Source organism: Coenobita brevimanus, chromosome 62 (genome assembly GCF_032717465.1).
Source record: "Coenobita brevimanus isolate Jiangsu-jjx chromosome 62, ASM3271746v2, whole genome shotgun sequence".
NCBI classification, from domain to species: domain Eukaryota; kingdom Metazoa; phylum Arthropoda; class Malacostraca; order Decapoda; family Coenobitidae; genus Coenobita; species Coenobita brevimanus.
Window position 1 is genome coordinate 27,810,883 of NC_137015.1, and position 144,179 is coordinate 27,955,061.

Consider the following 144,179-nt stretch of genomic DNA (forward strand, 5'->3'; position numbering starts at 1 on the left):
GGGAGGGTGATGGGGGTGGTGTTCGGGGTGTGGGTGGCATGTGTTGGGGAATGGGAAGCAGGATGGGGAGAAGATGGAGGTGTGGGGGTGTATCTAGATTAGTGGGAGAGTCGTCCTGATCTGGTGGTCGTGGTGGTGAGGGTGGGCGTAGGTGGTGATGGTGGTTGGGCACGTGGCAGCGTGGGCTTCCCGTCATGGTTGTTGGTGGTGGTGTGGGGTGTCGTGTGTAGTGGGCATGGTCGGTGGGTAATGGGTGGCCAGGAGTGGATGAGTGGGTGGCAGGTGGGGTTGGTGCACGTGGGGAGTTGGTGGGTGATGTGTTGCGTGATGGGAGTTGTGGTGGTACGGTGGTGGTGGGTGTTTCCACAGCGTTGAAGGTGGGAGTTGGTGATGGGTGGTGTGGTGCAGTGTTGGTGATGGGTGTAGCGGGCAGTGATTGAGAGTGGTGGGTTGGAGGAGGTGGGGTAGCCTTCGGAGATGCAGGCGGAGGTGAGGTTGGTGAAGGATCAGAATCAGAGGAAGGTGGTGGTGGGTCAGGTGAAGGTGAAGTGGGGGAGAGGGTTTGTGGGTATGGTGAGGTTGAGGGTGGGGTGGGGGAGGTGAGCGAGGAAAGAGAGGCGGGTGGGAAGATGAGTGGTGGGGAAGTGATGGTGGTGGGTGGTGCGGGGTTGTAGGTGGAAGGTAGTAGATAGGAGGAGGCAGTTTGGGGAAGTAGGTTAGGGGAAGATGAGGTAAGGGTTCCAGGAGGCCTGTGAAGGGGGAGGCAGGCTTTGTGTTGGGGAGGAATAGGAAGGGGGAGGCGGTAGTAGTGGAGAAAGTGGTGTGTGAGGTGGGAAGGTTATGAATAGGGGAAGGAAAAATAGAAGAGATAGTGAGAGGAGAGAAAAAGGAAACATAACGTTTCCCCCTGTTGTAGACTGGGGGAGATATGAGGTGGCCCCTGTCATTATGGTGGGATGCGGGGGCAGTGGGGGGGCGCCTTCTGTGCCTTCCTTGTCTTATTTTCTTTCTTTGAGGCTTTGGGCAATTGGCATATCATGGGGAGGTTTGTAGGCACTCTTGTGTTGTTTTGCTGTGCCGGGCAGCTTTTAGCTGCTCACGGATGTCGTGGATTGGGCACTCAGGGCAGCAAGGAGAAAATTCCCACGGGTTTACGGCGATGAGATCCGTGGGGAATTGCTTGATTTCGCCGATGCGTTGGGGGGTGGAGTGGACGGCTAGAAGGTGCTTTATTAAATTGATTTCTTTATTCAGGTCTCCCGTCAGTTCATGTATTATAAAATGTTCTTTAACCCCTAAAGCGCGGCCATGGACAGCCGACCCCTCCCGGGTGGTGGGGTTTGATCGCGGTCTGAGTACCTCTAGGAAAATATTAGCCAAAAATCAGAGTTTAACCCTAGAACATTATACTTGGTGTGGCAGATAGTACTTACATTCAGCTTTCTCCAGAGACAGGTGTTGAGCCTTCGTGGACTACCCAAGGACTTGTGGAGACTTGCAAAGTTGGGTAACAAAATCTTCACTTTCACACCTCCAGCAACCCGGTTTCCCCTCTACCACAGCCTCATTCTGTCACAGTAAACTTTATACTACAACGTACAGGTAGTTTGGAATCCGTATTTGTACAATAAGCACTGAAAATAAGGCTAAAATCAACGAAGCGTATGGCCGACATGCAGCACGGCGGCGGTCTTCCTGTCACTTAACAAACATTTCCATCTTCACAGCTAAAAACACGTATACTACATTATTTTCAATCATATTACTTCCCAAAAGATCACTGCGGCACGCTTTTTATTCTGCCTTACGCCCGTCACTTTATTCTCGTTCCTGTCGGCCGGCCGCACTGATTCGGAAGAGCTAGAACTCGCCATAATGTCACATTGAAAGCCTGCGGTAAACTGACACTAAACAGGGGCAAAACGCGTGAAGAAAAGCTGGTGTGACAACTGGGGAAACAAGCGTTTCCTATTAGCATAAATTGCTTGTGAGAGGAGGGTGCAGATTTACAGTTCTGAGCAGTCAGAGCGCTGCCATATATCACAGCCAGGCCGGCCGGGCTGTGTTGGGGGGGGAGGGGGGGAAAACGCGATACCTGGCAACAATGGAGGTCAGTAGTACAAAGGTAAAGTATGCTAATTGTAGCTAAGGGGTGCTGGTACTGATAGACAATACCAGCTGGAACATCTTTGCCCACATTTATTCAAAATTAACTCGAATCGCAAACGTGACGATCCGCTGTTATGTCCTTTTTGGCGAGCGTCGCAAACGCGACGACCCGCGCTTCAGGGGTTAATGAAACCGGGGAGGATGCTGAGGAGTTTGTGGAATATAAGTTGTTCCCGGGTTTTTGCGTCGGTGTCCGGGTACGCAGCAGTGACGAGCCGCCTAGTCTGGATGAATGTGTTATCGAGGCATCCGTCGTATGTGAGGGCATCTAGTTGCGATAAGGCTACAACTGTGCCCAGAGATGGCGTCACTGCCTGTTTCACAATTTGTTTGAATTGATCCGATTTTAGGCTCGGGACGATTTTCGGATCTACAGTAGCAATTATTTTGCCCAGATTGGGTAGTGTGACAGCTATTTTTTCTCTGTCCGTGTCAAACCCAATGTCTAGGAGGGGTTTTACCATATCCAAGTAAACATCAATGTCATATTGTTCAGTATTGAACTTTGGCAATTGGATGTGAGGTTTGGCTGCCATTGTGCAGGTTTCCCTTTTGTGTTCCTCTGTGCTTTATTCGGATCCAGAACCACCGCTGGCCACCAGTGTTATGCGGGGCGTTTTTAGCTCGACTTCTCGGACCAAAAACGCTTGCGACTGAGTGGGGTTCTCTTTCTGGACCGGAAATAAAACACTCACAAAGGAACAGGGCATAAAAACTAGGCAGTGCACCTTAACACATCTATTAGCTTATTTCAATACATTGTTACAATACAAAGAGTTACAGGATATGATGGAGACAGGTTTACAGAGTTAGCTTCCCAATAATATGTATCACACACAGCACAGGCAGAGAGTAGAGTTCTGTAATTGTATCTCAGTGAGTTGTAAGTTCTATATATCCGTATTGTGTCTATAGGCAAAATTAGTATTTAATAGTCTCGACCGGATGCACTATAGGTGGAGAGGGCCTGGGGTCGAGGGAATGAGTATTACTATAATTGATTAGAGTGCGAGTCGCAACACTCGAGGAAGTTACTTAGTCGCGGGGACACTGTTCACAGACTTTTGGCTTTTTTCGCGCTCAGGTTCTATGTCCGGGTTCACCAGTCTTTTCTGTTCTGTCTGGGTATTTATTTCACAGTGTGTTACTGATATTATTCTGGCCTCCTTCTTTCACTGTCACTGTTCACTCCCATCTCTGGTTTTCTATGACACAAGAGATACACTTCAGTCACTATTGGCCCTTGTTTCCTGGGCTTAACACAAGAGGCGCCCAGGCATGGGAGGGGGCTCTACTGGGGAGCCCTCCTGCAGGAGACAGTGGACTACCTGTAGGGGTGTCACTGCCCTGGGTTCCTTCATCAGGGGGGTGCAGGAAGGCTCTCCCATTTGGGGGCCTCGATCCGAGAGGCCCTCGTGTTGGACCCTCATCGGTGGGGTGCAGGGAGGCCCTCTGGACTAGGGGCCTCGACCTGAAGGGCGGCCCTCTGGACTGGGGGCCTCGACCTGAAGGGCGGCCCTCGGGACTGGGGCCAAACAGCTGCAGGAGGTGGGCCTGTCGCCTCTTCTTCCGGGTGGAGAGTCGTGGGGGAGTAGAGCCCAAGTGGCCTGACTCTGGGGCCCGCCGGCCCGGTCTGGGAGCCTGGGTGCTGCAGTCGCCTTTAGGGAAGGGTGGCATCAGGGGCAGACTGCGGCACGTCTTCTTTCTGGTGTCCGTCAGAGACCGGGACCGACCATGTGTAGGCGGCAGGGTCGACACAGGGCCGCACCACCACTCCGGTAGTACCTCGGGGGAACCACACCTGGAGGGAGTAAGAGAGGGGCATCCCACGCAGCCGAGAGGTGAAAGGCCAGCCGCGCAAAGGACCTCCTTCTCCGGGAGGACCTCAGAGATCACAGATGAAGGACGTACATTGGCCGATCCTTCCCCTACACGTACAGTGGCCGATGTGGCGTCTCCTTGATCTCCAAGGTCTACAGCTGAAGGGCATACAGTGGCCGACCCTTCCCCCACACGTACAGGGGCCGATGTGGCGGTGCTGCTCCCGAAAGAGGAAGAGGCAGAAGAGGGGTGCACAGTGGCTACACCCTCCCCGGCACGTACAGTGGTCAATACTGCGGGTCTGCCTGCCCCACGGGAAGTAACAGAAGGACGTACAGTGGCCGATCCTTCCCCCACATGTACAGTGGCCGATGTGGCGTTGTTACTTCCGTAGGAGGAAGAGGTAGTGGATGAGGGGCGTATAGTGGCCGAACCCTCCCCGATACGTACAGTGGCCGATATCGCAGTTCCACTCCTGCTTCCTTTTCCAACCGGAGTGCGCTCAATAGCTGACACTCCGGAGGTAGTACTTCCGTAGGAGGTGGTAGTGGATGAGGGGCGTACAGTGGCCGGACCCTCACCGACACGTACAGTGGCCGATATCACGGTTCCACTCCTCCTCTCTCTGCCAGTCGGAGTGCTCTCAACAGCTGACACTCTGAGGCCTTTGCCAATCGGAGTGTGCTCAATAGCTGACACTCCGAAGCCTTTGCCAGTCGGATTGCGCTTAATAGCCGACACTCCAAGGCCTTGTCCAGATGTGGCTGTAGCTGAAGGGCGTACAGTGGCCGAACCTTCCCCCACACGTACAGTGGCCGATGTGGCAGCACTACAGGGGGAAAACAACTGTGGGGCGTACAGTGGCCGAACCCTCCCCAGCACGTACTGAGGCCGTACCGCGGTGTTTCTTTGGTATGACTCTGGATCAGTCCCACCCCGAACGTGGTGAGTGCTGTCCCGCCCGCAGGGTTGTCTTCCGCCGGCATAATTTCTGTCGGACCGGTTGAGGGACTCAGGACAAGGGGGCACCGATGTCCTTCTTGCCCCGGGTTGACCTCTCGGTGACCTGGCCCTCCGTGGTATCCTCCTGGAGTGGTAGTGAGGTGGCGGCTTGGCAGTAGGGTGGGGGGTGGTGGGGTGGCTTGTCCGGCAGCAGCAGGTATTTCACTGTCTATATCATTTATATACACTAAAAACATGATTGGTGCCAGCACTGAGCCCTGTGGTACTCCACTAGTCACTTCTTTCCATGATGAGTAATTTCCTCTTAGTACTGTTCTCATTTCTCTTTTCATGAGAAAATTTTGCATCCAACAATACACTTTGCCTCGAATTCCTCCTTGATGGTAGAGTTTCCATAAAAGTCTTTGGTGTGGTACAGTGTCAAATGCTTTCTTGAAATCTAAATAGATACTGTCCACCTATCCTTCTCTTTCCTGTAATGTGTCTGTTACTCTGTCATAGTAGCTCAACAGATTAGTAACACATGATTTTCCTTTTCTGAAACCAAATTGTCTTTCTGTTATCATATTGTGTTCTTCTAGGTGATTTACCCAAGCTTTTTTTATAAGCTTTTCTAATACCTTGCTTACAACACTGGTTAGTGATACTGGTTGGTAGTTAAATGGATTTTGTCTATTTCCTTTCTTGAATAAGGGAACAATGTTTGCTTTCTTCCAAATATCAGGTAGTTTACCTTGACTCAAGGATTTCTTGAAAATTAAAAATAATGGTTTACTTAACTCCTTTGCACATTCAGGAGCACCCAACATGAAATTTCATCAGGACCATTTGCTTTTCCTTTGTCTAATTTACTTAGCTCCTCCTGTATTACTTTTTCTGATGTTTGTGTATCTGGTAGTATGTGTGGGCATGCATGTTCCACATAATCCCTCTCAAATCTTTTTTCCTCTGTAAAAACTGAATGGAAATTCTTGTTTAGTGCTTCACAAGTATCCTTCTCGTGTATAGGTGATTCCATCGTCCGTAATAGATTGTATTTTATCTTTTACTTTGGTTTTGCTTCGGATGTAGCTGTAAAATAGCTTTGGTTAATCACTACTTTTATTTATGATACGAGGGGTGATTAGAAAGAAATGACAGTGAGTCCATAAACTTTTATTAGCATGAAGAACTATCAAACTATGACTCACATTCCTTCAAAGTGCTCCCCTCCAACCTCTATGCAGCGTTCCATTCTCTTTCTTCACTTCATGAAGCAAGCGTGGTACTCTGAAGACGGTATACTTCGGAGTTCTGAATTGACGGTCCGTGCCAAGTCTTGGATGCGATGAAATTGCTTCCCAGCGATGGCAGATTTAATTTTTGGAAACAACCAAAAGTCACAGGGAGCCAGGTCAGGGGAGTAGGGTGGGTGGGGGAGCAGAGTTATACCTTGTTGTTCCAGGTACTGCATAGTGAGGCAAGCTTTGTGGGGTGCAGCATTGTCGTGGTGCAGCAAAAGGCGAGACCGACGGCGGGTTGGTGCGGTGTTGGCCTTGTGTTCCAAGACTTGTGGAAGGACCTGGTCTGTGTAGTATTGGGCTGTGATAGTGGACTTTTCAGGCATCGCATCCACGCATACTGGTCCTTGAGAATTGAAAAAGATGGTGAAAAGGCGCTTCCGGCTGCGAAATCCTTCCTTCAAAATCTGAGGTTGAGGGTCTTCATCGCCCAACCACACCATGTTTGACTGCTTGTCACGGGTTGTGAAGAATGAAATCCAACACTCATCTCCAGTAGCAACATCTGAGAACCGTTTTGGACCATTTGGTTCAAATTCAGCAAGCCAGACACGACAAATCCTCACCCATTCAGCCTTTTGCTCATCAGTCAACAAATGGGGTATCCTTCGACAACACTTCTTCCTCAGGTGTAATTGTTCATGCACGATGTCATATGCACTCCCATAACTGATATCAAGCTCCAAGGCTAAGAACCTAAGAGTTACAGTTGGATCCTCGTCAATGATGGACCGTGCACGGACAGTTGTTGCTTCGGTCACGGATGTCCGGGGGCGTCCAGAGCGTTGTTCATCTTTCAATTCAGTTTTTCCTGTTGTGAAAGCACGAATCCAGCGGGAAACAGTTTCTAGGGAAGGAGTAGTGTCTGGATAAACTTGTAATAATTCCCCTCGAATCTCTGTTGCTTTCTTTCCCAGTTTCCACCTCGTAAAAATGAAGAACCTGCAGCCTTCTTTCGAGTAATCCATGTTTCTGGCCAGAGAGCAAAAACAAGAGTGAAGCATTCACTCACAACAATAAAACAAGAAAAGTCAGGCATACGGCGACAAGTTCAAACTCGTAAGGACAGGCAACTCTGCACTCTCCTTGCTCCCCTACCTCCCATCATTCAAGGTTTTCATGTTATAGCACGAACTGTCATTACTTTCTGATCACCCTTCGTATCCTCCTCAAACTGTTTTTGGGCTTCCCTCCTTATTCTTGTATAATCGTTTCTTGCCTGTGTGTGATTATTATATGCCCTTTCACTGTTGTGTCTTCTGTATCTATTCCACAATAAATCTCTCTTTTCTTTTGATTTTTTACATTCTGTATTGAACCATTTCTTTATTTTCTTTTCTGCTTTGTGCTGTGGGATATACTTCTGGACTCCTATTTCATAAAGTTCACAGAATTTTTTATATATAGCATTTAGATCTTGTCCTCTAAGCTCCTTTTCCCAATCCATTTCTAAGAAGTACTTCTTTAGGTCATGATACTTTCCATTTTTATAGTTTAGGCCCTTTTTGTAACTTTCATTGCTGTTAACTATGTCATATGCAATCCTGAAGTTGCAATTTAGTACTGCATGGTTGCTTTTGCCGAATGGAGGGTGATATATTAAATTGTTAATATCGTTTTCTTGCCTAGTAAATATGAGATCTAGCATTGAGGGTACATCGAGTCCTCTTTTGCTGGTGCTTTCCCTTATATGTTGCATTAGGAAAAACTCTTGCAAGAGATCCAGGAGCTTTTGGTCCCAACAGCTTTCTTGGCTTATTATATCTAGAGTATTCCAATTTATATTTGTATTAAAATCTCCAGTTAGTATAATTCTTTCCGATTTCTCTTCCATTTTATGTAGTAATGCTCTTAAACTCTGAATTGTACTCTCCGCCACGTCTTCATATTCGTCTCTTTCCCATGTGTTTGATCTGGATGGCATGTACAAATTGGCAACAATTACTTTCCCTTCAGATGTATCGATCTCTTCTGCAATCATTTCTACTTGTGAGGGTATATCTAGTTCTATTTCTTTGACTTTTAGATTTTTCTTAGTTATTATTATAATTCCTCCTCCTTTTTTTAAGTTCCTATCTCTTCTCCATATATTATATTCCTCTAAGTTCAGGATGTCATTTGATATCCTTGGTGTTTATTTTGTTTCAGTTAGGCATATTATATGTGGTTCATTTTCTCTGACATAATCATTCATCTCTAATAATTTAGATACCATTCCATCCATATTTGAGTACATCAACTTAATCATCTTGTTTATATACTTGTCATGATTTGGTTCTACTACCTTCCTCCTTTTCTCCTGTTTATGTACGGTACCACTTTCGTACCTGCAATCCAGTTACTTTGTAAAAAAAATGTATTTTTCTCCTCCTCTGATCTTCCCTCATTTTTTGTTTTTGCTTCCTCCCGCTTCTCTTTCAGTAATTCCAGTTCCTCTTGTGTTAGGCATCTTTTTATCCATACATTTTTTAACTCTTTTTTTCCATAAGATTCTTTGCATTTTTTAGTATCTCCACGGTGTTTACACTCTGGAAGGTTACCTTTAGGGTCTTGACTTGCTTTTCTCTCGTATTTCCCTAACCTTTTGTGTTCCTCTATGTGTTTACTACAGATTTCATCTGATACTTCTTTCAGTATGCTCATTACATTTGCCATCTTTTTGTCTCTTGAGATCTTGTTTTTTACTTCTTCCTCTTCTGTACCAGTGATTACTATAGATTTGTTGATATCTACTGAATCTCTGACTAACTTAGGATTGTTTTGGATTATTCTTTTCACTTCCTTTTTAATGCTTTTTTCTTCCACCCTTGTTTCTAAGTCTTTCTTTACTTTCACCATTTCAGCATAAGTGGTTTCCACATCATTTTTATAGCTTTGCACAGCTTCATTCACCTGTGTTATCTTCTCCTCAATATCACTGCTTTGGTCTATCAGACTGCTTACTTGCCTAATTGTCTCTGTATCATTTGTGAACTCTTCCATAATACTCTCGTGGTTGACTACTGTACTTGCCATTTCACTAATTTTCCTCCTAAGTGAACCCAATTCTACTGTTAGCTCATCTATGGTTGCGTCTTGTTGACTTCCTTTCCTAATTTATCTATTTCTTCCTTTTGCAAGTGCATCTGTTTCTTAATTTCATCCATCTCATTCTGAAAAGCCATCCCTAATCTGTGTACTCGTTCCACCAGTTTATTGTGAGTCTCCTTTTCAACCAATTCTTGGTAGAAATCATCATCCTGCATTCTACCTTTATCCCTTTTCTTTTCCAAATTTGCTTTACTAAAGGATGTGGTCATTTTGCATTACTAAAAACACATATAGTACTTACATTCCCTGGAGCAGTTGTAGACTAAACAAACGATCAGCTGATTGTGCGCATTCTTGTGCTACTTTGTTTTCTTTTCTATTTGAACAAGTCTTACTTAAAACTTCTTTTTTATATTAGAACACCATTTAGTCTAACTTGGTACAGGGCTTGACTCATATAAACATACTAATTTAGGTAATGCCACTGGTCAAGTTGGCCAGGAATGGAGCGGTGGCGGCATGCGTCTGCTGTCCTCGGTGCCTAGTGTGTGTGTGTGTGTGTGCTCACACAAATCAAAATTATTAGAAGATAAGCTAAGTGTATCTAGGGTCAGGTTGTATATTAGCAGATGAGGTAATGAAGGGAATGGTGTAGACTGTAGACTGTGACACTTTGTAGCAGTGGTGGGAAAAACATTCAAGCCTTCACAGGACCTCGGAACCACCTCGCTATGAACGTCTGAATTCCCGCCACAGTTGCTAACTGTGTTGGTATGCATCCAGTCACGACTTTACTTAGTTTTTGTTACCTTTGTCGTTCAGGTTTATCTCTAGTAATTTAAAAGGCACTTATTTATCATTAAATATATCATTGTTTTAATTTGTATCTTTATTTTCCGGTATCTAACAAATTAATGAGGCCTTGGTTGGAATACAAAGTCAGTTTGATGCATGTTCAAACACAATGGAAATCGACCAATCACAGCCCAGGTGCATCATGCAGTGTTACCAAATCCACCTGTCCTTGGCTGACAAAATCAGTGCGTCAGACTCCGTGAAACCGAGTATAGTCAAAGCTGTTGCCTGTCACCGCATTCTGTGAGAGGTGTCCAACTAAATTGCCAGTAGGCGATCTGTCCCTACTAAGCAACGACTCCTTCCAATGCACACCCTAATATATTCCCGTACCCAGTGTCTCGACCTCGTTTTCGATTTCCCTATCTCCTCTCATCCACATCACACTAATGCCGCGTCCACATGTGTACTGGAAGAAGAGCTGGCAATATGTAAAAAACAAATTAACGAACAAATTGCAAACATTGGAACAGCAGCGTCCAGATGATGTAGACAACATCATGAAGTCTCAGCTGCCTCGTATGGACACACCAGTCGCATAACCTCGCTGCCAGGAACTTTGAAGCTGCACTGAAACGTGTTTGCATACATCTTTCCAAATACTGTTGGATACATGTATCCAGACATGTTGCCAGGCGTGTTGTCAGCATATGTTCGAGGACACGTGTGGACACGCCCTAAAATGGCCTTTTAATTTCTCGCAGCTGTTAGTTCTAGGCCCAGTATGGCCAAATATTTAATTTAGGTGGTTTTTGCCAAATATTTCAATTCTAATCAATAACATATCTTGTTTTTACTGTCACTGAGAAATAATCTGTTTTAAAGTACAAATGTTACTAAACTCGAATTAGATATTACCTGATAAGGGAAAAAGGTGATGGTTATGTCACGTATACGGTCGCCACCACCTACCACTGATATATATATATATATATATATATATATATATATATATAGAGAGAGAGAGAGAGAGAGAGAGAGAGTATGTGGGGGTGGGGGGTGTAAATAGGGTATTACTAAGAAATACAATTTTTAAGAGCCAAAATTTTGTCCTGTCCTTCGACTGTTAAATGAGTATTATTAAAAGATATCTTAGTTTTTGAGGAGGCTGTCAGGGAGGAGAGGTATTGTACCTTTAACATCTGAACCATCACTTATTGGAGGGGTGGTTTGGCCACATATACAGTCTTAATCGCATAATGATATGATGGAGATTATTTACTAAGCAAGAATTTACTAATGCAAAACTGCTTTATTGAATATTATATAAATACTACTTAAACTACATCATATATATCCATAATAGCTTTAAACGTTTGTTAGGGGCGAGCATGCGCGTTGAACAAAGCGAGCAAGTGAAACAAAACGATGTTTACATTCAGCCCAAAGCCAATAACACTACCAGGTCATGTCATACAAGGGCTAATTTGTGTCCAGCTCGCGCACACCATCACGCTGTGGATGCACCTTATAAGAGGTTGCCAGACAGTGATAAGCAGTGATAAATTGTTTCATGTTCTGTGACAGTATTACTGTGCATGTACATATTTGTGGAGTATAACCTTTAAATATAATGAATAATCACTCTGTCATGCATTCATTTAGCAGAATTTGACAAAAAAGAATAACTGGTCAAGTGAGTTTCTGATATTCATATTTTTCCACAATATAAACGGTTTCATCTCCCACCCATGTCAAGGCAATTTTAAATTATAAGCTTAGCAATCACCTTTACTGTTCGACCTGATGTGCATTCTAGTAGGTATTTGCATACAATAGGATTAAATTGATTTGGGGTGTTCAGTATTCTGGAAATGTTTGGCAACTATCCCCCCCACTTCCCCTTCTATCCCCTTTCTCTCCCGTCTCTCCCCTTTTCTCTCAGGTCTCTGTTTAATGAGGCAGATTATATACCATTATGCTGGTGTTTAACCACTTAACCGCGGGGATGTCGGAAGCTCGCCGTCCCCGTCCCACGGGGATAATCGCGCTCTGACTGACTTTTTAAAAATATTTACCAAAAATCAGTTATTAGTCGTAGAGTATTATAATTACATATGCATATGGCACATACCTTCAGCTTTCTCCTGGGATGTTTGTTGAGCCTTCGACAACTACCGTAGGACTTGCGGAGACTTCTGAAGTTGGGTAATGAAGTCTCCACTTTACACTTCCCGATATCCCATAATATGGTTACCACTGCCTGATATTATCACTACGAACACTATTCTGTGAATTTCAAGTAGTTTGGAATCCAAATTCCTTCCCATGCTGCACAAAGGGCTCCTTTCCTTTGAAGCCAGGATGACCTTGGGACACAGAAGCATTCCTTCAAGGGGTTTCCATCACCATTTCCTCCACTGCCGCATCCCACAAGTCACCAGAAAGATCGTAGTCACTGTCCATCATAATCATTGATAAAGTAGCCAGTTCACATTCCAGGGCAGAGTCACTTAGCCTTTTACCCCTTCCCACACGGGGTTTAGTAGGGGTAGAGGTCACAGGGCCCTTTACAGTGGGCTCAGAAACAGCGGAAGTGGACTGGCGCGAATCAGACATGGTTTCATCTCGAAAGATGACAGTAAACTGAATGATGTTGCATATGTGGGCAGGGAAGGGTTGACAATGTCCATGTGGTGACAGCTGCTAATTTATATGCTATGAATTGATCAGCAGGAAGCCTAGACAATACGTAATATATTAGGTAGTTACAGGTAAATGTAAATATCACTTAGGCTTCTCCCTTCCTTTCTTATGTATATTTTTCTTACGAGAATAGATCATGTGGAATATTTCAATGGGAAATAAACAGGGAAAATTAGCGAACGAGTGCATGTGGAGTGTTGCCAGGTGATAATTAGCCCATTCCAGATGTATGGCAGTATCAATTACCTTTTCTCTTTCTTTTATATATTATTTTATATAAGAATAGGGCATAGGGCACATTTCAATGGATAAAATGAGTGGAAAAATCAGTCCAAGATTTATGTAGCGCAGCGCGGCTGGGCAAGTGGGAGGAGAGGGTAATGGAGGGGAGGTAAGGAGGGGAGTCAAGGACAGGGGAAAAATGGCTAAGTTGTCAACAATGGATGGGAGTACAGGTGACATTAGCAGTGCTGACTATAGCTGGACCTGGTAGTACTGATAGATGATACAAGCCACCACTTGAAAGCCTGGGCGAATTCAAAAGAACACAGAATCACAAAAGTGACTCCTCATGGTATGATCTCTTGCCCCCGAGCATCACGTAAGTGACGCCCCTTGGTTAAGGGGTTAAGGATCTGCTTCCCATCCCTTGAACGCCTAGTGTGCAGCTGGGTTCTCTTTCTAGACCAGAGCTTAGACAAATAAGAGAGAGGCAGGACACAAAAACTCAAGGCCACAACCTTACACATGTATTGACTAATTCTATATGTGGAACACGTAGATGTCACAACAACAGGAATCTGGATAATTATAAGTCATATACTAGTATCGTAGTATCACACAGGATACTATTTAGACAATAGTTCAGGATAGCAGGTAAATGGCACAATAAATGGTGTTTGTAGTATTTCAGGCAGGAGAATAGATCACTGTCACTTGGAGGGGAATATAAACTGTATCTAGGCTGGACAAGTATTTTACTGGTCTTGCAGTGCAGAGGATCCAATATATTACCAATATACCGGGAATCGAACCCAGGACTCTCAGGTGAGAGCCAGGCAGCATACCACTATACCATGACCAGGTAAAAGTTAACTCACATTGTCACAATCTTGCAACCAATGTCCCTCTGCCCCCACTGTGGGCATGAAGAGGATGAGTTAACCCCCTAACACTCGGGCAAGTAGTTGCTTTTAATCTATCCCAAGCACTTACGGCAAGTCAGAATGAAGAGAGAAACCTGTACTGTACACAGGAAAAATCATCCAATATATTATCAATATGCCGGGAATCAAACCCGGGACTCTCCGGTGAGAGCCAGGCAGCATACCACTACACCACGACCAGGTAAAAGTTAACTCACATTGTCACAATCTTGCAACCAATGTCCCTCCACCCCCACTGTGGGCATGAAGAGGATGAGTTAACCCTCTGACACTCGGGCAAGTAGATGCTTTTAATCTATCTCAAGCATTTACGTCAAGTCAGAATGAAGAGAGAAACCTGTACTGTTTTTCCTGTGTACAATACAGGTTTCTCTCTTCATTGCAGAGGATTTACACTATGAACACCGAGTCTGTTGTTCACTGAAACCACTGCACTCTTATTGGACCTTTCTTTTTACTTGCCTATGTCACTGTTTGCCCAAATCACAATTATCACACATTACTAGGCCAAGCACTTATGTTCTCTTGGGTAATACATTGCCCGATATTCCATTCACTATTACACTGTCATTGCACTCTTCACTGTCACTCACGGTCAGTGGGGCGACAGCGTGGTTAGTAGGGGGGGGGGCGGCGGGAGGACTCACGCACGACTCCTGATGGGGGCTGAGTCCTGCTTGTGGCCTCTGTACCTAGTGGCCATGGGATCACTCATAGGGGCGTCCTCTCTCGTCCAGGGCTGGGGGCAGCGAAGGGCCTTGTACTGTTAGGGCTGGGAGTTGGAGTGCAGCTCTCAGGGCTGGGGCCGAACAGCCTCCTGAAATGCGCACTTAGGCGCCTGATGGAGGATGAGGGTCGTCCGTGTCGGGGTAGGGACTCACCCAGGGGTCCTGGGGGCGGCCTTGGGGACCCAGTGGCTGCAGCCTTCTGCCGTCAGGGATGCCATCAGGAGTGAGCTGCGGTGTCAGTCGTCGTCGGAGTCCATCAGGTAGGGTCCCTCTGGAGCCGGTTGGGCTGAGTTCAACCCTAGGGATAGCACAGGGCCTCTCCACAGGTCCTCGGGACTGGGACCCTCCTCCTGGAGGATGTCACGTCGTGGGGGTGTGGCAGCACCTGACGGAGGAGTGGCTGCTGGCTGTCTCCTGCCGTAGGGCCTGGCTACTGGCTGTGGCCTTTTAGGGGTGCGACTTCCAGCCATCGCTGGGACCCGGCTGCTGGCCGTGGCCCGTATTGGGGAGCAGCTACCGGCCGTCTCCTGAAGGAGGGGTGAGCAGCTACCGGCCGTCTCAGGGGCACCTTTGGAATGGCTACTGGCTGTCTCCTGACGAAGGCAGGAGCGGCTACTGGCCGTCTCCTGAGGGAGGGCTGAACGGCTACTGGCCGTCTCCTGACGAAGGCAGAAGCGGCTACTGGCCATCTCCTGAAGGAGGGGAGAGCGGCTACTGGCTGTCTCAAGGGCACCTTCAGAGTGGCTACTGGCCGTCTTCTGAAGGAGGGGTGAGCGGCCACTGGCCGTCTCCTGACGATAGCGGAAGTGGCTACTGGCCATCTCCTGAAGGAGAGGTGAGCGGCTACTGGCCGTCTCAAGGGCATCTTTGGAGCAGCTACCAGCCGTCTCCTGAGAGAGGGATGAGCGGCTACCGGCCGTCTCCTGACATAGGCGGGAGTGGCTACTGGCCGTCTCCTGAAGAAGGGGTAAGTGGCAGCAGGCTGTCTCATAAAGGGCACGCCTATCGGACATCACTAGGGTGCTGCATGGAGCTAGAAATAGCTCCACTCCGATCCTGTTGAGGGTCATCTCACCCGCAAGGTAGTCTCCTCTTCCTGCTATGGTGGCAGCGGGTGAGTTCCGGGTCATACGGGCACGTGGCCCGGGCGAACTTTTGTCCCTGTCACCCGGAGTTGGGTCGCACTCTGTCTACCCCTCCGTAGGCTCCTCCTGGGGTTGTTGTGTTGCCCTCAGTAGCTATTCCTGGCATTTTACCACCGTCATTGGGGAGAAAGTCACATCCCCGTGACTGAAGGTGATAGATTTTGGTGTTGTTGGTGTGGTGCACAGGTTGGAGATGTTGAGGGAGGGCATTCCATGCTGTGGTGGCTGGGTTTTCGTCCATCTGGGTGTCCCAAGTGACAAAAAGGGTGGACATTTCGATGGTGGTGCGGAGGAGTCGGAGGAGGTGGAGAGGGCCACAGACGCAATGGTTGTGCCTTAGGGCAGCACCCATGTGGCTCGTCAGATTCTTGTGTTGGTAGGTCTTGTCTCCTATAGAGAGCTGTGCTGAATGCTGGAGATCGCCGTGGAGCGTGGGTTTTATGACGGGGCAATGTGGTGTGATGTCTCTGGGGAGTGGTGGTGGCTGGGATTTGGGCCTGGTGTAGCATGACTGTGTTAGGAGGGGAGTGTGGTGTTGTGGTGAGGTGGGCAGTGTAGGGGTTGGGGCATATTGGGCAGGTGGGCGGGAAAGGTGTCCGGAGCATGTGATGGTGGTTTTTAGGGTGGGTGTGGGTGGTGAGTTGGGTGCGTGTGGACATTGTGGTGGAGTTGAGGGTGGTGGGGAGGTGGGCGTTTTGCGTGGGGGCGGTGGTGCGGTGGCGGAGCTGGGAGTGGTGGTGGGCGGTGGGTGGGGTGCACTGTGGGCGGGTGGAGGAGAGGTAGGTCCATGGACGAGACATGTGGTGATGGACGTGGGGGATGGGAAGGCAAGTGGGGAGTGTGAGGGTGGAGGGGCGGTGACGGGGTTAGGGGTGGGGATGGGCTGTAGGTGGGGTGAAGGCTGGGTGGGCAGAGGAGAGGTTGGCACATGGGCGGGACAGGCAGTAGCGGGTGTGGAGGATGGGGAGGAGGTGGGGAAAGGGCAGAGGAGAGGTCGGGAATTTGTGGCGTCGGTGAGTCTTCAGGTGAGGTGTGATGCGGCATGACGAGGGGAGGGATGGTAGAGGACGGGGAGGGGGAGGCTGAGAGCGAAGGCGAGGGGAATATGTAACAGTTGTAGGAGGTAGGGGTAGGTGGGGCAGGCTTGGAGGGTGGGTGGGGCATGGGGTGGGGTTTGGGGGAGGGGGGCACAGAATGGGCACACATGGTGATTCCTGAGTGTGCAGGGTGTGTTATGATAATCGACCGTCACTTGGTAGGGGTTGGAGACGTTGGTGATGGTGTAGGGTCCTGTGAAGCAAGGTGCAAGCTTGTGGGGTATAGGCAGCTGTGCTATCATGACGGTGTCACCTGGCTAGTACGCGTTGGAGGCGGTGTCAGGTTGGAGGTCCAAGCTACTATGCAATTGAGAAAGCCGCCTTTTGAGATAGTGAAAGGTGTCAGATGTGGGGGAGGTTGTGGGGGGGTTGTAGGTGTTGCCACATTTGCAGGAGGAGAGGTGCTTCCCCAAACACACGTTCTTATGACGCTGTGCCATCTTCTCGTGGGCAAGAGTTTATGCCCCATTGCACGATCTTGACAGGGCCAGTCGTCGTTCTTTGTTTCTTCTATCCTGGTGCAGAGCTGGTTCATTAAGGTGTGATGGCTTCGTTTGCAAATGGCGTTGCCTTGTGGCCAGTAGGGGGAAGATTGGGAGATGTGATAACCGAAGATTTGAGCTAACTCCTGCCAGATTTTACTGGTGAACTCTGGGGCATTGTCAGAGTGGATAGCCTGTGGGATGCCAAAATATGGGAAAACATGATGGATCATTGCGTCGGCAACTGCAACGGCATGATGATCGTTTCCTGGGCAGGCGACGAGGAATTTTGAGTATGTATTGACAAAAGTGATGACATACCGATAGCCTGATTTTGGTGGCAGGCGCCCCAATATATTGATGGATAGTAACTGCCAGGGCTTGTGGGCAGTGATGTGGCCTGACAGGCTGGCAGTGCGGGTGATGTCTTTTCCTAGGGCGCACACCTGGCAGGATTGGACAATATCCTTGGCTAGGGTGGATGGGTTGGGGGTCCAGTATGCATCAGTGAAAGCCTGCAGCAGCTTCTTCATGCCCAGGTGGATCCCATTGTGGGTGTGTAGGTGTCTGAGGGCGTCCAGGGCAGTGTCGGGGGCGAGGACAATGTGCCCTGACAGGGTAAATAGGTGGTCGCCCTGGCGGTGTAATTTTTGGAAGAGGTGCTGGGGGATCCAAGGGAGTCTTTCCTTATACTGCCACTGTCGGAGGAGATTGGGCTCGGGTTGTACGGCATTGATGGGAAGCCAGGAGAGAGCATCCGAGTTTGTGTGAAGTTTCCCGGGGCGGTAGGAGATCTTCAGTGTTTCGCGCCATCTGATGAGCTGGGCATTGTGGCTGTTGGACTGCCGTAGCCATTGGAGGGATTGGTGGTCAGTAATGATGGTAACTTGGGTCCCCGACAGGTATGCTGGGAAGTGGTCCAAAGCCCAGACAATGCCCAGGCATTCCCTCTTCATGGCAGCGTAGTTCTTCTCCACTTGAGTGAGGGTGCAGCTGGCACAGACGATGATGTGTTCACGACCCTCTTGGACTTGGGCTAGCACAGCACCTGTTGCTGTCAGGGAGACGTCGGTGTAGAGACGGAATGGAAGGGAGTAGTCGGGGAAGGTCTCAATCGGGGTGGAGATGAGTTTGTCCTTTAGTTGTTGGAAGGCGACTTGTCTCTCATCTGTCCAGAGGAAAAGTTCTCCCGGGTAAGGTTGTGGAGTGGCTTGGCAATGTGGGCGAATCCCTTCACGAAGCGTCAGTAGTAGGAGGTCAGGCCGAGGAAGGCTCAGACTCTATGGACATCTTGTGGAGGGGGGATGTCCGCAATGGCGCGGAGCTTGTCTGAGTCAGGGGAGATGCTGTCGTTGGAGATAACGTGCCCCAGAAAGGAGATGGTTCTGGCGGCTAGGATGCACTTAGAGGGCCGTAGTTTGAGGCCGGCTTGTCAGATGCGGGAAAAGACTTTTCGGAGGCGCTGGAGGTGGTCAGCCCAGGTCCTGCTGAACACAGTAACGTCATCTAAGTAGGCCATACAGATCTCCCAGGTGAGGCCACTGAGGACGGACTCCATCAATCGCGAGAAGGTGGCAGGGGCGTTACAGAGGCCGAAGGGCAGAACATTAAACTCGTAATGCTTTCAGTTGCTGGTAGAGAAAGCGGTTTTGCCTCTGTCTTCTGGACACACTGGTACCTGCCAGTACCCCGATTGGAGATCAGGGTGGAGAACCAGGAGGTGCCATATAAGGAATCAAGGGAGTCGTCTATCCTGGGGAGTGGGGTGGCGTCCTTGATGGTGGCATCGTTGAGCCAGCGATAATCGACGCAGAACTGCATGGTGCCATCCTTCTTCACGAGCACAATGGGGGAGGACCAGGGGCTGGTGGAAGGGGAAACGACTCCTGCCTCGATCATTTCCTGGACGTGGCGGTCTACTTCCTCCCGTTGCTTGGGATTCTTTCACTGGGATGGCTGGTGGATCGGCGGACCTGTCGTGTGAATCTTGTGAGCGAGGTAGGTGTTTATGTCCAATGTCGGTGGGTCCCACTGCGAACAGGTCCTGGAAGTCCAGGAGAAGGCCGTGGAGGGTGTCAGATTGGTGGGGGGAGAGACGGTTGGGGATGGGAGGCAGGGGGGAGGGGGAGCTGGTGGGGGAGGGGCAAGGCTCGGCTTCTTCCATCTCTCCTCTTATGAGCCCTTTGGGTAGTGTTAGGAAGGAGGGAATGAGGTTAGCAATCCGGACTGCTGCGACATGAGGGGAGGAGAAAAGTGGGGGCCAAAAGGCAGCCTGAGAGGGTCCCGGTTGGGAGGTGGAGGGAGAACAGGACAGACGTACCCATGGGCCTGTTCAGGGGCAACCAGGTTTCGTGATGGGGGGGAATCGTTACTGTGGAGGAGGTGATGGCGGGGAATGTTGGAGGGGAGGGGGAGAGAGAGAGAGGAGGGGGGGGTCAGCTGGGGTCGGGGTGTGCAAGTGCACACTGCTGGGGGGGGGGGAAGGGTCAGGGGACTTTTAAACTGGAGCTGTCTGTTGTTGCAATTGATGGTAGTTTTTAATTTCTGTAAGAGGTTCAGCCCCAAGTATCCATCACAGTTGCGACAGGTGGAGTCGAATATGATGAATTTGTGTTGTGTCAATGCTGGTTGGTGGGTGTCGACACGAAGGGTCCAAGTTTCCCCACGGATAGGTAGGGGGCCATCCACTGCATCTACAAGATGGGTTGACATTGGGAAAAGCGGGTCTAAGGTCTACTTGTGACGGGAGTAAAAGTGACTGTACAAGCAGGATCTGGCTGCTCCTGTGTCAACCAGAAGTCTGGCTTTCTCCCCGTTCAGCCTTATCTTGTTGTAGGCTGAGGGGTGATATAAGGGGGAAGTGGCCTCCGCCACCATGGGGAGGTGCAGGGGTGTTCTTAAAAATCCAGCTGTCGAGGACCGCCTTCTTCCTCTTCTGGTTCCATCTCCCCGGGTTCGGCCTTCTCTGTGGGTGCGGGTTTGTCTGCTGGTTCCTCGTTTTCTAAGGAGGAGACTTTACAACGGCCTGGGGTAGTTGGCTTGCGTCTAGCAGCCGTTAGTTGGTCCCTGATGTCGTGGAGTGGGCACCTGGAGCTGCACGCTGAGAACTCCCAGGAATTAATCAGGATGAGGTTAGGGTTCTTGTGGCTGGGGCTTCTGTGGGTGGAGTGCACCCTGGGTGTTGTGGTGGAGCTGGTGTGCGGCATAGGCAGACAAGGCTTGACTGTAGGTGCAGGTTTGCTCGTGGGGAACTTATTCACCATGCTGATTTGTTGGGGGGTAGGGCAGGAGGTCAGAAGGCATCGTATGAGTTGGATGTCCCTGTCCAGGTTTCTTGTTGGGTCGTGGATCGTGAAGTGCTCCTTGACCATGCTGGGGAGGATTCTGAGGAGGGTATTGAAGGTGTGTTGTTCCTGGGTTTCATCATCTGCCTCTGGGTAGGTGGCAGTAACCATGCATCTGGCCTGGATTAAAGTATCATCAAGATTGCCATCATATGTCAAGCTATCCAACTGGGATAGTGCCACTACTTTCCCTAGTGAGGGTGTGATGGCTTGGATCACGAGTGTCGTAAAGTTTTGCCATGTGAGCCCCGGGACGATTTTTGGCGCGATATTTGCTGCCACTTTGCCCAGTAGTGGGAGTGTTACTGCTATTTTTTGTTTGTCGTCCTCAAACCCGATATCTAGCAATGGCTTAATAATTGCCAGATATGTGTGGATATTGTACTGTTCTGGGTCAAATTTAGGCAGTTGCACGTGTGGTTTGTTGCCATTTTCCCGGTATTTCCTGAATGCCTCTCTCATATGCCCGGGTCAAGAACCACCGCTGCCCACCAGTGTTATGCTAGGTGTTTAAGGGTCAGCTTGCCGTCTCTTGATCGCCTAGAGTGCAGCTGGGTTCTCTTTCTAGACAGGAGGTTAGACAAATAAGAGAGAGGCAGGACACAAAAACTCAAGGCAACAACCTTACTGGTACGTGTGTATTGACTAATTCTATAAGTGGAATAGGTAGATGGCACAACAGCAGGAATCTGGGTAATTATAAGTCATGTACTAGGATCAGTATCACACAGGATACTATTTAGACAATAGTTCAGGATAGCAGGTGAATGGCACAGTAAATAGTGTTTGTAGTATTTCGGGCAGGAGAATAGATCACTGTCACTTGGAGGGGAATATAAACTGTATTTAGGCTGGGCAAGTATTTTACTGGTCTTGCAGTGCAGAGGAATTACATTATGAAGGCCGAGTCTGTTGTTCACTGAAATCACTGCACTCTTATTAGATCTCTCTTCTTACTCTCCTATGTCACTGTTTGCCCAAATCACAATTATCACACATTAGTAGGCCTTGTACTTATGTTCTCTTGGGTAATACACTGCCCGATATTCCAGTCACTATTACACTGTCATTGCACTCTTCATTGTCACTCACTGTCAGTGAGGCGGCTGCGTGGTTAGTGGGGATGGGCAGCGGGAGGACTCACAGCCCGACTCTTGATGGGGGCTGAGTCCTGCGTGTGGCCTCTGTATCTAGCAGCCACAGGATCACTTGTAGGGGCTTCCTCTCTCATCCGCGGCTGGGGGCGGCGAAGGGCCCTGCACTGTCAGGGCTGGGAGTTGGAGTGCGGCCCTCAGGGCTGGGGCTGAACAGCCTCCTGAAGCACGCACTTAGGCGCCTGATGGAGGACGAAGGTCGTCTGCATTGGGGTGGGGAAAGGCCTCACCCGGGGGTCCTGGGGGCGACCTCGGGGGCTCAGTGGCTGCAGCCTCCTGCCGTCGGGGATGCCGTCATGATTGAGCTGCAGCATTGGTCGTTGTCGGAGTCTGTCAGGTAGGGTCCCTCTGGAGCCGGCTGGGTGGAGTACAACCCTGGGGATAGCATAGGGCCTCTCCACAGGTCCTCGGGACTGGGACCCTCCTCCTGGAGGATGTCACGTCGTGGGGGTGTGGCAGCACCTGACGGAGGAGCAGCTGCTGGCTGTGGCCTTTTAGGGGTGCAGCTTCCGGCTGTCGCTGGGGCCCGGCTACCGGCCGTGGCCCGTGGGGGGGAGCAGCTAACAGCCGTCTCCTGAGGGAAGGGTGAGTGGCTACCGGCCGTCTCAGGGCCACCTTCGGAGCGGCTACCTGCCTTCTCCTGACGAAAGCAGGAGCAGCTACTGGCCATCTCAAGGGCACCTTTGATGCGGTTACCAGCTGTCTCCTGATGAAGGTGGGAGTGGCTACCAGCCGTCTCCTGAAGGAGGGGTGAGCGGCTACTGGCCGTCTCAGGGGCACCTTCGGAGCGGCTACTGGCCGTCTCCTGACGAAGGCAGGAGCAGCTACTTGCCATCTCCTGAAGATGGGGTGAGTGGCTGCAGGCCGTCTCCTGTAGGAGAGTTGAGCAGCTACCGGCCGTCTCAGGGGTGCTGCCTGGAGCTAGAGTAATAGCTCCACCCCGATCCTGTCAAGAGTCAGCTCGCCTGCAAGGTAGTCTCCTTTTCCTGCTATGGTGACGGCGGGCGAGTTTTGGGTCATAGGGGCGCGCTGCCCGGGCGGACTTATATATCTGTTGCCCAGGGTTGGAGTGCGTTCTGTCTGCCCCTCCATAGGCTCCTCCCTCCTGGGGGTGTTGTGTTGCCCTCAGTCGCTATTCCCGGCATTTTATGTACCTTAACTTCAGCTTCCATGCTCCAGTTAATTATAATAAAACATGGAATACATGACTGTTCAAGGAACTGAAGGGAGATGAAATTATTCTGAGAGCATTATAAAGAGTTACATTAACTTTTCATCACCATTACATCATTCTCATTATACTTTAGCTAAGTCCATTATCCCTTTCACTCCACAGTCTCTTTCTAATCTGGCTAAATTCATCTAATGATAACTAGAACAAAATAATAAGAGCCACCACAGTACTGAACAGATAAAAAAAAAAAAAAAACTAGGAGTTGGGGAATGTCTGCTACTACCTCTCTCCCATAGTTGTCACAAGAGCAGCTTAACTCAACCCCCTCCCCCCAGTGGAGAGGAAAATGGGAGGAGACAGTCCTCCACACCGTGACGTTACCACATCTGCATAGTACCACTGGGTGAAGAGACCTGGTAGTTGTATTGGCCTTGGTTCAGCTGAGAAATGAGCTGCCCAACACGACCCGGCCTGGCCTCATATTTCCGTTCTGTATGGGTATTCGTCTCAGTATCACAGCCAGCCACCTCAGCCATGCAGCCATAGTGGAATAGGATAGGATTGGTTTGGTTAGGCTGTAACAAATTTTGTTATTATGCATGGGAAACACATTGAGCATATTTGTGAGAACCTATGGTTAGTTTTGAAACGACGGGGCAAGCGTCGTTCCTGGCTGAGGGTTCCCAGTGATGAAAGGGATATGCATACAGAACGGAAATATGTGGCCCAGCCCAAATTTGATGGTTTTTAGAGGCTAATAACTTTTCAACTATGAATTACAGAATATATTCTTTCAGCAGGTGTTCAATACATTCCATAAATTTTGTTTTTAGCTATGTATTTACTTGAGACCAAAGAAACCCCTTGGAATCCCAGCCTTTCAAGGATTGTACCGAGGGCTTCAGTTGACATGATCCACTATGAAATCGATTTAAAGCTCTATGAATGTGACACATGAAGTATGAGTTGTTTTTCACTTTCAAATGTTGATTGATAGTGTGTGTGTGTGTGTGTGTGTGTGAGAGAGAGAGAGAGAAAGTAAATATTTTAGCTCAGTTACTCGTCAGTTATTGTTGAACCACCTCACCAGAAATGTTGAAAGTATACGGAGTTGAAATTATGATAGGCATATGTACAAACTCCTGCTCGTTCATCACGTCCTCACAAAGCACACATTACCAGTGTACATCTAAAACGGAAAAAGTTATTTTCTCGAATGCTGGAAAAAAAAGTTATTTTCTCAAATGCCGGTACTCTTTCTCTCTCTCTCTCTCTCTCTCTCTCTCTCTCTGTATTTAGTCATATATCATCAGTCGCTTGAGTATCCATTGCAGGACTGGCCTATCCCAACCGAAGTCGGAATGATACAGCCAGTGTATCCCTACCAAGTGGCTTAGGCTGCCTGGTAGAGATTGTATGTAGGGTGAGTGCTTGTAAGTGTAATTGTAGTGGCTTTAGATGTGCGTGTAGTCCGTGAAACAAATGTAATCAGCCCACACAAGCCGACTGGGTGCAAGCACACTTTATAGTGTGTGACACTAGTTCAACCACAGCACCCCTTGTGTCCGCCAATGCAGTACATGGCCGGGTGAACACTCCCAAAGTTTATTACCCTAGCGAGGCATGAACCCTGGTTCACCTGTGTACGAAATGCACATTCTACCACTGTACCACAGAGGCTCCATATATATATATATATATATATATATATATATATATATATATATATATATATATATACAGTATATATCATCATCATCATCATCAGCCATAACTAATCAACTGCTGAACAGAGGCCTCCCTCAACCTTTTCTACGAATTCCTTGACTGAGCCAATCTTTGTCACTCTTTCCCTGCAAATTTCTCTATCTCATCTCTCCATCTCCTGCCTGGCCTTTTTCTGCTATGCTTACAATCTCTTGGTGTCCAGTCTGTCAGCCTCTTGCTCCATCGGTTATCCCTTATTCTTGTTATATGGCCTGCCCACCTCCATTTCTGTTCTTTTATAACTTCTATAATATCTTTGACTTTAAGTCTGCTTTCTCACCCAAGTTGATTTTTTCCTGTCTCTTAAAGATACTCCCAACATTGACCTTTCCATTGCTCTCTGAGAACGGATTAATTTATTTTCCATCGATTTTGTCAGTTTCCAGGTCTCACAACCATACGTCATAGCTGGATTTATACATTCGTTATATACATTTCGTTTCATACAAACTGGCAAGCTACTTTTCATAATGTCCCTATGTTTACCGAAAGCTTTCCATCCAATTGTAATGCGTCTTTTTATTTCGCTATCATGATCTTTTGTTAATTTTAGTATTTGTCCCAAGTAGTTGTACTCCTCAACTTCTTCAAGAATATCATCGCATATTCTGATGACGCTCTTTGGTGTTTGTGGATTAAACATTACTTTAGTTTTACTCCGGTTCATCTTCAGTTCTACTTTCAGACTTTCTCTGTTCAGGTCATTTAACATTTCTTGCAATGCCTCCGCTGTTTCTGAAATTAGGACAGTGTCATCTGCAAATCTTAAATGGTTTAGCTTTTCTCCATCTATGTTCACTCCTTTATTTTCCCAGTTTAACTTTCTGAAAGTACTTTCTAGGCATGCTGTAAATAATTTTGGTGAAATTGTATCTCTCTGACGCACGCCCTTCTCAGTCGTAATTTATTCCGAGTCCTTATGTAATTTAACTGTAGCAGTTCCCTCTTTATATATGTTTTCGAGCAGTTTTACAATGTTCTCATTCACTCTTGTTCTCGCAGTGAATTCATAATCGCTTTGTGCTCCACTGAATCAAAAGCCTTTTCGTAATCAACAAAACCTAAGCACAGTGGTTTATTATATTCTGTAGTTTTCTCAGTTAGCTGATTCATTGTATGTAGATGATCGATGGTTGAATACCCGCTTCGGAATCCTGCCTGTTCACTAGGTTGGTTCTCCTCCAAAATTGTTGTTATTTTGTTCATACGGACTTTAGTGAAGAGTTTGTAAATGACTGATAATAAGTTAATGGGTCGATAGTTACTGAGATCTTTTGAGTCACCTTTATTGTAGAGTAAAATAACTATTGCATTGCACCATGTTTTGGGAATTTTCTTCTGTTTGATACAGTGGGTAAATAAGTGAGCAAGACTATTTTGTACTTCTACTCCTGCATCCAACAGTAAATCTGTTACTATTCCATTTTCTTCCGGAGCCTTTCCTCTTTTCATATTTTAAGAGAAATATTTACTTCGCCTGGTGTTACCTCAGGTATTCACTTGTGTCAACTGAAAAGTTAGCTATTGGTACTACTGTCTTTGATGCATACAGTTCTTTGTAAAATTCTTCAACTCTTCACCATCTTATCTCGGCATTTAATGATTTCACCGTTTTTTTCTTTCAGTGATGTCATTTGTTGCTTTCCTAGTGCCATTTTACTTCGGACCTGCTTCAGACTTTTTCCATTTTTTATGTTTTTTTTAAAATCTGATCCATGTTTCTCTTTCTTTTTTCTTCTCTTTGTCTTTTGTTGATAAGCTTATTTAATTCTACTCGTTCTGTTTCGTCTTTCTTTGTTTTTACTTTCATTTCCTTTCGTTTTTTCATAAGCTCGAGTGTCTTTTCTTAATATTTCTTGGCTTTGGTTGTATTAGGTTTTCCTACTACCTCCGCTGATTCTCTAAGCACTTTTGTTAGTCTGTCATTCAGCTCATCAGTGTCACATTCAGCATTACTTAGAGCCTGAAATCTGTTCCTTATTTCCAACTGAAAGGCTGCTTTGTTTTCGTTTACTTTTATTGGGCATATCTTTTTATCTTTAATCATCTTCTTTCTTTCACTTCTGAAATTGAATCTGGCTGTGCATCCCACCATTCTGTGATCACTACCTATATTTACTTTGTTGATAACTGTGACGTTTGTGATCGTGTTATTCTTATCTGCTATAATGAAGTCGATTTCATTCTTTGTTTCTCCATTTGGGCATCTCCAGGTCCACTTTCTCCCTGTTCTTTTGTGGAAGAATGTGTTCATTATTCTCATGTTAAACATTTAAGCAAAATTTACCTGCATTTCTCCTCTTTCATTCCTTTCTTCCACTCCAAAATTTCCCATACATGCTTCTCCATTTTTCAACTTCCCAACTTTTGCATTGAAGTCTCCCATGAGTATAGTATATGTGGTCTTTTCTTCTTCCATAATCTGGGAGATGTCATCATAGAATGTTTCTATTTCTTCATCTGAGCTTTGAGAAATTGTGCATATACTTATATTATTTTCAGGGTATATTTTTTGCACAGTCTAATGACAAAAAATGCTGCTCTGTCAGATACACTGCTGAATTTAACAATGTTGTCTGCAAGATTTCTGTTAATTAGAAATCCTACGCCACTAACTCCTTCATTTTCCCTTCCTCTGTAGTAAAATAGGTGGTTGCTGTCTTTGAGCTGAATTACTTTTTCTTCTTTTCTGTGGATCTCACTGAAACCTACAATATCCCAACTAATGGTTTCCAGGTCAGCCATTAAGTTATTAAGTTTGTAATCTTCTGCGAGGCTTCTTACATTGTATGCATAGATCTTCATGGATTTCAGTTTGTTTAATACCCAAGAGTCTAATTTTCCAACACAGTGCCTACTCACTTTCGGTGGCACACTGCCCGTAAGCACAGGAGACAGTGCGGTTTTATATATATATATATATATATATATATATATATATATATATATATATATATATATATATAGATAGATATATAGATATAGATATAGCTATATATAGATGTATATATATATATATAAATATATAGATATAGATATATATATAGATATATATATATATATATATATATATATATATATATATCAAGACTGGTATATATTATACAACTGTATAAGTAGCGCAACATTTTTCACCATTGTAAGAACATAAGAGGGAATTATTGCAGTAGGCCAGTTGGCCCATGCTAGGCAGCTCCTACAAGAGTGACTACCAGAATAAGACAAGGATAGCAAAGAAGAAAGCTCTCCACCTCCCATTAAGCCCTCCAGTCAAAACCGTCAGGAAAAATTAAGAAGGAACACCATGCAATATAGAAAATACTAGCTTGGATATTTTGTTGGAAAGTACGAAAGGAGAAGAGAGACTACCGCAGTGAAACCTGAAAAAAAAGAAAAAAAAATAGTACCAGTTATTAGGATTTTTTTTTTTTTTCCTAATTCAACCCTTACTTCACATGTGCTTATCTAGCGTATGCTTGAAACTCAATGGAAAGGGCAGCAGCTACTGTACATCACTTGGTTGCTTATCCCAGTCGTTCACTACTCCGTTAACAACCAATTCCAACCTATCTCCTTACTAAAACGAAATTTATCTAGTTTGAAACCATTAGTTCGAGTTCTATCCTGTATGCTCGCTTAAGCACCTGCTAATATCTCATTTATTCCCGTTATCCGTTTAAGCAAATCATTTAAGTCTATCCTTAATCTACGCCTTTCCGGTGTATGCAGATTTAGTCTTTTTAGTCTGTCTTCATATGGAAGGTTCCGAACATCAGGTATCTTTTTGTCAATTTTCTCCATACATTTTCTAACGAATTTATATCCATCCTGTAGCAGGGACAGCAAAATTGCACAGCATAATTTAGATGTGACCTTACTAGTGCTAGATAAAGTTGCAATATTACTTTAGATATGCAGTTGCTCACGTTCGCGAAATAAGGACCCTACCTACAGTGTTGCCAGATCTACCGAAATATCGTGAGATCTACTGAATTTCTAATGGATCTCAAGAAATACCGAGTTATTGCTCTAATCTACTGAATTTTGAAAGGTTCTCCAGAAAATCTACGGAAATTATGCTTCGCGGCAGTTGAAAATCCTTAAAAGCTAATTATGAAAGATAGATAGATAGAGAGAGAGAGAGAGAGAGAGAGAGGGGGGGGGAGGGAGGGAGGGAGGCCCAGGGGAGGGGTGAGGGAGGACTGGATGGCCGGTGTTGTGACGTTTTCTGTACGTGTGCCACTGCCGACTGCCACCCGTTCTTGATTAATAATTATTCAATAAGTTAATTTCTGAGAGCAAAATTGTGGGCTCCTTAGCCTTTGGTTCCTTCTGATTCGCATATAAAAGAATGATTTTGTAATTTTTAGTTTGTGAAGAAAATTATATTTTGTAATATTTCACCGACTATTGTAATAAGATATTAAATATATAAAAAGCTTCTTAATTTCATTAACATTAAATTGATTCCAGAAATATGTTAAGTACCAATATGGTGCATATATATACTGGTGTGTGTCTACCGAATTTTTACCTATATCTACTGAATTTTTTGGCAATTTTCTCCTGAAATTTCCTCTGCACCATCTGGCAACACTGCCTACTTGTTTTATTTTTCGCATTAATACACTATTGCCTTAGTTTAAAGTCTCTGCTAACCATGACTTGTAGATCTTTCTGGCATTCTGATGTATTAATTTCTGTATCTAAAGTGTATCGAGTATCTGCGATGGTCTTGCCCATGTTAAGTACTATACAGTCGTGGTCATAAATAATCACCTACCATCCGGTACCCCGTGCCTCAGGCTGGCTCCATTATGCACGGCAAGTTACAGTGGAGTGAGAGGGGCTGAGAAGGAGCGTGGGGGACGAGTGATGGTGCGAGGGTGGAGTGAGGGAGGGGAGGGAGAATGAAATGCGAAGTGGTGGTCACATTACTGTATTTGTCTGTTTTCATTCATTCAGGGCGTGATATAAAGGAGTTAATATTCGGTAGATAAGGCTTCATTACATATTGTATAGCGACGTCAGATAACAAGCTCTAGATAGGTGGTGTTATCAATTGCTGGCTCTCGTGAGAGAAATGTACTGACCTGACATCAAACATTAGTGCAGAGCCATCAAGACTGTGTGGGCCCAGATTGTCAACGCGTGGGAGCCAGAGAACGAGAGGACACAAGCCCGCCTCCTCCAGGACACCACGGCTTGCCACGGACGAGCGGGAGCTGCTCAGACGAAACCAGCAAACCATCAACATTGTTTCCTCGCTGCCGCGAAGACTGGAAGAAGTTTATTAAAAGGCAGGAGGCCACTTGTCTACTTACTAAGGCTTTCTTGTTGCTTTGGATTTACCCATGTCGGCAAACATTGATACAGATGTATTTTGGGAGTTAGGTAGGATTTTGTTTTATTTTCCTTCTAACATTTTATGAGATATATCGTAATTATATCCACCCATGTGCACAGACATCAAAACTGTCTTTTATGCACAATTATCTTAAATTGCCTTTTCATAAAGAGATGCCATAAAATAGTTGACGTGATGGTGACTGTATAGAGGAAGTGTATCCAGAGAGGATTATCATATTTACTGTGGACACAGCCATGTCAAAAGTTCCTTATGATATTTAGTTCCAAAATTAATTACATGTAAGGGTAGAGGACGTTTTTTAATTAAACATTACGGAAGTCAAAGCCATCCAGATTCCATTCTGCTTCCAAAGTCAAACTATATGGATAAACAGATATCTGCCTCCGAACTAATATTTGATCTGACACGTCGGTATATTTCTGTCATGCGCCAGCCCTTGATATCATCACCAATCTAAAGCTTGTTATCTGACGCAGGTATACAAGATGTAATGCAGCATTATCTACTGAATACAGACGCCTTCATATCATGCCCTGAATGAGAGGAAATAGACAAATAATGTGACCGCCACTTCGCATTCATTCTCCATCCCCCACCTTCCCTCCCTCCCCTCCCTCAGTCCACCTCCACACGATCACTCGTCCCCCCACCCACCTTCCCTTCTCTCTCTGGCCCCTCCCTCTCAGCCCCTCTTGCTCCAGTGTGACTTGCCGCGCGTAAAGGAGGCAGCCTGAGGCACGGAGTACTGGAGAATAGGTGATTATTTATGACCACGACTGTACATTTTACCACGTTAAATTCCATTAGCCAATCTTTAGACCATTTGGTCAGTATATCGATATCGAGGTGCTTTTGCATGTTAACACAGCCATCACTTGAGTCAATGATACTTCCTAGCTTTGTGTCATTGGCAAGTTTGCCAATATTGCTATAGTCGTGGCGCACGACTCTGGGGTTGTCATCGTACCCTGGCAACCTAGCAATCAAAAGGGCGTCCGATTTCGTATCATACACGAATAACTCAGAGTCGCGCGCCGCGGCTATAGTGATTCCTGCGTCTACAATATATATATATATATATATATATATATATATATATATATATATATATATATATATATATATATATATATTGAGGGACCGAGTACTGATCTCGGGTACAAGCTAGTCACTAATCCAAAATCCGACTTAGTACCATTTATTAAAACTATGCTTTCATCCCTTAAGCCAGGATTCTATCCACTTTAAAATATCGCCGTTTATACCGTGTGCTCGAACCTTCCTAACTAACCTTTCGTGTGGAACCTGTTACATAGCCTATGATTTCATCATCCTTTGTGTAATTCTAACGTACAGTATGCTGCATGTTTGATCACAAGAGTGTTCTACCTCACTCCCCCCCTCCTCCCTTATAGTAGAGTAAGTCGTTCTTTCTGTTGTTCAGAGCAGGATTGTCAACTCTTTGTCCCCATGGCTTCATTTGCGCGTCCTTCTTACAAGTTGTATCAAGCTCTGCCGGCCCCTATATAATGAGCTCAGTCTCTGCATTATTTGCCACTTAGATCTACTCATTTTGTTCACATCTCTGTCCTCCCCTGTAGAGTTGTTATTGTTGTGAGTGCTCAGGAAGTCTCCAACCATCTAGCAGCTGTGTAGTTTGAGTATAACTGTTGTTGCATTTTTTCTTGTACTGTGTAGCGTGGGGTGTTGGTTCTTAGGCCTAGTAAGGTTTTTGTGATTCATGTGTTTTGGGTGTCAGCCCTTATTGGTGGTATTTTGTATCTGTAGTAATGTATCTTGCATTCACTGAGTATTGTCTGGTATTTTCATTTTATCAGGGCTGACTTGGATGGGTTTGCTCTTGCTGGTTTCGTGTTAATAGAGGCTATTGCAGTTAACCATATATTTAACCTGTTTTTTGCCATTACATTATCCTTATGAGTCCTGAATGTTTTGTTGTTAGTTTGAGCATTAAACTTTGACTTGTAATTTTACCTAACTCTTTTGTTTTGAACCTGGAACTTTACGGGACAGTAGTGATTTTTAGTATTCTCACTTAAAGTGTACATTATCTTTCTCTGTTCCGTAACATAAATTTGGCAACCTCTTATCAGGATATTCAGGATATTATCATAAGGATATTGCTTGATATTTTGTGACTGTGATTTATTCATGATGTCTACTATTACTACACTTGATGAAGCCAAAGATTTTTTGTCAAATGTGCAAACAGTGTGTGATGTAGAAAACAGAACAAAGAATGAACTTAAGCTTGTTGCTCAACAATTGGGAATTGCAGTTCACTCTCATCATTTTAAAGATCAAATTGTTGGCATGATTAATAAATGCCCCTATCATATTTTTATCTGTCGCACGGCACAACTGATAAAAACCCTTGGGGTTTTCTTTCGATTCTCTGATAGCCTTAATTCCATTACCTTGCTTTGCTTTCCCTGTCTCCGTCTTTACGTCCTTGTTCTGAATCGCGTTCCAGTTACGTCAGTGTACCTCTATTTTTTATTACATATTTTGGCCTTTGAGAAATTTTAAATATACTGTTGAACCATCACGGCTCTGAAATATTCGTTCTATCCTGGCCTTAATGTATTACATTTACTAACCCATTAGAGTCCTCACTGACGGAACGGCTACAATGATACAAGACCTAAATCAGTGACGGGAGCTACACTCCCACCTACAGTATATCCTGTCCCTCACCTATGATGTGAGCTTCCCCAGTGACCTGACTCTCCCTATTACGTTTCTGAAATAAGCTTTTAATCTATCAAAGTCCCAGAGACGAAAATAGAGACATTCGATCGGATTTCAGTAGAACGGTCATTTCAACTAAAGCATAATTCTTTAATGGTCACTTTTTCCAAGTCCCCCGTCAACTTCTGTATTACTACTAATGTTTTCTTTGTTAGATAAATTCAAAGCTAGTATATTGGTACCAGTAGTGGGCTCCTTGATATATTGACAAAGGAAATTATCCTGCACTACTTGTAGAAATTCAGACTGCATCCACTGTCAGATTCTGCCAATCTATCCTTTCCATGTTAAAGTCCCGTACGATAATTACTGAGCTGGATTGTACTCCATTCTTAATCTCCTTCCAAAGGTATTTGCTGTCTACTCCTTAATTTCGGAGGTCTGTTTATAGCTCCTTAGATTAATTGCTCTTTGTTATTACTAATTTCAGCCCAAACACTTTCAATATCGTTATCGAGTTTAATACGGTATTTGTTTTATTTTAACAGTTTAATGAATCACGGGGATTCATCTCTCCCTTCTACTGGCCAAACCATCCCTTCCCTCTGCTGGCCAAACCATCCCTCCCTTCCACTGGCCAAACCATCCCTCCCCTCTACTGGCCAAACCATCCCTCCCTTCCACTGGCCAAACCATCCCTCCCCTCTACTGGCCAAACCATCCCTTCCCTCTACTGGCCAAACCATCCCTCCCTTCCACTGGCCAAACCATCCCTCCCCTCTACTGGCCAAACCATCCCTCCCTTCCACTGGCCAAACCATCCCTCCCCTCTACTGGCCAAACCATCCCTACCCTCTACTGGTCAAACAATCCCTCCCTTCCACTGGCCAAACCATCCCTCTCCTCTCCTGGCCAAACCTTCCTTCTCTTCTACTAGTCAAACCATCCCTCCCCTCTACTGGCCAAACCATCCTTCCCCTCTACTGGCCAAACCATCCATCTCTTCTACTAGTCAAACCATCCCTCATCTCTACTGGTCAAACCATCCCGAAAGTATTTGATAATTTTAAAGGGCATTTATATCTTAACTCCTGAATGTTTCACATAATTATATCACGTCCATATCGTTTAGAGCCTATGATGTTTCCACTCAATATATTATGCTTACGAATCTACATATATTTATAATTGTAGAGCTCTTCATAATCAGCTGAAAAATTACATATGACCTGCCGAAAGTAAGAAAATCTGACCTCCATCAGTAAGTATGACCGTCACTGTCACCTACCCATAGTTCCGTCACCTCTGGTGGACATCTTTTGCACTCTCACATAAAATATCTGGCGCAAAACACCCACACTAATCCAAGAGCGTCAGTGTCCGAACCATCTCACCATTCGAACCATCAACGCCCCTCCATCCTGAACAGATTGTGGGTTGGAAATGGAGGTCGCCAAACCTCCTGTTCTCATATCAGACCCATTGTGGTTATCTTGCCTATTGACCCATGTGCAGTCGATAAGGGTAAATCTCTTTAAAATAAAGGTACGTGCTACATAACCAATGCTTAAATGTTTACTTTCAGTAGTTGGGTATGTGTTTGCTATACTTTGGTCCATATCTTAAATATAACCATGTCATTGGACAAGTAATGTGAAAAAAAAAAAAATCCGGATAAATCATGGATATTTTGTAAATGAGGCAGGTCCCCAAATAAAGACAAAAAAGTGTTCAGTTAATGGTTGCGCCGGACGGAAGACAGGGTGCTCAAAAACTGAGCTGTCCAGCCTAAATCCGGACGTCCGGCCTCCTTACACCAGGTGGAATAGAAAAACCATATATTAATCATGTAGTTGGCATACACAACGAAGTTCGTGGAGGAAGATCTACCAGGTCCAGTATCATCGAATCCACACAATACTTCCCTGGTTCACTAAACTGTACTGTTGGGAGGGGCTTCCTTGTAAAGATTTTACCTTCTTTACAATGATGGATTTATACAGGATAATAATAAAAAAAAAAATGTTTGTGTGTATATGGCTGTATTTTTTTTTTTCTCATATCTTTTTGTATTGTGCTTGGGACGTTGGGTTTGGGGGATGGTGAGCGGCCTTTTTTTTTTTTTTCCTCCTCGGGTATAATAGGTCATCCAGTCATGTTGCCATCGTCGAATCACATGCCTACAGAAAAGACTCGGCAAAGTCGCTCCTTTGTCATTCCCTCAAACAGAATAAGGTATTATGGATGTGGTAGGTGGGGGCGCTCACCATCCACTCACTCGATGTAGTGCTGCTCTCGGGTGTCTGCCCTTTCCTCTCTTCCATCCTTCTTTCCTTCCATCCTCTTCTGTCTTTCTTTCCTTCATTCTTTCCTTGTCCTTTTGCCTACGGGTGACTTTACACTCCCTCTTCTGTCTTTCTTTCCTTCATTCTTTCCTTTTCCTTCTGCCTGTGGGTGACTCTGCACTGAATGACAAGCCAAATGGTTTCCTGTACACCAGGAAACCATTTACTACGCTGGGTGGTAACCATATAGCCATATTTTGGCACCTGGTGGTTTAGTGGGTAATTATTGCGCTCCAGTCGGATTGAGCCGGTGAAGGTTTATATCCAAGGGATGGTTGGGGTTGATTGCTCATGTAATGCCACTCAGGGATGAGTGAGGCTGGTCACTTATCTTGAATGTCGAGACCAACTGCCTAGCCCTGGGCTCCTACGCTTCTCATGGGGCAATGTAGGATTGGATGATGGATGGTAGGTTAACGTTAGGTTAAGCCTTAGTTGGTTAGGTATAGGTTGGGTTAATGTCAAAGTACGGCATTTTAATGATTTTTTGGTTTGATTAACCATATTGTTTCTTCTGTTTCCGAACGAAGTGCGACGTTGCCGAGCCTTTTCTCAAGGTACGTGATCCGACGATGCCAATATGACTGAATGATCAATTATACGTGAAGAAAAAAAAAAATCGAGCGGCCCTGTCCCCTTCACAGTTAAGTTGGGTATCATTTTCTAGACCTGGTAGGTGGGGACCGCTATCTTTCTTTACATTAAATGGCAAGAAGAATGGTTTCTTATGTCAGGTAGCCCAGGAAATGATTTATTACCTAGCCCGGACGGAGTCCGGCGAGGTATTGTTTTTGGTCGTTTCATTTTTTCTTTGTTTCTTTGTTTGTTAGCAATGTCACGGAAAAATGGCTGAATGAAATTACATGAAGCCTTCAGGATAAGTGGGCACTGGTCCCAAAAGGAACTGATTTACATGTGGAGGCAATGTCTTCAGTTTGAAAGACGAAACACAAGGTCATGGAGTTTCACCGGGCGAGTTCTTGAATGTTTAGTTCCTTTTTTTTTTTTTTTTTTTAATAGAACGGAGGAAGGAAAAACAAATGAGTAAAAAAAAAAATAATCCATACACCAGGTTACTGGTGTCCTCCGTTCATAAAATATCTGTAACAGTTAGACTTGAACAGTTGTGAGTTGAAATTTGGAGGGAAACAACTCTGGGGAAGCGAGTTCCAGAGAGATGCAGTTCGGGGAATGAAAGAATTCTGATAGGCAGAAGTTCTGCAATATGGCTGAGTGACATTCCAGTCATGAGCGCTACCAGATGCCCGTGTAGCACGAGGGAAGGCATGGAGAGGTGGCACCATGGATGCAACGTCATCTGAGCATTTGCCAAAAAAATATCTGTAAAATAATGCAAGGGAGGCAACATTCCTTCTTACTTGCAAGGGAGGTAGTATTATGTAATGGCAGGATTGTTAATGATTCTAACAGCTTTGTTCTGAATTTTGTCTAGTTGTCTTAATGCAACCTCTCCACAACCATTCCACAAGGGTGAACAATATTCAAGCTGAGAGCGCACATGACTCTTATAAATTATAGCTAACTGCTCATCGGCGAAGAAGTTACAGGCTCTGTACAATAATCCAAGTTTCTTTGTGCCATTACCGTAGACTTTATTATGAATTTCAGAGGGCCAGTGGAAAATGTAGTTAGTTGCGACTTTAATTGTTTATTGACAGTAACGAATCAGTATTTAGCAGCACTAAACTAACTACTGTGGGGCAAGGTAAGTTGTGCCGGCACCACTTGTTACTTTGGGTAGTAACTACGAATGCCTAGTGATCTAGTATGGTAAAGTGCTCCAACCGGATGAGGCCTATAAGGGTTGACGCCGTAGGGACTTGGGATTTATTGTTTCCATAATACTGCTAAGAGACGAGCGACTGGTCACTGACCTTTATTGGCTGGACTAAGTATCCTGACTCTGGACCTCTACGTTTCAAACGGAGCAGTAGAGGATTAGATAATGATGTGTATGTGATGAACGAAGCATAGGCGTTTACTTTGTACGGCATGGTACTGTAATGTACAAATGACTGTACCTTCGATAAGTAATGTAAATTGACAAAATTTAGTTTTCTCAGTCAGACTTTTCAGTCCCATCTTTTTACGTTACTGTGTACAATGTACTATTTTTTTGTTTTAAGACCTATGTACAGAGCAGCTAACTTCGGTGACCATTGTTTTGTAGTTCGTTCTATGGTTCGTTCTGCGGCTCTGGTCTTAAGAATTGAATAACAAGGGTTGGTTGCTACAAAAAACGCCTCCAGTCCTGGGTCTCACAACTTACAGCATTTCTTGTTACAGGTACAGTATCAAGATCAAGACGCGTGTTTTTTTTTTTCTTAAGGTCTGTCTGAACTATTTACAGTACTAACTACGTAGACTTGGGAATGAATATGTACGGCATTGGAGCTGTATACAGAAACTTACGATAAATGTCATATGTAGTTATGATTTGTTATAGGAAGGATCAGGATAAGAGTACAGCATTTACCCATGTATGTTGTTCTTCCTGTTAGAGGAAATCATAGTGAGATCATGGTGTGGACCGTGCGTGTTTGGATCAACGCCTTAGCTGTCATGGTGCTGCTCTGAGGTTTTAGTGACCTTCCTGCAAAAACAAAATCAGTTACGGACGGAGGCTGATCGTGTGGCAGTGAATCTCGGTACATAATGATGATGGTGATGATGATGATGATGATGGTGTTGATGTTGCAAGTTTTTATGTATACTGTTTCTTTTCATAGTTATTATAATGGTGATGGGGATGATAATAGTAATGAAAATTATAAGAATACCGACTTAACACACACATTGCTTAACATAGCTGCACACCAAAAGTACAAAATGCTGTTATCACTGTATTATCCTGTACCGTCGTGGAGAGAGAGAGAGAGAGAGAGAGAGAGAAAGAGAGAGAGAGAGAGTCTTCTTCCTCCCTTCCATCTCCTTTACTCCCCTCTTCCTCCTCCTTTTGCTCGTATATCATTCCCCCTACCCCTATGTGCTTTTTCTTCCCCCCCCCCTCATTCCCCATTTCCCTCTCCTTCCTCTTTCCTTTTCCTCCTTCCCCTATTCCCTTATTCCCTTTCCTACCTCCTCCCTACTCTTATCTCCCCCTCATCCCTCTTGCATCTTCCCTCCTACTACCTCCCTCCCCCTCCATTTTTTTTTTTTTTTTTGCTCCCAACCTTCCTCCTGTCCCGCGTCCTTTCCTGCTCCTCACCTCTCTCTCTCTCTCTCTCTCTCTGTTCTTCTGCCCTCTCTCCGTCTCTTCCTGCTTTGTTCTCTCTCTCCTTCCCTCATACCCCCCCCCCTCTTTTCTTTCCCTACTCCTACCCTTCCTCCCTACTATCCTGTTTTCCTTCCTACTTCCCTCTCACTACAGATCAATTCCCCCTCCTCCTTTCCTCCTCCTTATCATCATCATCACCATCATCATAATTCGCTTCCTTCTCCTCATTCGCTTCCTCCTCCCGTCATGTTCCACCTTCCATTCCCTTCCACCCCATTTCCTCCTCCTCCACCTCCACTTTTTGTCCTTTTATCTTCCCTCCCCTTTTCGTCGCCTCACCCCTTTTCCATCCTTCTTTCCTCCTCCACTTTCTTCGACCCTTTCCCCTCCTTTCCTCTTTCTCACCCGACTTTCCTCCTCCTCCCCTTCCTTTCCTCCTTCTCCCCTGTCTTTTCTCTTTCTCCCCCGACTTTTCTCTTTCTCCCCCAACTTTTCTCTTTCTCTTCTTTCTTTCCTCTTTCTCCCTCACCTTTCCTCCTGCTGTGCTCCCCCAATCGCTCCTCCCCCACAGGCACACAGCAATCCCAACACATCAGACTTGGTTAGCGGCCAAGTCAGCCTTGTTGGATCTATGTATCTTCTACCCTACATGATCACCAACTGTGTATTAAAATGGATTAACCCATTCACTGTGATTACCGCCGTGGGAAATTTATTTAGTCTAACCATAAGATTTTGTTGAAGTGAGAAGTTCTAGCAGTCAGAGATTTCAGACACAATCTCGAGTAACCCATTTTCTGTCACTGACAAACCTCTTTTTTTTTTTTTTTTAGATAACACCAGACGATTGTATTCAGTCAAGAGAACCCCGGGCAGTTCATAGGGTTAACGTGTAGAAGACAAGGACAGGTCAGGCTAACCCATTCAGTACAATGGCGTTTTTAAGCTGTATCGTGTCCACTACTGTTGAACGATTTTCTTCAGCTTTGGAGAGAACACTCATATGTAGTTATCTGAATGTCTTGGATAATCTTTTATGTTACTACCAGCAGACGATTTTATGTAGTTGGGGAGAAACTCCGTGATGTCAATTCTTCTGAGACCTTGCCCAGAATAAGGCAGCATATTCGTGGGCTGAGGAGCCTCCAAAGCATATCTTCCTAACTAATATATTTTTTCATACCAGGACCCTGTGATACTCTGTCTTACTATTCTCTCAATTGTGGTACAAATTCGGAGCATAGTGCCATAAAAGACAGTATTAGGGAGTAATATACTAGGCACCAGACGCTGATGAACCTTCTAAGCCTACGAAGGAAAATGGCCTGCCCACCTCACAATTTTCATGATAAGATATCGCCCCGGATAAAGAAAATTGTTGTGTTAGCATCACTAATATACCTTGATGTGTCGGAGCTTATCAGTATATTGTTTTAACATACTGATTGATAGGACCTTAACTTCGCTAAATGGTATTGTTTTAGTCTGACAGAACCACCTTAGTGCGCTTATAGCGGTGAAAACCTTTGTAAACAGAAAACATGGTGCACCAGTATGTGTAACCAAAGTGGTGGACCGTACCCAGTAATTTTGCTCAAGGTTGCCTTCACTGCCTAAGGAAAACATTTTGGGTTCGGGTGAATTTCATGCAGCGTTTTTCCTCCTGGCATGCCTGCTTTATATCTCTGACTCTGTGCTACCGTGTGCTTGTGAGTGTGACCCACCGCGCTGCGCCGCACCGTGTCTGCTGTCAGGTTGGTGCCTGTTGAGAGGGAACCATATTTTATTGTCTGTCTTTCTTTCTGTCTACATCCAGATGCCTTAATCCCGGAAGGGGTGGCCACAGACAAATCGCATCATGTCACCCTGTCCTACAGCATCAGGTTGACGCCACCTTCATCCTCACCACCCTCACTCATACCTCTCCACCCCATCCCTCCATCTCATCCTCGGTCTCCCCTCCATCTTACTCGCATTCACTGTCTAGTCAGTATTTTATTCTCCAATCTCTCTACATGGCTGTTTTATCAACCCTATTAATCTCTTGGCATATTATCGTATTCTATTCGTGCTGCCAGTTAGTTGTTTTATTAAGCTTTCTGGAAACCCCTCATAGTGGAGGAGTTGATTGGAATTAATTCTAACCCCCTCAGTGCCAGAGATTTGTCGTGGTTAAATTTTAATCGTGGGGAGGTAGCAAGAATGAAGTATAATAAAAATATCATCAGAATGATGGGGGTTAAACTAGGAGCATCGACTTCTGAACATGTCTCCAATGCTTGACGTTAATTTCGAAAGCATGTAATGATGACAGAACGTATCTGATCTTTGTGTCATTGACAACACTTTATAATGTAACCTAAACTGCAGGCTGATTACACCTGACAATTACACGTGTTACACAAATGACCGTCAGATATCAAGGCCTTCGTTACATCTTCGCTTACTCTGTTTTATTGCCTGTTGCTACGATCAAACGATTTTATTCAGCTTAGGCGAGCACCCTATTAGAAAAAGAATTAAGGAAGTCTGTGTTTAAGTCCTCCAGTTTTTAAATTCCCTACTGAGCAAAATAAACATGTATGATAGTAGTAAGAAAAAAAAAAACACACGGTACTGAACGGGTTGAGAGGGCTGTTGGTTGTGTTTAGGATGGTGGTGACATACACAGGGTGCGTCATATATTACCCTTCCTGTTTCCCCTGCCTTATGGGAACGGCTAAAGCAACGTTACCACTCTCTACCCTGCATCATTTCCTACTTACCATAACCCTTTTTATATTTATAGTGTCTGATTTTTGCGTCCAGTGATTGCATGGTTGATTACTGTTTGCACGGAGCATCCACAGTGCCTGCAATCCCCACTCGAGTAGACTGACCCGTCACCTCAACTCACAGGATGGAAGAGCGGAATGTACGGGGGTGGGGTGGAGTGGGGTGGGGATTCATGGAAGCGCCTGTTTGCAGTTTAGCCTACAGTATGTTCATCAACCTTCCAGTACCATAACTTCCTTTGTATTTCATTTCTTCCTGCTTCCAGAGGACTTTATTTATTGTAGGATAGACTTTTTGAATGGTAGGAGTTAGTAATATTCTCTCTCTCTCTCTCTCTCTCTCTCTCTCTCTCTCTCTCTCTGTCCTGTCAGTTTCGCGTTGCAGGCTACTTAAAAAGGGCTGGAGCGAAAAACTCAAATTTTGTGGTAGTGGCGGTGGGAGGGGAGGGATAACGATTGGGCGGAGGTGCAGAGTGCTGGTATAATGATGGTTAGGAGGGTGGAAGTATTGAACGTTAAGGGTATTGGAGAATCAGAGGAGAGGGCCAAATAGGTGCGGTGGACGGGACTGGCTAGGATGGTGTTGACGGGGGGAGAATAATAGTTTAAGTGAGCGATGTTAGTGAACCGGTAAAGTGTAGAAGTTCGGTGGTGGTTGGCGAGAGGAAGAGAGAAAATTGATTGTGGTGGGCAGAGGAGAGTGGACGGGATGGCTGTGGGTGGTACTGGGTGTAAGGGTACGGCAGGGGGATTGTACCCGTTGAAGATAGCGTCTTGTGTAAACTGTGATGGATGGTGGGGCGGTTTTCATTCACAGATTTCAAGTAGTCATTCGGTATGTGGAAAGGAGTGGGGGCAATTAGGTTGGAGTGGAGGGTGGCGGAGAGGAGCAGGCGGGATTGGTTGGAATGCTGGTGGTTGGTAGGGCAGGGCGCAGGGTTTAAAATGTGTGCAGTGATCACAAAATGCATAGTCTTCAATCTGATTAGTGCAGTGATCAAGCTGATTTTCTGTAGTGATGAAATTGATTATGTGCAATCAAGAATACTTCTTTGGGTAAATGGACAACGTTTGGCAATACAGCCTTAGTATCCATAGTATATAAAGTACTTATTTATATTTAATCTTATTACGAAATATATTTGGTACACGTACTGTACTTACTGTAGTTACGTTTACTGTTATTACTAAATGTATTTGGTACACGAATTCATACTTATAATACCTGGAAATATTAACTTTATATATATATATATATATATATATATATATATATATATATATATATATATATATATATATATATTTATATATATATATATAATGGCTCACGAAATTCTGCCTTAGATGTGCAATGATCAGTTTTTCTTATTTTATACTCTGTAGGGCGGGTATTGATGTATTGATGGTTTGAAATTAAAGCTTCCAAAAAAAGTAGACGGATAAAGGTTAGCACACGCCACCCTAATGTGATTACTATATCTGGTATCTTTTGTCATAAGTCTATCTATCTATCTATTGCCAGACGCCATAATCCCGTAAGGGGTGGCCATTTGACTTTGAGTTATTTGTTTTACGGGGAGGGGCACTAACCCTCCACCAACCCACTTGTTGACACGTAGGCAGCACGTATGGTTTGGTTATATGGTTACCACCCAGCGTAGTAAATGGTTTCTTGGCTTACAGAAAACCATTGGCTTGTCACTCAATGTAAAGCCACCTGTAAAGGAAAGAAAAGCAATAAGAAGTGACAGGAAAGATGGGAGAAATAGGAGGAGAGGGGGACAGGCACAGAAAAGGAATGATAAAGGCTAAGGAAGAAGTAGGCAGCACTACATCAAGTGAGTGGATGATGATCGCCACCACCTACTTTTGTCATAAGTAAAAATAAAATTCATCTTTAAAACAACCTTATAGTTTTTCTAGGTGTTATTGTAATATATATTTCAGTCCCAATGTAGTATTACATGACCCATAGAGTGTTTTTCAAAGAGTAGTATTGTAAGCAACTTCCCACGCAGCACAACGTAATTCCGAGTGGTGAGCGGCACTAATTACGAGCGAGCAAGACTCGTCAAGTTGTGGCATTTTCACAAATGAGCGGCCCGACCAGACCCGGCCCAACCGTAACGGTTTTGAGAAGCTCATATCTCAGCAACCACAGAGCCGATCACTGCATTATATGATAACGCAATTCCTCAAGATTTGTTTTTGAAGGTTTCATCACACTCAGGCGGTGCACGTGGCACGTGACGCGCGCCAAGTGCAGCATGTCGAAAATCTTCAAAAGAGGGCCACAGGCCAGACAGTTTGTCGTGCAATACACAAGCATACTTACATACTGGTGCATTATGAGTAATTGTATTTTGAAGGCTTGAAGATATACAGTTTAATGCATGAGCTTGTGCTGTACATATACTCGTATTATACACTCAGTCACACACACGCGCTTAGTTCTTAACGCTCTGTGTTCAGGAAGCCCTTTTACATAAAGCATATATTCGGACGGTAACTGGATTATAAGGTAAAAGGTACTAAGGTACTGAAGGGCCTGCTGAAGACTGCTTGAAACTTCTAGCACCACACTTTTCTCTTAAATTTCTCTTAAACGGCGTAAAAATATGTCGAGGTAACAAGATACTTAAAGTACAACAGACATTGCAAAGATACTTAAAGTACAACAGACATTGCAGTGATAGAGGTTAAGAGAAGATGCAGGTGGGCGGTGGTACATACAGCAGACTTGGTACAGGATGTGTGTGTGTGTGTGTGTGTGTGTGTGTGTGTGTTTGTTGAGATAGTAGGGTAAGGGAGGGTACCGCTGGCGTGAGATGTTTATAATGTGATGGTGGATGGCGTGGAGACCAGAGTAGTTAGTTCACGTATTAATGGTTTTGGAGCTTTAGTGTGGATTTGACTGTGATGCGTGTAAGGATTCAGTTATTTCATATTATCTTGATGGTTTCGGAGGTGAAGTAAAATTGTTTTGCTCATAGGTACTTACATTTTTCATCCTTTTCATGTTAAAATGTAAAGAATCAAGTATTATAATCATTTTCCATTTACGGGTTCCACGCAATTTTTTATCGCTGTTTGTGGATGGTGTAAGTACTGTGCTTATCCTTCGCAGCCGATTCAGATATTTCCTGGCTGATCATGAATCACTGTTGTGTAATGAATTGCAAAAGAAGTTTTCGTCTATTGTATGAAAACTAGATTGTGTGGATGCTGAAGTTTTTAGAATGTCATTAAAAATATAAGAAAATTGGTTATATTTTGAGTTTATCTTCTGTACACACGGCAGTTTAATTGGATTTAAATGTTAGACACTGTAAGAACCATATCACCAGTAGTTTACATCATCATGGTTTCTGTAGTAATCATTATTATTTGACAGTCACGATCACACTGTAGCATCTGGTGTAAAGATTTCTGTTAGGGCTGGGCAAATTTAACTTAAAAAAAGGGGGGGGGGAATAGACTTTTTCATTAAAATAAGATTATTTTAAATTGAAATAGAAATATAATTAGAGGAAGATAAGTAAATGAGTCCATCTAATATACCTTATTAGGTAATTTGGCTCTGGGAAGAGTTGCCAACTAGTAGCTGTGCTAAAATGAAGCGCTAGTAAAGCCAAGGCCTTGGTGACCACTCATATAGCTAATGTATATCTGATTTAGTGAGGTTATGCTGCAGTCCCAGACTTATCAGACCGTGAACCCTGTGGACTGCAGGTTGAAATATACCCATCTCCTGTAGTCCTTTATTTTCCTTTCGGGGATAGGGAGGGAGATGAGAGATGTTTATACTGTGTAACCAGACAACGGTGCCGCCTAGTCATTGATGCCACCGTATGAAGGCTTCCCTCCAGCACCAGTAAAATTGAATAATAAAAATGAATGCAAAAACTACTTAATTAGAGTCATAGCTCTATTAATAAAGTGCTACAGAAAAGTAAATTGACCCAATAAATCTGCCTAGCTGACATTTTTCATTGAATGTCGAGCGGTTTGCCCTGTCTGTTACAACTGTCTGTGTCTCAAGAGGTAGAGACAGATAACGAACTGCTCCTGTGTATTGTGTGTTTATTTGTACGTTATTTTTTGATGAATGGTGAGACAGTACAAAAATATAGCAAAATGTCAAAAATTTGTACTATTTGCCTTTAAAGAGCAATATTGATTATAATCAATGATTTTTAATCTGATTGTAATCGATTTAACTTCATTAAAACAGTTTGATTTAGATCATGCCCTTTGGTTTCTTTACTTACCTAACAGTATTTAATTTTTATTTCATTTCGACTGCATCGGAATTCTGAAAAAAAAAAAAAAAAATCCTGTTATAAGTAGTTCGTTAATGAAATTACTTGTCATGCATTGCCTGCATTATGATTCATTACGAGTTGTCGTATATGACAGTGTAAGAATCGAAAAATAGCCTATATTATTTTTCGAAAACACTTAATAGGAATGGAACTGTGCAAGAAAGTATGATTTTCAGACGTATTTGGCAAAAGCAGAACTATAGGATGGAGCCTTAATTATCATTATTGGACTAGTAATGAGTAAGATAAAATACAGCACAGTAACATGAAATTATGTAGATACCAACGTAATGTGCATTATAAAATTGTTGTAGATTCGAAATAGTTTAATAACTCCCGCGAATCGGATACTAGTGTTAACAAATGATACTTCCAAGTATTCAGTACAGTCAGTTGATTGTCTTAGGAACCCCAGTAGGGCAACTGGTTGGGTTGATGTCAATATCATAGTTCAATGGATTTCGTCTTTGGTTGTGTTGCTCTGAGTAGGTACAGCTGACGCTGTCTTTGGGCAACAGGAGTCCTCTCAGATTCTACGACACCGTAGCCTACGGACTGTCTTTAGCATATGCCAGCGGTATTTCCACGGGTCTTTATACATGAAACGGATCTGCCATTTGTGCCAGTGAAGATATAGGCCGGATGATCAGTTACAGACGCTGTGCTTTTCAGTATGTTTTCTCTAAATCCAATATTTTCAGCTCTGAAAATTCAGCGGGGAAAAGAAGTAACTACGGTAATGTTAGTCATCGTATATCATATCTGGAGTGCGTCGGATCCGGAGAAAAGAAGAACAAATTAGAAATATCACATGCCAACATATTGGCTCGGTAGTTGTGGGTGATCAAACGCAGAATTTACTTAAATTGGAATAATGTGAAAAAACAAAACTTGTAGCGAAGAGATAATTTCCATGAATTCCTTCAGTACGTACAATGATTATCTATTATTCCACATAGTTCAACGGAGAAAAGAGACATTACCACCGCTGATCATCCTTTCCATATGACCACCTGTACTTCGTGACTAGCATCATACTCAAGTGTTTATGTGTTTATCTAATGTTACAGTCGAATATTGGAGATGGAGAGATGGTGTTTTTAGGCTTGGTTAGGGTAAAAACAGTATAGCTGTCGCCAGTAGATTTTACTCAGCTTAGGAGAGATATTTCGTAGCGAAAGCGTTAGCTGACAAAAGCTGCCTCACTGGTCACTTATCAGTTTTCCTGTTAATCCGTCTATAAGTCTGTATATATCTATGTCTGTTTATCTGTCTATCTGTCAGTCTGTCTGTCTGTAGCCGAACTTGTAATGACTTCATCCGTGATACCTGCAACAAAATGCCTCCAAGCTCCATATCTTCACTCATCTCCATTCCCTGAAGGCAAAGTGGCCTTACCTCAGTGTTCTGTTTTTTTCCTTGCATCCTTTTCTCTGCCTTCCTCTCGTCATTCCCCCATCAATTTTCCTTCTTTTTGTACCTTTTGTCCTTTTTCCTCCTCCTCCTCCTCCTTCTCTCTCTCTCTCTCTCTCTCTCTCTCTCTCTCTCTCTCTCTCTCTCTCTCTCTCTCTTTCTTTCTCTCTTAGTAGTCAGTCTCGTTCTTGGTCATCCTATTCACTTTCATCAACTTGCCTACCATAGTTCTAAAACCCCCACGACCCCCACACCTCCCGACTCACGACTTACTGCCTGTCAGAAATTTGTTCAGAAAAATGTTATAGTCAAAGCATTTCAAAATCTAAAGTAGAATGACACTCAGTAGAGAGGATACCTCCGCCAACGCCCTCTCTCGCAATGTTAAAGAAAGTGAAAAAAAAAAAAAAAAATCCTGGATCCGCACCTTTATCCGGAGCCGCACCAAAATTTAATGGAGTGTATTCTGGGCCAAGGCCCATTCTTCTACCAAGTTTCGTGGAAATCCATCCAGTACCGTAGTTTTTGTGTAATCTTGCTCACAAACCAACCAACCAACAAACAAACAAACGAACGGGCAGCGGTGAAAACATAACCTCCTTGGCGGAGGTACAACTAAAAACTATCCAGGCGGTTCCCATATCTGTAGTGACTTCATGTGGACCTGCGACGGAAGCTTTCTCGTGTTTCTGTCTTCGCTGCTGGTTGGCCTTCAGATTGAGGAAATTTCGTTCAACAGAAAGTTCGTTTATTTATTTTTGATCCTATACTCTTCAGGTGTACAGGGAATTGTTACAGGTGAATATTAATCTCAAATGGCGACCCAAGCTGAAAGAGTAAGGGGTATTTGAAAAACATGGAAAAATAGGTATCTGAAAGAGTCGCACGAATTTCAAGTTCAGCACTGACGAGTCCACCCTGCACAAGTTTCCGGGGCTCTTAACATCATCATGCCAGACGAAAGATGCCAGAATTTTGAGGCAATTTATCGTCATGTATTTCCGATGATATTTTCTGTAACACATTGCGCTATTGACAAAAGAAAATAATATAACAACCAGTTGTCTGAGCGCAAAAAAAAAAAAAAAAAAATGCCATGAGTAGTACCGTATTATGTAAGCGTCATAAAATTCTGTGATTTTGGTTATTTAAGTCTTCTTGCTCAAATGAAATCACTGGCTGGGAGTGTGTCCGACATTACCGGTCACTATTTCTCACACTTTCATCTCTGTGTCTTTCGATGTTTACATATATGAATAATCAGGTAACTGTGAATGGTCATATTTTCGGAAAGTCACCAAGGAAAGTCACCAATAAAGTGGGCAGGGAGTAAGGGATGGATTAGGTCTGTATCCCTGCCAGTTTTTCATTCCGGTACGGCCATCTTTCAAAATTCCAAGATCATTTATGGAGATGGAAATAAAATCTTGAGTTCCATATAACATCAGATTTTATCATTCATTTTCTTTGTCCCAAGTGAAAATCAATTGTTTTCCTTAACCATCCACAATAAATGAAAGTAAATATTCTACTTAATAACCTTAATTCGAAAACCGACACTACCTGTATGATGTCAGATAAGCCAATTTCAAAATTAGATTCCTTCTCCAAAAGTTACATTAACCGTTGCTGCAACAAAGTACACCATTTTGCTTCACTAACATTCCGGTTTCACTTTTTACCTACATGCCTTATGATGTAGCCGCCCAAACAAGTTACAAATGACTGGTGACGCCATAAACCGTTATTTCTAAAAATGTTGTGTGCCAGACACTGCTCTTCTGAACAAATTTGGCATATCATTATAGCGTTTTTTTTTTTTTAAGTAATGTTGAAGTATTGTTTCAATACATCGTTTGTGCTGATGTATACTTGCTGCCAGAATAAGCATTCGTTGCATGAATTAATCTCCGTAATTCGCCTTTATGGAAAGCGTCTTCTCGTAACCAGTAAATCTGAATTTCGCTTAATTTGCCACCAGTCTGATTGATTTTTTTTTTTTGGTCCGTAGTTGAAGCATTTTTCCTCTGACATGATAACGTCACACACCGGGAAACTTGTTGATAGGGTGGGCTTGTCAGTGATGGACTTAATTTTTTTTTTTTTATTCAATCTTACTTCTATTTTTTTTTTTTTTTCCACACACCCCTATTACTTTCCAGGCTATACCTCATGTTGTCATTCCATTATAAAGGGGCCTTCACTTTTTCTGAAACTTTTGGCAGATCGAGGAGGTCGTGGGTCGAAGGGTGTGAGGGTCGTGGAAATCCTAGAACTATCCCATCAGCTTCCCTTGTACAGTGTATACCATTTTTTTAGCATTTCATTTTCAGTACAGTAGCTCGTATCTGATTCCTGGTCTTCCACTCCACATTCCCTCATCAACCTCGCTGCTCTGTGATCTCAGATTTTCTCATAAAGTTCACTTTAATGCATTATTATGAAATTTTCATATTTAGTTAAGTTATTGCCCTTTCTCCTGACTGTGATCATAGTAGTAGGATTGAAATATTAACTTGTGGAATAGCTATATAGACAGTATGGTCTGGATTATAGGCAGGGCTATATTGAATCTGATAGCTTGTTTATATTAGCTGTATTATATCAGTTGCTAGACGCCTGAACTCACAGTTCATCCACGTTGGCTGCAGCTAAACATTGTTTCTCAAGCTAATGTATCACCACTCATCACCACCTCCTGCCAGGCCCTGTATGTGCTCTTCCACTTTCATAGTCAATGTTATTTTTACTTGTTAGATCTATTTGCTAAAATATTTTTTTAGATGTATTTGCTAAAGTAGATTAAGTAGCGTCTGGCTATGGCTACGATTCATTTGGCTGGGACATATTTATTTATTTGAGTTTGTTTTGCTAGGTTTGCCAGATGTGGTGTCGGTAGGTTAGGTTCAGTATACTTTTGTAAGGATTTGTGTGGATGATGAAGTTTGTTTAGGTGTTTGGTTGACTGGGGGGCTGGTCTGGATTACGTTTGTTATGTTAGGTTAACTGGGTAGGTTATTTTTGGTTAGATTAGGTTAGTTTGAATTAAGTTAATTTTGATTAGGTTAGATTAGGTTAAGATAGGGTTGTTGGTAGAATTTGTTTCTATGGCTATTGTTGGTCTATCAGGTTACCGGTATGTTGAAATCGACCTCTTCTGTCAGCCTACGTTTTGTAGTTGTGGAGATAGTGTGTTTGTTTGTAATGTACGAGGGGAGGTTTAAGCGAGGTTTTGTTGTTATAAAAAAATGTTTAGGTACAGTTCTTTAGTACAGTAGTTGTGTTTGTTAGGTTTAGTCGTAGGAGATAAGGATAAGCTACAAGGACAAGTAGTACCTCAAAAAATCGTATAACATATACCAAGCAGGTACCAAGAGTAAAGTTACCAGGCACACGCTGCCACTTTACTAGTGAGAGGTATGGTAAAGATAAACACTCTCCCCATCCCTCTCTCTCCAACCACAGCGGAGGCACGGAAAAGGAAGTGCATGTGAATTTTAGGTTTGTTAGCAGCTGTTCACTTTGATGTCTAATGTAGAACTGTTGAGGATCGGTCGGGTTGTAACAGGCGTGTTGAGAGAGTTCGTTTGGATGGTTCGGGTAAGTTTGATTGATTATGGTATGTATTTGGTTAGGTTTATGGCCAAGATGAGTTTATTTAGGCTAACTGTGTTGCAGTGAGCAAGGATAGGTACGTTAGGAATGAGGAATTGGTTTGATGATTAGGATAGGTCTAATTAACTGAGATTATATATATATATATATATATATATATATATATATATATATATATATATATATATATATATATATATATATATATATATATATATGTGTGTGTGTGTGTGTGTGTGTGTGTGTGTGTGTGCAATATAGGCTTAGGTTTTTATTAGGTTTGTTCGTGTGATTATTTAGGTTAGGTGAGGCTGAGATAGGTAGGTTAGGCTTGATTAAAGTTGAGTGTATTGGATTCATGTAGACTCAGTTAAATCAGTTTTGGTTTGCAAGTAAAGAAAGGTTTGTTCGAATAATTACAATTGTTTATTTATGATTTAGCTGGCTTGAAATTAGGTTTGTTATAGTTAGGCCAGTTTGGGGTGTTTAGTTAATCTAGGGTTTGGTATAGGCTAGATTGCTATAGTTCAGATTAACTTTGGATGGTAACCTTGTGTATACTGAGGAAGGGAAAATGTTTTGCAGCTCTCAACCATAAGTTCGTAAAAAAAAAAAAAAATCATATTATAAATATGGGCTGAATTGTAGATTGTCACATTTTCATACAGTTAACACTAAACTGGAGGAAACAGGCTGAACAGATTTATAGGCAGCAGGCTGTAATAGGCATTTTTTTCCCCGTAATTTACTCTGTGTTTCCTTCATGGCAAGTATGTAACATTTATTTCATGCTGTCTACAGACTCTTGTATTTATCTAAGAGGAAAGTTGTCGTGCTGAAGGGGTTAAATACAGGTGCGGCACCGGTATAGCCTCACATGACGACTGGTGATATCCTGAAGAATATTAAGAACGTCATCGGTCTGAGGAAGCTAACAGGAAAAAACAGAAAGGCGACTTAGAACAAGGAATTGGCGTGTGTTTGTGTATGTGTGTGTGTGTGATAGTATAGGTTTCGGGGGGTGAGGGAATTGGGGATGAGTTACTGGTGCTGGGAGGAGGGGAGGGGTGCGGGTGTTGGGAGGGGGGTTGCGGGTGTTGGGAGGGGAGGGGTGCGGGTGTTGGGAGGGGGGGGTTGCTGGTGTTGGGAGGGGGAGATTGCAGGTGTTGGGGGAGGAGGTTGCCGGTATTGGGAGGGGGGTTGCAGGTGTTGGGAGGGGGATGTTGGGGGGTGAGGGTGGGGTGCGTGGAGGGCAAAAAGGGCTCAGGAAACACACAGCGTGGCAGACCATACACCTTCAGGCCTTCCCATAAAATACGAACCCACACTTATTTTTTGACCTTACCTGTGCTTCACCCTGTTATCCTTCACTCATACCCCTTCCCTGTCATCCCTCACTTATACTCATACCTTATACTTTTCTCTTATCATACCCTTCTCTTATGCCTGTCTCTCATGCTCTTCCCACATACCTTATACTTCTCACTCATATCCTTCCTGTGTACTTCTCCCTCTTTCCCCTCCTGTATACCCCTCCCATATACTCTTCCCTATACCTCTCCTCCATATTTTTCTCCTACGCCCTTCCCTTATACAGTCCCTCGTACCCTTGTCATATACCCATCCCTCATACCTTTCCCTCATACCTTTCCCTTATACCTTTCTGCCATACCCTGTGCATTTACTCATCCCTCATCCCGTTCCCTGATGCGACTCTCTCATATGCATCCATTATACCTCACCAGTATATCCCTCCCGTATACCCTTCCCTAACACTCTTACACCCTTTCCTCATAACCCTCCTTTACTCCCCTCATAACGTTTCCTCATACCACTCCCTTATATCCCTCTCTCAACTTTCTCGTATACCATTTTGTCATACAATTCCCAGATACCCCCTCCTTATATCCTTACATTCCTATTGTCCCAGATATCCCGCATACTTTTCTCTCATATCCTCTCTTTATGTCCCTCCCTCATACCCCTCCCTCATACCCTTCCCTTATACCCCTCATTCCTTTCCCTCAGTCCTCCCACAGACCCCCCTTATACCCCTCATTGCTCTCCCTCAACCCTCCCACAGACCCCCCTTTATATACCTCATTCCTCTTCTTCAACCCTCCCTCATACCCCTTTCTTATATCCCTCATTCCTCCCCTTCAACCTTCCCTCATACCCTTCCCTTATACCGCTCATTCCTTCCTTTCAACCCTCCCTCACATCCTTCCCTTATACCCCTCATTCCTTCCTTTCAACCCTGCCTCATACGCCTCCCTTATACCTTTCTTACTCTTCCGTCATACCCTACACACTCCTTTCTTTCTCAGACGCCTCCCCACAATATCTCATACTCCTCACACTATCTTATTTATACTCTTCCTTACACGATCTTCCTCATACCGTTCCTCACTACCTCATGCCCCTCCTAAACTTATCTTCCTCATACCCATCCTCACACATATCTTCCTTATACCCCTCCTCACACATCTTCCTCATACCCCTCCTCACACATATCTTCCTCATACCCCTCCTCACACATATCTTCCTCATACCCCTCCTCACACATATCTTCCTCATACCCCTCCTCACACATATCTTTCTCATACCCCTCCTTACATTTATCTTCCTCATACCCTTCCTCACACATATCTTCCTCATACCCCTCCTCATACTTCTATTTCTCATACCCATCGTCTCAATGTTTCATACCCCCTTACACTACCGCTGTCTTCCTCATATCCCTGCTTACATAATCTTCCTCATACTCCTCCTCCCATAATCTTTCTCATACCCCTCCACATGTTACGCTCACGATATCATCTTCATCGTTGAACATGTTGAAGAAAAGTGTGAATTCTTTTATATAACGTGTAGAATTGGACGCCTGCCTTACGGAGAGTTGCAGTAAGCCTCCCCACGATGGCTTAGGCTGAGTCGGGAAGGATGTGTAGGGAAGAGGTGGGATGGATGGGAAATAGTTGATGTGTTTGTGTGCGTTTGAAATATGTAGCTTCATCCCCAGAATACGATCCGCCTATTCCAAATACATCCCGGGACACCTGTTTGCTGGAGGGTGAACAGGGACATGGGAGGGTAGGGAAAGTGTCCAGCAGTTCAACCGTTCCGGCAGTCCGTCTCGTTTGCGAAGGATGTATTTTACATCATAACAGCTGCACCACCGGCACTCCGCATGAATATGTAGCCCGTAGCCTAGTAGAGCTGCCCGCCCATGTCAGGAGTGTGCGCGAGCGGGTCACTACATGCATACATACAGACATACCTACATACATAATATATGCATCCATACATACAGTATCTGTTTTCTTTGCATACATATCTTTTCTTTCGGCTCCATTCTCCTAGTCATCCCTCACACTTCTCATCATCATATCTCATACTGTTCTGAATGTATCATTGTTATCCCTTCAACTAAGCTATCCTTGTCAGGCACCGGTGCGCCACCTGCCATCCCTTCCCCCACCCCCTGCTGCACCTCCCTAAGGTATGAGCCAGCACCAAGAAATTCTTCACGAAAAACGGGTATCTGTAGTCGAGGCTATTCCTTTGATCCTATTATTACTATTAAAATCTCCGCTTTACGATTATACAAATATTTATTTGTTTATTTATTTATTTGTAGATGATCCACTGTGATAGGTGAAATGTTGGGTGGGAGAGAGACACAGGTTAGAATTCAAGCGCAGACCCGTCTCTCTCTTCCACCCGATATGTTTACATATTTTTGCCAACGGTTTTGGGATTCATCTCGTAGTTTTTTTTTTTTTTTTTTTCCCTGAGGGGAGGGGGTAGCGGTGCTTTGGATTCGAGATACATTCGTCGTGAAGCTGGCGGAGAAAACATTTTTCTGTGGCAACATCTTCGGTACGATTTATTATATATTTTATTCCGGCTACGTCCTTACGGTTTCCTTTACTTGAGGATAGACTTTCAAGCTAGAAGGGTTTGAGTTAGCCTCCATTAACACCACAGCTAGATGTCCGTCCAAAATTGAGTAAAATCTACTGGCATAAGCAAGAACATGCCAGTTAAATATGCCGCATGATTCGTGGGATTAATAAGGTGCCGTGCACAAATTGGATTATTGAGACGTTTTGCTTGGTATCATGGCCTGAGATTGCGAGGGATTCAGAAGCCATTGTCAACATCCCCCGACATAGGAACATGAGAAGAATCTGAATTAGATGTATAGCAGTCCACTACACGAGGATCGTCAAGGCACGCAGTCATTTACTTTGACAAGTCTCAGTCATCCCTAAGAATACAACCCTTAACAGTCGATGTTACATCCAGGACCCCAGTTTTGCTGCTGAGTGAATGGGGTTAAGAGTGGAACAAATTACCCACCAGTCGGATCAGCCCTTGGATGTGAGTCGGGATGATGGCGATGATGTTTCATACTTCCAGCAAGCGGAGGTGGTGATAGGTGGGGGCTTCCATCATCCACTCACCTAATGTAATGCTGCTTGTTTCTTCCTTTATGCTTGTCATTGTCTGTGTCTGTCCTGTTCTTATCCTGTTCCTCCCGTCCTTCCTGTCACTGTTTAGTACTCTTCTTTCCACATCAGGTGGCTATGAACTGACAAGCCAAATGGTTTCCTGCAACTCAGGAAACCAATTCGCTGAATGATAACCATATAGCCAAATAATGGGATGATGTGGAGCGTACTATGGTGTCCCTGTTAACGGGATTGAGAGACAACCGCGGCATCCACCCAGGAACCAGGAACCTCCACACTAATCACCACGCCTTGCTGTGCTAGGCGCTGTCAGCTGCACGGGAACGTTGATTCGCTGCACGGGACGGCCCTGCAGATGCGACTGCTTGCCTGCGGTTGATGGGTCTGCGCGATTAGACAGACGGCACAACAGCAACAACCAGGCGGAGTTTAAGAATTCATCAATTGTCCCTCCACCTTATTGCTGAAGAGCATATTCGAGGATGATGTTGAATGTCCAGTAACGATGTGTCTTGATGTCACAGAAGCGGTCGTCGTTCGAATGGAAGAACTGTGCGCGAATAATGAAATAATAGTTCTTATGAGGATAACAGTAGTTTCAGCCAAACCTGAAATAGGTCCACTTCAGTCCAGATCCTGTAGCTATCGTGTCAGTAAACTCAGCATTTTCAGTAAGCCAACGTGGGTGTAATTGATTCATTTAATACGGGTGTTCCTACCGACCCAAGAATTAAATTTTAGCGAAATTCGTTGAAGGCTGGCAACACAGTTTTCGTTCGTTTTCGTTTTTGAAGGCTCCAAAATGCTTGCATGCGTCGGCCTTGGTCACCTAATGGCGGCTCTCCATGCTGCACGATCCATTGCAGCCTCCCTGTTCAGTCCCCTTAACTCTGAGGTCACACTTAATGACATCGTCCCACGTCTTTCTCGGTCTGCCCCTCACAACCCCATCCCCAATATTAACACTTCTCACCTTCTGCACCCATTTATCATCCCCCACCCTCCCCACATGCCCAAACCATCTCAATCTACCTCTTCTCATCACAACACCAATGCACTCCAGTCCCATCCTACCTCCCAACTCTTCCATCGTAAGCCCAGCCCCCCCAGGCCTTGCACGCAGGGACGCACTGCACATCCACCTAATCATTGTCATTTCTGTACGTCTGAGCCGGCGAATATCTTCCTCCCTCACTGCCCAGGTCTCACTGCCATACAGCGTTACACTCCTAACACATGCTGCATACAAAGACCCCTTAGCACGTAGGGAGAGCCCTCTCTGTGTCAGGAGAGGCAACAGCTCCCTGAACTTCTTCCAAACACTTCTTACCCTAGACACAGAGCTAGCTCCAGCCCCACCTTCAGCACACGTCTCCCAAATAACAGAACTCTTCCACACACTCAAGAGACTCACCAGCAAGTTCAATCCTTTCACCCCTGACAATCTCCACCTGTTCTCCCCGACACGCCACACACATAACATCACCATCATCTCGCAGTCTACCTTTAATACCACTACATCTCTTTTGCACCCATTTATCACAAACACTACACAAGATGGAATTACTTCCCTCGCCCTTGTGGCAAACTGCACATGGCCACTCTTCCTCGTCCTTGACAGTACCGCCACCAACCCTAGATATCATCACTTTTGTTTTATCTACATTTACCCTTAAGCCTTTGTGCCCCATACCATCTCCCCACATCCTAAATCTTTCCTCCGCCTCCGTTTCGTTCTCTGCAATCAACACCAAATCATCAGCATACAACATCTCCCACGGGAGCCCGTTTCTGAAGTCACGTGAGAGGGCTTCAGGTACCATGATAAAGAACATGGGACTCAAAACTGACCACTGATGCACACCAACGCTCACGGAAAACTCATTACTCAAATCTCCACTCACTCCTACCTGGGTGCGAGCACCCACATACATGGCCATAACCACCCTAACCAGCCACTCCTCCAAGCCAAACTTTCTCATTGCCCACTTCACCACCTCTCTAGGGACTCTGTCAAAGGCCTTTTCCAAATCATCAAAAACAAAATAATGATCCCTTTTCTTCCCAATATATTTTCCTGAAGCTATCGAACAATGAATATGGCATCAGTGGTCCCCCTGCCAGGCATAAACCCAAACTGCATCTCATCAATATTCACTCTTTCTTTAATCATACCTTTGTAGAACTTTCTCCATTACCTTCATTATCTGATCTAAAAGTTTTATACCTCTATAACTTCCCCTTTCCAGGGCATCACCCTTCCCTTTATACACATTTTATGGTAATTTTATATGAGTAGGGTTCCTGGGCCAGCACTCACGAAAAATTGTACACCTTTTTTACGATAAACAGTTCTCCTTATCAGTCAGTTATTGCTAGAAACTGTTTTGTTCTTTTTTTATTATTTACTTTGGTTGTGAGGTGTTTGGTGGGTTTATTAGGATAAAACAAATAATCCCCTTCAACCCGACGACGTAGTTTTTTGTCATCCAGACGGTTTTATTTAGCATGGGAGAGAATTTCCGTATTGGAGGATTTCGAGCCATCATTAATCCTTTCCGTACGAGAGGGCTTACCTAAGTGAAATAAAATCGTTGAAGAGTAGCAGAAGTAAAGTACAGAAAAGACGTCATGGCAGTGAAGGGGTTAAGCTTAAGAGTCAGGAAAAGGCCCACCTAATTTCGATATATGAGACCCCGGGAATTTGACCAAGGACCATTAGGAGAGGGGCCAGCTGTCTCTTCATTTCTGCTAGACCACACTGACCGCTATTAGAGACCACTTTGTTCAGCTGAGAGAAATCCTACCAGTGAAGGGATTAAGGACGGGTAATCAGGTGTTGGTGGCCACCCAGGATGTACTCCCGGGATATGACGTCATGTGGGAGATAGGGGGTGTACAGCGAAGGTAACCCCTGCCCTCCATTACCATAGAAAATGTACTGATGGACGAGTTATTGTGATGAAAAATTCTCTGTCTGTCTCTCTGTCTGTCTGTCTGTCTGTCTCTCTCTCTCTCTCTCTCTCTCTCTCCCTGTCTAAGTTTCTATTGCTATTGCTAACCAGATTTATTCAGCTCGTTTTCACAAGTTTGTAATTTATATTGTGGTCATCATCTTGCTCCTGACCAGGGTCAGACGCAAAGCAAAATGTCACCACCAAATTCAGTTGTCTAATGAAAAGTTATTCCTTGTGGAATTTATCGATATACAGTTTGAAACTAGTAAGAATATTTCGGCTGTGTTGAAGGTGATGTCAGTGTCTGTGATAAAATCCCGTCTGCACGGTATATACGAAGTATTAGGCTTGTTGTGGTTATGTATGCATTCTAGCAGCCGGCCAACACACGCCTGACGTAGGTGGGGAGCAGTGCCGTAGACGTTTATACCTAGTTTTGCTTACATCTGATCCATAGGGCCGAGAAACACCACTTTCTTTGACCTGGTTCCACCCACTGCTTCACTATAGATGCGAAAGACACAGTACTGGCCTATAGTAAGCTGTTATAAATGTTATTTGACTCCAGTGAAACTCTTTGTTATCATGTACAAGGTGTCCCAAGACTGTGAGCACTTGAGGAGAATACTTTTTATATTTGTAAAAAAAAAAAAAAATGCAGATGTTTGACCGATTCTCAGGAGTTGTAAGTCAAAAACAACTGCAGAATTTTAAATTTTACGTGGTCCACGAGGCATATGGTTCTGCAGTAAAATCTTAATATATAGCATGCTAACAAATTCACCTTACATGAGTCGATCATGTAAATTTTAAATGTAAGCACTGATTGGATGAGAGGTAGACAGAATGACTGTTATAGAGTTACATAACTGTTACCTATCACACAGATTGGTTGATTTGTCAGACAGGTATACTGACTGTCCCCCAAACGAGCTCATGTGAACGGTATGATAGCCAACGCCTTTACTCGTTCTTTCTCTTTCTCCTTCGTCTTACCTCCTTTCCATCACCCTTTCCTACCTCACCCTAACTAATACTTTTTTTTTTTTTTTTTTTTTTGAGGGGGGACGGGAATCGGTAGGAAGTGAAGAGAAGGGCTTGGATAGACAAAGGACAGTAATAACAAGGAAAAACAGTTTGAGAGCACAAATGTGTGGTGTAAGTTACTTGTGGTTTTACTCGTACATAGGGTGTTAAATTTATATAGTTATTTTCAGGTCACTTTATTTACGCACAGTAGAGCTAGGGTTGTGTGTGTATTTATGGGCAGGTTTGTGTTTTATATTACGAAGTCCTTGTGTTTGCTCAGTACCTCCTTGTATTGGTGATGATTTTCTCTGTACTTTGTCTAGTCATGTGTGTGACTGAAGTTTCTAGTAAGCCTGTCTACGAGCGCCACTTCCCTTAATTAGCTCACTCCTTCCTCATATCAACTCCTCTCCTTTAGTTCGTCGTTTTTCTCCCTCCGTCCCTCCTATACCTCCTTAGATCCTCTCCCTCTCTCCTGTCCGTCATCTATCTATCTACCTATCATTATGCATTTATATGTCTATCTATATCAGTCTGTCTATGTACCTGTCTATCTCTGTGTAAATGTATGTATGTATTTAAGTCTATTCAGTATATCCCTTTGCCCTTCCCAAACGCTCTCTTTCTCGCCACTGCTCTCGTCATTTTATCCCTCCATCCCCCTCACCCCATCTCTGTATTTCCTCATGTATTTTCCTTGTCGCCTACACCACACCCCACCCCTCTCGAAAAGAGTCATCTGGTATTTTTGGTACCTGTTTGAGATGTCTCGGAGAGAGAGAGAGAGAGAGAGAGAGAGGGAGGTGGGAGTAAAGGAGGTAAACATCGGAAAATACAGAGTAAGCAAGTGTTAACACACTGAGTATCATATAGGCTAAAATAAAGAGGCTAGCCTTGATGGAATAAAACCAGTCTAATATAATTTCCATAACTCAGCCCCCCCTCACCCACTTCACCCACAGGCCATACATACTATACACCCTGCAACACATACTATACACCGTGCAACACATACCATACAGCCTGCAATACATACTGTACACCCTGCAACACATACCATGCACCCTACAACACATACTATACTCCCTGCAACACATACTGTACACCCTGCGACACATACTATACACCCGCAACACATACAATACACCCTGCAACACATACAATACACCCTGCAACACATACAATACACCCTGCAAAACATACAATACACCCTGCAACACATACAATACACCCCGCAACACATACAATACACCCCACAACACATACACCCTGCAACACATACCATACACCCTGCAACACATACCATACACTCTGCAACACATACTGTACACCCTGCAAAACATACTGTACACCCTGCAACACATACCATACACCCTGCAACACATACCATACACCCTGCTACACATGCTAAACATCCTGCAACACATACCATACACCCTGCAACACATACCATACACCCTGCAACACACACCATACACCCTGCAACACATACCATACACCCTGCAACACATACCATACACCCTGCAACACACACCATACACCCTGCAACACACACCATACACCCTGCAACACACACCATACACCCTGCAACACACACCATACACCCTGCAACACATACCATACACCCTGCAACACATACCATACAACACATACCATACACCCTGCAACACATACCATACACCCTGCAACACATACCATACACCCTGCAACACATACCATACACCCTGCAACACATACCATACACCCTGCAACACACCATACACCCTGCAACACACACCATACACCCTGCAACACACACCATACACCCTGCAACACATACCATACACCCTGCAACACATACCATACACCCTGCAACACACACCATACACCCTGCAACACATACCATACACCCTGCAACACATACCATACACCCTGCAACACATACCATACACCCTGCAACACATACCATACACCCTGCAACACACACCATACACCCTGCAACACATACCATACACCCTGCAACACACACCATACACCCTGCAACACATACCATACACCCTGCAACACATACCATACACCCTGCAACACATACCATACACCCTGCAACACACACCATACACCCTGCAACACATACCATACACCCTGCAACACGATGGATGCCCGAAGGAAAACATTGTGGAATTCTTTGAAGTATGAAGTAAAGTATGATATTAACTGACCGCCACTAACTACCTGCGTTTTCTAAGGTAGAGCTGGTGTTATATTTCAATCGGCATCTCTCTCTCTCTCTCTCTCTCTCTCTCTCTCTCTCTCTCTCTCTCTCTCTCTCTCTCTCTTCAGCGTAGGGGAAACTGAGAAATGCAGTTTTTATTTTTAATATCTTTCTTAAAACCTGCACAAATAATGGGTACTCTAAAATTCAATAATTCTGTGGCAGCAAAAATAAAATCAATAAAGTTCTCTGGCTGAAGACCTTATATTGTCAGGTTAAAAGTTCACATATCAAGGGGTGGCATTTTTTTTTTCTCCCTAGATGATTGCGACACGAGAGAGAGAGAGAGAGAGAGAGAGAGAGAGAGAGAGAGAAAGGGGGGGGTACTGACGGAGGAAATGTGAAACGAATGATTGAAACAGAAACGCAAAAGAAGAAACACACAGACACGCATACAACAGAGAGAGAGAGAGAGAGAGAGAGAGAGCGAGAGAGAGAGGGCAATTAAGATGAATAATTCTCATCCCTTTGCCTTCTCTCTCTCTCTCTCTCTCTCTCTCTCTCTCTATCTCCAGCTGCTTTTCTAATGCACCAAGATAGACAATTATGTAACAGTGCACGCACGCGCGTACAAAAGAGCACACACACACACACACACACACACACACACACACACACACACACACACACACACACACACACACACACACACACACACACACACACACAGATTTTAGTACAGCAATGTGGTTGGCCCTGAAGACCGCTTTAGGGCTTGTCTGTACCTGGAGGAAGAGAGAGAGAGAGAGAGAGAGAGAGCTTGTGGAGAAGGATGATGAGAGGAAGAAAAAAGTGGGTTGGAAATGGAGCTTGGAAGACAGAAGCTATTATGGAAAGAGAGAAAGAGAGAGAGGTGAGGGAAAGCTTGTGGAGAAGGATGATGGGAAGAAGAAAAAGAGTAGGAAAAGAAAATGAAATTTGGAAGACGTAATTTATTTTGGACGGAAAGAGAGAGAGAGAGAGAAAGAGAGAGAGAGAGAGAATGTAATGTGTCAGGGAGTGTCATACCTCAGGGCGTAATTCAGCTGGACGCCTTTACGAGACGCCAACCCTTTATTACCCCTCTTTGGCTGCAGAGGGATGTTACCTACCCTTGCCACCCCCCGTCTCTCTCTCTCTCTCTCTCTCTCTCTCTCTCAACCATTTTTTTTTCAGTTGTGTATGGATATTTAGAAATTTGCCCGTAATGTAGGAACTGAGTAGTTTTGCCCCCAGCCCCTACTCTCCTGATTGGGCAAAAAGGAACTAAATGTTAGATGATTGTTGGGTCTGCATGTCTAGCCTCCACAATTAATTTCTGTCTGTCTCTGCCGGTCTCTCTGTTGTTTGGCTCCGTTTCATGTGACGGATGGTTTCAACAAGAACAACATTTGCCGTTGTTCTTACACCATATCGATAATCATTGTTAATCCCCGTGATTTGCTTGGCTGGCTTATCCCTGACTTTACTGCATCAACCCTTGCTTTTATTTTTAACCGGCATTACAAATAACAAATAATTAAGGTCAAAGTGGCGACAAAGTGATTAGAAAAGTGTTGTACTGTTCCAAGGACGCGAGTTCTATCTGAGGTTTAATCAGGGATCGGTTTGAGTATTTAATTTCGTTAAAACAGGCTCTACCGACCTTCCAGAAGATCCACGAAAGTCATGAAAACACCACCGCTGATACTGTTACACCAACCTTAAGAGAGACAGCCCTAGCTTGTATTCAGAATGGACGATGGGTATTAGCGCCAAAGTGGTAAACATGTGATGATGTGTGGCATAGAAACAAACTAATGAGCCTCAGGGAACGGGCTGTCAAGGTTGTTGCCAGAGATGGACACTTTAAAAAGCTGCAATAGCTCAGAGGATGATAGATGCTCAACAGTAGCTGAAGTTGTGAAGTCTCTGTTTATTCTGTCTCTATCCGTATCTATTGACACAGACTCTGTCAACATGCCCCTGCCGATCCTGTATCTATCAACACCGACGTATTATTATATATTCATTTTCTGGTTTGGTGCTGGATCTTTATTATTCTTCCTTTCGTATAGTCTGCGATATGGACTAACCAAACACACATAGAAATTTATACATCATAGTTCGTTTCGTGGAGAAAACAGTTGAGGGTTAAAGTACAGGCAGGGGGTTACTGATAAGAGAATTGATAAGAAGATAACTGACAGTATTCCTCCAAGTTCCTATACAACTGCTGCTCCTCCGTGTCAGGTCGAGTGTAGAAACGATAATGTTCTGGTATATATTAACTGAACAAAATATTTAAAACCTGAAGAAGAAAATGCCAGGAAATTAGAATAAACCAGACAAGGTTTTAATTTACTGCACATTAAAGAGTATAGGCCTATTACACCCGTCAATTGCGAAGCAAGAACGGGTGTTATGGTATGACTGGCTCTTGCTTGTAGTTCACCGGGTCGGTCAGGATCACGTGATGGTCGTGATCGTCAGTTTTTTACCCTCCCAGAAGAGAGCTGAGTGCTCATATAGGCCAATTTAAGGGCAAAGCCTTGACTCTCACACATGCACATACCCATCCCCTTCCTTGGGGGTGACAGTACCCACCCGCTTCGTCAGTGAAACTTTTCGCATCCCGAGCAGGGCACAAGCCCCCGTCTTAGCAGATGCTAGGCGAGAGTGTTACCACTGAGCCGACGAGTGGTGTGTGTGTGTGTGTGTGTGTGTGTGTGTGTGTGTGTGTGTGTGTGTGTGTGAACAAAATTATTAAAACAGTTTTTATCTGATTTTAACTAAACCTGCGGGAAGGGTTTAGGTGTAACAAGTGAGCAAGCTTTTTTAGAACAATAGGTCAGAGGCTAAGATCACAGTCAGTGTCAAGCAGGTAACCTAGCTACAATTTTCATCCAGTGTAAATCAAACTGGGAAAACGGTGATGGCAAGGCAAGAATTAAATGATTCAATTTTAAGAAATCAGTCAAATGTCAGGGTCACAGGGCATGGTCAGTGTTTGGTCACATGCGTGGTTATTAACAGAATAAACAGCTCTGATCTGATTTCAACCAGACATGTTGGAAGGGTTCAGGGTTAGGGAGGGAGTAAGCAGTAGGGCAGGTTGACGTCACAGGGCAAGATCAGTTTAAACAGTTTTTATCTGATTTAGACCTAATTTTATGGAAGGGTTAAGGATATGGCAAGAATAAACGGGATTCGATATTGAAAATAACCAATTAAATGTCAAGGTCACAAGGAAAGGTCAAAATCCAGGGATAGAACAAGGTCAGTTAAAGCAATTTTGATCTTACTTGCAGAAGCTTGAGGAAATGTTAGTGATCTGGCAAGAATGAAGGAATATATTTTTAAGAGTCAGTCGAAGGTCAGGGTCACAAGGCAGAGACAAAGTTCCACTTATGTGTTTGTACATGAACAAAATAACTGGAACAGTTTTGATGTGATTTGGATCAAACTTGCTGGATGAGCTGAGGATCACCCAAAGGTTGACTTTTTTTTTTTTTTTTTTTAGAACAGTAAGTCTGAGGTCAGGACCACGTGGCAATGTCAGTATATATTCTTTATCCGATGTAGACTAAACTTTGTTGGGGAGTTCATCTTAACCTCCCGTGTACCACAGCCATAATATTACAGCCTGCCATGTGTGTGCACAATTTGCCACAGCCGTAATAGTATGGCCAGCAATTGAAAAAATCACCAACATTCAGAATTTCAAATTTGGCAGGAGATTTTTGGTATACATAGTCCTGCACCTTTGTAGGGCTGGTACTGATGCTATGACTCACTCATGCCTCCCCCAGGCTGTGCGGGTAGCTATCTCCTTGGTCTTAATTTGACTGTGAGAGAATGAGCATCATGTCGCACCAAGGTCTTTCCCAGCGTGTGATTGATGATCTCCTGATGCTCCCCATTGATAGTGAAAGAGATTTGCCCATTGATGCTGATGCTGATAAAGACTATGCAAACACTTTTTCACATAAGTAAAATAGCAACTCCATAATTAAAAACATTTACCTGATAAATGTCACTCATTCACATGTTGTAATGTGCCCCCGCACATCATTATGCTTGGGGACAGTTCCAGCATCATCTGTGTACCTCCCGAAAATGTCCCTGGGTCATTTAGGATAGCAACCCAAGAAGAAAACATCAGTCTTCTACCTCAACTCACTGGGTGTCACGGGTAGGGCGAACATTTCAGCCGACAGCCAAGAATAAATCAACCTCAAAATCGACGTTTTAGGCCTCTTTGAGTACTTATCAGTTTTCCATGTTTTCTCATCATTCCTAACCTATCTAGCAAAAATACAAAAGAGTCGAGAATTGGCCAGCACCATGGCTCCATGAGGGTCCCAATTTGGCCGGCACACGGCGGGTTAAACAAGGATAGAGTCAGTTTTCAAAACAGTCAAAATCAAGGTCACATGGAAGAGGCCAGAGTTCATGGTCACTGGATAAAATCAACTCATGCAGTTTTGACCTGCTTCAGAAAAGTGTTGGAAGGGTTTATGGTTTGGTAAGAATGAAAGTATTCCCTCCAAGATCCGATGTAATAGAGCCAAAGCAATGTCCGGACTTGTTCTTGTTTGGGACTTGGGAAAAATGCCCCTGGACAGGTACTTATAGACCTCAACCCAACCTAACTTTGAAAGCCACCTAAATATATCCCTACCAGATATGAACAGCACCTCTTTAAGACCCTATGCACACAAATAAGGGACAGAAACCATAAAATAAATGAAAAGGAACCAGAGAATGAGAAATTATAAGTGAGTAAGGAAAATATTTAGCAGTGTACAGGGTACTTACGACACGTCCGTGGCCGTTGTGAAGATTAACCTGCCTCCTCGCAGGCTCTGACAGTGGTGAAGGTGCACTTGAAACATGTACAGTAATTCAGTGTTGCACTGCACTTAATCCTTTTGCACTCTGAATTTTAATTTCTTAACACTGCATACTTTGTTCTTGTGCCACGCCAGTTGCAACACACTAGTGTTGCACTCGGCACTTAATCCTTTGCACTCTGAATTCTAATTTCTTAATACTGCACAACACTGTAAATTCCCATGTGGTCTAGTGGCGAGGTATTGCAGTTTATTCACTGTTTATTCACAAAAGTGAACACATGGGCAGCCATGGTAACAGGCGTGCAGTCACGATGGTAGGTAGGCAGGAAATGGGGAGGATGCAGGGATGCTTTAGCGGACGTTGCCGGAACTACGTGCGGAAACACAGCTGTTCGTCACCGCGCAGCAAATTTAGAGTAGGGATGAACACAATTTTTTTTTTTTTTTTTTTTTGCATTTTGATGTTCTGTGGACCCAAGCCCAAAATGTCCAGGACTTGGAGTGTCCGGGTCTTGGGCTTCCAGGTCTTAAAGGGATTACTGTATTTTGATTCTGAGTTATCTATCAAAGGTCAGGGTCACAGGGCGAAATCAAAGAGTAATCGCGGGTGTCACATTCTCTGAGTGCTCCTTCTGCTTATCAGTAATCTCGGTAGCAATTATTGTATAGGGATGGCGCGGGTTCATAATGGAATCTCGTACAGAAGCTATAGGAGCGTGCGCACCAAAACGTTTGAGAAGTTCAGCCTTAAGCAGTCAAGTGCAAAGTTACTCGCAAAGGCTCGCAAACCGTCGTAAAAGCACCGAAACTGTGTCGCAAAAAATTCGATTTTGTTCTTTCTTTAATTCTTTCCGTAATAGTCATAACTTCAAAACACATTTTCGCACACGAATGTGGTGCACACCAAAACACTTCTTAACAACTGGGGATGCTTCTTTTCATACTTGGAGCAGTATTCCATTTACAGTACGTAGGTTATAGCCTAAACACATTCTCTGGCACTTAGACCTCTTCTCAGAATATGTAAAACTGCAAGAATCCATGTTGCCCTATTCCACGTAAGCATTTTACGTACACTGTGTTAGTAGTCACGGTACCGATTATTGTACTGTTGAAAGTATTTTTATACAACATCTAGCTAATGCGCATTTGGTAGGTAGCTTCCATAAAAAGACCATAAACTAGAAAACAGAAATTTTATTAGAAAACTATTGTTAAAATTTTGGGATGGAAAACATGCAAAAACATAGGGTAAAAACAGCACAGAAGCAAGAGAGCACTTGGGAGGAGATTAAAAGTTCTGTACCCATTACTTCATACCACACTGCACACATGAAACGTTTGTAGCGGAAGGAATGTGGTAATGGGTATAAAACTCCGAATCTCCTCCCATCCCAAATACGGTCTTGTTTACGTGCATATTTTGTCTTGTTGCTGCACTTTTTCTGTCCTTTCTTAGTTATCAGTTTAGAGCAATTTTTTCCCCTATTAATATTTCACTCGTGCTCGCAAAGGGAGAACGTGTGTTGTTTTTATCGACGTGTGTGTGTGTGTGTGTGTGTGTGTGTGTGTGTGTGTGTAAAGACAATAGTTTTTATCCGATTTTAACCAAATCTGAGGGAGGGTTAGAGGGACAGCCATGAGGTTGACCTTTGTTTACACACACACACACACACACACACACACACACACACACACACATATATATATATATATATGATTCAACACTGACCCTGTCCTGGGACCTTGGCCTTTGACTGAATGTTCTAAAAATTGAAGCTTTTTATCTTTACTTCACCTTCATGCCTTCCACCAACTTAATTCAGATCCGGATAAAATCTGTTTAAGTTGGCTAAGCCAGCTGTTAAGAAGAGAAGAAAAGAAGAGTAAAGAAGAAAAAAACATAGAAAGGAAGCTTGCTGACCCCCACCCTTGCACCAGGTTTGGTTCAATTCTGATCGAAGCTATGTTGACTATTTTTAGGCAGTTCACACAGTGACACATGTGGTCGAAAGTTGGCGTTTGTCCTCTGACCTAAACCTTACACTGATTGTTCCAAAAATCGAATCCATTCATCGTTGCCGTACCTCCAATTCTTCCAACAAGTTTGGTCTAAATCGAATCAAAACTGGTTGGGTGACCCTGCCTTGTGACCTATTATTCTGAAAAATAATGTGCTAACCCCTTGGCTGACCCTCAACATTTCCAACAAGTTTGTTTTAATTCGGACACACACACACACACACACACACACACACACACACACACACACACACACACACACACACACACACACACACACACACACACACACACACACACACACACACACCAAGCTAGTGAAAGAATACACCCGCTGCTGTAACACCTGCGTGGGTGTAAAAAAAAAAAAAAAACAATAAGTGTTTATGTCATATCTAAGACCCTGGCAAACAATGCAAAATGGTGATGCAAGACATTTATAGAATGTGGCAGAAGACTGGTAAATAGTTCAGCAGCTTAACAGTGGCTGCGTAGAGAATGACAGAAGGACGGTTGCGGAATAAATAAAACTGAAGCCTTCATTTACCTAGTAATGTTGCTGGAACGTAAGATACAATATAGAGTGTGATTTTCTTGTATGACAAACAAGTACAAGTAAATCAGTTATTTTATATATATATATATATATATATATATATGTGTGTGTGTGTGTGTGTGTGTGTGTGTGTGTGTGTATGTGTGTGCAGCAAGTTATCATGACTGTAATCACGAGTACAAGGCATACGGTATAATTGAAGTCGTAATCGATTACACAAATAATGGTGTAATCGTAATCGATATCAAGAAACTGTCATGTCATCATCATCGATTACGTTATCTGTGTGATAGCCCTCTGTCTGACCTAGTCAAACTTTGTCCGATTTTGACTAAGTCGTGTTGAAGTGTTAAGGGTCAGGCAAGAACGTCGATATTCAATTGTTATACAAAGGTCAAGGTCAGGGAAAGGTCAGAGGACAAGGTCTCTGAGTAATGTTAACTCTGTCACATTTTATCTTACTTCAGCCAAATTTGGTGGAAGGGTTAAGCTTTTAGCAAGAATGAAGTAATTCGATTTTGAGAGTAATCTCTCGAATTTCAAGGTCAGAGAGCAATGTCAAGTATCCTCTCCTTGGACCAGTTGATAGTCGTGGGTGTTGCACTCTGGTCTCTCCTTCTTGTTAATAATAATAATAATAATAATATTATTATTATTATTATTATTATTATTATGGTCGTTGTTGCAAGGAGAGTGGAAAGGTTACAAGAGGATGAGAAAAAGGCAGAATATAAGAAAGAAGTGGAGGAACGATTGGGTAAGTATGAATTGGAGCAGATGGGGGACGTGGAAGGTGTGTGCAAGATATTTACAGAAGAAATATGTGCAGCATGTGATGTGGTGTCTGGGGTGAAGAGAAGATGGAAGGGGGTGCAAGGAACAGCATGGTGGAATGAAGAGGTGAGAAAGGCTGTGGCACAAAAGAAGAAAGCATACAATGAATGAATGAGAAGTATGGGTGTGGAAGAAGTTGAGAGGCAGAAGAGAGAGTTATATGTAGAAAGGAAGAGAGAGGTGAAAAGATTAGTAAGAGGGAGTAAGAAGAGAGTGGATGAGGAATTTGGAAGGAATTTGAGTGTAAAGTGGAGGGACTGTAAGAAAATGTTCTGGAAAGAGATGAAGAGAGTAAGACAGGGTGGCAGTGAAGTTAGTGGGGGAGTGAAAGATAAAAATGATTGATTACTAGTGGAGAAGGGAGAAAAAGTGAGCAGATGGAGAGAACACTTTAAGGAATTGTTGAACACTGAATTTTTTTTTTTTTTTTTTTTTATGCGAGGAAGAAGGAATCAAAGGCCATGAGCCCGCAGTAACAGTTCCCTCCAAGAGAAAAACAAAATACAATAGAGAGCCAAATTCAAGATCCGATCATTTTGAGATGCCTGGACACACTGCGTTTGAAAGACTGGAGATCATAGGCAGCAGGAAATACAGATAGAGGGAGACAGTTCCAGAGCTGACCTGTTGCATAAATGAAAGACTGGGAGTAACGGCTAACTCTTGCATTAGAGAGTTGGACAGAAAAGGGATGAGAGTTTGCTGCCAGACGGGTGCCACGCGCACGTCGTAGAGGTGGAGGAATGCAAGCAGACAGTTCAGAGGAGCAGTGACCATTAAAGTAGCGATAGAAAAGAGATAAAGATGCAACAGTGCGGCGAAGAGACAGAGGTTGAAGGGAGTCAGTAAGAGGAGGAGAGTTAATGAGACGAAAAGCCTTTGACTCCACCCTATTGAGAAGAGCTGTGTGTGGGGGGCCTCCCCACACATGAGAGTTGTACTCCACACAGGGGCGGATAAAACCCCTGTATAGAGACAACAATTGTGCAGGGGTAAAGAAAGAGCGGAGTCGTCTTAGCACACCCAATCTTTTGGAAGCAGATTTTACAAGAGATGTAATATGATCTTTCCAAGATAAGTCCCGAGTAAATGAAACCCCAAGCATGTTCAAGGATGATGCAGGATTAAGCTGAATATTATTAAACATTAATGGGTATACCTGTGGAAGATTTTGTCGGGTTGATAGGTGTAAGAACTGAGTCTTAGATGCATTAAAGACAACCATATTATTTTTACCCCAGTCAGAGATACGAGCCAAGTCAGACATTAGGTGTGCCATAGCCTCATCCCTTGTTTCATGAAGTAACTGTTGAGATGGGCGTTGCGGGAACCGAATGGAAAGGTGAAGGGTGGAGTCATCAGCGTATGAGTGGATAGGGTTAGATGTACAGCTTAGAAGATCATTGATGAATAAAAGGAAGAGAGTTGGTGACAGGACAGAGCCCTGAGGAACACCACTGTTGATAGATCTAGGAGAAGAACGATGGCCGTCTACAACAGTGGCTATAGAACGACCAGAAAGGAAGCTAGCGATGAAGGCACAGATAGAAGGATAGAAACCGTAGGAGGGCAGTTTGGAAATTAAAGATTTATGCCAGACTCGATCGAAAGCCTTTGAGATGTCAAGTGCAATGGCAAAGCTTTCGCCGAAGTCCCGAAAGGAGGATGACCAGGAGTCTGAAAGGTAGGTGAGAAGATCGCCAGTGGAGCGTCCCTGACGGAACCCATACTGACGATCGGAAAGAAGGTTGTGATAGGAAAGATGCCTTAAAATTTTTCTATTAAGAATTGACTCGAAAACTTTTGAAATACAGGACGTTAAAGCAATTGGACGATGGTTGGAGGGTTGGGAGTGGTCACCCTTCTTTGGGACTGGCTGAATGAGAGCAAACTTCCAGCAAGAAGGAAAGGTACAAGTTGACAGACAAAGGCGAAAGAGTTTGCCTAGGCAGGGTGTAAGCACAGAAGCACAGTTCTTGAGAACAATAGGAGGGACCCCATCAGGCCCATATGCCTTGTTAGTACTGAGGCCAGTGATGGCAGAAAATACATCAACTGAAGAAATTTTAATGTCAGCCATGAGGAAGTCAGAGGGGAGAAGTGATGGAGGAACAGCACCGGAATTGGAGGAGAAAGTCTGTGCGAAGAGATCTAATTTATCAGTAGAAGAAATAGCTACAGAACCATCAGAGTAGAAAAGAGGAGGGAAGGATGATGAGGTAAAGTTGTTAGAAAGATTTTTGGCAAGGTGCCAGAAGGAGCGGGAAGAATTCGAGTTGGAGAGTTGAGAGCATTTAGTATGGATGAAATTATTTTTAGTAGAGCGAAGAACAGACTTAGCACGATTCCGGGCAGAAACGTAAAGATGATGTGATTCAGGGGTGGGTTGGCTCCGGTACCTTTTGTAGGCCCTCTCCTTGTTGCGGACAGCATTAGAACAAGCGTGATTAAACCAAAGCTTTCTTGCGTTAGTCAAAGGATATGAGAAAGGAATGTATGCTTCCATGCCCGAGAGAATAACCTCCGTAATGCGCAAGGCACACTCAGATGGCTCACGGCCATGGAAGCAATAATCATTCCAGGGAAAATCAAAGAAGTACTGCCTGAGGGCCTCCCAGTTCGCGGCTCCAAATGCCACAGACGACGTTTCCCTGGAGGGTCCAAGCCGTACCGGAGTGATAGGACAGGTTAAGGTAATAAGGTTGTGATCGGAGGAGCCCAACGGAGAGAAAAGATTAACAGAGTAAGCAGAAGGATTAGTTGTGAGGAAGAGGTCAAGTATGTTGGAGCTCTCTCCAAGGCGGTCAGGGATACAGGTAGGGTGCTGTACAAGCTGCTCTAGGTCATTAAGGATAGAAAAGATGTAGGCTTGTTCACCAGGTGGATCCGTGAAAGGAGAGGAGAGCCAAAGGTGGTGGTGAACATTGAAATCTCCAAGAATGGAGATTTCAGAGAAAGGAGAAATGGACAGAATGTGTTCCATCGTAGAAGTAAGATAGTCGAAGAATTTTTGATAGTCAGTAGAATTAGGGGATAAGTAAACAGCACAGATATATTTAGTCAGAGAATGACAGGAAAGCCGAAGCCAGAGTGTGGAGAATTCAGAAGAATCAAGTTCAGGAACACGAGAGCAAGATAAGTCGTTGCGTATGTATACACAACAGCCACCTTTGGCTTTGAAATGAGTATAGAGAAAGTAGGAGGATACAGAAAAGGGTTTGCTGTCGGTTGCCTCAGACAGCTGAGTCTCCGTCAGAAAAAGGTGAGGTTTAGAGGAGGAGAGGTGGTGCTCAACAGAGTGAAAGTTAGATGAAAGGCCGCGAATGTTGCAGAAATGAAGAAGAAGAGAGTCAGACAGTGGTTCCAGGCACCTCGAGTCGTCACCGGGAGAGGGGCAGATGGTGGGGGCATTTATGGTCCCCCCCCCCTGGGGACTCCGAATGGAAGCAATGCGAGTATAAGTGGCTGGGGAATGGCTGGGAGAAGGAGGGAGGTGAGAAGACAGGAAGAAATCAGTAGGATAGAAGTTGTGGAAGCAATGAAGAAAGTCAAATTCGGGAAAGCCCCGGGAATTGTTGGAGTGTGTGGTGAAATGCTGAAGCATGGGGGAGAGATAGCAGTAGAATGGATGTGGAAGATGTGCAGATTGGCCTGGGAGGAAGGTAGAGACCCGGAGGATTGGATGTCAGGTATAATTATTCCCTTGTACAAAGGAAAAGGGGATAAAGAAGTGTGTGGTAATCATAGGGGCATTTGTCTTCTTAGTGTAATAGGAAAAATGTATGGTAGGATACTTATTGACAGAGTTAGAGAAAGAACAGAGGAATTAGTTGGAGAAGAACAGGGAGGCTTTTGGAAGGGAAGAAGTTGTGTAGATCAGATATTCATTCTTAGATCTTTAATGGAAAAGTTTCTAGAGAAGGGAAAGAACATGTATGCGGCCTTCATGGATTTGGAGAAAGCATATGACAGGGTGGATAGACAAGGATTGTGGAAAGTATTAAGAATTTATGGAGTAGATGGGAAGTTGTTGAATGCTGTGAAGAGCATGTATGACTGTACTAAGGCTGCAGTGAGTGTGGATGGTGAACTGAGTGAATTTTTCTCTTTGAAGGTTGGGTTGAAACAGGGATGTGTCATGTCTCCATGGTTGTTCAATCTGTACATGGATGGGGTAATAAAAGAGATACAAGGTATGGGAGTGGATGTTGGAGTTGCCCTAGTGAGAGAGGGTAGTGTTTGGAAACTTCCTGTACTGTTGTTTGCAGATGATACTGCGTTGTTAAGTGAAGACGAGGGGGAACTGAACGGCTTGGTGGATGAGTTCGGGAGAATGTGTAAGAAACGGAATCTAAAGGTGAATGTAGGGAAGAGTAAAGTGATGGTCTTTGAGAGAGGTGAAGTCAGTGAATGTACAGTGAGGTTGGATGGTGAGGAAATGGAAAATGTGAATACTTTTAAGTGCTTGGGGAGTGTGATGAGTAAGGATGGAAGTTTGGAGGGTGAAGTGCTTGAAAGGGTACAACAGGGAAGAAAGGTTGCTGGTTCCTTGAAAGCAGTGATAAGAAACAGGGAAGTGAGCATGTAAGTGAAAAAGTTATTCATGACTTGTGATACCAACTCTAACGTATGGAAGTGAAGCTTGGACGTTGTTGGAGGGACACAAGTCAAGAGTGAGAGCAGTGGAAATGAGTTATTTAATAGGAGCCTGTGGAGTCACATGGAGAGACAAGCTAACAAATGAGGATATAAAGGAGCGTTGGGGTGTGGATGTGGATGTGATAGGAAGCGTTAGGAGGAACACACTGAGGTGGTTTGGCCATGTGGAGAGGATAGAGGGTGAGAGGCTGACGAGGAAAGTGTATGTGAGTGAGGTGGAGGGGGGAGAGGGAGGGGGAGGCCGAGGATGAGATGGAGGGATGGAGTGGAGAGGTATATGAGAGAGGGGGATGTGAGTTGGGAGCAGGGCAGTGAAATGGCGAGGGACAGGGCTACGTGGAGGCGATTTGTTTGTGGCCACCCCGTGCGGGATTAAGGCGTCTGGCAATAGATAGATAGATAAATTGTCGTTGTTTTTGTTGTTCTTGTTTTTGAAATTGATGTTTTGGTACTTGTTACAGTAAATGTAGCAGCAGCAGTAGTAGTAGTTGTAGTTGTTGTAGTAGTAGTAATACAGCAGTAGTAGGTGTTGTTGTATCAGTTTGTTTATATGAGGAAGTGCGACTTGAGTGGCAGGAGGAAGCGGTGAGGATGAAGCTCTGAAGCATTTTCGTCGTTGCTACGCAGGGTGAACTCCGGGAAAGAATGATAGAGATGTGTATTGAGCGAGAGATGGTAAAGTTAAATAAATACAACAGATATGGAAGAAGGAAACAAAGAAAACGATAGTAGTACCCTTCTAGAGAAAACGGACAGACGATGAGACGTTTTGATGATAACTCCTTCAAACTTCCTTAACACTGAGTACGAAGTCGTGTGTGTGTGTGTGTGTGTGTGTGTGTGTGTGTATATATATATATATATATATATATATATATATATATATATATATATATATATATATATATATATATTACTGTATCTCCTCCAGATAATTTTATTCTGTTCAGAAAAGACCTGTTGTACATAAGATGGTATAATGTCTCCATTTCATCCTTTCAGTTCGGCGACTTTATTCCTGCTACTTCCACTTATATTCGATTTTAAACAAATCTATGATCCCGTAGTAATAGGTTAGAAATTCCATTATTTCATTATGGTGTCGTCCTTATTTGTTTATTCATGCTACATCCAGACACAATTATTTATCCGTCTTTGAAATGGCCTCCCGCACCAGATGGTTATCGCAATACACTCTTTCCGTACATTTTTTTTTTTTTAATGCCTCAACATACTAGTTAACTCAGGAAAGATCTCGTATTGGAAGGACTCTGTAATGGATGACTATTCGATGGATTCAGTAATGGATGCCTATTCAGTTGTATATTGCCGTTTTCACTGCCATATTTCATTCACTTAATGCCTTGCTACTTTCGGACGACTATACACTGGCAAGCCAAATAGTTTCATGTTGCACAGCAGATCATTTCCTGTGTGGAGTGGTATCCATATAAACAAATGGGCGCCTGGTGGTCAGGTGTGTTGATGTGCTTCAACCAGATGTGGACTATAAAGTTACAATGAGTGGTTGGAGTTTATTGGTTACACTGCTACTCAGGGAAGAGCGACTGGTCACCCCCTCCAGACACGCTTCTGATGATAGATAGATGGATATATTCAGTTGCACTGGTTAGTGTTTTTCATAGTACAAGCAAGTTTTGTCACTGTGTTGTAACTTTCACACAATGTTCACTCATTAAAAAAAATATATATCGGCTCTCTTTTAGCATGATAATATTTGACACAGCGGACGAGAGATCTGAAAATCAACGAAGTTAACTTGCCTGGTTGGTATCTCTGATCTGCAGAGCCCTAGGTCCGTATTCATAGTGGTATCGGATGCCTCGTGGGACTGCTTACTAAGCAGTTTGTTTTGCTTATTAATTATCACTGTTTTTTTACGTTATTTAAAGAGTTTGAGTATCAACATAGTGTTCACTAAAATTGTAAACGAGGATGGTGATGTGTAATGTGCAGAATAAATCGCTATCTAGAAGTGTTACGAAACAACCCAAGGCCACAGTGAATATCAGCAGTGCTCATTTGATGCTCAGAATGTCCAAGCTGAGATGTTTCTTAGGCAACACATTCCTCACATTATATGCAAATCGAGAACTGTTTGAGGTAAAAGCCAATCCTAAAATAAACGAATATGCCTACCGATCACCCCCTCCGCGATGTTGTCATTATCGTCGTCAGACAGGTGATATATCATTCTGAATTTCGTAATCCATGCACTGTTACATTCATTTGTCACTGATGGCGTTAATATTATAACAACACTACGATACATACTACATATATTTTACATGCGTTGGTCATAGAGTGTTGTATATAGTGGACAGTCAGGCCTGTATAGTTTGCGATCATCCCATTCTTAAAATGCTAATGGTGATTGTCACTGAATCACAACTTGTAAGAAAATCCTAAGGGGATAACCTCGGATACAATTGATGCAAATCAGACAAATGGCACTGTGATTTTCATATTATGCAGTGGGTAATACTTTGCTGTTTTGAGATCTTCCATTGATCATTATGTTGATTGATATGAGTTATTCATTGTACACGACATGAAACTACGGGAGTTATATTTTAATTATCTAGAAAGAGAGAGAGCGAGTCCTTAACTCTCCCTTGCAAGAGATCACCCATAAGGTGAAAATCGTCAGGTGCTTAAATAAATAAATAAAACTAAGCGGGGGGTAACTGCCAACTCCATTTTGCCCTTTACGGAGGGTTGTGGCCCAAGGCAGATAAAGGAGACATTCTACAGTATGTACGTAAGGAACAGCTTGTTTCGACCGAAGAGCTCCACCTCCAGACCACAAGGATAGTATTATCATTATTATTTTGTCTTTATGAATATGAAGACCATCATTGTGAAGGGTTAAGGTTAGCGGTAAATTTGTGTCGGTAGAATTAATTTTCCGGTAAGTGACAAACACGATAAGCATCAGCAGTTTGGTTCCAAGTTAAATGTGTTGTCTTCCCTTTGCTTCAGGTTCGCTGAATCGCTTCAGTCAGTTTATTTTTTTTTATTTCACTCGTGCACAGATGCGGTTTGTGCAAACTGCGATATATCTGTTTCCCTTCACATTGAAAAATCAGTCGTACTCAGAAATAATTTGTCAGAAACTAGCAACACGAAAACTAAACAAAATGTTATTAGACTGAAGGGGTTAAATCCTTCATCATGGTCGCCACACTATGCTCGAGACCCTCCTGTATATGCCCAATTACTCCTCCTCCTCCTCCTTCCTTCCTTCCTTCTTCAACAAACAATATAGTTTGATATCATTCCTTTCTTATTTCAATTCAGACTTGGTACAGTAGTTTCATGGGCAGATATCTCCAAACATTTTTTTTTTTTTTTTTTTTTTTTTTTTGTTAGGGTTTTATGCTTTTACAGGTCATACTAGTAATTATACAGACATATTTAGTGAAATGTACCAAGAGGAATCAGCAGAGTTTACCAACTTCTTAGAGGAGAGGTAGGGACAACAGCCTCTTTGAATGGTAGATATGTTTTTATGGAATTCATCCGGCAATCCCTTGGGAACGCGGCGATTTTCAGTTACCGTATGCTTATGTTGTATCAGTGTCACCATTTTGTTCCTTGGCTCACTTAGTTTGGTTAAATACTCACATTTATTTTGATTCCAGGTTCACTCAGTTTGGTTATATACTCACATTTCCACCTTTTTGCTTGCAGTTCCGGTTTTGTGCTCACCTTTTTCACCTTTCTGGATGTAGTCATGCAACGTCTCGAAGATGACATGTGTATTTGAATGCTTAGAAGACTGATACTCATCTTCCCTCAGCGTCCTTGACAGGCAGTATTCAGGGGAGAGACTCTCCAACACTGCCATATTGACTCCGTGCCGTAACTGATTTTTTTTTTTTTTTAATTGGAAGAATTAGAAACGTGGGAAGACTCAGCACTCTCATGTCCTTGTCTTTCCTGGGAAGGTAAATTACAGTTGCGACAGGGAACTGATCGAAAGTGAATTTACGAATCTAGCCTCAGGTTCACAGTACATTCATCACTGAATAGAGTGACTCAGACAAAATGACAAAGAGAAACCAATATTTAGGCCCAGTTAGTGGAGATAAGACTGATCGAGTTCTTGAGTACGAAAGGCACTGATCGCCATGAATCCGTTGATGCATTTTTTTTTTTTTTTTGTTACCCCCAGACGATGTTATTCACCTTGTGGGACACATCGAACCGGAAAAGTTAGATATACAGTATATGGCTCATTAACCTGTTCACCACCAGGTGGCTCTCCTATACTGAATATAGTGGCCTGGTTGCAGTTAGAATTAAAAAAAGAAAAAAGGTCACCAGGTTGAACCGATGATAGGTAGGAGGCAGTGTGTGTGTGTGTGTGTGTGTGTGTGTGTGTGTGTGATTTATATAACCTTATTCACGTCCGAACTACTGAGGCTCGTATTCCAGGAGGCATCTTCGTAGCACTTCTGTAGCGATTTATTATCGTATGGGTGGCATCGTTTTGCTTATTATTTATATTGTTTTAATGCATCAGTGACATACAGGGGGATATTAAGGTACAGCACGCAGAGTATATTCTCGCATGTAATTTTCGCTGATAGCCAGTTGTCATAAGAGCTGCCCTGTTCCAATTGGCTCCCCTGATGAACAAAAACTCCAGCGTCTTGAGTACTTGAGTGTAGGAGTGTCTTTCCACTTCTGCTGCGGCAGGTATTTGGTTCAGACAGACACTAGTAGATTTTATGCAACTGAAGGAAATCCTAGCAGTGTGAGGATCCAGTCGCTGCCTCGAGTACCCTGACGATATTACTCGTATGCAGTGAGTAGTTTCAGCAGTCAAAGATATTATTATTTACGCCACCAGATCTGACAGAGCTACGAAACTGGGACACAGCGTGGATCCAGATATGTCGGAATTTTGACCGGTGTAGATTTCAGTACATTGGGGATCAGTATGGATCTATAATATCGGGATTTTCACGGCCGTAGAAATAAAAAAAAACTGGTAGGAATCGTGAATGTGCATCCAAAAATGGCGTAATCCTAGCCGCCGTAGACACCATTGTTTGGACTGACGGTTGTCGATTAGATATGGAGACGTATTGATGAAGTTACCTGAGCGCAAGGCGTATAAGACGTTGCTTATTTATTCTTTTACCTTCACGCAGTCGGGTACCAAACACTTCACGATCAGATAAGAAAAGAACTGATATAAAAGTGACACACACACACACACACACACACACACACACACACACACACACACACACACACACACACACACACACACACACACACACACACACACACACTTCACAGTCAGATAAAAAAGAATTGATACAAGAGGCCCCCCAGGGGGAATCAAACCAGCCGCGAGCCTATACATATCTAGCGCAGCTCGGAGTATGACCTTGACCTTGACCTACTTTCACCAACTTCGAACTTGTAGGAGATTTTCATCCTTACTACACACCTGTAAAATTTTGTAATGATATCTTGAGCGGTTGCGAAGTTATCGTGGTAAGACACACAGACCTTGACCTATTTTCACCAATTTCGAACTCATGATCGATTATCCCCCCTACTACACACCTGTAAAATTTTGTGATGATATCTTGAGTGGTTGTAAAGTTTGCGTGCTAACAGAAACACGGACAGACGGACAGACTGAAAACTAGAGCCCACCCCTCATGGGGGGAATCACACCAGCCGCGAGCCGATACATATGTATCGCGGCTCGGAATGTGACCTTGACCTTGACCTATTTTCACCAATTTCGAACTCCTAGATTTTCATCCCGACTACACACATGTAAAATTTTGTGAATATATCTTGAGCGGTTGCGAGGTTATCGTGCGAACAGACACACAGACACAGACAGACAAACTGAAAACAATATGCGTTGGAGATTTTTATCCCTACTACACACCTGTAAAATTTTGTGATGATATCTTGAGCGGTTGTGAAGTTATCTTGGTAACAGACACACAAACTTTGACCTGCTTTCACCAATTTCGAACTCGTGATCGATTTTTTCCCTACTACACACCTTTAAAATTTTGTGATGTTATCAGCTTCGCTATCGCGGCTGGTAACAATACCAGCTGTGCTATCTCGCCTGGTAATAAGTGACAAAAAAAAAGTGTGGTATTAGTTAACATATGGAGACTTTATTATTTTTTTTTTTTATTGGTTAGAATCCTTTATAAATATGGCCCAGTGTAGGCAGGTAGATACAATATGGCGGACTGGCGGCCTGCATAGAAACCAATACATGTCTCCGTTGTCCCAGCTCACTCTTGACCCTGGATGGTAAGATATGGTAATGGCATCGGGGCAAGGCGTGTTGTGCTGTCGTGTGGCGGGGGTTTTGTGTGTAAATAGATGTCCACTGCGTCTTACACCCCACGTGGACCATGACTCAGCCCTTTATACTTTAACCACGTGTCTTGGCTTATCCCACGTTTATTACTTTCATGTTTATTCTGTCGTTTATCAAGTGTCCATATTAGTTATTCTGCCTTAGTCATTCAATCTTTTTTCCATTTACTTGTGCTGTTATATTATCGTCATTGCTGAATGACTTCCTTTTAGTTGCTATCGCCTGCCTTGGATCTGTGTGTGTGTGTGTGTGTGTGTGTGGGTGGGTGGGTGAGTGTGGGTGTGGGTGTAATATTTAGAGCGTTTTACATTCCACGTGGAAGAGAGCATGCAGGAAAGCAGAGGTTTCCGACTCGTTATTAATATTAATAAGTCTTCAGAACACTTAATATTGTTAGAAATAGTTTGGGGTGATCGTATTTCATGATTTTATTCTTCACTCGAGTTTGCCTGTGAGATCTGGTAGCTGCTGGAGGATAATATGTTAGCCAACAATCTCATAGGTAACTTAAAGGTAAATTACGGAGGTGAATTCGTGCATGCAATTCTAACGGTACTTCAACAGCAATTACACATCAATATAAATTATGTACTTAAACAGAATACTTCAGCATTACCAAACAGGCTATAATAATGTGCCATTTTTTTTCAAAAAGTAGTGTCTGGCACCCAAACAAAAACAAAAAAAATGCTCATATGACGTCACGAGTCACCTTTTTATTTTTCTGGGTAGCCATATCGTAAGGTGTATACGTCAAATTGTAAACATAAGTGTCTGATAATACGAAATGATGTACTGTGTTGCAGCAAGGGTTAGTGTTGCATGTGAACCAGGCATCAGTGTTTCAAATGAGCTTATTTGACGTTATACAGGTGATTTAGGTTTTTGAATGCGAGCTAATTAGTAATCTATTAATTTTCATTTATTGTGGATGGCTAAGGAAGTGATATTGATTTTCACTTATCACGAATACCCTCCCTGTAAAACAATTAACTCTGAGCCCTTGGCCACCCTGTTTGGGATACACGGCGTCTGGCGATGAATGAATGATGAACGAATACAGTAGATGAATAACAATGTCTGATAATACATGGATCTCAAGATTGTATTTTTATCTCCATAATTGATCTTTAAGCTGCACAGTTTATGAAATAGTCCCAGGCGTTTATGTTTTGCACTTGTTTGTATTCTCTTGTTGGTATACTATTCAACTTTATCCAATCGATTATACCTTGCCGTGGTCTGTTGATTTATGGGCCGTAATCTAGGTGTCGTTGGATGCTTCTAAGAACCTTCATCTTAGCGATTTATTTTGCGTATTATACCTTAATCTAAAGGTGAATGTAGGGAAGCGTGAAGTTGTGGTCTTCGAGAGATGAAGTCATTGAGTGCAGAGTGAGGCTGGATAGTGAGGAAATGGAAAATGTGAGTGCATTTAAGTATTTGAGTAATGTGATGAGCAAGGATGGAAGATTAGAGGATTAAGTGATTGAATGAGTACAGCATGGAAGAAACGTTGCTGGTTCTTTGAAAGTAGTGATAAGATATAAGGAAGTGCACATGGGGAAAAAAAAAAAAAAGTCGCTGTATGACAGTATTGTGATCCCCACTCATAACATGGAAGTGAAGTTTGGACCTTGTTAGAAGTATACAAGTCCAGAGTGAGAGCAGTGGAAATGAATTATTTGAGAGGAGCATGTGGAGTTACATGGAGAGACTGACAAATGAGAAAGTGAAGAAGCGTTGTGGTGTGGATGTGGAATGTGATAGAAGGCGTTTGGAGAAATACATTGAGGTGGTTTGACCATGTGGAAAGGATGGAGTGAGAAGCTAACTGAGAGAGTGTATGTGAGTGAAGCGGAGGGGGGTGGGTGAGTGGGAGAGGGAGACCGAGGATGAGATGAAGGGAGAGGTATATGAAAGAGGGGTGTGTGAGTTGGAGAGAGGGTAGCGAAATAGCAGGGGACAGGGTGTTATGGAGGCGATTTGTCTGTGGCCACTTCTTACGGGATTAAGGCATCTGGCTATAAGTAGACAGATCGATACCTTAATTTTCTGTTTTATATTATTTATATATCTCTAGTATCGACACAGTTTACCCCAAATAACGCACCACTGTATATATATATATATATATATATATATATATATATATATATATATATATATATATATATATATATAAAGTTGCTGAGGAAAGAGAGTCACGATATCTCCGAAGCGATTAGAAATACAGCCATATATCATGCAATTGGTATCTGTTCCAGGGTCGGCAAATTTACTCTGTCCTTCAGTGTTTTGCGCCTGACATAAGTTTCGTCACGTAGAGGAGTATTGTACTGGGGAGGAACTGACAAATGTATTTACAGTAGAATCCTTGTCCAGAATTTCAGTAGTAGTTATTTATAGAAAGAACTAGAGACACGATAAGAATTTTCACTTTCCTTTCCTTGTGCTTCCTGCTGAATACAAACAGCCAACGGTATAACCAATGGTAATTTTCCTTATAATTTTCGTTTTGTAAGGAGAATGAAAGAGTTAGTAAAGCTCTGCTCTCTCCTTTCCTTCACCTTCCTGCAAACACAGTTCATAGTAATGACAGGAAATTAATCGTATGTTTGAGACAGCGATTCTTATAATATTCCATTAGTGAATTGATGTCTCTTGTGACACACTCTGGGAGTGATGTTACCTGCAGTATTATGATAGAATTTTCCCCACCATGAGACAGTTCATACTTTACGGTTTTATTCAGTGTCATCTCTTATTATTAGTAGTAGTATTGGTATTAGTATTATTCGTTTGTGCTGTAGTCCATACTTTAAAATGTTTTCGGATTTGTCGTGTATATTTATTTAGCAAATTTCATGTGTTCTGCGATATGTTTTCTTAGTAAACGTATGTTATGACTTCATATATATTTTTGTACTTGTTACTTGTTACCTTACTGACGAAGAGAGTGTATGTGAGTGAGGTGGAGGGTGGAAGAGGGAGGGGGAGACCGAGGATGAGATGGAGGGATGGGGTGGAGAGGTATATGAGAGAGGGGGGTGTGAGTTGGGAGCAGGGTAGTGAAATGGCGGGGGACAGGGCGACTTGGAGGCGATTTGTTTGTGGCCACCCCAAACGGGATTGAGGCGTCTGGCAATAGATAGATAGATAGACCTTTGTTTTTCTAACTTCCTCTACTGGCTGTGGCTATTATCCAGTTTTCCGTTTTTTTTTTTTTTCTAGTTTATTGTGTAGCTATTTCTTTTCTCGCAGTCTTCCCAACCACTGTGCCGTGCATACTGTACGTTACCATTATTTCATATTTCTCATATGATTATCTGTCATCTGGATACGACATTCCATAGCTGTTTGTTTATCTGTTTGATGAGATATATATATATTTTTTTAAGGATATTCTGTGATAAGCTGTCTGCGCACGCGTTTATATTTCATCCTGTAGTTTTTCTTATTATTATTATTATTATTATTATTATTATTATTTTAGCTTAGTCTGGTACCACTTCTCATGGACTGGTCGATTTGTTGTGTCTGTTGTCATCATTCGAGTCTTTCATATTGTTTTTACGAACGCCTGCTTGTTTCACTTGTGTCTTTGGTCAGTCCTCTCTTGTCATATATACTTTATGTCTGTCATTTGTGTCCATCCATTTACCCCATCTGTGCTTTAGATCAGTCATGTGTAATTACAACTATCATATATTTCTTCCCATTTAATCCTTAATTCATTCTGTCATCTTCATTATTCGTCTTACATCCTTATCCATTTCACCATCACCAGACTGTTTTACTCAGTTTTGGAAGGATATGTTGTTGTGAATGGGTTAATTATGACCGTGTCCAGTCCCACCCATTCGAAAAGACTCCCCCTTAAAAAAAAAAAAAAAAAAAAAAAAAAAAAAAGCGGTGTTAAGAATAAATCACGTCATCAGATCTAAAGCGTTAATGTATCTTTTGCATCCTTATGATTTCATGTTCTCTATTCTGTATTCGTATGTTTATTTAATTATACGTTTTGGCCTATTCTGTCATCTGTTGTGTACGATTTATTCCAACTCCTGTGTTTTTGCAGCATATTCTGTAATTTATAATGCGGTTATATATATATATATATATATATATATATATATATATATATATATATATATATATATATATATATATTTATAAATTTTAGAGTCTACTAAACGACTCTCCTCGCTTCACCTCTCTCTCTCTCTCTCTCACAGTATACTTTCATCTACACGACTGTCTTTTTTTTTTTTCTTTTTTATGTGTCCGACTCTGGGCATAGGCTTCACAGCCTGCTCTCAAGGCCCAGTAGTCCTCCCACGTACCATACTGCTGTCACTTTTGCCCTTGCGATTGCAGCTGGGGGTCAGATGCCGTGTGGTAGCTGCTTAATGATATACTGACACGTGCAGGTCATATAGAGGGTAAGTGTGCATTTTCTTGATCAATCGACGTTGAGAACCACCAAGCTGCTGCCTGAATTATGCCATTATCAAACCAACTCTTTCCAAATTGTCTTCTGATTTGTTTCAAGTTTTCCTGTCGATCGGTACCGGGTATTTATCAGTCTGTCTTATCCATCTGTCAGTCTGTATCATGTCTGTCTGTCCTTCTATCTCTTTACTTATCGCTGTCTGTCTGTCTACTTGTCTCTCTGCTCATGTCTGTCTCTCTGCCTAACTGTCTGTCTTTTTTTCGCAGTATCTGTTGCCAGACGCCTAATTTCAGAAGTCATACAGGTGGCCGTAATAAAAAATGCCTCCTAGCTTCCTGATCACTGTTCCTTCCACGGACTTGACATTCTAAGCCGCCTGTCCTCACGCACTCTTTTATTTTGTCTGTTCGCATCACCTTTTATCTTCCTTTTCTGTTTCGCCGCACTGCTTAGGTCCTGTACTCTTTTTTGTTAATCCTTTCAGTAATAAGAGTTTTTTAATGTACAGTACGTTTATTACACAAGCTCACGAAGCGAGAGCGAGTGCTGTTTTGATCTGTGTGTGTGTGTGTGTGTGTGTGTGTGTGTGTGTGTGTGTGTGTGTGTGTGTGTGTGTGTGTGTGTGTGTGTGTGTGTGTGTGTGTGTGTGTGTGTCTGTTTGTCTGTCTGTGTCTGTGTGTGTCTGTGTTAAGAAAATTAAGTTCTTATCAAATGTTAACCAAACTTAGTGGAAGGGTTGAGGTTCAGCTATTAAGCCAATTGTTTTTAGAACAATAGGTCAGAGGTCAAGATCAAGTAAAGCCATTTTTTTTTTTTTCATCTAACAAGACCAACTTGGTGAAAGAACTGAAGGTAATCCAAGAACGAAGTGATTCGGTTTCGAGAACAGTCAGTCAGAGGTCATGATCACAGGGCAGATTCAGAGTTCGACTGCACGTGTGCGCCTTTTATACCAAAGTAGCTCAGTTTTGATCCAATTTGAACCAAACTTGGTGGAAGGACTGAGGGTCAGTCAACGGGTAAAGCTTTTGTTTTTTAGGGTAGGTCAAAGGTAAGGGTCACAGGACAAAGGCAACTTAAACACCTTTTATCCATTATAGATGAGACTTTGAGGAAAAGTTAATGATCAGGCAAGCATAAAAGAATTCAGTTTTGAGAAGTGTCAGTCAGAGGTCAAAATTATAATACAGGGAAAGGTCAAAGGCCATGGTCACAGGGTGTGGTCAGCTCAAACAGTTTTGATTTTATTTGAACCAGATAGTGAAAGGGTTAAGGGTCAGGTAAGAGTGGAGGGTTTCAAGTTTGAGAGCTATCAGTCAAAGGTCAGTCACTGGTCAGGGTCGGAGTTAACCCGTGTGTGTGTGCGTACAAAATAACCAAAACACAATTGACCTGATTTGGATCTAAGTTGGTGAATGAACTTAGGATCACCCAAGAGGCTGGCCTATTATTTTTTGGAACAATAGGTCACAGGTCAGGGTCACATGGCAAGGTCAGCTTAAACAGTTTTTATCAGATATAGGCTACACTTCGTGGGAAGATTCAGGTTAAAATAAGGATAAAGAGATTGGATTTTGAGAGCAGTGACAAGTCAAGGTCAGGGTAAGATCAGCGGTCAAGGTCACAGGGTAAAATCAGTGGTCAGGGTCAAAGGTTAAGGTCATTGGTCAAGGTCACAGGATAAAGTCAGTGATGAAGGTCACAGGGTAAGGTCACTGGATAATGTCTGACGAATAAAAGGTGGTGGAAGGGTTAAGGGTTGGCCAAAAATGGATTAATTCGATTTTGAGAGTAATGTCACAGGTCAACATCACAGGACCAAATATTCGGCTCGTAGACTATTTGGTGGACGCGGTTGTTGCAGTCTATGAGTGTTCCTTGTTCATTTTGGTGCCAACTAAAAGCCCAAAATGTGAATAAATATAAGATAAATATGCATTATTTAATGACGTATTGTGATCTTTTTACCAGTACGATTGTAGAAATTCGGAAACGGCCAGTGTATTGAAAGGGACAGACGTGGCGATTGTGGTATCTCGAATGATGAATTGAAAAATGCCAATCACTGCATTTGTAATTAAGTGTAATAGAAGCACCTGCACCTGATAAATGTGGTAATTATTAGGAAGAACATATGATTGATCTTTTCTGCGTTAATTAATTTTGAGGGTGAAGTCAAGAATTTTGAAAGCTTTAGTGTACAAGGGAAATTAGCGGCATCATACCTTCTAGTCTTGTCGAAGCTGTTAGTTACTGGGGAGACTGTCAGAGTAATATACAGTATAGTGTATTAACCAGAGATAAGGAGGGTAAAACAAGAAGGTAAATGTACACGGAAAGCTGTATTTTATCTTCAACCGTAAGGAAAAACCGACAATGGCTTCATAACGACGTTGTGGTGGTGCAGTATTCCCCTGGGATGAGAGAAAAACATTTAGCTGGGTTTTTATATTAGGCTGTCGAGAACGTCATTAGTAGGGAGTACAGGCTAGTTGATTATCTGGACTGGTCGTTAATGAATGGGCAGATGCTTCCAAATGTTTACAGTTCTACTAGAGAAGAAGTTATTGGTGTCATTTGATCGGAAATGCTTGTCACTAATATTGTAACCATTACAGGCAGCTCTGGTGCAATACGACCGAGCTTTACCTGCGCCAACGAAGTTGGAGGTGGTCATGTATTCACTTTGTTTATGTATTTGTCTGTACACAAGATATCTAAAAAAAAAAAAAATAATGTTATTGGATATTAATGAAATGTGGTGGATAGGTCGGCAATGTGTCAACGAAGAGAATATTAGATTTTGAGTTGGATCCGGATCCGTATCCAAGAATATATGATAAATTATATTGGTGTTGGCGAAGGTATGCGCTCTCTCGAGTGTTTTCATGTTTGTGAAATACTGTTAGCGACCATATTAACAAATTCAGTCCTTTGAATTATGAACGAATGGAGTTGAGACATTTTCTCTGTTCACTCTGATGAGAATTTATAAAATTGCCTCAGGTTAAGGTATTGAACAGCGTCTGACAGACATCGTGAACCAGGGAGGCCAAGCACGTGCAAAGCCTTTAAAAATAATAATAATAATAATAATAATAATAATAATAATAATAATAATAATAATAACAATAAAAAAAAATAATGATAACCGTAATTTTACTCATTTTAATTATGTTATCTTTTTGGTGTTTCAGGATCTTGGCCTCACATTATTGTGGGACTGATGATGTTCATTATGAATCCCGAAGTAGGTTGATAACAATGACAACTGAAATTATGCACTGGGTGATCCATCAGGTATCAAATGCCACATATATGTTCTGTCTCCCTTACCTGTTTTAAGTAACTCTCTGCACTTGTTGAAGTCTGATTCCCCCACACCGTCCCCATTGTGAAAACTACCAATTTTTCTTATTCAATGCAGTTTCACCTAACAAGGGGTGTAAATCTAACAATCATATTTATATAAAATCGAGCCCCCCCCCCCTCATTGCCGCATTGTTAGTTAATTAACCGCATCATTTTATCCATCTGAAGCTGGAAATTAGAGGGCAGAGCACAGAGAGGGATTTGTGCTTTATTTTTTGCCTCTCCCCGAAATATTTTGAATATATTACATAATTTGTCACCGTAATGTGTACATTATTGCATTTGACCTAATAAACTGCTCAGCCCTTTCAGTACGCGGACGACCTTCCTTTTTAAGTCTTGCTGTCATCAGTTGAGTTTATTCAGCTTTGGAGAGATGTTTGGTAGTGAAGCATTTGAACAGAAACCCCTTAAACGTACTTGCAGAGGGAAGTTCTTCCTAAAGAGATTAAAACCACGTGGCAGTAACATGAATGAAATGTGAAGCGTCCTCGGGTGAAAAGGTTAATATATTGATTCATGAAATGTTCTTAGGTGGGAACGTGTTAGAAATACTGTTAAAGAGGTAAAGATGACTGAGTAACAATATTAGCACTGTTGATTTCCATTGCCTTTCTCTCCTTTTTGGCCGTGTACACAGTAGGGAGATACAGATCAAAGTTGTATGAAGTCTTGGGACATGAATCAGAGGAGAAAGAGATCCTGTGTAGCGTCGGCCTGTCCTGTGTGGTCAGAGGGGAGGATGGTTGCAACACAGAAGGCCTTGGTGGGGGGGGGGGGAGGTGACGGATGTACCCAGCCACAACTCACTACACTTTGGAATGCATGGATAACATTCTTTATTCACTGTGTCTTATGCATATTAGGATGGTAATAATAATAATAATAATAATAATGATAATGATAATAATAATAATAATAATAATAATAATAATAATAGGGAGGTGAGTATGGAAGTTAAGAAGTCACTGCATGATGGTACTGTGATCCCTACCCTGACGTATGGAAGCGAGGCGTGGACCTTGCAAGAGGGGAACAAGTCAAGAGTGAGAGCAGTGGAAATGAGTTACTTGAGAGGAGCATGTGGAGTGACATGGAGGGACAGGTTGACGAATGAAGAAGTGAAGGAACGTTGTGGGGTAGATGTGGATGTGGTTGAAAAGATTAGGAGAAATACACTGAGGTGGTTTGGACATGTGGAGAGGATGGAGAATGAAAGACTGACTAAGAGGGTGTATGTAGGTGAGGTGGAGGGAGGGAGAGGGAGGGGTAGACCGAGGATGAGGTGGAGGGATGGAGTTGAGAGGTATATGAGGGAGGGGGTGAGTTGGGGGGAGGGGAGTCAAATGGTGGGTGACAGAGTGACTTGGAGGCGTTTTGTCTGCGGCCACCCTTTGCGGGATTAGGGCGTCGGGCTATAGATAGATAGATAGATTATTATTATTATGATTATGATTATTATATTATTATTATTATTATTATTATTATTATTATTATTATTATTATTATTATCATCATTATTATTATTATTATTATTATTATTATTATTATTATTAATAATAATATTATTATTATTATTCATGAGAACCAAAGATCAGGTTTAGCAGAGTAATGTACGGTAGTTGGAAATACAGACCAAACTTATGAATATCGTCCAACTACATCATTAAGAACCAATCACCGTAGTCTACATAAAATAAACGCTGGGCTGTATCACGAGTTTCCTTACAGGTGAAGACATTTGTGTGACAGTACCTAGGATAAAATAATGAAATTGGGAGTAGGTTTGAATAGGGTATGAAGAGCAATTTGTATAAGGCTTTCCTGCCATTACTGCTTCAGATAATAAATAATAAGGGAAAATAATGTAATAATGGAAAGTAGTGGTGGCGACGACACCGGAAATGACGTCACGATTTTTTAATGTGGGTAAGTGGAAGCGGGATGACCAGTGTTAATTTGTTCCGAATGGACAGAGGTGGTTTATAGGCGTCGTGATGTCCCGTACTGTCTAGTATAGCCCAGCCCAGGCCGGCCAGACCCGACGTAGTGGCTTGACTGGTGTGGTTTTTGTGGTTTGTACGTTCGTGTGATGTGATCTGCCTCGCCCAAGCCGTACCTCAACTAATTTAATACTTACATCACCCTACCTGACTACCGTAATTTGACGTCATCCAATTTAAACTTAATCTTACCTGACAATACTTAATTACCAAATAAAAAGGCATAATGTAACTTAACATTCCGGTAACATAACCACACGCACTGTACCCCAGTTCAATCAAACCTTGCTTAACCCTTGGACTGGTAGGAGTGCCTTATTTGCTAAATCAAACCCTTTCGCCTTTTGCAGCAAGAAATACCTAATGATGTTAACCCCATCTAACCTAACGTAACCTAACTGTACGGGGCATAAACTAACGCAACTAACCCAAGTGTACGGGGTTGTGTATTGTCATGATAGGTACCAAACTTAGCATAGTCTTGCCTGATTTAATGTCCAGGAATATAAAATAACCCAATCTGACATCATCTGATATTGCGGAAATCTAACCTATCCTCTTACCCAAACTTGACCTGACCTAATCATATCTGGGCTAATCAAACCAGTTAATCGTAATATAATCTTACCTGGTAGCCTGATTTGTTAATTATGGGAGAGTAATCTAAAACTTATGTAGTTAGAAAATACCAGTGAAGGAAAGTGGTTTAGAAAATAGCAATAAAGGCAAGTGGTAGATAAGTAGGTAGCGTTTCACTGCACAGCTTACAGGACGCTTTCAAAAATATGAACTGGTGTCGCAAATAAATCAGCATGTTCGTGATCAACTGAGCAAGTTTTCAGTGAGCTGGCAGTATGGATGTTTTGAGTGAATCAGGGGAGGAACTTCAAGAGACAGTAGTTCATCTGACCAAGGACAGTCTGAAAGTAGGTTTGAAGATAAATGTGAAGAAAAAGAAACGTTTTGTTCATCGGACATGCTCACTTTTTTCTTTTTTTTGTATAAATACAAGATGCAGAACAAAAACTTAGAAGAGATAGTTCATCTCTTAATAACGATGTCAGGCACAGAGAACGAGGCGGAGGGCGTTTGGTATCGTTAGGTGGCAATGTTTTGGGCAGATAAGATGTTTCTTAATTGTTTTATTTAAAAACTTCCAAGACAATACGAAAACCCAAATGTCCTCCGTGTATCCCATGTGAGTATGTGGTCCAAGTTGGGAACCACTGGTTTAGTATAAGCTAACCAGCTGTAGTATAACGGTGTTATACGTATTGTTAGAATCCAGAAATAAGAAAAGACTAACACAAGGCTATTGTCGAAACGCTCAGGGAAATCTACCACACACCCATTTGCGTATTTTATTCAATGCTTCGAAATTTTCCGCACCGCCACTCAGGCGAAATCATGCACTCTGCAGAGTGCATCACCGGAGAAAAAGTCACACACACACACACACACACACACACACACACACACACACACACACACACACACACACACACACACACACACACACACACACACACACACACACCTTGTGTTTTGTACATGGTGTTTAACCCCTTCACGACGATGCCGCCATGTATATGAGAGCAACGGGGGCCTTCGTTGTTGTTGAAAACTTCAAGAAAAACATTCAGATCATTAATTCTGTAGAACTGCTTTACCATGAATTCAGCTCATCTCACCTATTTCTTTGCCTCCACGACCATTTCTACACTTCGTGACATGTTTTTGGAATAGACTTTGAAATAAACATTCACTGCATTCAGACCGCGAGACGTGCCACACCCATTCTTCACACGGGATACTATCCTTCTCTTAACACCACCGTCCACCGATGTTTCAGCCCATCTCACCCATTCCATTGTTCACCACGCTCATTTCTTTACCCACTTCCCCTTCGACGGTTTCAACGCAGGTCACGCGGTCGACGAAGACGCTTGTTGTTTTATTCCTGCTGTCTCCAGACGAATTTATTCTGCACTGGGAAAGCCTCTTAATGTTGTAGCGATTGAAACATTCTTCATAAACTTCACCAAGTGAACTCTTCCGAAAGCTAAATAAAATCTAGTGGAACAAAGAGTGGTCATCGCACTGAAAGGGTTAAAAGGTCGGTGCGGTGGAGCCGGGAATCCCTCAACTCGCAGATAAGAATAGAGAATTTGAGGCTTTGACCCATTCACATCGGTAGCGTTTTAATTCTTGCTGCCTTCAGACAGTTATATTCAACATAATGCTGACCTGTAGTGCAAACGTTAGAGCAATGCCCAGGAAAATCCCCAATACGGGATGACCCTTCTAACTGCAAGGTATCGTTTGTAGACAGTAAGAGTATAATAAAACACAGTGGTAGTGAAGAAATCAGTCGGCCTGAGTCCATCTGTCTTTAACCAGACTCTTTAATCCTGGAGGGGCTGGGCATAAATAAATCACCCTGTCCTTTGGCATCTGGCTACCATTAATGCATCTCACACCATTCATAGTTATGTACTATACTTATTCACTTGTCCGTGTACCTCTTCATCGATCTTCCTTTCCCCTTCCTTTTCACTCATATTCACCCTTCTAGTTAGTCTCTCACGCTCCATTCGTCCAACATGACTGAATTATCTCAGGGTCTCCAGTACTGTCCAGCACATCCAAATCAACATCGTAATGCTCCTAATTTCCTCAAATGTGTGTGTCGTTCTGCCCAAGTAATTCCACACGGACCATCTCTGTAACCCATTTCCACTCCTCTCATTCTTGACCCGTGTCCTTCCAGCGAAGTGCAAGCTTCGTTTGTTAAGGGTGATGTTGGGATCACAGTGCTGCATGTAGCGACTTCTTTACCTCAGTGCCAACCTCCCTGTTCATTGTCACCGTCCTCACTGTAATGTTCCTGCAAACCTCGTTTCTTCCTCTGCTCATTTTTACGCTTTATTCCCTGAACTTCCTTACTTGTTGCTCACTTCCGAAATATATATTTGAAGACACGCATTCTCCATTTCCTAGTCATTTTGTCTCAACGCACTCCGTGTCTTCGTGCCCCCCGTATATTAGAACTTTACGCTTTTCTACATTTCAAATTTCGTTTTGTACTCACGCACTTCCAGACTCATTCACCAAGCCTTGCACCTCCCACCCCTATTCCTTTAACAGAAGAGTATTATCCAGCGACGGTTAAGATTATTTCCACACGCTCCCTTCCTCACCAGGGACACTCCATCAGCTACCGGTACTCCCCTATCTTGTATTTTTTTTGCTCTCTCTCTCTCTCTCTCTCTCTCTCTCTCTCTCTCTCTCTCTCTCTCTCTCTCTCTGGCCAGACGCCATAATCCCATAAGGGGTGGCCGTTTGTCTATGAGTTAGTTGTTTTACGGGGAGAGGCACTAACCCTCCGCTAACCCACTTGTTGACACGTAGGGAACACGTATGGGTTGGTTATATGGTTACCACTCAGCGTCGTAAATGGCTTCCTGGCTTACAGAGAACCATTTGGCTTGTCACTCAATGTAAAGCCATCTGAAAAGGAAAGAGGAGTAATAAAAAGTGACAGAAAAGACGGGAGAGATAGGAAGAGAGGAGGGCAGACAGGAAAAGAAAGAGGAAGGTGAAGGAAAAAATAGGCAGCACTACATCAAGTGAGTGGATAATGGTCGCCACCACCTACCACCTTCTATATATATATATATATATATATATATATATATATATATATATATATACACTTACTATCCTAACTACACCGAGAAGAAAGTTACCCCTGAGACACACACACACACACACACACAGTCTCTCTCTCTCTCTCTCTCTCTCTCTCTCTCTCTCTCTCTCTCTCTCTCTCTCTCTCTCTCGTTTACTGCCGGTGATGATTGAGTCATTAGTGTGAGAAAACAGAGGGCTGTTGGACGCATGAGGGAAATGGCTTTTTTAAAGTCGAGTACCGTTACTGACGTCGTTATACTACTCGTTTTAAATTCCGAGAGAAGCTGTTTTACCCTTCAACACAGGACGTCTCTCTCTCTCTCTCTCTCTCTCTCTCTCTCTCTCTCTCTCTCTCCAATATATATATATATATATATATATATATATATAAATATATATATATATATATATATATATATATATATATATATATATATATATATATATATATATATATATATATATATATATATATATATATATATATATATATATATATATATATCTGGCTCTGTACCCTGCCTTACCCCATCTTGGGGTGGGAAAGGAAACCTGGATGATGATGATGGTTTAGACAAGAGGCCCAAGTACTCTTGCATATTGATTTTTATATCAGTCAGCCCAGAAATTAATGCTTTAGACCACAGCAACAAACGCTGGTAAATGAACGAGAACAACACCAAGAAAAAAAGAGAGAAAAGGGAAAACATTAGCACGGAGGGAAATTACTATAATGGGAGAGACTTACTGAGAGTGTATGAGATCGCTATGTTAGGAAGCAGTGCCGAAGTCAGGGTTGGGCCCACAGGGCCTGGGCCCCGGGCCACCCACCAGAAGGGGCCTCCCACCAAACGCTGGGCAACTTGACATTTGGTATTTTTCATTACCAAAACAGGACCGATTTGGTAATGAAAAATCCGTCAGATAATGAATAAGCATGATTTGGTATTGGATTTGGAGATGGTAATGAACTTGATTGGATGATGTACTCAATTAATTTGTTAGCTTTTACAGCATGAAAATACAGAACATATGCCATTAATTTTTAAATTAATAATTTTTTCCCTTATACATGTACCCCTATTGGCAAGGGGTAAAACATGAATAATCTTTCTTTAAGAAATTTGGTAATAACACTGATAATTCCCTGGCTCTGAACATTGGTGTGTCACAGCTTCATCCAATCTGTTCTGTTCGAAATCTGGGTGTTCATTTTAATTCAGAGTTAAAGTACAGGGAACATATTAATCAGGTTGTCAGAGGGTGCAACTTGCATATCAGAACTCTGTACTCTGTGAGAAAATTCCTGAATAGACGTTGCCTCGTAACATTGGTCCATGCAGTGGTCTTGTCTCGTGTTGATTATTGTAATTCACTGTGGGTTGGTCTTCCAAATAATATACTAACAAAAGTTCAGTCTGTGATGAATAGGGCAGCACGGCCTATCTTTGGTCTCCCCCCGAGAACCTCGACTACACCGTTCCTAATTGTGCTGCATTGGTTACCAGTATAGGCTAGAATTGAATTTAAACTGTGTCTTATTACATTCAAGGTTTTTAAGTTTGGTGAACCGAAGTATCTTGCTGAAGTGCTAAAACTCCCATCGGCATGTCCGGGTGTGATGTTACGTAGGGAAGATTCCTTGTGTCTTGACGAGCCAGGAGCCATTCACCAGTCATCTTTCTCTGATCGTTCTTTTGTGTATAGAGCCCCTAGATTATATAACAGATTGCCATTGTCCATGAGACAAGTCTTTTCTGCTGAATCCTTCAAGAGACAGTTGAAAGCCTTTCTTTTTTCAAAATACTATGACCTGGAGAGAGGTACTATGACGGATGATTATAGGGTTTAATTATTGCCACTTTCATATTTTTTTTTTACTGATGAAGTTTGTATTGTATATGAGAGCTGTCATAATTCTTGTAACTGTAAAAACAATGTATATGTCTATCGAGCGCTCGTGAATTCCCTATGGACGAACTGGCACTTTTGAGAACAAAAAATATATATATATTATTATTATCATTATTATTATTATTATTATTATTATTATTGTTATTATTGTTATTATTATTATTATTATCATGAAGTAAGGACCAGATGGAAAGAATATTTTGAAAGCCTGATGAATGGGGATAGAGAGAGCAAAGCAGCTGTAAACATGATTGGTTTTGGTGATGTGCAGAGAAGGAATGCAGTGCCAGGAGACGTGACACTCGCACAGGTGAAGAGTGCTGTGAAGCGGCTGAAAAATGGGAAAGCAGCTGGGGTTAATGAGGTGTATGCAAAGATGCTTAAATGTAGTGGAGAGAATGGACTGAAGTGCTTGTTGGAGATACGTAAGAAGGCATGGAGGAGTGAAACTGTGCCTGCAGAGTGGAAAAAGGCTGTGATCGTACCCCTGTACAAAAATAAAGGTGAACGAAGTGAGTGCAAGGATTATCGTGGCATAAGCTTACTGAGTGTGGTAGGGAAGGTATATGGAAGAATTATTACAGAGAAAGTAAGAGAGATATCAGAAGTCTTAGTGAGTGATGAACAGGGTGGCTTTAGGAGTGGCAGAGGATGTGTGGACCAAATATTTGCAGTGAGACAGATAGTAGAGAAGGCTTGTGAGAAGGACCATAAGGTGTTTATGGCATTCATGGATCTGGAAAAAGCATATGATAAAGTGGACAGAGAAGGATTGTGAAAAGTTTTGCGCATGTACAGTGTAGAGGGCAAGCTACTAGTTGCCGTCAAGAGTTTTTATGATGGTAGTGAAGCATGTGTCAGGGGTAATGGGCATCTAAGTGAATGGTTGACGATCAGTGTGGGCGTGCGACAAGGTTGTGTGATGTCCCCATGGTTGTTCAATGTATATATGGATGGGGTGATGGGAGAAGTGAAGACACGAGTAATGGAGAGAGGAATGGCATTGGTAATGAATGGTGATGGATGGAATATCTCAAATTTGTTGTATGCTGATGATGCAGTACTGCTCGCAAGTACCGGACAAGAACTTGGTAGGCTAGTGCAGAGTTTTGCTGATGTCTGTAAGCGTCGTTCCTTGAGAGTAAATGTAGAAAAGAGTAAAGTGATGGTAATTGAGAGAGAAGGTGACTCCCAGTGCAATGTAACAGTGAATGGAGAGAGACTGGAATTGGTGAGAGAGTTCAAATACCTGGGTACAGTGATAGAAAAGAGAGCAAAATGTGCAAAAGAAGTTGAAAGTAGAGTGACACAAAGAAGAAAAGTAGCTGGTTCAATGAAGGCCTTGATAAGAAACAGAGGCTTGAGTGTCGCAGCTGCACGAGGCTTACATGAAGAAGTGTTAGTGCCAACTTTAACATATGGAAGTGAGACTATGGTGTGGCATGAAAATGAAAAGTCAAGAGTAAGAGCAATGGAGATGGGACTGCTGAGGAATATATGTGGAGTACAGAGGGTGGATATGATACGAAATAATGTGATTCGTGAAAGGTGCGGAGTGAGGAAGTCGGTGGACACCAGAATTGAAGAGAGTGTACTGAGATGGTATGGATTGGTCATGTGGAGAGAATGTATAACAATAGAGTGGTGAAGAAGATATATCTGAGCGAATTCGAAGGAGGGAGGAGGCGAGGTAGGTCAAGGAGAAGGTGGAGAGATATGGTGGATGAATGTGTGAGGAAGAGAGGTTTGGAAGTTGGCGAGGCTAGGGAACTGACAGGAGATCGAGCTGGATGGATGAATTTTGTGAGGAGAAGTGCACGATCAGGGATTTTTGGCACCCCTTTTTAATTTGGCAGCGTCTGGATTGACTCTGTCGGATAGGATTATGTGAAGCTGCAGAACGTGGTGAATGTTTTTGGCGTATCCGATAGAGTCAGGATTCCGGGGGCTTGAATGATGAGTGAATGGAAGCGTGGCCCATTGGATTGCGCAATTTTGGACTGTCTGGACATTGCTACTCCTCACCCTGCCCTTGGATGGGAAAGGAGGTCCGGATGATGATGATGATGATGATGATGAATGATGAAAAACTGAATCTGGGAATGAAAATTGAAGAATTTGGTTACATACCCATGTTCAAATCTGGCAGCCCTGGAGCCGGTGCCAGCCGCCAACAAGTGTTCATATTTGATCACTTGTTGTCACTGCTGTCATCGATCAGTTCATAGCTTCTCTTAACCAACGGCTGTATGCGTATGAACTAATGTCAGGTCGCTTTGGCTGCTTCGAACGACTGACAAAGCTATCCTCTGAAGAGCTGTCTAGAGCAGCTAAGAAATTACTGGATGTCTATCCCAGCGATCTGGAGACTTCATTTCCCAAAGAGCTCATCCAGTTTGCTGCTTTTGCGAATATTATGCTGACGAAGAGACAAACGACGTTTGCGCTGAGCTATTTCTCTACAAACTTTACACGATAAGCATTTGCTAGGTATTTTCCCCAATGTGGAGGCAGCTCTGAGAATGTACCTGGCTGTAATGGTGAGCAACTGCAGTGCTGAGCGTGTTTTGTTTTGTTTTTCTAGCTGAAATTGATTGAGAATCGCCTACGAACAAGCAGGACACAGGAGTGACTTGTGAATTTGACAGTCATGAACACTGAGTCGGACATCCTACGCTCATTGGATTTTGATGATTTAATAAGAGAATTTTCCATTAGACTAGGCCAGATTTCTAGAAACTGATCGTTCAATGAACAGTCTATACAAGTGTTGAGTGGTGAGGGCACGAGTGAGTTGTTTTTTGTTGTTGTTGTTTTCTCGCATCATGATTATTCTGTTTTGAGTGATACGCTAGGAAGTGTTCAGTGCATTTCAGGGCTGCTCTGTTTTTTTTTCATTCAGGGCTAATTAATGTGGAGATTTTTCAGAAAGTATTGTTTTTACCTTATCTTTAATGACTTCAGTTTCTGAATACAGTATCATAGGTCGTCGGGAGCGAGTTGTATCGTGCGAGCGAGCATATCTTTGCAACAGTGCCTGGGTAAAAAATGTAATTTCATTTAGCACCATGCTAATTTGATGCTTGGGACGGGCCCCCCACCAAAACGGGGCCCAGGCCCCCCACATCCCAAATCCGGCACTGTTTGGAAGGAGGATATGGCGTGGGAAGCCAATGGAGGAAGGCAAGAGAGTGTATGAGGAGGGTGAATGGAAGGAGTAGGACCAAGATGGAGATTGATGCGGCAGAGAGTATATAGTAATATAGCTGAGGTGGCTGGGACTTAACTGGGAGAATGACGAGTGTGGGACCGAGTCAGAGTGTGTATGGGACTGAGTTAATTGAAGGAGAGGTAAATCAGGAATAAAGTAGGCTATTACATAGCTTCAGGAGAAAGAAATGGATATCAGAGGAAACGTGGGATATGATAAAAAAGAGAGGTGAGGCTAAATTGAGGAGTGAGATGCAATGCGTTGATGAACAAGAGATTGAATTAGCAAGAGCTGCGTACTGGAGTTTGAATTCAGAAGTAAGAAGGTTAGCTAGGAGAGATAAAAGAAGATGTGTGGATGAAAAGGTTGCAGAGACTGAAATCTTAATAAACAAAAATGATGGACAGAGTCAAAGAATAGCATATGAATCGATTAGAGAACTGAGTGGTAATGCAGGTAAACGCAAGGAAATACCAGTTAGAGACAGGGAAGGAAATTTATTGACCAAAGATGGAGATATTAAAAATAGATGGAAAGAGCATTTTGAGACAGTTCTTAATAGACCAATACCACCAGAAGAGGATATACCGTCTGCTCAGGAAGATTTAAATATAGAAACAGGAGAGTTGAGGCTTGCAGAAGTGGAGAAAGCAGTAAAACAGTTAAAGAATAATAAGGCACCAGGGGAGGATGGTTTATTTCCGGAAATGTTTAAAGTGGAGGGGGATAGATCAATAATGATCTTGACCAAGCTATTCAGTAAGATATGGGTGACGGGGTTAGTACCATCAGTTTGGAAAAATGGTGTAATTGTTAAAGTTCCGAAGAAGGGAGACCTGAGTGAATGTGGTAATTGGAGGGGAATCTCTTTGTCACCGATAGCTTTGAAAGTTTTCAGTAGAGTGTTGTTAAATAGGTTGGAGCCGGTGGTTGAGGGTATTCTGAGGGATGAACAGGCTGGTTTTAGAAAGGGACGTGGTTGCAATGATCAGATCTTTATAGTTAGGCATTTGATGCAGCAAGTTAATGAAATGAGAGTACCGTTAAGTCTTTGTTTTGTTGATTTTGAAAAGGCTTTTGATAGTGTTTCGAGAGAGACTATGGGGAAGATCATGAGACATTATGGAATACCAGAGGAGTTTGTGAGGGTCATTATGAACATGCATGAGGACACATTTTGTAAAGTGATGGTTGATGGTTGTCTGAGTGATTCGTTTGAAGTCAAGTCCGGAGTAATTCAAGGTGGTGTTCTATCGCCTTTACTATTTATATTGGTCATTGATTACATTATGAAACGCGTTGGAACAGAAACCGGTGCAGGTATACTTTGGGGAGAGAACAGGAAACTTTTGGATTTAGATTATGCAGATGATATAGTTTTGATTTGTGATGGGCCAGAAGAGATGCAGAGAGTGATGGACTGTTTGGTGAGTGAAGGTCGCAAGGTGGGTTTGGTTATTAATTGTGGAAAAACTGAAATAATCAATATGAATATGGAAAATGCGCAGGAATGTGTAATTGGAGGTATGGTTGTAAAGCAAGTTGATAGGTTTAAATATTTAGGTACTTATTTAGCCAAGGATGGTTCTTTGAACTTTGAATTCGAGGAAAGGTTAAAGAAGGCTAATCAGGCAATGGGAATGCTTAAAAATATTTGGAATAATAACAGTTTCTCTGTGCATACAAAAATCAAACTTTATAAGGTAATGGTTAGGAGTATCTTAATTTATGGACACGAGTCTTGGTACAGCACAGTGACTATGGAAAATAAATTCTTGGTGTTTGAAAATAAAGCATTTAGAAGAATATTAGGAGTTAAGTGGTGGGAAAGGATACCAAATAGTAGAATTAGAGAAATAACGGGAGTGCAGCCGATCGATGAATATGTTAGATTCTCACGATGGAAGTGGCTAGGACATGTGTATAGGAGACAGGGAATAGTACGAGGTACACCAGGGTGGGTGGCACTTGGTAGGAGAGGTAGAGGAAGGCCAAAAGAGACGTGGGTGAGGACAATGAGACGGGAAGCTGGAGATGAGTGTTGGGGAGATCTTGAGGAGTTAGCACAAGATAGGATGTGCTGGTGTGAGTTCATCGAGGCCCTATGCATCCCCGAGGGTGCCACAGGAAATGATTGATTGATTGATTGATTATATTAATCCCTTCAATACGATGACACATTTTTTAGTTTGTTCTGGCTGCCTTCCGACTATTTTATTCAGGTGGGAAAGACGTATAGTAAAGAAGGGCCTTGCCAGTTTTAAAAGTCTACCCTGAGCTAAGTAAGACTGTCAGTTGATTGTATAAATGAAGGGGAAAAAAAGGCTACTGTACTGGAAAGGTTGAGGAGTGTGGTAGTTAAACCGTATACAGGGAATGGATGAAGACGAAGACAGTCATCACTTAAAGCAGAAAATATGTACGATTCCTGCAGTTTCCCCGTTCCTGTAGAAGAGGGCAACATAATCAATGATGTTACTCTTAGTGATCACGATATACTACATGCAATTAGCAAATTAAAAGAGAATAAAACGTCAGGACTGGACAAAATATATCCGTGCGCATCAAAGGAACTACAGAATGAAGTATCAAAACATTTATCTGATTCTTTAACTTATCACTAAAGAGCAGTAAGGTGCCACACGAATGGATGCATGCAAACTTAACTCCGATATTCAAAAAGGGCAACAGAGCACAACCAGAAAACTATCGCCCAATTTAGTTAAACATCAGTGATTTGCAAATCGCTTGAAACTGTTATCAGAGACAAGTTTGTGAAACATGAATTTCAAAATAATCACTCTTGGATCACGAATCTGTTGGACTTTTTTCAACGATATATTGAACATGTACGACAAAACTAAATCTGTTGATGTTGTCTGCCTCGATTTTCAAAAGGCTTTTGACAAGTTTCCACACAAAAGACTCCTTCAGATGCTAAAGGAACATGGTTTTAGTGGCACTTTGCTCGGATGGATCGAAGATTAGCTCACAGGACGAAAGCTAAGAGTTGTAATAAATGGAAAAGAGTCAGACTGGATAAATGTTACAAGTGGAGTGGTGTAGGGTTCAGTGTTAGGTCCTCTTCTTTTTTTAATATACATAAATGATATTGGTGAAGGATTATGTTGTATGATTTAAAAATTTCCCTACGGTACTAAAATAGGCAACAGCAGATACAGCACTGCAGAGGTAGGCAATTCTGAAAGATTCTGATCAACATTTTAACTGGTCCCAAACATGGCAAATGGATTTCAATATTAATAAATGTAAAGTGCTAAACATTGGCAGCAAAAATAATAGAGCTAGCTATAATGTGAATATATGCAGCTTGGTGGCATAAACCATGAAAAAGACTTAGAGTTATGATAACAAATGATTTGAAACCAAGCAAACAATGTACAGGAGCTGTAAAGAAAAAGCCAATACATTGATTGGATTCATAGGTACTGCAGTTGAATTTAAATCCAATAATATCGTCCTTACTTTGTATAACTCCTTAGTGCACCTGCATTTGGAGTATTGTGTTCAGTTCTGGTCACCGTATTATAAAAAGGATAGGGAGAAACTTGAGAGAGTCGAGTGAGGAGTGACTAAGATGATACCTAGGTTGAGAAATAAACCATATGAGGAACATGTAGAAACCCTGAATGTCTTTACCCTATCTAAATGCAGGTTACAGGGAGATTTAATTCAAGAATTCACGATATTCAAAGGACAGGATCATATGGCCATCTATAAATATTTCACAGTTGATCGCTCAAACTCTACTAGAGGTAATGGGCATAAAATTATTGGCAAACGATTTCAGTCACATGATGCTAAACATTTTTTCTTCGGTAGAGTTGTAAATATATGGAACAAATTGCCCTCAAATGTGGTAAACTGTGATACAGTACTAACTTTTAAAAATTGCTTGGATAAGTATCTGTCATCTGAGCCCCAGCTAAGTATGTTCACTACCGAATAACACATTTCTGTGGTGTATGTTATTTTGTCTTTTTTCAGAGCCTGAAAGATATAACAGCTGAACAACACTGATAAATATTGCTGACTTAATGTTACTCTCCCTCTCAGGTTGATAGTGTAGAATAAAACTTCCTTTCCCTCTTTCCTCTGAAATAGTCATGACAGCTTTTCTGTGCTGCATTGTTGTTCCTCTCACTACTTCCTGCTGGCTTCAACCGGAGGATGTGGTGGTTAGCGGGGATCCTGTTTGTTTTTCTAGCCTCTTTATCTGATAGATTAGTTTTGTTAATTATAACCTTCCCTATACCAAAAATCCACGAAAGGGTGAATAGGCCTGTTGCTGTTTGCTTTCCTTTGTACTCCTCTTTCCTGGCTGGAAGGAAAAGGGAGTTAGGAGGGTGGCTGTAGTTGATATGGTAGGAACCACAAAGAAGAATATTTTAATGTGGTTCAGCTTTAACCATTTCATTACAATGACGCACTTTTTTAATGCAAGGAATAAGGAACCAAAGGCTAGGAGCTCGCAAGATGGTTCCCTCAAAAAAAAAAAAAAGTCAGATGCAAGATCCGTTCATTTCGAGATGGCTGGACACATTGCGTTTAAAGGACTGGAGGTCAAAAAGTAAGAAATACAGAGAAAGGAGGACAGTTCCAGAGCTGACCTCTTGCATACCGTACATGAAGGTCTGGGAGTAACAGTAAACTCTTGCATTAGGAAGCTGGACAGAAAAGGGATCCGGTTCATTTTTGTTGCTGTCAAACAATTTTATTCCCATTAGGAAGAATCTTCCGTGTAGAAAGGGCTATTGAAGACTGCATTTAACTTTTCCAGTTTGAAAAGTCTATCATGATTGGAATAAAATCGACTGGAAATAGCAAGAGTAAACCAATAAAATGCATCATTTCATTTGGATGGTTAAGAGAGTGATGGGAGTATGGTGGTTGGAGGAGGGAAAGCCAAGAGCAAGGTGAAGAGAGACTGCATAGAAAGGCTCATGTATCGTGCCACGAGGCATCGTCACTGGGTGGAGACAATTGCCTGATGGTCTTCAGGTCGAGGCCACCCCGTAGGAAGCAGCGCATGGCAATAAATAGGCAGGCACATAGAAAGATTCTGTGTTATTATAGAAAGTATATTTTAACTTTTCATTCCAGGTAAACCTTATTACGCAGAATGAGATTAAGTCGTTCGTCCTGAAGGTCGGAACGTGGGAGTTGGCGCTTCACGCTTAAAGAACCTAACCTCTTTTTGTAAAGCAGTGATGTGATCCTTTATCGCACTGATTTACTTTTTTAGAGTAGAAAAAGTTACTTAAAAGATATCAATTACCCAGCAGTGAAAAATGTACCCCTTCATCACCACTTGTTATGAAAATCTTAGGTAACCCCATGCCATATTTCACCTAACAGTTTCGGATAGAATAAGTGTTTGATATGGCTGGACACGCCCGGACCGGCTTGACTCTGCTCGATTCGTCCCTTAACGAATCATCTAGGCCTTTACTGTGTACATGCAAAATATCAGATTGATACGTCAGCTCTTGAGTTTCTTTTCAGACGACATTGGTGTCGCAAATTTTGCCTTTCCCTCTAGTAAATAAAAATGCAAACTTTGACCAGATTATTGTAGGATAATGTCATAATAGCAAGAAAACTTCAGTGTGCTGAAGGGGGTAATAGAGATTAACTGTAGCCCATTCACATCGAGAGGTTTCCCTTATGCTGAATAAAATTAGATGGTAGTGCCTTAGCAAGAATAATGTAAAAATTTACGATACAGAAGGGGTTAAGAAACTACCTTTGGAAATAGTTGCTTAAGTAAAGGAGTGTGTTAACTAAGACGGAGTGGAGGTGGATAGAATGGCTTAGTGTAATTAGGAGGAATGTGTTGGGTTTGAACATTAGCTGTTGTGCAGAATACAAGGCTAACCTCTACCCTGACGACGATCTTTTTTACGGACACGAGGAACCCTTCATAGTGACGGGGTTAACGCGAACTTTGGGTAACCCCACTAGTTCAATATGTTTCCGTTTAGCTGAATAACATCGTCTGGAAGTAGTCACAAGAAATTATTAAAATACTGTAAGTCCTCGTAAAGAAGTCATGGGTAAAAAATGTATAAAGAAAGGAAGGGGATATTCATAAGCTCAAACGTACAGAAATAACGATGACTAGGTGGATGTGTAGTGCGTCGTTGAATGTGAGGCCAAGGGGGGCTAGGTTTACGATTGAAGAGTTGAGGGGAAGGATGGGACTGGAGCATATTGATGTTGTGATGAGGAGGGGTAGATTGAGATGGTCTGGGCATGTGGAAAGGGATAGAGGATGGCAGGTGGGTGCAGAAAGTGAGAAGTGTGAACTTTGGGGGTAGGTTTGCGAGATACAAACCGAAAATGACCTGGGACAAGGTCACAGAGTGTGACCTCAGGGATACGGGACTGAACTGAAAGCTGTTAGAGATCGAGCAGCGTGGAGAGCCACCATTTGACCAAGGGCGATGCATGCAAGTATGTTGGATCCTTTTTAAACGAAACGAAGAGTAGTAGAATGGAATGAGGATGTACATACCAAGAACGGTGTTGGAATATGAACTGGAGGTGAGTATGATAGGCAGGTGTAGGGAGAGGGAATGGAATGAGGTACTATAATTTGAACATGAGATTGAGATTGCAGGATTAATAAATGCTCTGTATGGAACTGAAGCTGATGAACAGAATGAGGAGAGCAAGCAAGAACACTGTAGAAGGATAAACTGAAGGTGTAATTAGGAGGTGGCTTGAATATGAGACACCGAAAGAGAAAGGAAGAGTAGTGGAAAAAGTGTATGAAATGTGATGAGAATTACGAAAGGAGACCCAGGAACGTTGTTGAAGGATATACAGTACATTGGAGAGTATATGGGTGGGAGAGGTGTTGAGCGATGGAAGGGAGTGAGGATTGTGATGATGAAGAGGTGGTGAGAAGAGTGAAGAGGGGAATACCAAACACAGTGTGGAAAAATGTAATGGAGATGGACATGACGGAGCAGTCAGGTGTAGTTAGAAGGAAGTTGAGGTAATTTGAATGAGACACCAAGGGAGAATACAGTGTTATTTAAGAATGTTGATGGGAGTGAGACATGAAAGAACTAGGCGGGGAATAAAAATAAAAAACGCAGAAAGCTAATTTGAGTTGAACATAAGAGCTAGATAAAATTAGGGAGAATATGTTGAGGTGATGCGAATATGAGACACGGATGGAAAATGCAGGGTTTACAGTGAAAATAACGAGGACAGAAAGACCAAAAACGGTGTTGAAGGGTAGTCTGAAGCTGGACGTAATAGGTAAGTGTAGTTGGGACGTGGTGTGAGGTGGCTTGAGTATGACGCGCTGATGGAGCATGCGAAGTTAACAGAGATGTGGAAAAATAAACTGAAGAGTATTTTGAGGAGGAAGTTGTTGAGGGGTGGAAGCAAGTAGAGAAATTTGTGATCTAGGTGATGAAGAGAATGAGGAGGAGGAGACAAGGAACGATGTAGAAGAGTATAGTGAAGGCGGACATAACTAAAGTGTACAGTAATTAGAAGGATTGTGTTCAGATGGTTTGAACATGTGATAGCCGTGCAGAATGCGTGATGAACAGAAAATGTGTATACAATTTAATGGAAGGAATGAGACCAAGATGACAGAGAACGATGTGGAGGGATAAAATAAAAGTGAACGTAAATAGTTAATGGTCAGGAGGAACATGTTAAGGTGAATGAACTTGTTACACTCTTGGAGAATGCAAGATTAACATAGAACGTGTAGCTTAGTGACAGTATAAGACAATACCACAGTCCTGGATATTCCTTAGCTTTTCTTCGTGACTAGCACCGTATTCTCGTGTTATATGCTCAGTTTTCAAGGTGGAGCTTTGGCAGATTTACAGCCACCTAAATCAAACAAATCATACAGTAACTTATGAAGAGAATGAAAGTAAAACCAAGCAGGATAAAATGAGGTAAATTAGAGGAGATGCCCACATGGGATAGGGCGACCTGGAGATATGGAAGGGATCTGGGATAACCATGATAGAGTATATGAAGATGGAGAAGAGCATGGAAAGGTAATTTGGAGCAGTATATGAAGGAGGGTGCTTTGTAATGACGGAATGGAGTTGGAATGTTGATGAGACTTAAATTCCTTTAGCCCGAGGACGTATTTTGTTTATTATTGTTGCCCCTGCCTTACGTTTTTATTCAGCTTAGGAAAAGTTCTAATGAGAGATGTAAATGAAGGCCATATCTAACCCCTCCAGTTCAGAAAATGTGCTATAGGGCAAATAAAATTGTCTGGATGTGGAAGAATGAATCGAAAAGACGTCATCGGATTGGAGTAGTTAAAAAATATGAGAACTGGGAGACCAAGAAGTGAGGAAGGATGAACTGGAGTACATGATGAAAGACTGCTTGGAGTGGTGGAATGAAATGGGAATATATATGTTAGAGATGATGAGAATGAGGAGAAGGAGAGAAGAGGCAGTGTGGAATATAAATTAGAAAAGTAGCCTATAAGAGGGAGGGAGGAACGGAACCGAGATATTTATAATGGAGTTGATGAAGAACCTGAGAGAGAGAGAGAGAGAGAGAGAGAGAGAGAGAGAGAGAATAGTATGTAACTATGTAAGGATGAAGGGGGGGGGGTTGGAATGGCGGCTTGGAGTTTACATATAAAACAATCACTTTAACTAGGCCGAGATTTTCGTTCTTTTGCAGCCTATTTCCCGAAACTCAGTGTCATCAAAATAAGTTACTACCATCGCTCTACATCCTTTCCATAGAACTTTGTGACTGGCACCTTAATCTATTATTTTGCTGTCATAATTTAACCTTCAGGATGGAGAGAAGGCAATTTTACACCAAGTTAAAGTGACCAGAATAAAGTTTGAATGTCCTGGCTGTGTATGTCACCACCACCCTGGATGAACTCTGGAATAACATGGGTGTCAGTATGTTATGGATCCTGTCCGCACATTAGCAACGTGTTCTGTCAGCATACTATGGATTCTCTCGGCGAATTACATATTAAAATTCTTGTGTTTTGCAGAGATCATTACCAGTTTCTGCTCTGCATCATTTTCCGCTTCCCATAACTCCTCTCAAGCTTTATACTGTCTGCATCTATACGTCCGCTGGTTGCATAGGACTAGAAAGATCCCGAAGTAGCCAAAATATCTGCGCTTCTCACACCAGCAGACCGAGCCGCCCCTGGAATACAAAGGAATTGGGAAGGTTTGCATATGACCCACCTGTAACTAAGTAAAGGTCATGGTGATGGCCGAGTTTTGAATTGTCCCCGTACCAGTGCAGACGGAGAAAGATGGCTGCTTACTAACTCTCTACCTCTGGGTCCGAATTACTTATATATCCAGTAAAGTAAAATAAAGTAGAATAGCAACAACGATAAAAATAAAATAAAATGCACAAATTAGTATCACCAATTCATAAAACCTGGGAGTGACAGAAAATTAACTCTGGTGTTAGGGCAGCAATAAGATTTTTTTTCCAGTTCCATTTACATCATTTTTTCCCCGCTCTGACAACCAGTAATATGCAAAAGATTAAAAGCTTGCCGTTCATTCCATCGCCTCTACGGACACACTTGAGTATTTTACTGAAGGAAGCAGTAGTAGCAGGGATTCAGGAAAGACATATTTTGGCTGTGTTTCATTTAGGGCAACAGGAAACTATTTGTTCAGCTGAGAGAAATGCAGACAGTCGAAGGGTTTAATGTTACAACCTATAGACGGGATAGTAAGACAACTCAAAGGTCTTATGTCTGACAGCCTTTAAAAAAAAAAAATGAAGGAAATTTTCGAGGACTAATTTAATTTAAGAAGCCATAGGAGGTGTAATAAGACAGATCAAAAGAAGTTCAATTAAACAAGTTGGAGGAAATTTTTATGAGAAGCCAAATGAAATTAAGTAAAACAAGCCAAAGAAAAATAAGCCAAACCTAAAGAATCTGAATTAGGCAAGCTAAAGAGAACGTTAAAAGACATAGCAAAGGAAATTTAATTAGACAAACCAAAGAAAACATTAAAAAAAACATGCCATAGGAAAGGCAGTAAGACAGCTCCAAGAAAATGTTAAGAGACAGCAAAAGGAATGTTAAAAGAAATGTTAAAAGGCATATCACTAAATGTAGTAAATCAGAGTAATGGAAGTTTCATAGGACACATCAAAGACTGTTAAATAAATAAGAGAAGCTCCCCATTGACCTGAACATGTGGCGGTGAGAGAGGCAGGTGTAGAGGCAAGGTGTGTAGATAGTGACTGACCTTGGCACTCTTATGGCATCCTGTGTGTAGTTGTGTGGTGGCACTCGGTAGCAGCCCGTGGTAAGGCAAGAGGGTGAGGTGGAGATGTGAAGAGAGCAGTGGCTAGTGTAATAACTTTAATAAGGAGAGTCTGTGTAGGAATATTGCGACGGAGAGAGAGAGAGAGAGAGAGAGAGAGAGAGAGTACCTTTGGTTAAATGGAGGGAGTAAAGTTACTGAAACCTTAAAACACTTGGCTCCCCCTTTGTACCGACGAGGAATGTGAGTGGTGCCCTCTTCTTTAAAAACAAAAATGGTATCGTGACTGATAGAGTGTTGGTGTCATTTAACCCTTTGACGACTGTTATTTCTCTTAGCGGAATAAAATCACTGGGTGTTAGACTAAATATAATTTCAGAATGCACCAATAACAACGATATGGCTGCTGGAGGTGGTGTTGAAGCTTTTTTATAGTTATGATTCTCTCAGCTGAACAAAATAGTGTGATGTTAGTCTGAATGAATTAGGAAATGCACCAGTCGCAGCGAAAAAGTTACTAATTGGTAACTGTTTGGTAACGTGACAGATAGACAGTTGGTGTCCTATCTTCCTTGACAAATAATGGAGTTGATATTATCCTTTAACAAATTATGGAGTTGGCATTATCCATTAATGAACAAAGTCAGTATGCTGTAAAACATGTAGCTGGTACCCGGTAGCAATTTGGTAGTTGGTATCAGCCTTTAATAAATAGGTAGTTGGCATAATTTATTTAATAGGCAAGTGGTATTCACCCTTAATATTAAAATAGCATCTTCTCACATATGTATAGTTATTATCCTTTAATAAGTAAGTATTTGGTAACTGGTATCATATTATATACAGGTAATTATTAGCTATCATAAAAAATATATCGGGTTACTTTTTGTAATAAATAAGTAGTTGGCATCCTCATTCAGAAAATAATTGGTATTGTTCTGTATGTAGATATCCTTTTGTAACAAATGGGTACATGGGATCACATTTGCGCTGTTTGCACATACCTCTGCTTTCTCGTGCTGCTAGTAAACGACTGTGTTCAGGGAAGAGAAATCTTTGCAGTCAGTGGGTGTTGAGCACAACGAAATAAGAATAGATCTACAAGGGGGAAGATCTGAAAGATAAGGAGGCGCGGCATATGACTGAGTGGACCGGCAGCGCTGTGGAGGGTGCTGGAGGAGGTGGAGAGTAGGGTAGATACTCAAACAAGCCGATAAGCGGCAGTGAGGATGGGTTCAGCGTGATTCCTGGTTTCAGACAAAGGTGTCGTATCACCATAGCTATTTAATGTTTATCGTATATTAATGGAGTACTGAGAGGGTTAAAAGTGAGACCACATAGTATGGAAATGGCGAAGTAATAAGTGACAGCAGCCTGTACTGTTGTTACATATGATGTAGTACTAATAGCAAATGTTCAGTGAAACTTACAAAGTTTGTCAGAGGATAATTTGATGTTGTGTGAGAGACACGTTCTTTAAGAGATGTTTTTACGAAAAGAAGAACGAACCAATGGCTGGAAGCCAAGAAAAAAAAAAAAAGTAAAAAACGAACAAAAGAGAGTAAACCTCGAGACATGTTCATTTCGAAATGCCTGGACACATCCTGTTTTAAATATTGGGTGGTAGGCAGAGTAAAATGTAAGCTGAGGAACACAGATCCCGGGCTGACCTATTACATAGCTTACGTGAAGGATTAAAAGTATTGGTTAACTTGCACTAGAGAAATGGAAAATAGAGGAGTGATTGTGCACCTGTCTTGATGAAGAAGGAATATAGCAGCAGTACCGAAGAGCAGTGACCCTTAAAACAGTGATAGTTGAGAAACAGAGATACAGCACTGTGGCGAAGAGAGACAGGTTAAACGGAGTCAATAGGAGAAGGGGAGATGAGATGGAAAGCCATTGACTCCACTGTTTTTGTAAGAGCTGTATGACAGGAGCCTCTCCTGCACTTTAAAGCTGTACTTCACAGAAGGACGAATAAGATCCCTGTACAAAGTCAACTGCAGGGCAGGGCTAAAAACAGTATGGAACTGGTTTAACACACCTAGCCTTTTGGAAGCAAATTTTACAAGAGAGGTAATGTCATCATTTCGTGGTAGGTCCCGAGAGAAAAAAAAAAAACAAGGATCTTGAGAGATGACGAAGGACTGAGTTGTCTAATACTGAATATTAAAGGATAATCTTGTGGAAGATTTTGATGAGTTTGAAAGTAGTGTTAGATGGATTTAAAAAAGAGGGGGAGGAACGGTTCTTTTACCCTGATTAGAAATAATAGCCATATGTGCCATAGCTTCATGCTGTGTTTGCTGAAGCAACTGCTGTTGTGGACGCTCTGAGAAGTATGTGGAAATGTGAAGTGTGGAGTCAAATGTATGAGTGGATCCTTCAAGATGTGCAGCTCATTAGTTCAAAGTTGAATGGCAGAGAGTGGTGATGGGACAGAACCTGAGGAACACCACTATTGATAAATTAGAAGAGCTTAAAGAGAGCAGTGTTAAAATTAAAAGACTTATGCCAGATTCGGTCAAAAACCTATGAAATATCAAGTGCAGTGAAATAGGAGGATGAAAAAGAGTTAAAAAGGAACGTCCTCGACGGAAACAGTCCGGTCAGAAGGTTATGATAAGAAGTGCACTGCATAATCTTCCTGCTAAGGCTGTATCCAATACGTTAAAAGTACAAGATAGTCAAACACCTGGGTGATAAACGGATGAGATCGGTCACACTTCTTTGGGACAAGAGACCAAACTTCCAGCAAGAAGAAAAGGTATAGCCCCATCCAGAATTTCCTGAGACACCCACAGCGGATGGTGATCTTGCCAACTGCATTCTTTCTGGACAACAGGTCACAATAGTGAACTTCCCACAAACTCGCAGTGTGGAACTGACAACGAAGCGGTGTTTATCGAAGAAGGACTCATAAAAAAAAGATGAGAATGGATAATGCTATGAATTTTATCCAGCATAACAACAGATGAGCGATGTTTATGTAAACATCTTCCTTATATGGAATAAAAAAACAAAGTGCTAAAATTCTACATGCAAATTTCATATTACGTTGGGACAGGAATTTCAAGTGACTTAGATAAAGACTCTCTCTCTCTCTCTCTCTCTCTCTCTCTCTCTCTCTCTCTCTCTCTCTCTCTCTCTCTCTCTCTCTCTCTCTCTCTCTCAGTGCTGTGTGCGGACATTTATTAACAAAGTCAGAGCTTTTATCCAGTTAAACCACTTGGTGGAAAGGTTTTGGGTCGGTCTGTGAGTAAATGTATTAAATATGAGAATAGGTCAAAGGTCTAGGTCAAATGTTTAGGTCCGAATTTGACCTTGCAAGGTCAACTTAGTTTTTGTCGAATTTAGACCAAACTTAGGGTAAGGTCTGAGGGTAAAGCAAGATTGAAATAATTTATCTTTTAGGACAGTTAGTCAAAGGCCAAGGTCACACGGCAATGTCAGATTTCAACGTGTGAGACAGCAACATCAAGAACTGCCTTTCATCAAAGAAACTTGTTCATCAGAATCACAAAGCCACAAATAATGAGAACAAAAATGTATATCTCAGCATTTATCAATATGCTGAGGTTAATAAAGTGAAGCAAGAAAAATTATTTTTTGCATATTTCTAATATCAGTAATCAAACCCCTTCCATATTTTTATAATTACTTCAGAAATAAGAAGCTAATGACACCACCAATAGGACTGCTGGTTTCAGCAAATGGAGCAGGTGCAGGTGATGAAACCAAGATGGCTGCAAGTGTCAGTGCCTTCTTTGTATCAGTATTTGCAATATAAATTCATGTGTGATTCCTTCGTATTCCCCTGGATGTATTGATGAAGATTGGAACAGTTAGTGATACTAGGATAACTGAATGAGATGTACTGTTTGTGATCAATAACCTTCAGATCAAGAAAATACCAGGACCAGGGAGAATATCTCGAAGAGTTCCAATGCAGATAAAAAATAAAAAGCTCAAATATTCAACATACCGCTAAGAAGTGGCACTGCATCAAATGACTGGAAACTAGCAAATTTAACTCCAATAATAAAAAAAAATAAATCACGATCTGGAATTAATGTTCAGTTAGCTTAACAGTATTGGTACGTAAGTTGTTGGAAAACATAATTAGAGATAATAAGTATTTAGAACAAAATAAACCCACAACACAGATTCAGGAACAATGAATCATACGAGTATATTACTAATCTTGTTTACTTTTTCAGTGTAATTATGGATATACATGATGAAATTATATCTGTTGAACTAATCTTTCTCGATTTCGAGAAAGCATTATGTACAGTTTCCCATAAACTACCTCTTGAGAAACAGTCGGTGGTATCAAAGGTTGTGTAATTACTAGGAAGGAATCAGACTGGATGAATGTCACAAGTGGAGTACCACAGGGTTCAGTTTGGGGTCATGCAATGTTTCTAATTTGATACTGACAGTATTGATTAAGGTGTGTGTTGTAATATCTCCCAAATTCACTAATCATACAAACCAGTAAAGTGCACTTTGTGAGCGCATGACGAGCGAACGAGTGTTTGTACATACGCCTGCCATTATAATTTCGTCTTGGTGTAAATTTTCAACATTTCTGGTGAGATAGTTGAACAATAACAGAAGACTAGTTGAGGTAATATATTTATTTTCTCACGTTTTCTCTCTCTCACACACACGTACACATATACACACACACGCACAGGTGTGAGTGCAATCAACATGAAAAGCAACTCATACCTCGCATGTGTCACTTTCATGGTGCTTTAAACCAAGTTCTTGGTGGAGCATGTCAGTTGAAGCCCTCGGTACATTCCCTTTGAAAGCTGGGATTCCAAGGGGTTTCTTTGGTCTCATGAAAAAATATACCGGTATTGCTAAAAACAAAATTTATTGAATGTATCTGCTACCTGCTGAAAGGATCTCTTCTCTATCTCACTGAATAGAAAAGTTATTAGCCTCTGAAAACCATCACAGTTTAGCCGTGTCTTGTAGCTGAACGAGGAGTAAACATCGTTGCGCTCGCTTGTAACTACAGTAGGTAATAGAGAAGATACACCCAAGCATAGGCTGATGATTCAAAGTGGTTTTGATTAATTATTTTTTGAGCTCAAACGTGACCAGTGGAATTTAATACTGATAATTGCAAAGTTCTAAATATTGAGGGTAAAAATGAAAAAAATTAATAGGCTATGAATATCAATGAACTGTAGAATGTGAGTAAAGAAAAATATTTAGTAATAATAACATCTTACGAGTATTTTAAACTAAGTTGACTATGCACAGAAGCAATAAATAAAGCAGCAAACTAACTGGAGTTATAAGCAGAGCATTTAAATTCAAATAAGAATATATTATTCTCACTTTGTACAGTTCATTATTACACTCCCATCTGGAGTACTATTTTCAGTTTTGGTTAACTTATTACAAGAAAGATGGAAAATTAAAGAGGGTACAGCATGGAGCTTCAAAATAATACCCAGATTAAGGAGCAAACCATATGAAGAACGTTTAGAAAGCTGAAGCTGTTTAATTTATCAGAGCACAGACTACAGGAAAATCTGATTCAAGTACAAACATTTTTAAGGACCATGACAATATGGTATTCAGTACTTCACAATGGACTGGTCAGATTACACATGTATTGGTAAAAAAAAATAATCACCTGTCGAAAGGCAAAACACTTTTCTTAAATATTGTTGTCAACATGGGGAACAAATTGCCTAGAAATGTGGTGTACTGTAATACAATAAATACGTTAAAAAGTCACTAGGATAAGTAGCTGGTCTGGAATCCACAGTTAAACGCTTTCATGGATGACTAATACAAAAATCGGAGTACAGTGCGCGACTTTTGCACTCTTTCCAGTTGTGGAGATTGAAACAATGCGTTTTCAGTTAATGCTGTTTTCCCCTTACAGATTGTTAGTGTACAGTATATATATATTTTTTTCTCTTCATCCTTTCCTATGAAATTTCCATGGCAGTTTTCTGTGCTACATGATGATCCTCCTTACTTTGTCCAGAAAGTAGTTTAGTGGGAGGGTGGGAGACTGCTTGCTTTGCTATCCTTATATTCAGATAATATAATTAAGGGACACTAAAGACATTGACTTATTATTATTATTTTTTGAGCAGTAGATCAGAGGTCAGGGTCAGTTTAACTGATTTTTATCAGGTGTAGATTACACACTGTAGAAGTGTTCAGGTTAACACAAAGAGAGATTTGATTTTAAGAAGTATCAATCAAAACTCCCAAGGTCTTTGGACAAAGACAACTTGAAATTTTTTATTTGATTTGAACCAAAGTTGTTCCAAAAATGTTAATGGTCAGGTAAAAATGAAATAACTATTTTTTGAGCGTAATCTATCGGAGGTCGAAATCACAGGGCAAAGTCAGATATTCGGCCCTTTGACCAGCTTGTGGGCACAGGTGTTGCTCTGTTTGAGTGCTTTTTTCTTCTTTTTTTTTTAATAGTAAAAAAAGGTAGGAGAAATGTATGGCGTAGAGATTTTTTTTTAATGTTAGGAAGAAGGAACCAAAGGCCACGAGCCCGCAATGACTGTTCCTTCCAAGAGAAAAACAAAATACAAGAGAGAGCCAAATTCAAGATCCGATCATTTCGAGATGCCTGGACGCACTGCGTTTGAAAGACTGCAGATCGTAGGAAGCAGGAAATACAGACAGAGGGAGACAGTTCCAGAGTTGACCTGTTGCATAAATGAAGGACTGGGAGTAACGGTTAACTCTTGCATGAGAGAGTTGGACAGAATGGGATGAGAGTTTGCTGCTAGACTGGTACTACGCACCCGTCGTAGAGGTGGAGGAATGCAAACAGACAGTTCAGAGGAGCAGTGACCACTGAAGTAGCGATAGAAAAGAGATAAAGATGCAACAGTGCGGCGAAGAGACGGAGGTTCAAGGGAGCCAGTAAGAGGAGGAGAGTTAATGAGACGAAAAGCCTTTGACTCCACCCTATTGAGAAGAGCTGTAGGTGGGGAACCTCCCCACTCATGAGAGTTGTACTCCACACAGGGGCGGATAAAACCTGTGTATAGAGTCAACAATTGTGCAGGGGTAAAGAAGGAATGGAGACGGCTTAGCACACCTCTGTAGTGTGAAAGTACGCTCGGATGACTTTCGGCGATAATCATTCCAAGGACAATAAAAATGTTCTGCTTGAGGACCTCCCAAGTCTGCAGCGCCAAGATGCCACACACGCATTTCTTGGAGGGCTCACAGGCGTTTGAAATAGGCACAGATACTACTGTAGATGAGACTGAATGGTACCGAAATGGAATTCAAGCTGATGTACAAATATTTAGACAGTTTTGTGAATAAAGATGGTAGCAAGATAATTTATTTTAAGGAAAAAGTGCAACAAAGAATTAAAATTCGCACATGTATTTAGTGATGAGAAATTGGAATGTAAACATACTGTAGGTGTAAAGAAAGCATTGAATGAAAGTATAACAGTTCCAGTCCAAACGGACAGTTGTGAAGTACGGACGATGCGTGATGGACATAAATAAAAAATAAAGTGTGTTAAAATGAGTTGTACCTCAGGAGTGCCTGTGGAATGACATGGAAGGAAAGAGGTACAAATGAAAGGATTCGTGATGCTGTGTAGAGAGTGATGATGTTGGAAGCATAAAAAGAAATTATGAGGGTGTTTGGCCATGCATGTGGAACGAATGGAGAGAGAAACTGACCAGGAAAGTGTACGAGAGTGAAGCGGTTAGAGGGAGAGAGAAGGACGGGGAGATCGAGAACAATTAGCGAGATATGGTGTGCGAGTATGAAAGGAAAAAAAAAAAGTGAAGTTTAGTGAGAAGGGCTCACTGTTGAGGAAGTACAGATATATCTGGAATTTCTTACATGGTGTCACCCTCACAAGTTATTGCGTCAAGCTGCGGCAATAGATGTTGTTTAATGGTATTTGTGGGTGATCGTAGCAACACATGGAACTTTCGAAGCTGAAGTAAGACATGGGAAAGGAGAATTTACAAAAGTATTAGGAGTTTTGAGGGCCATATGTAAGGAAGGATAAGTACCTGCTCAGGCAAAGATTTGAATGTATGAAGGCATAATGGTGCCGGGTATACATTACTGATGTGAGGCATGCATTCTTAATGCTAGAGACCGAAAAAAGTGAAAGTGCTTATATGAAATGTCTATGAAGGCCTTATGTTGGAGTGAGGTGTTTAGCAAAGTGAGATGTGACAAGGGAGGGGTGTGGAATTAGATGTACCGGTGCTGTGATAGAAAGGGCTGATCAGAGCATATTGTCAGGAGAGAATGCCAGATTGAATGTTAATAAAGATATAAACACAGCACAGAAACTATATTAACACCAGAAAACGACAGCCATCAGAATGATTAAACTGTTTACAGTTACTGGGAGCTTTTACAAACACCCGAAAGTTGCCGATCTTCACCTGATAATTTGAAAAATAAAAACGTTGTCAACTAAACTACTCTTCTGGAAGTGTTTCCCTTACCACTTAGTTCAAAATATTACTTTTATGAACAGATTTACTTAATAAAATGAGGAAAAGAAGCTTCAGTATTATAAACGTGAAGAGGATCACTAAACTGAACCTAATATTCAAATATTTTTCGATTATTCACATTCACATTCAATTATTCACATTCTCAGTCGTGTCTTTTAATATAGTTTTATTCAAATTTTCAAGCATATGTCTATAAATAATACTAACAAGTTGTTTGGCTGCAAAATATTTACATAAATAAAATGAAGATCATGCACACACCTGCATCAAGTTTAGGTGTTGTCTTCCTGGAAACGTCGGTACTTGTGATTCCGGTTGGCTGCTTCGTCTTCGCATGATTTTGGCTTCATATTTTTTTTTTTTTTTTTTAATACAAAAATAGTCGGTACATTCTCTTCAGCATTTGCCAGATGAAACAATAATCTCTTTGATAACTAGATGATGTATTTCAAATTAAAGCGAGACTTCTAATATTATATGACGAATGCTGACGCACCACTTGTGGTTTTATGCATCCTAGGAACTGTTCTGCAGTATTTTACATAGCAAATCATGTGCAGAAAACTGTTATAATAACCAGTTATTGCAGTATTGAAGAATTTATGTACTCTTCCTCACTAAATATCATGGAAGAGACTTTAGAAAACAAATGATGCGTGCCGGGAGTAGCCGACGGAGTTTCTAATGGGGGACTTAAACCTAACGCTGGAGGCCACCACCATTAACAGCTCGTCCGCCCCGAGTATGTGTTAAATTACCGTGATTTTTATCTGTTCATGTGAGAACCTGTGTGGTAAAATACCATCATACAAATCCAATACATTACCACTATGCCGGGAATCGAACCCGGGACTCTCCCGGGTGGTAATATATTGGATGATTTTTCCTCTGTAAAGTACAGGTTTCTCTCTTCATTCTGACTTGCCGTAAGTGCTTGGGATAGATTAAAAGCATTAACTTTCCCGAGTGCCAGGGGGTTATCTCACCTCTTCATGCCCACAGTGGGGGTGGAGGGACATTGGTTATAAGATTGTGACAAGACCTAAAATATTTTATTTGATGGTGGCGGAGTGGATTGCTGCTTGGCTCTAACGTGAGAGTCCCGGGCTCGATACCCGGCATGGTGGAAACATATAGGATGATTTTTCCTGTGTAAAGTACAGGTTTCTCTCACCATCATACACAATTGAAGTATTGAAAAAAATTTGTCACAAAAATATAACAGGGGTTAATACATTGCTCTCGATGTTTTATATCCGCGAAAATGAAGCCCGAATTTTGAAAGCCTGGCACTTATATATTTCTTTTCGTCGTTTTAAATGAAGCTGCTACAAAGCTGAGGTAAATCGTACCTCTTGAAATGTTCGAGTTATACTGTAATTTTAGCCAAGCACTTGGTCTGTTTGTGTCAGTTTATTTTTTGGCGGAAATTTAATGATAATGAATTAAATTATTCCACATCAGCCATCCGAGTTCAGAGACAGTCCCCGTTCCAAGATAGAATCATGACCTATTTGATAGTGGTGGTAACGCGTTTTCCTAGGTCAGTTATTCTCAAAGTATGGGTCGCGACCCAGGACATAGAATAGACCTAATGCTTTCAATGTAGGCCTATTTTATTTACGTAATTGAAATTGTAATTATGCTTATTATACTATTAGCATATTCTTAATAACTACGATAGGCTATATACCGGTTACTCTCTCTCTCTCTCTCTCTCTCTCTCTCTCTCTCTCTCTCTCTCTTTGATTTTTTTACCCTGTAGGTCCCGAAGTCATGAAATAATCCAAATAGGGTCACCCACTAAAAAGTTTGAGAACCGCTGTCCTAGGTGAATAAGCAGCTCTATAGTAGAGAGGGGCTATCTCCCCCGCGATCGTGTGACTTTGGCCGCCATATTGAAACACCCGCACAAAACAAAACATGGATTATGATTTTTTTTTCTGCCTAGTTTAACGAATTATATGGGGTACATTTAGTCAAGAATATAAAACAATGCCATAGGTTGCTGTAATGCAGAACTTACCCTTTATGGCACTAAGGCAGAGAAAGGTAATGACAGAAAGGGAAAAGATAGTGTGGTATTACCGTTGAAGTGATAATGATGTTGAAGTTGTTTTACATCGAAGTAGTGGTGTTGAAATGGTGTGGGAGGTCCTTAGACTATCCATGCCATGAAATCGAATGTCCAAATTGATAAAGGCCGGAAGAAATATGGAAATATCTACAAGAGAGTGTGAACAGAAAAAAAAAAAAATGGAGAGAAAAACTGGAGATAAATAGGCCCATTTTTGTTGCCTCATACATGAAGGGATACTGGGGAAGAATCTCCCTCCCCCCCGAGGGGGGAGGGGGCAGTAATCTTACAGAATTAGCAACAAGATATATTTTTTGTGAAATGTAATGCCATCTCTCATCGATGAATTCCTGTTAACATATTTGCATCCGTAAGCTGCACAGTGGACCATGATGGGACTATATTTTCCGGAATCATCAGCTGCCTTCAAAAACCCACAGAGTAGCTTAGTACAAAAACCGCGGGCATCAGGCGTGGTGTAACATGGCTGCCACTACACCAGCACCGCCCTGGCGGAGGACACAAATTACATGGTCTACCCAATCATACAGTAGAGAAAGCCCCTCCATGAACCTATCTTGGAACGGGGACTGTCTCTGAGCTCGGATAACTGATGTAGAATAATTTAATACATCATCATTAAATTTCCGCCAAAAAAGAGACTGACACAAACAAAACCAGTGCTTGGCTAAACCTGCAGTATAAATCGAACAATTCAGGAGGCAAGATTTAACCCAGTTTTGTAGCAACTTCATTAATACCGAAGAAAGGAAATATATAAGTGCCAGATTCTCAAAGTTCGGGCTTCGTTTTCGAGGAAATAAAACGAGTTCAATGTATTCTCCTCTGTTATATACATATTTTTTTACGAAACCTTTTCAGTACTTCAATAGTGTAACTATGATGGTATTTTGCCACACAGGTTCCCACACCAACAGAGAAAAACCACGGTAATTGAACACATGCTCGAGACAGGCAAGCTGTTAACGTTGAGAGACATCTGGTGGCAGACGATTTCCGAAGTCTCCCATTAAATTACCCGGCGATAACTGAGTTTGCAAACGCTTCCATTGGGAGTTGGTGTGTCTGAAATTCGTCCACATAAAAGAAAGGGTGCCATATAGGATTATCCATGAGATGCAGCTGTGTACTTACTTTCCCACAAAAAAAATATTTTTATGAACAAAAGGACGAAACAGTTATGTGATCGTCTGACTTGGGACGTTATGTTGCTCATGCGACGTGAAACCCAAAGGATCGGTCTTGCATTTGGTGTATAACAAAGCATGCCCCTCAGTGTTTTTTAGAGCAACATTTATGTGAACTTCAAATGGTGACATATTAATTTTTAAATACAGTATATGCAGTACTCCATGGAATACTTAGATTTACGTAAATGTCGTAGGCTGTCATCTAAACAAAGGTTATGAAGGTGTATATTTTAATATGGTTCTATTTGAATTAAACACTATATGCTCATAATGATAAATGTGTTGGTAATCACGATGAACCCTGCCGAAACAGTATACACATCCGTTACTGTTCGTAAAACATCCATTGTCCGTCAGTAAAACGAATCCATGCTTCGGAGAGTGACATGCTTCATCATCGCCAGAATTATCCAGATAGTTTCATCTTTCCTAGAAATTGTTTCCTATTCTGTCAAGCACAGCAGATTGAATCTATAAACGACATATACGAAATGAAACATATATTACGGTTTTAGTGAAGGATGATTGCTGAAATTAATTTCTTGGCAACTGTAATTACGCTAGTTTCTTTGGTAAATTTCCACTCAATTTCGTTTCGTTTTCCATTTTTCTTCTTTAGACGATATTAAATGGTTGCTTTCATGAATTATATCAATATAGCATCAATATTTTTTGTTCATAACACGAATAGAAGGTATTGTACAGTATATCGATGGTGATTATCAGTACACATTGTAATACTGCTGAGAAAAAAGGTAAAACAGTCGAATTCATAAGTATCCGTACAAGAGATAAGCAAGAGTACAAGTATTATACATGATTGAAGATCATTTCTTTCTTTTTCATTTTTTTTTTTTCCTTGTCCTAGGTCGAACTGAAAATGTAAGTTTTTTTTTTTTTTTTTTACCATTTATAGCTGCTAGCAGCTGTTGTTGATCAGCCCCAGTCGCTCTGGCCGATTAGACCCATCAACAACAGGCAAGCAAACGCCCCTATAGGGCTATTCCGTGCAGTGAACCGATGTCCCCATGCGGTTGACAGAACTTTGCTACAGCGAGACTCTGAGAAAAGTGTGGGGTTTTGGTTCTCGGGGTGGATGCCGCATTTGCGTTTCCACCCTGTTAACAGGGCAACTATAGTAGGTTGTACTTCTCCCCGTTATCTGGTTATATGGTTAGCACCAAGCGTTGTAAATGGTTTCCTAAGTTACGGGAGACCATTAGATTTAACACTCAGTGTAGAGCAAACTGAAATGGAAAGAAGAGTACCGGTAATAAAAAGTGACAGGGAGGACAGGGAGAAGTAGGAAGAGAGGAGGGCAGACACAGGAATAGAATGATAAATTTGAAGGAAATAGGCAGCACTATACCAAGTGAATGGATGGTGGTCGCCACCACGTGTGTACCACTAGCTACTGGCAGTAGAAAGAACTTGCAAGGAAGGAGGTAGGCAAGGAAGAGTTAGAGATATGGAGTTAAAGAGAAGTTGAATCATATAGTTCTTAGGATCGAATGTAGAGATATTTTTGAAACAGTATAATGTGTTTTTTTTTTTTTTTTTTTTAATGGATGACTCAGTATCGAAGGTTTATAGCAAGTAAGAAGTGAAATAATCAGGAGAAACCGCAGAGTAATCACCGTGGTTGGCTTTAGATGACTGAGTAGTGGATGGGTGAATGTGAGTGACTGGTTGCTTTCTCGCTTTCAGGCGTTGCCTTGCAGGAGCGTTTAACAGTAAACACGCACTATATAAGATAATAGAATATTCAGTTCCGTTAGAGGGGATGGGTTACCATTTGGCACTACTGGTGTACAGTTGGACTTGTCGCTCATAAGCAGAAATAAAACCTTTAACGGTAACATGAAAGAAAATCGTCGTGGTAATAAAGACAAAAAATAAACCAGCAAGTTTATGTGATGGGAGTACATTGGTCGCATCTTTTTATTCGCATCACATCTGCACTGGTACCAATTAAGGTACTGTGCAAGTATTACTTCCTTGTCCCTCCTTCCCTCACCTTCATTAACGCCGTCCTCACACTCCATCTCCCTCCCTGCCTTCCTGGCCTCTAGCTACCGCATCCTGTCACTCCTTCCCTCAGTAAACAGTCCAGTTAATGTTCAGCTGATATTACCTCCTTCAACTTCTTTCCCTTCACTGTACTAATCTCACTCCCAAGCCTATAGTTATTGCATCGTGTCATTCCGTCTGTTAATAAAACAACCAATCAGCCTTTTCGTGGTCGCATCTTCTCGAGTATTATATTCCAGCGGACATATGATGATAATATACTGTTGCCTTTTATCCAGTCATGCTCAGGACAGCCCAATCAATCCATTCCAGCTGACTTCACACGATTTCATTAAACTGAGGGGGTTATAGGAGTATGGGTGTGTTAAAGTGCAACTAATACCTCATGCTCCTTATCATTTCGACTCACCGCATCCACACACTCCATCCCCCCACCCCCCACCCCCCGCCTCGCCAGCCCCCACCGGCCCCAGCACGTAGGCAAAGAGTTGATTGCCGCTAATAAAAGAGGTTCTGAGTTTTTTTTCCCCTGTGAATTGGTTTTCCCACGGTGCTCCTCCCCAACACACTTAGACCAAGGTTTATGAGCTGAGTGTGTTTATGAGGCAGGGTTTGTTTAGTGGTACTGGGGTTTACTTGTCACGTTGTATAAGGTTATGGTACGTATTAGTAACCCCTTCACTCTAATAACGTTTTTATTTTTGTTCTCTCCAGACGATTTTACTGAGGTTAGGAAAGATTTCTCGTACTGAATGGTTTAGATATTGCCTTCATTTACCCTTGAGTGCAATAGTTCTGGGAAGAAATCGTCTGGAAGTATAAGTATTAAACTAAAATATTGCGTGTCCGGATTGAAGGGGTAAAAGCAGAGATCGTGATGAGGCAGGTAAACCTCGAATTTTTGACGAGTGTATTGCAAACCCATAATGTACATATCTTCCTTGCCTCACCGGGGAATCTGTCACTATCTGTCTGTCTGTCTATCTATCTATATTTGCCTGTCTATCTATCTATCTATCTATCTCTATCCATCAGTAGACGCCTTAATCCCGTAAAGGGTGGGAGCAAAAGAATCGCCTCCATGTCATCCTGTCCTCTGCTGCCATGCTGCCCTCATTCTAACTCAAATGCCCACATATACCTTTCCACCCCATCCCTCCATCTCATCCTCGGTCACCCTCTTCCTCCTTCCACCTCATTCACATATATTGGGGAATGCTGTCTGTAACATGTCATGCAGGCTAACAGCTCTCCTCATAGTTTAAGCCCTCTGAATTCTATGACGCACTGTTTACTTTAGTCTTGCATTCTTCAAAGGGTTTTATTTGGACATGTAACTAGGGAGGGTTAGGCAGCCTTTCTTTACATCCCCACCACGGAATGTCTCTCCAAAGCTGAATGTAATCGTATGGAGGCAGCAAGACTATCAGGAAAGCACGTCACCGGATTGAAAAGGTCAGCCTACGAACCTCAGTGTTAATTAAGCTTGTGGTTGTGCTGCTGTGACCTACGTATTTCCGTCCACATTTAGGTGCTGTGGACATACATACTTCTTTTTCACGCTGAGGGCTGGCATTTTCTTGAGTGGTGGGGTTGTTTAACTGTGAAATTGATTGAGATACGCGATTCATCAACGCTTTTATGTTGGCACCTGCACATTTTATTCGCGTTGACGTCTTCATAACTAGAGATCTCAACTCCTTCAGTGCGATGACATGTTAAAATGATTTATTCTTGCTACCTACATACAATTTCATTCAGCTTTTGAGAGAATTCTTGTAATGATGTGGTAATTAAAGACTTTCTGTCCTCTCCAGTTCGAAAAGTCTCTCCAAAGCTTAATTAAATCGTGTTGGAATATCAAAAATCATATATGTGTCATCGGAGAGAAGGGATTAAACTGAACAAGGTCATGTATCGTAACCTTGATAAAAATAAGAAGAGCGTTATCGTACAGAAGAGATATCAGCCCGATGGCATTAGTCAGCTGAAGGATGTACTTGTTAAATTCTGTTCATTTTCTCTTGGTATAAAATTACCATCTGTTTATCTTCTGTTCTGATGTATAACAAGAGATTAAATAACACCAGAATATGATGCTGTTCACGAAGAAGTGTGAAGATGTAAAGCTTTGATATTATCTTGTCCTAGCACTGAACAACGGAAAATAAGCGACAAAATGACGAAAGTCTATGGCAAGTAAAGATGGAGGAAATGTAGTGTGTGAAAGACAACAACAACAGTGGACTAATGTGCAAGACAGGACACGTCATTCTCATAGGTTGCACCTGGGGTTATTTCCACGCCGGTAAAAAGAATCTCTATCAACGCTTTCAGTTCGATAACGTCTTTTTCACTCTCGCTTGCTGTAACCAGATGATTTTTTTCTGCGTAGAATGGACTTTTTTTTTTTTTTTTTTTAAGTGGAGGGGTTAGATACAACCTTCATTCACCCTTTCACTACTGTGAAGTTCTCCTCAGCTTGATTCGTCAGGTTGCAGCAGGAATATTTTTTAAAAAGACGTCATTGAAGCGGCCAGCCACTCTTTGCTGTAGAGGGACTTCTGATTGTTCATGCAGGCTGTATCCAGACGATTTTGTTCAGGTGAGGGGAATCTTGCCAGGTTAACCCACCAAACCCTAGGGTTGCTGCACGTGGGATTTTGCGGGAAAGGTACTAAGCATGCTGCCGATTCGTTGGCGAGATGATTATAGTTTCAGACCTTACCCTGCCTTTCTCAGTTAGGTTTTGAAAATGCTCCACACCGTCATCCCAGCTTACACGAGGCCCTGGAGGGTTAAATATGATCCCGATTATATCTGACTCGGTGTTGTGGAGGCGTCGGGGTATTTCATTCATGGCAAACCGCACATTTTTACTCAGCTGAGGGAAGCTTGTACTTATGTTCGGACCTGCGAGGGGGTTAGGACTCGCCAAAAAACTGTCATTCGGTATTGTCAAGAACTGAGCTATTGGCGTGGAAATTGATATATCTAACAGTTTACGGTATCGACATCTGATATATATTTTGTTGGTATGAGTCCGATATATGGGTAAAGAAATGTTATATCTTGATGTTGAAATCATATATTTGAGTGAAAGTTTTATATTCCTGTGTTGAAAATTGAAGTTATTAAGATATACAGTTGGTATGTTGGTTTGATAAATTTTGTCCACATTGTATGTATTAATGTGAAGTTTGAAACGCTGGTGAGGAAGTCTGATATGCTTTTATTGGTGTAGGAATATGATACATTTGTGTGGAAACTACCTCCCCCCCACCCTCCACCCCATCCCACCCTGAAAGCTGTCTCCCCCCCAACCCGCCACCCCATCCCACCCCGCCAGAGCTATGAAGGGAAAGATGTGGTATGGTGGACATTTTGTGATCTCTGCCACTTCATCTCCACACATCTCCCATAAGCTACCGCTTCAGCAAGAGGACGTCGTGTGTATTTTATTTCTGCTCTCTCCTGATTATTTAATCCAACTAGGAAGATAGTTTTCGATGTGGAGGACGTGCACGCAGCTTCCTATTAACCCTTTCACGACAACAGATTGCACTTAAGCTTAATAAAATACTCTGGTGGCCGCAAGAATAAAATAAAACTTCCACACACTAACAGAAGGAGTTAAGAGTGTTAGGGGGTAGTACTGATTTGGAAAAATACGTCATGGTACTGAAGAGGTTACCTGTCCTAGGCTGAGTCATTATCAGCCGATGGTACTGCAGTGTAAGACGAGAATGGAATAGTATAAGACGATAATGGAATAGTATAATGGATTCCTGTCGCAGTGTATCAAAAACTAAATGGCACTGATTCAAAGCAAAGATATACGCGTATGACTAGCAATGGAACAGAAACGGGGAAGGAGACGTGGAAGTGGTCTTGGCGTGAAAGTGATCTTGGCGCAGAAGTGGTCTTGGCGTGGAAGTGGTCTTGGTGTACAAGTGGTCATGGCATAGAAGTGGTCCTGGCATAGAAGTGGTCTTGGCATAGAAGTGGCCTTGGCATAGAAGTGGTCCTGGCATAGAAGTGGTCATGGCGATGAAGTGGTCATGGCATAGAAGTGGTCCTGGCATAGAATTGGTCCTGGTGTAGAAGTAGTCCTGGCATAGAAGTGGTCCTGATGTAGAGGTGATCTTGTTGTAGAAGTGGTCGTGGTGTAGAAGTGGTCCTGGCATAGAAGTGGTCCTGGTGTAGATGTGGTCTTGGTGTAGCAGTGGTCTTGGTGTAGATGTGGACATGGTGTACAAGTGGTCCTGGTGTAGAAGTGGTCCTTGTAGATGTGGTCCTGGTGTAGAAGTGGTCCTGGTGTAGAAGTGGTCCTGGTGTAGATGCTGGTCTGGGCTGAAGTGGCTTGGCGATGAAGTGACCTGGTGATGAAGTGGTTTGGCGTTAGACGGTTAGTGGCCTGGCGATGAAGTGGCCTGGCGATGAAATGGCGTTATTGGTCAGTTGGTTGAAAGGCTTGATGGGGGAAGGGTCGACATCCGTGTGAGGTCCTTAAACTATGCAAGCCATGAAACCAAATGTCTAGCCTGATAGGAGTAGTGGGAAAATAAAGGCCGGAAGAAACACGGGAATATAAAGAAAAGAGATAGGAGAGAAGGGAAGAAGAGGACAGTAAGGAGACAAAGACTGCAGATAATAAGACCTCCTTTTGCCGCCTCTTATGACAAGTAGGGTTTCTGATGAAGTATTCTCTTTCCCTCCCCCCCCTTCTCGAGGGGGGGAATAAGATGAGACCACTCACTCTCCTTTATAATTAACCTCTTCCTTGCGGTGACATCTTTATGATATTTTATTCCTTCTACTGTCAGACATTTTATTCAGCATGGAGGATTGTGATAGTAATGGACGGGTGAATGAAGGTTGTAAATAACCCTTCAGTTTAAAAAATGTCCCCTTAGCTCAGTGGTTCACAACTGGTGGTCAATGGTGACTTTTTGGGTGGTCCACAGGACGTTCACTATATTTGGTAATAAACTGGAGATTGGTGCATATATTTTTAAATTTATTGAAAATTCAGTAAGAAAAACTTTATCAAAATAAATAATTGGCCATTCATTTTATTGTATTATTCCTAATGATTATTCCAGTATGATTGGTACTTACCCAAATCTGTCAACACACGCAGTCAGATGTCTTCTGCCATTTGCATCAACTTCCATGTGTGAGAGCAGATATTCATGTTCGTTGCACATGAAGTCCAAACAGAGGAATCGGCTTGCAGTGGAACGCGATATTCATGGTACATTATCAAGTACCACTCCCAACATTGAAAAGCTTGTCAGTGAGAAGAGAATCCAAAAGTCTGGTTGCAAAGAAAAATGTTAGTTGTATACTCCTACATAATTTCAAGATTTTGTTTGTTGGAAATAAATTTCACAGCAAAATGTTAGAGAAGTATTCATGTACTTCCTGGAAATTATGCTTGGAAGAAATATATTTCAGACCAAAATGTCAGCTGTCTACTATTTTATATCATTTCTCGAAATTCTGTTTGTAAGAAATATATGTCTAACCAGAATGTTTGTTGTCTATGCTTTATTTATCATGACTCAAAAATAAAATGGTCCAGGATTTTTTTTTTCTAATTGGGCTGGTGGTTCATGGCCTGAAACGAGTTGAGAACCACTGCCTTAGCTGAATGAAATTTCCTGGAGGTAGAATAATAATAATAATAATAATAATAAAAACAATAATACTACTAAGAGTAAAATGATAATAATAATGATAATAATAATAATAATAATAATAATAATAATAATAATAATAAAATAATAATAATAATAATAATAATAATAATAATAATAATGGTGATGAAAGAAAAGCATTCATATAATAATAATAATAAGAGGAAGAAGAATAAAAATAAGAAGAATAGTGATGAAAGAAAAGCATTCGGGAGCCTAATGCTGATCCCCTGCCAGAATACGGTGTTGGCCAAGTTACAAGCTACTTACAAACCAAATGTGAAGAAAAATCGCAAAACTCTGCGAAATTCACTCATCGCGTTTCACAAAAAGCCAATCCATATTAAAGAAAAGAGTTTACCATTGGCAGCCGTTTTGATGACCTTGACCTTGACCCCGATTGCCCATTTTCGAACGCCTCCAAGATTTTGGTCATATCTTGATACCCTGAAGGTTTCATGTTGATAGCTGAAGCCTTTCATGAGATATAATGGTGCTAAAGGAGGGTGGTAAAAATTAGTTGACCTTTGGCAGCCATTTTGGTGACCTGGACCAAGAGTGCCCATTTTCGAACACGTCCAAGATTTTGGTCATATCTTGATACCCTGAAGGTTTCATGTTGATAGCTCAAGCCGTTCATGAGATATATATAATGGGAACAGACCCCCCCACACACACACACACACACACACAGACGCGGGCAAAAACATTATCGCTCCCCCTTGCTAAAGGCGGGGGATAATAATAAATAATAATAATAACAGTAATGAGGAGAAGAAGAAGAAGAAGAAAAGTAACAGTAATAATGATAAGAAAAGTAATAATAAAGACCGCCTTGTTCAGGTTAAACTGCTCTATCCCAGGCCATCACGTCTGCGAAATTGTCCATGTGATTTTCTATTGATTTTTTCTACCCTCGTCCCTCCATCTCTGGGTTGCCGTCCTGTTACCCCAGTTGCCCATCTTTTACCTGTTCTGTCCAAGACGTGACCTGCCTATGTTCATTTATGCTTTGTAATTGTAGTGATTTGCTTAGATCGTCTACCTTTACTGTTCGTATTGATAATCCAAGAATCCTAGTTTTTCCCGGTCACTTAATGCCTAACATCATCCTCACTATATCATTTTGAGCACTGCAGAGTTCCGGATCATTGTTAGGTTCCGGCTTCTGATGCATAATTTAGGATGGGAAGGATACACTGATTATATGCCTGTCGTTTTAGAGATGTGGCCATTTTATTCTTCGTGATATGTCTCCGTTTCCTCCAAACCCTCCGCTCCATTTAAGTTCTTCGCGTGATTCTTTTTTGCTGTGAATTGTGAGCAGGAAGAGTAAAGAGAAACTTTTGTTTTTATTTCAACTCCGGGCTTCAGCGGTCACTCCCACAGATCTTCGTTGTGTGGGAGGCTGAATTGCGATGTGGGCATACCTTAGTGGCAGTGATGAAAAGAAAGATGAAGTTTATAGGGGTAACTTGTTGAAATATATATCATAATTTACCGATAATTTCGTTTTGCTTTATATTGACCATTTTGTTTGCATCTGCTTGGGTATCAAACTCTTCGCTATCGAATTCGGTCGTTAAATGCTTTTAGGGGAGACTGAAGACACTGTGATCTCCAAGAACTTAAATTATGTACAGTCGTGGTTATAAATAATCACTTCTCCTCCGGTACCCAGTGCCTCAGGCTGGCTCCTTTATGCAAGGCAAGTCACAGTGGAGTAAGAAGAGCTGAGAGGGAGAGGCCAGAGAGAGAGAAGTGAAGGTGGGTGGGGGGACGAGTGGTGGTGCTGGAATGGAGTGAGGGAGGGGAGGGAGTGTAAGTAGGGGAGGGAGAACAAAATGCGAGGTGGTGGGCACGTTATTTGTCTATTTTCTTTCATTCAGGGCATCATATAAAGGAGTTAATATTTGGTAGATAATGGTGCATTACACCTTGTATAGCGGCGTCAGATAACAATCTTTAGATAGGTAGCGATATCAAGGGCTGGCTCGTGAGAGAAATATACTGACTTGACGGATTCAACATTAGTGCAGAGCCATCGAGACTGTGTGGGCCCAGACTGTCAACGAGTGGGAGTCGAAGAACGAGAGGACAGGGGCCCGCCTCCTCCAACACACCAAGAATGAGTGGTAGCTGTTGAGACGAAACCTGCAGACCATCAACAACATTGTTTCCTCGGTGCCGCGAAGCCTGCATGAGGTTATTTAGGCGGGAGGCCACCGGCCTGCTTGCTAAGGCTTTTCTGGTTGCTTTGGCTTGACCATTGTCGGTAAACATTGACAGATATATTTTGAGAGTTTGGGTAGGATTTTGTTTCATTTTCCTTCTAACATTTTGTGAGATATATCGTTATTATATCCACCCATGTGCACAGACATCAAATTTATGTACCTTTTATGCACAGCCTTTTCATAGAGAGGCCATAAAATAGTTGACATGATAGTGACTGTATAGAGTGTATACCGAGAGGATGATCACATTTACAGCGGACACAGCCTTATCAAAGGTTGCATAATTATGATATTTAATGCCAAAAATTTATTTCGTGTAAAGGTAGAGGACGTTTCGTGTACTAACATTACGGAAGTCAAAGCCATCCAGATTCCATTATGCGTCCGAAGTTAATATATAGGGATAAACACAACTATAAGGCTTCACATTAATGTTTGATCTGTGAGGTCAGTATATTTCTCACACGAGCCAGCCCTTGATATCACCACCTATCTATAGCTATTGTTATATGACGCCGCTATACAAGACGTAATGCTGCATTATGTATCATATATTAACTCCTTTATATCATGCGCTGAATGAAAAAAAAAAATAGACAAATAATATCACCACCACTTCGTGTTCCATTCTCCCTCCCATACTTACCCTCCCTCTCCTCCCTCACTCCACCCCTGCACCATCTCTCGTCCCCCCACCCACCTTCCCTTCGCTCTCTGGCCCCTCCCTTTCAGCCCCACTTACTCCACTGTGACTTGCCTTGCATAAAGGAGCCGGCTTGAGGCACGGGGGACCGGAGGATAGGTGATTATTTGTGACCACGACTGTACAGTCGACACCACAAATTCTTTTCTAAGTTTCCATGTATGTTAAGAGTCTGCTAGTTTGTTATATGCAAGAAATTTATTCTAAGACAGTCAGTGAACAATAACTGTTGTCTGTGTGGTTATTTAAAGCATATCTGCTCTTTACCATACAGTGTCACCAGGTAGCAGGCCCGCGCTAATACCAATACACCAGTCCTGCATGAGACAGCCCTAGCATGTATTCAATATGGACGGTGGGTGTTAGCGCCGAAGTGGTGACATGTAGAGGTGTATGGTGTGTAGGAGGACTGCTGGGCCTTGATAGCAGGCTGTGAAGCCTGTGCCCAGAGTCGGACACAAAAAAAAAAAAAAAAAAAAAAAATCAAACATGGAAACTTGAAGGGAATTTCAGCTGTCGAGTGTACATGCGTGTAAAACTGTTTTAATTTCTTACTGCATTCACATATGTCGCTCGTTGCTTCTTTTTAGAGTTACATGGCACCAAGTTTGATTTATAAAACCACAGTTAAAAATGATGACGTCATCAGTGACAGAGCGCACATTTTTTGAAAGGATGAGCCATGTTCACTGTTGTCACCTGGTCTCAGTGGTCCAGAACACACCTGAGGCTTATATACGTGTACTGTATTGCATATTAGAACTAAGGGGGCCAATGCGTATGTACGCCACCAATATTTGACAGTCATTTCTGGAACAGGTGTAACAACGGATATTTTTCGCCAGCATGCCACGTTACAGAGCACATCCAGCAGCAATGGACATCAAACACCTTTTGCCACATCATGTTTTTGCCACGAGTCAGAAATTGAGGGCTTGCCATCCCTTTGCGATCTCAGTCTTGATAATACGTGCCTTATATCGAGCGTTTCTTGACACTTGCCATGGACCATAACGTAACATTACTCATTATTCAAAATATATCGCTGAAGAAGAGGTATTGTACAAGGGAGCTTTCATTGCCTACGAATTTGCGGTTTCTTCTTTCGAACGTAACTATATCAGTCAGTCAGAAAGGAACAAATGTTGACAGTGCTTATCTTCATCATCATCATCTTCATCACAGACTAATCGTCTTCCCAGTATACTTAATGTGGTGAGTAGGATCTAACTTCTGGAAAAAAGAAAAATCACAAAAGTAGGAGAGCTAGAATGCATGGCGAAAATGAGTTAAGTTTCCGTTCACTTGCCATTGAAACTTTTAAGAAATTCCTGTAAAATGTTGAACCATAAACTAATATAACCTTTGACTTATGTAAAACTCATATCTATCCTCTTAAGTACGATGAATTCTGCTTCACTTTTTTGACTTAACAGGCTGTCATCATCATCATCATCATCATCATCATCATTGCTTCCCCCTCCTCCCACCTAGGGATGGAGTGATGTTAAATATTTCATGCGGCCACCATGTGGTTTTACTCAACACTGTCTCCTATAGTGTACGAGATGACTGCTCCTGGCTGATTATAAATTTTGTAGCAAACAGGTTAATACACACACACACACACAATATATATATATATATATATATATATATATATATATATATATATATATATATATATATATATATTGCTCAGTTCATGCTGCCCTTCTTGTTAGTCGCGTTTTCTTATTTGTTTTCATGTTAAATTGCGGCAGGCATTTCTACCCTTCGGAATTAACTGATTCTGACCATACTTGGACACCATGTCCAGCCTATGACCTAGTTGTGTCCGCAAGGTTTCGGTGCTAGGCAACTACTCGTTGCCTAGCAACGGCCCAAATACCGCTTTATTCGTACTTTTCACGTTTTGAGCTGTAGAAGCATTACTAATGGGTGTAGAAAGCTCTGACTTCTGTATGTGTAATCTTGAGGCCATTCCCTATTGGAAGTGTGCCATCCATTTTTTTTTTCTCTCTCTCTCCTCTAGTTTTCGAGTGGCAACCCTGCAAAGATTGGTCTCAGCGTCCCTAGCAACCAGTACCGGTTTTCAAAAATGCACCCCTAGTTCCCCAGCGGCTCAATGGAAATGAATGAAACTTTGCATGCTTATAGACATTGACTAGTACTACAACTTTCTATTGTATACCTATGTGCTTCATTGGCCAGGTCAGGATTAAAGATCATCAAATGTGAACATGGTGAAAATAGCTAAAACCACAACTATACTCGCACGAAATGCTAAGGCTCCGAAGATCATTAAGCCAGGGCCTTGATTTTTCTGTGGAGTGATGCACTGGAGTACCTCCATACAAAATGACATTCAGTGTCGAAACTCACCTCCAGTCACTGGCAGCCCCACATAGAAGTTGTACCTCTGGTGGGCCATTCCGCAAATTTCAAGTTCCCTAGCTTCACAATGGGTGGATGCAATTGAATGAAACTTTGCATACTTGTAGACGTTAATGAGTACTGCAAGTGTGCTTGCTTTGTGCTTGCATAGCAAATATCCGTTAGATCAGGGGTGAAAGGTCGTCAAGTGCAGAAAATACGAAAAGCGCTAAAATTATGACTTTGCTCGCGCGAAAAGCTAAGGCTCTGAAGATTATTAAACCAGGGCCATGATTCTTGGGTGTGATGTCCTTTGGTACCGCCATACAGGAGTGACATACTGAAACTCACTTCCCGTCGCCAACAAAGCTTGGTCCACTTTGATGTGACCATCGTCGCCTACTGGCTTTTATATATATATATATATATATATATATATATATATATATATATATATATATATATATATATATATATATATACAACAGTTGAGAGAGAGAGAGAGAGAGAGAGAGAATATCCAGTTAAGACTTTACAACCCCTGTCAGCACTTCCCCTCGACAAAGAAAACTGAAGGCGAAACACTGCCACAAAACCTAACCCGTCCCAAGCTTTCTCTGTGCTGTCATTTTCCTGCCCACCAGAGCCTTCTATGAGCCAGAACCTGTACTTTGCTATGATAAGCTTCCGTCAGGCCGGTGCTGGGTGCGGCAGGTTAGGGTAGGTCAGGGCTGGTGCATCTTAAAATACAACCTGGCTTGGAACCGGTACAAGAAATGTCGTGTGTTGGTGGTCGTAGCCATTAACCCCTGCACTACCTCCACGTCTATTGTACAGCAAGGCGTCATTATCAGCTGCCTGTCTTATGCCTTTTTTTGCCGTTAAGGCCACAGTGAAATACAAAAAGGTTGCCTAATGTAGTTCCATTGCAGCCTATAAATATATTATACAAATTTCCCCCAAATTATATCATCGGTTGTGTGGAGAATCTGGTGGTTTTTGGGAACTCATCACCGACGTAATGAGGTTTTACTGTACGCTCTTGTTGCTGGCGCCAGAAGCATGTATCCATCCTACCAGAGACCACGGGCATTGAAGGTGCTGTAAACATTGGCCATTAACCCTACCAGTACCGTAGCGTCTATTAGGCCAAGTTTTTGCTGCCGCCGGACATGGTGGTGGGGGAGTCAGAAACAGTCTCAGTTAACACTATCTTTTTCGGTATCAGGATGTTTTTACAACTGTATTATTGCTACCGCCAGATCAGTATATTTAGTTTAGGAGAAAGGATAGAGATTGCAGTTCACGTGGATGACTGTTTAAATAAGATTGATTTTGTGTGTAATGCCTATGCTGAATTAGGAAGGCTTGGGTGATGGTGTGAATGGATGCAGTGGTCCATTTCGGTGAGTGCTGTTCAATGTTCATGCCTTCTGTTATACTTTTTTTTTTTAAATCTAACTTTAAGTTTCATCCTTTTCCAGCATATTTCGCGTAGCTCTTTGGTACTTCAACATACTGTTCTGGTCCTACATCCTTTCGGTAGCACTTCCTCGTGACTAGCACCATATTTTAGTGCTAATCAGTTGTTGCAGCTTATCATTCAAAATAGGGAGATGACAGTTTGGGGCAAAGAAAAAAAAAAGTTACGTCTTGCCTTTCTTGTTTCTGGTACCTGTCCATCACCCTGACGTTGTGGGAAAAAGGATTAGTATGATGATGGTGGTGGTTATGGTGGTGGTGGTTAGAGAAATTTATTCATTTTATGTAGATAATATAATCGCAATGTATTGTTTGTCTTATATGTAGTACTGGTATTGATAATGTTTAATTGAATATACAGCCAGTTTCACCGGGTACCCTACTTCTGACTTCTGTGTTATTGCCTTGGTTTGTCTGACTGTCTGTCTGTTAATATTTTGGAAAATAGCTGTTGGCTGGAATAACATTGAGGACCATTAGTGTAACAAATTACCAAATTTTGATCGATAATGTTAAAAACTCACGGTTAAAAGGGCTGATGGTGCCTCCTTGGAGGAGGTACGCACTCTCACAATGCCCTTGTTCTGTTTGTCGATAATTCTTTCCTCATCGAAGTTAGAAAATCGTTTTTTAAGGATGATATCGTTGATGACCGTGTTCGATGAAAAGTAATTTCCTCTGTAGCGTTCCAGTATAAACTTAGTGACTATCAACAGTATCATTTTCTTAAAACAGTTTCCCACGGAATAGAATGTATATGATTCTAGAAACAGAGAGAGAGAGAGAGAGAGAGAGTTCATCACTTTTGTCCAGTGCAACAAGCAACACATCCTTTCACTCGCTTTTCAGATGTTAGCAGAGTTTATGTATCTCACAAGCTACGTCATCCTCATCCAAGTTAATGAGGTGTGTGGTTACAAGAGGGGAGCAGCCCTTGCCATGTGCATTTCATTTCAAGCTTCATCCTTCCAATTCTGTCAATAATCAGTTCCTTTGCTTCCGGAACTTCAATTCCTCGTTTTTCATAAAAGTGATCACTACACCAAGCCATTTCCTTAGCTTGCCACATTTACTCTTACAGTCAGCTTCACTTTTATTATAGCTTCACCACTAAAGCCACATTCGTTCACGGTGTCGCCATACCACCTAACCACACTCGTTTTACGTTTCCATCGGTTGACTCTCCTACTCCTGGGAAGGGATGGAGAAAGAGTACATGATATGGTGGTTTGTGTAAGAGTACGTGGTAATGAATGTACGCACTTGATCAGGATGCATTGGAAGGTTGAGGGTGAAGAAATGTGTGGCAGAAAGAGTAGACGAACATAAAAATAAGGTGTCAGGTTATGTGGAAGGGTGTGTGTTGTGGTGTTAATGGGATGGAGTGGAGGAGTGATGTTGAGTCAGGGAAAGGTTTAATGGAGGTTCTTTAACTGTGGCCTCCAGGATGGCCGATGGTACTTAGATAGATTTACATGGATGTGTAAATTAATAGATTGATTGCTAGCCATACTGTAGATGGACAGATGAACTGATATAGAGGTACGCTTTTTTCAGCAGATATACGTATATAATGATAACAGGTAATTTGCCTTTTTTTTTTTTTCCAACTTTATTTAAGGGATAGAGCTTTGTCAAATTACCCCGGCTTGTAACATCAAATAAATTTTTCCAAGAAAACGGGATGCCACAGGGAAGTGTGCTTAGTCCCTCTTTGTTTAGTATTATGATCAGTGATATTCTGTCATCAGCTCCCGTCCTGAGGAATCTTAAATATTCACTCCACGCTGACGATTGTGCAATATGGAACTCTTCCTGTAATGCACAATTTTCGGCTGGGCGAATTCAAACAGCCCTTGATTCCGTCCACCAATAGGCCTTTTAAAAATTCTGTAAAGTTTTTGTGCCTCCACATTGATCGTAGATTGATTTTTAATTTTCTTGTTAATAATTTGCTTGCTCGTTGCGATAAATCATTAAATGTCCTCAAGTATCTAGCGGGTACTACTTGGGGTGCCGACAGAAAGTCTTTATTAATGGTGTTTAAGTCCCTAATTTGATCCAAGCTAGACTCTGGCGCACAGGTGTATGGCTTGGCATCCGATGCCACATTGAGGAGATTGGATGTGTTTTAGAATAAATGTTTGCGAGTGTGTCCTGGAGCCGTCAGGTGTACACGTGTAGTTCATATGAAAGTGGAGGCGAATGAACCTTCCCTCCGTATTGGCTGCGACCACCTGCTGCTGTCCTACAGGATAAGAACATCCAGAAAATGTGATATTGGCAATGTGGCCTGTGCCTCCCTGCGTCAGTACCACCATCTTATGCGAGGGGCTGTCGGCCACTTGCCGTTCGCCTCCACTTACTGACTCAAAAGCTTCGTGTGGACCTCAGTGACTGTGACATGTTGGTGCTTAAAAATATAACGCCTTGGAAGCAACCCAAATTTTTCATTGATGCCACATGGCTCCCAGCACCGAAGACCAAGGCGCCGGAGGCGGAGGTCCACCACATGTCTCGTAACATGATCATGCATCACTTGGGGTCCCACCCGTTGTACACCGATGGCTACAAGACGAATGAATGTGTGGGTGCTAGTGTGTGGTCAGCTGAATGTTCCCTTACATATCGGTTGGCGACTCATACACCTGTGTTTACCTCCAAACTTTTTGCTATAGATAAAGCCATAGACTACGCTCTAACTTCTAGGCATGATTCATTTGTCATATTTTAAAATTCAAAGTCAGCCCTACAGGCAGTCGCATCTTGCACTACGGATTTCCCCGAGATCTAGGGCCGCATCGTTAATAAATTGCGTTCATTCATCAAGTCCTTCACGCTGATCTGGGTGCCTGGTCATTGTCGTGTCTATGGCAGTGAGCAGGCTGACTTCCTTGCGAAGTCGGCTGTGAAACACGAGGAGACTTGGGACGTTCCCCGTGATCTACAGTCGGGTCTTTCCCTCGGAAAGAAATCAGTGAATCTTCTGTGGTAAGGTCAGTGGACTAGACAGAGAATACCAACACGCAAGCCACTCCTTGCCGACTGGGACTCAACCAATCGAACGCATCGCAGAAGAAAGAATATTGGCAAGACTGAGGATGAAATCCATTATGATCACTCATATGAAACAATATATTGAAAGACAATTACCCCCACTCTGTGACGTCTGTGGTGCGGTGTTATCTATCAGTCTTATCATCCTGCGCTGTCAGCGATTTATTCGTGAACGTGTTTCACTTATAAATTACTGCAGCTCAGCAAACGTCCCCTTCACCTTTTCCACCATCTTGGATGATGGGAATATTGTTATGACTAATAAATTGTTGGCTTTCTTGAGAGAGAGACAGGATTGATTTGAGTGATGTGATTTTTTTACTCCGTGGTTATGGTTTTTATCGACTGTAAATATGTATATATTGTATTATTAATTAGGGTTGACAGTTGACGTATTTGAAATAGTTCCTGCTACTGACTGATTTATTTCCTATATTGATGTCCTCGATAGTAAACCGTGCCTCGCCTAACAGTCAACAGTTGATAGTGCAATTGTGCGATATAGAAAGATATTGGGCACTTTCAGTCGATGGTGTTTTGTTGGGTGAGGTACTTCACGTTTTGTACATATGTAAATGTTTTCCATCATCTTATTTCAGTTTTATTAATTAGGGTCGACAGCTGACATATGTGGAATAGTTCCTGACTCCTCTGGTTCTCTTTCATATATTGATGTCCCCTATATTAGTCTCTGCCTCGAGTGTCAGTCAGCACGTGATGAGTGCAGGTGTTTAATGTAGAAAGGCATTACATATCTGCTGTCGATGATGTTCTCTTGGTCGGGATATTTTTCCCATTAGTGTAGATTTAGCCACTTGTATCTTTAGGCTTTAGTATAGTTAGTGATTTGTCTGTTAGGTTAAGGCCTATTAGTTTTAGGGATTTTAGAATAGTTTTTTATAATATGTTCTGTAATTTGAAAAAAAATATATATATATATATATATATATATATATAAATAAAAACAAAATGAAAAAAGAAAAAAAATATATATATGCATGTGTGTATGAAGGTGTGTTGTATATATATATATATATGGATGGATGGACGACATATATATATATATATATATATATATATATATATATATATATATATATATATATATATATATACACTACCTGGTGGAGGGAAAGTTAAGAGTAGGTAAGAGATGGGTGAGAGCTAGGAGGGTTAGGTGTGGCAGGGAGGTTTTGAAAGTGAGTGAGTTGGATAAAAGAGAAAAAGATAGAGTATCAGGAGAAATTGAAAGATGAGTGGAACGCAATGAAAGATCGGGAAAATGGCAGCGTGGAGGAGGAATGGCAGTTGTTTAAGAGTGCTGTGGTGGGGCATGCAGAAGAGGTGTGTGGTGTGAGACGTGTGGGTGGTGGTGTAAGAAAAGGAAGTGAATGGTGGTGCAAGGAAGTAAGTATGGCTGTGGCTGAGAAGAGACGTGCATATGAAGTGTGGCTGCAGAGGAAGGATGAGATGTCATATGAAAGGCATAAGGAAAAGAGGAATAGAGCGAGAAGGGCTGCGCGTGATGCTAAAGTGACAGCAGATGAGAGGTGGGGTAGGCGGCTGACAGAGAATTTTCAACAGAATAATTAAATGTTTTGGAAGGAGGTGAAAAGGGTGCGAAAGGGAGAGTCTGGGAAGGAAGAACGAGTAAAAGCAGAGGATGGAAGGATGTTAATTGAGATGGATGCAGTAAGTAAGAGATGGGCAGAGTATTTTGAAAGATTGTTAAATGTAGAGGAGGAAAGGGTGGCTGAGATTGTGGCGGATGGAAGGGTGCAAGGAATAAATGTGTTGGGAGAGTTGAATGATTCTTTGATCACGAAGGAGGAAGTGGAGAAGGCAGTAAAGGAGATGAAAACAGGGAAAGCTGCAGGTATGGATGGGTGTGCTGTGGAATGCCTGAAGGGTGGTGGAGTGATTATTGTTGACTGGTTAGCAAGATTGTTGAATGTTTGCTTTGAGAAAGGTATGGTGCCAATTGACTGGGCAAGTGCTTGTGTGGTCCCGTTGTATAAAGGCAAGGGTGATAAGTATGAATGTACTAGCTTTAGGGGTATAAGTCTGTTGAGTGTTGTAGGTAAGGTGTATGGTAGAGTGTTAATTATGAGAGTTAGAGAGGGTACAGAGGGAGTGATTGGCGATGAGCAGTGTGGCTCTAGGAGAGGGAGGGGATGTGTTGATCAGGTGTTTGCTGTGAGACAAGTGTGTGAAAAGTATTTAGCGAAAGGCAAGGATGTGTTTTGGGCATTTATGGATTTAGAGAAAGCGTATGATAGAATTGATAGGGAGGCTTTGTGGACTGTTTTAAGATTGTATGGACTTGATGGTAGGTTACTAAAAGAGGTGAAAAGTTTTTATGTACATAGTAGAGCGTGTGTAAGAGTGGGAAATGCTATGAGTGATTGGTTTCCCGTGAGAGTGGGGCTGCGACAGGGATGTGTGATGTCGCCTTGGTTGTTTAATATTTACATGGATGGTGTTGTAAGGGAGATGAATGCAAGAGTTTTAGGTAGAGGTCTGAGTCTGGTGAATGTTGATGGTGGAGAGTGGAATCTGAAGCAGCTGCTGTTTGCAGATGATACTGCACTGGTGACTGATTCAGAGGAGAGATTGAGACAGTTGGTAGAGGAGTTTGGAAGGGTGTGTGAAAGGAGGAAATTGAAAGTAAATGAGAATAAGAGTAAAGTGATGAAGTGTACGAGGTCGATAGATGGTAGGGGGATGAATATAGTTTTGAATGGTGAGTTGCTTGAGGAGGTAGAGTGTTTTAAATATCTAGGGTCACATGTTGCTGTGGATGAAAGAATAGATGCAGAAGTGAAGTTTAGAATAATTGAAGTAGGAAAGGTGCTGGGAGGAGTGAAAAAAGTGTTTAAATGTCGTTCGCTTAGAATGGATGTAAAGAGAAGGCTGTATGAGGGTGTTGTGGTACTGACTGCGTTATATGGGGCTGAAACATGGAATATGGGTGTAGCAGAGAGGAAAAGTTTGAATGTAATGGAGATGAGGTGTCTGAGGAGTATGTGTGGAGTGACGCGTATGGATCGTGTGCGAAATGATGAAGTGCGAAGGAGAACTGGAGTTGTTCAGGAGATGGCTGGTAGAGTTGAGCAGAGGGTGTTGCGATGGTTTGGGCATATGGAGAGAATGGATAATGAGCGATTGGTGAAAAAGATAACTAGATCTGATGTGAGAGGTGTAAGGGTGAGAGGAAGACCACGAATAGGATGGATGGACAGTGTGAAGAGAGCGCTGGATGCAAGAGGGATGTCTGTTGAGCAAGGAAGAGTGGCTGTGCGTGACAGAAATAAATGGAGAGAAACTGTGAATGAATAAGTGATGACGCAGCCTGAGGGGATATTCTCCCGCATTTGGTCTGATCAGCTAGTCAGGTCAGGTGCGGGTAAGGGGATGGGTCTGTTATGATGTGGCAGGGGTAAACCAGTTCTGCTGTCGGGCCCTGCTGCGGATGTCACTGATTGCATTGCGCAGTTGGCCCTTGTGCGGTGTGGTGCGGTGAGGATCTGTCCGTTCTCCCCTTTGGGGCTAAGTTGCGAATGAATGTGTTTGAATGGATGAGTAAATGGGGAGTGTGTCGTCCTGTCTCGGCTACCTCCCTTTCCTTGGGGGAACCAGCCTAGGTATATATATATCTATATATATATATATATATATAAATATATATATATATATAATATGGATGGATGGACGACATATATATATATATATATATATATATATATATATATATATATATATATATATATATATATACATATATATATATATATATATATATATATATATATATATATATATATAGATAGATAGATATATATATACATATATATATATAGATAGATAGATAGATAGATAGATTTAATATGGATGGATGGACGACATATATATATATATATATGTGCCATAATGACCAGGGGCGTCGGCTCCAATGGTTGATAGGCAAAAAAATAAAATAAAATACAATAAATAAAACTATAAACCGACTTCCCGTTGTAACTGGTGTGTTACTTCGGACAGTATCAGCGGTACGTAGTGTGTGAGATAGAGTCTGTGTACCGTACCTGGTAAATACGTCCTCAGTTATATTACAGGCACACATTAATCCTAAAGAATATGCTCGTAGTTTTTTGAACTGGTACTGGAGGTAGTACATCCTTTCTTTGTAATTCACCGGGTCGGTCAGGATCACTTGATGGTCGTGATCGTCAGCATTTTACCCTCCCGGAAAGGAGCTGAGAGCTCATATAGTCCGATCTAAGGGCAAGGCTGTGACCTTCACCCACCCACATACCTGTCCCATTGCTCAAGGGGGACAGTAACCACCCACTTCGTCAGTGAAACTTTTCGGAACCTGAGCGAGGCGCGAACTCCCGTCTACCAGATGGCAAGCGCATTGTGGTGGGGTAACCTTAGCTTTGTGACTGTCAGGTCAACCAGGACTGGTTAAAAATACCAACTTACCTGTAATGGAGGTTTTGGTAATTACTTGTGATTAATCTGTCAGAAATGTTACACACTCTGCCGCCTGTGCAATGTATTAAAGACAGTAGTGTACGAGTAGAAGACATCCTCTGCTTCGCAAGCAAATAAGTTTGGATGAGTGAAGTCAGTTATGAAATAGTATGCAAGTAACTGACTGGGAAATTATGAGTTACTGTATGCTTCCTTGACACCTTGATTTTGGTGGAAGTATTTGTGATGAGGCAAATGGGTGAAGGAAATAACACAGGTTCCTTTGTGTCCCGTGATAAAAGGTTGTGTGGAAATTAACGCATAAGTTGGCGACAGTAATTTTTCCCAGGTTATTCTTCTGGGGTACGTCACTGTTAATGGCTATGTTTGGAATATAAATAGTTTAATCGGTGGGTGATGTCTGGCCTTCTGTCTGATTTGCGACCTGTGATAACCCTGTGTGGCGTGAGACCGTGTTAGAGACGGGTGTATAGAAAGCAGGATGTAAGACGCCGACTGGCTAGTGGTGAGAGGTTTGTGTGTTGCTTCTTGGCCTTAATACTTGAATTTGGGATTTAACAGATAGCTGGTGGAATCCTGGGCTGTCTGCTTTGCGATCCGTGGTATCCGTAGTGCGGTTTGAGTCATTATTGTAGAGGGATGTGGAAACTTTATTTTCCCAGTGGTAACTTTAAGATTTCACAACACTGACGTGTGTATAATTTTGTTTTTGCTTACGCCATATAATTTTATTTGACT